Here is a 142169-nt window from a genome sequence, read left to right as displayed (position 1 = left end):
CATTTAGGTCGATGATTCATTTCCAGATAATTTTTATTTATGGTGTGGCGCATGGATCCAAGTTATTTGTAGGACTCTTGAGGCCTGGCGTGGAGGTAGCTGCCTTCAGAGAGCGTTTGTTTTTGTGTCAATCAGACGGGGGTCACCTCAACTCATGTTCAAGATTCGAGGTGCCTTGGACCCCACCCCACCCCCCCACCCCGAGCTGTGACCTCCTCCAGGGATGGCTCGCTTCTGTCAGCTCTCACCTGAGCTCTGTGGCCTTGGGGTCATGTGATTGGGTCAAATTAGACACTTGGGGGAACCCGGCCTGTGAGTTCCATCTCCTTCTCTGTGCTGCCGGGAAAAGGAAAGTTGAAAATGTCAGAATTGGCAAATGGCTTCTGTGCTTGTTCATCTCCTCAGGTTCCTGATTCACTTTTATTTTCTCCAGGTGCTTCCTTATGGTCTTGTCAGTCCCTGGTTGCTTTTGAGATTAAGGTACTCTACCCATTTTTTTAACTCTTCTTCAGAGGAGGGTTGGACCAAGTAACAGCAGGAAGCTTTTTCCTTTCTGCTCCGCTGCCTAGTGTCTGGCCTTGGACCTGCCACCTCCTATAATGGCCACTGGAAATTAGATTACAAGTTCTGTCCCACAGTCACACTAGCCTTTGGTCAAGTGCTCAGTTCCCACATGAGGCTAGTGGCTACTGCACTGGACAAAGCAGAGAGAGAACTTTTTTTTAAAAAAGATTTTATTTATTTATTTTTAAAGAGAGGGAAAAAGAGAGGGAGAGAAACATCCATGTGCGGTTTGCCTCTCCTGCACCCCCAACTGGGGTCCCGGCCTGCAACCCAGGCCTGTGCCCTGACTAGGAATTGAACCAGCGACCCTTTGGTTCACAGGCTGGTGCTCAACCCACTGAGCCACACCAGCCAGGGTAGGACATTTTTGTTGTCTCCCCAAGTCCTGCTGGACAGCCCTGGCCGGACTGAGCCCCTCCCCGGGCCTTGCCGTGGTGCCCGGTCTGCAGCGGAGCCACTGGCGCAGGTGTCCTTGCTGCTGAAAGTGTGCCCTTCTCTGAGGCTGGCCTGCAGCTGCAGCGGGGGTGATGGAGCCCTGTGTCCGGTCAGCTTGTCATGCAGCCTCCCCAGAGCCTGCCGCAGGGCGGGGGTGGGGGGCTCAGGTGGGGGGGGGGTTGCGGCTGGGGCACCGAGGGGAAGCCGACAGCCAGCTCCCGGGTGTCGCCAGTGTAACTGAGCTGCACTGAGAACGCTGACTGACTAGGAGTTGGTGTGGACCCCTGCCCTCTGGGTCATGGTCCCGTCGGCAGGCGCTGCAGCACCGTGTTTCAGTGCTTTGCAAAGCTGCAGGGTCCGGTGGGGGCTGCAGGTTGGCTGCACCCCCTCTCTGGGGGGGTTGGGGGGAGTAGCCTGTGGAAGGGGAAGGGAGGGGAGAGCATTCCAGGTGGAAGACACGCGCAGCAGATTGGAGGTGGGACATGCGGAGAGGGGGTTCACTGCACCTCAGCTTAGATCCTCGTAGCAAGAGAGGTGGGGGGCAGAGGCCGCAGGTGTGAGCCAAGATCCTGAGGAGAAGACCTGAAAGGATACTCTGTCCATTCCCTCAGTGACTTCTGTTACTCGGTGAGGGTGGTGGTGTTGTTAGGGGTGCGCTGGAGCCTCTTTGCAGCTCACCAAGCTCCAGTCTTTGGGGAGTGTGTTTGCAGTCAGGACAAGACTTTCCCTCTAGGCCAGGTGCCATGCTGTGTGTGGGCCTGGCCGAGAAGGCGCAGGTCCTTCCACTTTCTCAGTCACCGATGGCAGCTTCCTCCTTTTCTGTTAGGGTCACAAGCTGCAATGTGTGTCTTCACGTAGGTTTTTAAATCAGCATCTCGTTTTCAGTTGCCAGTAGTAAGAATGATGGAAAGATGATTTTGTACTAAGGATTTTGAAAGATCCACAGATGGGAATTGTGTGACAGTTTCTATTACATGGGTATTCTACTTTAGTTATAATTCAAGTCAAAATGTAATTTCAGTTTTATGGTAAAACTTGGTGTAAGTTTTCAGACATGCAAAACAATGTTGTCATGAACTCCCTGTGTGTGTGTTCATCACCACCTTCAACAACTGTTACTTTTTAATTTAATCTCTATTGTATTTTTCCATTACCATTCAGTCCCCTTATACTGCCCCCAAACAATTACTAGTTAATTAATATTAACTGTATTTAGAGGTACCAGTCGATATTTAAAATACGTGGAGGTACTTGCCTTGGAGACATACATGCTACCATTGGGCAGATTTGGGGCCCCTGCTGAAACCTGACGCGATGATTTATGCTGTGTCTTTAAGAGGGAGAAGGAATCAGTAGCTCTGTGGCTTTTCTAAGGCCCTGCACTGAGTTGGTGACGCAGTGATGTGTCCAAGGGTCCTGATGACCTGAGTATTGAGCAAGGCCGTGAGGTCTCTCCATAAACTGGAACCTGGATCCAGAAGGCAGACTTGCGTCCTTCCTTCCTTCCACCTGCCTGTCTGCTTTATACTCGAGTCGGAACTCATGGCAGCTGTGCTGTGCTTCGCTGTCCAGGCGTAAGGCTCCTGGGAGCAGTGCAGTACAGACCTGCTGTTTCAACGTGGTCCTTAGCAGGTAGGGGAAGCCATAGCTTTATTAGAGCAAAGTTCATCAGAGAAGTCTGCTTAATGTGTTAGTCTTTTTCGCAGAACGATTTTATGAGATCGTGAAGAGGGATGAAGTAAGATGTGGGTAAGCTACTCGTCTAGGTCAGGAGTGCTGGCCGTGGGTGTGGAGGGTGGGCGCCGAGCCCCACCGACGTCCCCGCTGGAGGGCTGGCAGACTTGCTCCATGAGGGCCTGACGGTAAACGTTTCAGGGCTCTGGGCTGCCTGTGGCCTCTGTCACAGGGCTCAGTCCTGCCTGGGCCGTGTGAAAGCAGCCAGGGGTGGTGTGGACAGGAACAAGTTGGCTGGGTTCCAATACAGTTTTATTTCTGGTCCCACGTGCAATTCAGTGTAGTTATTCTCTTAACAGTTTCTTTAATCATATGCAAGATGAAGACTAATTTTAGCTCATGGGCGGAACAAAAACAAATGACGGGGCCAGAGGGGCCAGGCCACAGCAGGCCGCTCTGGGCCAGAGGGAAGGGTGCGCACCTGGGCACCTGTGGCGCCGCGTCACGCGGAGTGCGCCTGCCCCTCAGGGCCGCCGGGCACTCCCCACCCATCCCCTCAGCCCCCTTGGGTTCCTCTCCTCCCAGCCCTTTCCACCATGTGATATTGTTTGTATTTTACGTGTTTTCATTTTCTTTCTCTGAGGGCAGAAGTGCTGTATCCCTAGCGCTGAAAACATCGGCATTGCCTGAGTATCGGTTTATCATTTCTTATCTTTGTGCCCGTTTTGTCGTCCTTGAACTTGATACTAGGGGAGTCGCACTCTGCGGTTTTATAGGACTCCTGTTTTGCACTCAGCTGATTTGAGACTCCCCTGATGGATGCACTTGTCATGTTCATTCACGTTCCCTGTTGCGTCATCTGGCCTACAGCTGATGGGCGGGTGGGTGGTCTCCAGCCTTGTGCTGTTGCAGACATGGCGGTGCGCTCACGTCCCCTCGCTGCCCACGTGAGCAGATGTCCAGCCTGCCTGCCCAGGAGAGCGTTGCTGGGTGCCCGCTGGCTGGCCTTCAGGGTGACTCCTGGCTGCCAAGTTGCTTTCCAAGTGCTTGTACCAATTTACATCCCCTCTCGTAGAAGGAGGCTGCCTCCTGGCTCCACGTCCTGGCCAGTTGTCTATTTGGTCTGGCTTTTTTTTTTTTTTTAAGTTTTGCCATTCTGTCAAGTGTGTAATAATATCTATTGTGGCTTTTAAATTGAATTTCCCTTATTACCAATGCTTTTGAGCTTCTTTTAGTCTATTGGCCATCTCTCTTCTCTTTTAGGAAGGACTGGTGAAGTCATTGGCCTGATTTTCTTTTTCTTTTGATTTTCTTATTAGATTTGTAGCTGTTATTTCTACATGTGGATTATAATAGTCCTTTTTCATTTCTTCCAGATGGTGATTTGTCCTCTTATTTTGGTGTCTTGGAACTAACGTTCTTAATTTTAATACTATCTTTATCAATACTTTCTTTGATGATGAGATTTTTTTTTTTTTTTGTCTCATTTAAGGAAGCTTTCTTTACTTGAGGGCTAAATTTTGATGTGAGGTGTTTTTATTTAGTTCATAAGGCACTTATTGTTCCATTCAATAAATGTTTAATATTTAGATATATTTTCTAATTTCTACTAACATTTCTTTGAAGTGTTTGATAAATTCCAAATGAGTGAATTTGTTTGATGTACCTTGTTGTGACTTATTTCTAAAATTGGATGGTAGTCACGAAATATGTTGTGCATGAAACCAGCTCTTTGGAATGTCGTCTTTAGTAGACTTGTGTCATGGCTCATTGTGGCTGAGATCTTGGTCTGACTTAGAAACTTCTGGGCTCCGAGCTCCTTAAACGCCACCTCTGTGTGATTTATACCCTGGTTATGCAGAATAGATTTGAGTAATAGAGTAGCCTAAGTTTTTAGTTAATAGTTTTTAATATTTTATGTTATTTTCTTATAAAGATTTTATGTTTTTATTTTTAAAGAGAGGGGAGTGGAGAGAGAAAGAGAAGGTAAGAAACATCGATCAGTTGCCTGTGGCACATGCGTCCCGAACCGGAAACCAAACCCTCAACCCAGGCCTGTGCCCTCACCTGGAGTTGAACTGGCAGCCCCTTGCTTTGCAGGACGACGCCTGCCCCGCTGGACCACAGCGTTCAGGGCGAGTTTCCAACATTGAGTTTCTGCCTCTGGAAAGATGTGTGCTGCTCCCTGGCTCAGGGTGAGGTGCTGATGCAGGACCGACCAGCTTGCGCCCAGGCTGAAGCCTGAGGAAGAGCGAGGCATCCACGCCAGGGTGCGGGCTCAGTGGGTGTGTGAGGGCTTGTGCTGGGACCGCAGCTGCCCCCTTCCGGTGGCATTCACTAGTTAAGCTGTTTGGTTTTACTCTCTCAGGGACTGATTAAAGACCAAGGAAGGAAAGACAGTTTTAGTTTGTGGTTATTCCGAGGCCATTTAGCCTAGTGCTTATTTTATAAGCCTCTCCTTTTAATTTTTGTTTTGTTTGTTTACCAAAAGTTGCATTAAGTGGAAAATTATAAAAACTAAACAGTGAGCCAGAAATTAAATTCTGCCCCTCCCCTGAAGCCTCAGGTGTTAGGGATTGAAGGCGTCTGTGGAGGGGGGCAGGTCTTCTTCACAGAAAGAACATCTCATCTAGATAGCAGAAGACCCCGGTGTGAGTGTTGGCTCTGTCTCCGGTCACGCGACGTTGGACAGATGGTTTTGTTTCTGTACTTCCCAGTGTCCTTACCTGTAAAGTCCATGCTCGGGTCTCAGCCTCGGAGGTGACGTACACGGTTACCATGCAACGTGCAAACGAACTGACGCACCGGTGTTGGCCCTCTGACCGACTCCATCGGGGTTCACTGCTGAAGGCCTGAGCCCTGGTGCTCCGTGTGCTTCCCAGTCTGTCCCCAAGCTGGTCTGTTCCGTTAACGCCTTTGTTCAGCGAGTATTAAGTGCCTGTCTCCTGGTGGGTGCAGGCCTGGTCACAGTTCAGGGGCACGCGGTGTGGTGCCCTCAGTGCTCATGTGGCAGCAGGTGCTCCAAGGACCCAGAGGGCACCGCCCCAGAGCCATTCAAGTTCAGGAGTCACCAGAGAGTGAACTCTTCCAGCTTCGTGGGCCACATGTGACCGTCACTTTTTTTTCAGCCCTTTAACAAGGTAGAAATCATTCTTCACCAGGAACTATACAAAAACTGGTGCGGACTTCTGCAGAGTCTAGCTGCGGGGAAGGAGCTGTAGGAGGTCAGTGGATGGTGGGGGGCAGGAAGCGCCTTCCAGACCGGGACCCAGCTGTGCAAAAGCGCAGAGGTGTGAGAGGCTGGTGTGTGTGGGCCTGGCGGTTTCCACCCGATTTGGAGAACAGGACGCGGTGGTAGGAGGAGGAGGTGAAGGTGATAGTATAGGGCAGATCAGGGCAGTCTTTCCTGGGTTCTGACACAGCGGGGTCTGTGAGGCGGGAGAACGGCTGAGAGGGAGTGCCAGGGCTCAGTGAGGGAGGTGTTGCCGTAACGCATCTGGGAGGGGAGGGGACGCAAAACCGTGTCATTAGGGATGAGGCTGCCCAGCGTCGCCTTGCTAGTCAGGTGACGGGCAGAGTTCAGATGGTCTAGTTTAGCAGCCTGCGTTCTTTCAATTCTGTAATTATGTTGTACAAGTCAATGAAGGAAGCCACACTTAGGGGTGCAGCTGAGGAGCTGGAGCATGGGTGATGGGACGGAAGCCCGTTGTGAGTTCTTGTCCAGGATCGGAGCCGGGAAACGCAGCGGCAGGGCCAGGGCAGGGCTGGCGTGGCTTCAGGTCTCTCCTCTAGTGACAGGCTCACAAAGCACATACGAGGGACTGAATGATTGCTTTGAGGGGCAAGTGTTCCCTCCCAGGTCCATGAAACCCAGAAACTGTAAGAGACTGGGTGTGCATGTGAGCATTTCCCTGAGGAGAGACTCTGGGCTGTCAGATTATCAGAAGGTGCCCAAGTCCAAAGGGGCCAACTCCTTGTGAGAGGGCAAGCACCTGGGGCTCTGCTCGGGGGCGGGGGGGGGGTGGAGCGGAAGGTGAGGCCCCTCATTGGTGTCACAGGGATCATGCTGGGGGCGTAACTGGTACGTCCCGGCTGCCGAGTCTCCCAGGCACGTGCAGCTTGTCCTCTTAAGTCCAGCCGTGTAAGCCGGCTCTTAACATGTCCTCTCGCCTCCCCAGTCCCCCAAAAGTTAGAACACGGCATGCTTGGTATGCAGAAGCCAGCCAGGTGTTTGGGACTCCAACTGCCATGAAATGTTTTCAGCACACTATTATACACGAGACAGAGCTACAGTTTATATTATTAGGCATATCTTAACAGTCCCGTGGCTGTGAGAGAGGGACAGGTGTCAATGTCAAGCGTAGGATATGCCGACACCAAAAATGAGTGCAGTTCCCCCTGTCAGGCTGGAAACATGGGAACCCAGGGTGTTCTGTGAGGCCTCAAGGGAACGCTCGCAGGAGCAGTGGGGCCGCTGGTGACTGCATGGCCACGCGGTGTCCTGAATCTGGCGGGATTTGTCATGCTGGACATCAGCATGATTATATGCCATTTAGGAACTAGAGACCACAGGTGATAGCAACCCCCGCGGAGAGAGAGTGAGTCTGGGGAGAGGCGGCTGCTGGGCAGGGCTGGTTGTTAGAGGGCATGCGCATTGGAGATGGGTTTATCTCTGAGAAAGCTGCCTTTCCTGTTGAGATAAATTGTGGTCTCCATAAGCATGAAGTATCGCGAGGCCAGCATGTAAGAAATGATGGGATTCAGTGATGGTGTAGAAGTTAGAAGTGAAACACCAGCTTCAGGATTTCAGGCTCAGGGTAGTTGTGACCCGGTGCAGGTGACGTGTTTGCAGCCTCCCTGGGCTTAGGTCACGGTCACATTTAGGTGGCAGTTTGCTTTCTGTTTGGAAGAAATAGTGTTAGTTGTATGCAGGTTGTCTACATTTGAATTAATTCATTTTATGTTTTAATTTTTTGCTTAAAAATGTTTAATCCTCACCTGAGAATATGCTTTTTTTATTGATTTTAGAAAGAGAGGAAGGCGGGGAAAGCGGGGAAGAAACGTTGATGGGAGAGAGAAACATTGATTGGTTGTGTCCCCACCAGGGAACCCGCAACCTAGGTGTGTGCCTTGGGAATCGAACTGACAACCTTTTGGTGCACAGGGTGATGCTCCAACCAAATGAGCCATCTGGCTAGGACTGTTTTTTACTTTTAAATAATAGTTGACATACAGTATTATGTTAATTTCAGGTATACACCATAGTGATTCATTGAACTAATTTTTGACAGCTTGTGGTTAATTATTTGGTTGGTAAAGAGTTGATGTCTTTGACTTTCATCTGTCCCGTGAGTCTGCCCTTTTGACCATTTCATTGGAAAGCATTCTAACTTTTCCTTTGGGCTTTGCCCCCTTTCTTTTTATTGCTTTAGATAATCTAGAATTTTAGAGGTTGATCTAAATTCAGGGGTCTGGTCCAGCACACCCACTTCTGAGGTGAGGAAACACCCCAGGCAGGCGAATGGCTGTGTGGCAGGGCACGGGCGAGCTCTCAGGGAAGTTCTCGCCACTGTGACTCAGCACGGGGCGAGGCGGGCGTGACAACAGCTTACAAGAGCGCGCTGTCTCTTGGCAGAGAGGGACAGAAACCACTGATTGTCTTGACAAAGTGGCGTGAGAGATGGGTCATTGGGCCAAATGCCTGGTTATTCCCAAGTGGCTCTGGTTTCCACTCACTCATATATGTCCACGTTGTCTCGGATGTTTGAGGAACGACAAGACATATATTTATATATTCTAAGTTTTAAAACACGAATAACATTAGTTCTTGTCACCTATCTATCGCACTTACGAGGTTTTCATGAGCCGCTCCTGAGCATCCGCATGTGGCAGACTGTGCTGGGTGATGGGGAGTCATTGAAAGAGGCACCGTCCCTGCCTGCAGGGCGCTCGGAGGGGTGCCAGTGGGTTCAGAAGTCACGCGCACAGGAGCCATCGCAGCGGAAGCATGAGAAATGCAGGTGCCAGGGCCTCCCCAGAGGGGCTGGACGGCCTGTTGCTCCTGGGCTGTGGTGCCGGTGAATAGGTGTCGCAGATCATGGAGGCCTGCAGCTCCGGAGTCCCCATGACGACCCAGAAGGGCGGTGGTTCCCCAGGACTCACACGGCTCAGCAAAGCCTTTGCATTCACGGTTGTGGTTTAGGAGAGTAAACAGATACAGATGGAAATGGGCCAAGGAGTGGGCGGGGGGTGGGGGACCAGGCTTGAGCCTGCAGGCATCCTCTTCCTGTGGAGTCACACTCGTTTCTCTCCGCCACACGTGTGGTGGCACACACTGAGCACTGCCGACCGGGAGGCTCCCCTGGGCCTTGGGGTCCAGGGTGTTTACTGCGGGTCGGTCACTCAGGCATTGCCAGCATGGCTGAACTCAGCTTCCGTCCCCTTCAGAGATCAAGCTGCTTTAGTGTGGCCCAAGGCTCCTCCCACAGTCACAGCGTGATGAAGGCCCTCTGGGGAGACCCGTGGCCCCAGCTAAACAAGCCAACCGTCAACCTTTCGGTTTGTGGGACATGTCCAACCCACCGAGCCAGGGCATGGGCCAGACCTCGCTATGGGAGAGTTGAATCCTCTACTGCATGAAGCCTAAAAACGAAATCATTATTTGTCACTACTAGGGAATTTAAGAAAGTATTGCTTATAGGTAGCAGATACATGTTGCAAGCACATGCAGTATAATTTAACACAAAACTAGAAAATCAGAATTTCTACACAGATGTCTCCAGGAGTGTGTCATACTTGACACCTCTCCTAATGTTTTTATCAGGAATGTGAATAAAGAAAAGGTGTCGTGGTGGGAGACACTTCATTTTTAGAATCAGAATTTTACAATATTTTGACAAGTTGTAATGAAGTGCTAAAGTCAATAAGGGAAAATTGATCAGGAAGAAGTGTGTGATGGCAGACCGAAGGTAGAGAGGAAGGCAGCTGAGAGCGTGGGAGCATCCTTGCAGGTTCTTCCTGACACGTGGCTGTGGCGTGTCCTTATGTTACAGGTTGATCCCTTCCAGCTGATGCTTATTTGTGAGCTTCATGTTTCAACAGCATTGCCCACTTCATGTCTCTGCATCACATTTGGCCATTGCAATATTCCAGGCTCCTGTATCACTGTTTTATTTGTCATGGTGCTGTGCTGTGTGGTCAGTGAGCTTTAGTGTTACTGTTGTAGCGGCTTTGGGGTGCCACACATGGTGCCTGGTAAGGCAGTCACTTAACTGATAAATGCTTGCTGTGTGTGTCATGACTGCTCTTCTGACTGCCGTTCCCCCACCCCCTGTCCCTCACCCTCTCCTTGGGCCTCCCTATTCTGAGACACAACAGTATGGAAATTAGGCCAGTTAATAGCCCTACAAGGGCCCTAAGTGTTCAAGTGAGAGGGAGCCTCACGTCTGTCACCTGAAAGCTAGAAATGATTAAACTCAGTGAGGAAGCCATGTCAAAAGCCAAGAAAGGCTGGAAGCGAGGCCTCTTGTACCAGTGAGCCAAGTTGTGGGTGCAAAGGGAAAGTTCTTGAAGGAAATGAGAAGTGCTGCTCCAGTGAACACACCAATGATACGGAAGGGAAACAGCCGTCTTGCTGATAGGAAAGAAGTGTCAGTGGTCTAGACAGAAGATCACACCAGCCGCCTCGTTCCCATCAGCAGAGCCTAACCCAGAGCAAGGCTCTTGGTCTTCTTCCGTCCTCTGAGGCTGAGAGAAGCGAGGGAGCTGCAGAAGAGAAACCCGAGGCCCGCAGAGTGGGCTCATGAGAGTGAAGGAAGGGCGGCATCTCCATCACGTAAACGCATAGCGGGAGGCAGCGGGGGCTGGGGTAGAAGCTGCACAGGCTCCCCGGGAGAGCAGCTAAGATGCTTCATGCAGGCGGCTGCCGTGAACAACAGGTCTTCAGTGTAGGCGTCACCGCCTTCTGTTTGAAGAAGGTGCCATCCGTGAGTTTGATGGCTGGAGGGGAAAGTCAGTGCCGGCTACACAGGACAGGCAGACTCTCTCTCGTTAGGGGCTAATGCAGCTGGTGACTTTCAGTTGAAGCCAGTGCTCATTTACCACCTGAAAATCCTAGGGCCCTTAAGAGTGATGCCACCTCTGCTCTGCCTATGCTCCGTACATGGACAGCCACGCCTGGGGACAGCACATTTGTGTATAGCACGGCTTGCTTAATGGTTTAAGGCCACTGTGGAGACCTGCTGCACAGGAAGGAAAAGATTCCCTTCCAGATAGGACTGCGCATTGACGGTGCACCCGGTCACCCACGCGCTCTGGGGGAGAAGGACAGTGAGGGGAGTGGCGTCGCATGCCCGCTGAGGCAGCATCCGCTCTGCGGCACATGGAGCAGGGAGCCATGGCAACGTCGAGGTCTCATGATTTGAGACACACGTTTCATAAGGCTAATGCTGCCGAAGGCCGCGATTCCTCGATGGATCTGGGCAGTTTATTGAAAGCCTTCTGGGAAGGCTTCCCCATCAGGGGTGCCATTGGGAACATTCACGGTGAGTGGGAAGAGGTCAGAACATCAATGCGAACAGTTGTGGAGGAAGCTGATTCCAGCCCTCGTGGATGGCTGAGTGGTTCAAGGCTGCAGCGGAGGCCACAAGGAGACCCGGGTTAGAAGTGGAGGCCTGCAGCGGGACTGAACTGCTTCTGCCGCATGATCACCTGATGGAGGAGAAGCGGACTTTTGCAGGTGAGCAGAGAGCTTTTTCTGGAGGTGGAATCCACGCTAGTGAGATGCCGTGAGGACTGTTGAGGTGACAGCCAGGGATTCAGGATATCGTGTGCAGTGAGCTGGCGGAGCGGCGGCGGGTTCGAGAGGACTCACTCCAGTTTTGAAGGAAGCTCTACTGCAGCTAAAATGCTCTCAAACAGTAAATGGCTCGTGAAAGGAAAAGTCAGTCAATGTGGGAAACGCCATTGTGTTCCTTATATTAAGAAATTGTCACAGCAGCCAACCCTGATCCATCAGCAGCGTCCACATGGAGGCAGGACTCCCGCCCCCAGCAGAAAAGTTAGGACTTGTCGAAGGCTCGGGTGATGGTTAGCATTTTGTAGCACTAAAGTATTTTCAAATTAAGGTATATACATTTAAAAGGCATTATGCTCTTGCTCACTCAGTAGGCTGTGGTACAGTGTAAACATAACTTCCACGTGCACTGAAAAGCCAAACAAACACCATGCATGTGACTTGCTTCACTGCAGTATTTGTTTTTTGCGGGGGTCTGGCGCTGAGCCGCAGTATCCACGGTCTACCTGTACAGGAATTAGTGTCTGAGGCCGCTGCGGGGAGGGCTGGTGGAGGTGAAGGTCACGGAAGCAGCTCTACAGTGAGTGGCTCCCTGTGGCGCCCCGGGATCCACAGTGATCTGGTCAGTTCGAGCCTCTGCTGCTGACATCTGGTTGGAGCGGGTGCTTTCTGGGGCCTCCCTCAGGAGTCACTGGGATTCTCCGTGGAAGCTGTTCTAAGTCCTGCTGCCAAAGTTGGCGATTCTTGGTTCCTCCCTACGCGTCTGCCCGCAACTGTGCCTCTGTCCACAGCTGCCTCCAGAGCATCATGGGCTCTTCGTTTTACCAGGTGCGTCCTTTTAGTTCCCACCAACCCTGAGTCCTTGAAGGCAGGACTTTAAGAAACGGAGTCCCTGGCCCTTTTCTGTGAGGACAGTGTGGACAGCGGTGGTTGGGATCCAGAATTGACCACAGGCCACTGGTCTAAACAAGAGGCACAGTTTCCACGCTGTTCACACAGAGACGGTGGTTAAAGCGAGGAGAAGGGTGGGCCTTGGGCTCAGAGTGACCTGGTTTGAGAGAAGAAGGGAAGTGCCCCTGAGGCAGGGAGGAGACCAGAGATGGCGTCCTGGAGCCAGGACTGGGTGGGGACCAGCGCTGGTCAGCTGACAGTGCAGGTGGAGCCAGAGTCCTGGCCGTAGGCTGAGGCACCTGGAGATGACTGTAATCTCAGGGAGAAGCTTCGGTGGGTGGCAGGGGCAGAAGCCAGTGGGCCCACAGGTAAAGGGGAGAGAAGAATTTAGGATATGGAGCATGTTGTTGTATGTGTGCTGCTTCACAGGGTGGTGTGTGCGCTGATCTCACATTTGCCTCATCTCAACATCAGCTTCTCTTGAGCTCCCACCTGCCACGTTTAGGGTATTAGTTAAGAGGGTCTGCTGATGGGTGGTGGGCTGAGTTCCATCCCCCTTTCCCCATGCTGTCCCCTCCCCAGAGCCGCCACGGAGCTCCGGTGTCCTCTGCAGGCTCTCTAGTCGGTCTCCCAGAGGATGGCGTGGAGTGGGCTTGTTGCTCCTCTTCCCCAGTCCTGGGGCCCTTCCCTTCCCAGACTCCTCCCACCACACAGGTGACGGGCACATCAATGCCTTGGAGTCCCTGTGATCAGTTCTCTCTCAGTCCCTGTGGGAGATGCCCCTTCTCATTCTTGAGGTTGCTTCCTGAGGCAGAGCTGCCTCCAGCGCCCCGGCTTGGTTGGAAACTCTGTCCAGCAGAGGTTTCAGGGCCACGGCAGAACAGATTTATCCAGGACACTGTGTTTTGTTTGGAGGGATGGGAGGTGGCTAATCTCTCTGGTGGAGAAGAGCACAGAACTTCCGTTTCCCGTGCCTTTTACTGAGGAGGGGATTCGGGAGCTCCAAGGTCAAGACTCATGACTCATTGATAAGCTTTCAGATGCTTGGGTTACAGTTGACAGTTACTGATTACAGATATCAATATAGAGAACACAGTGACCAGTCTGTGTGAGGGTGTGCTAAACATCCTGATGCCACGCTGACAGCAGGTGCAAGGCTTCATGCATTTTTAGCTACAGAGTGTTTACAGTTAACTGAGGGATAAGAAAAGCAGAGTGAGCTCTGAAGCATAATATGCATGCTTTAAACCAATTCCCATGGGAACCCTTTGAGTAGCCTTCGGTCCTGTCTGCCTGACAGCCTTTCAGTTTCTCACTGAGACTTAGAGGCCTTCTCGCGGGGGTCCTGGCTCACGGCTTGGGCTGCAATTCCCAAAACCACAAGGAGCGGTCCCCACAGCTTCCTGGGTCCTTCTTTTGGTGTCTCTCTCAGGGACACAGTCACCCTGTGATAGGCCACGCAAGCTAGTGCTTTGGAATGTGGCTGGAGTGTTGCCTAGTCTTGGCTGTTAACTGTGTCTATTAAATATTATCAGTAGAATAGTGTTCCTTTAATGTTTGAAGACTTGCGCAGTATGGAATTTTCTGGGGCTGTTATTTTCAGTGCAGAATCGACAGGCCTTGACTCTCAGGTCTGACCCTCGTCCCTGTGCAGTGTTGACCAGGTTACGTGAGCTCTGCATCTGTTTCTTCATCTCTTAAGAAGGTTATTCTAGCTCTTCTATAACGTGACCTAACATAGGGCCATATAAATAATTAACATCTTTCTAGGGAAGAAGCACTTGATGTTCAGCAAATACAGTTCCTGACAATGTAGTTATTTCTATTGCGGGAATGTAAAGGCTCACTTTAATCAACCCCTGGTTTACTTTGATTGGATTGTCTAAGAACTGGAAAGCAGTTTATAGTCATCATTTACTCTGCATACATAACAGGAGGGTTATTATTATTGTTAATACTGGTTTTTCAAAATTAAGTAACTTTACCTTTTCCTGTCTCTTAGCCTATTTATGTAGTTGGCTGTTCCGTGCCAGTGGGCTGGCACACCCTGTACTGGGGGTGGGGGCTGGGGACAAGACACAGTCCCCCTGCCAGGGAGCAGCTCCATAGTCTAGTGTTAGTGTTTTGGCTAGAAAATTATTTTGAAACATAAGGAAGATTTTGTTGGCCCAGGCGATTTTCGTAATCATGTTTATGTTCTTCATATATTTTTGGTTTTTCAGAAAGTTACTTCTGACCTATGCTCTTCCAGAATACAGGCTGCAGCCTGCCTACATGCAGAAAGTATTGGTAGACTCAGCTTTCAGGAGGGGAACCTGCATGAAGTGGTTGTATTTTTCGGACATTGGAGACGTTCACAACTAAATTGTTGGGGTGTTATGGGTTAAGAGGTAGTGGATTGGGGCCTTATTTAGCAGATAGCATCCAACTGACCATTTCTTTGTCAGGGGCTCAGCTTACCTGCTTATTCCCGCCACATGTCTTATCCCTTGTCTGTACGTCACATTGCATGCTGCTCAGCTTTAGGAAGCGTGTTTCTGTCATGCTGGCTGTGGGACGCGCAGGTCATGTTCCGTGTGTCAACAGTACTCGGTTGACTGGGGAAGCCAGAGCAGCATCGTGGTTTGAAGAGTGCTGGTAAGCCAGTGTTGGAATCCCTGATCTCACCCTTGTTTGCTGTGTGACCTCGGAAAGTTTCTTGATTTCTATAAGATACAGTTTTCTTATATGTAAAGCGGGAATCCTAATTGTAACAGGTCAGGAGATGGTGCATGCGAGGCACATAGGAGAACGCCGTGACCTAGAGACGCCCTACCAGTGAGAGGCACCGGCGTCCCCATGCTTGGGGTCGGTGTTGGGTCCCTGGGAGGGATGGGCGGTAGAAGGCTGGCCCAGCTGGGCTGTGCATAGAAATGAGGCCACTGCAGGCAGGTGAGGAAGGGACATATTGCACAGGTGGTGGTGCACAGGTTCAGTGTGTGACGGTGGGATTCCTGGTTTGCTTGTTGGAAGGGAAGGGTTTGAACGGCTCAAGCACCTACTTAGACCCGTCATCTCAACAGGCACCCACTCCTGCCCCAAAGGTCGAGCATGCACCTTACAGAGAGCTTCAGGGAGCAGACCGGAGGTTCATTGTATAATGAGCTGAGTTTAATCTTTCTTTATCCATTTGGGACTAAAGATTTTTAAGCATTTTAATTCAACATTTTGGGAGATATCCAGTTCTCTGTCTTATTTGGATTAGTTCAAATGTTTGTGCTCATATTTGATTAATTTCAGAGTTAAAGTATGTAGATTCATATTCTTACTAATGATAGGGCCGAAGGCAGCATTCATGGCCTGCTGCTAGGGTGGCAGGCACGTGCTCGGCCTACTGCTGAGAAAGCGGAATGTTATTACTTGCCTGAATTCTCCTTAAGATACAAAATAAAGGCACTAGAAGCCACTGTGTCCGTTCATTCACTGGTTAAGTCATCTGTGTGTCAAGTGCATGTTTGTGGACTGTGGGCGGTGGTGGTTTGGTAGCGTTCAGGAGCGCAGCCAGGCCGGGGGTGGGGCTGGGATGTTCAGCCTTTCCACTTAGCAGGAAGAAGAAGGCCAGTTACAAGAGACTTGTAAAAAAAGTTTTTAAGGATGTTATTTATTTATTTTTAGAGAGAGGGGAGGGGAGGGAAAAAGAGTGGGAGAGAAACATCCATGTGTGGTTGCCTCTCCTGTGCCCTCCAACTTGTAACAGAACCCCTGGGCTGCTCCAATTGAAACAGAACCCACGGGCTATTTAGTTAGGGGCCCTATTGCCTGCCACCAGAATTATAACTCAACACCAGAATTTAGTGAAAAGAAAAAATTGTTTATTTAACAGTTATATATATTTAGATTATTTGCAGATTTCTGCTGTTGAGTCTCGTGTTCTTTAAAACACCCACAAACACAGAGTTCTGCCTCCCCTACCAAACCAGGCCAGTCCCAGAAAAGCTAGAAATACTGCTTCCCTACTTCTAGACACAGTTCAGCTTTACCAGTAGCTGCCAATCATTCAATTCTGATTGGGGAGATCTTTCTGTGTTGTGGTGCCCTCCAGCACTCAATGCAGAACCGCGTGGATTCTCAGCCTCCTTGCAAACTGCCTTCTTCCTGCAAAACCGCATGGATCTCCTCTCCTTCTCAAAACCGCATGGCAAGAGCCCCGCTTAAAGCAGCCTGGAGAGCCCCCACTAGAAAGTCCGCAGCTGCTTATATATCCCTGACTGCGTCCTCTGATGCAGTGGCTGTGACAACCAGTTCTGACCGTTCACAGAGCCCTATGCAGGCTCTGTTCACTCTTTTCAGTACCATCCCACAGTCTAAGACCCCTCCCATCCTCCTGGGCCTTGGAAATTTCAAAGCAGATCTTTGTGCAACAAAGTTTCCAGCCACTGGCCCCAGGCATGCAAAGTCATCCTGAAAGCTGCTTCCTTTTCTCCATCTCAAGAGCCACAAACTCTGGGGTTTGTTTTTAGACTCCCCTGTTTCTGTAACAAACTGGAGACCTGGCCCACCGCCCAGGCCTGTGCCCTGACTGGGGATCGAACCAGTGACCCTTTGGTTCTCAGGCTGGCGCTCAATCCACTGAGCCACACCAGCCAGGGCGAGACTTGTAAGAGTTCAGGCATTTTCAGGTTTATACTTCCAACAGAATGTTATTACATTCCCAGAATTTTTCCTCTTAAAATTGCAAGTTTGTATCTTTTTACCACCTTCACCATTCCACCCCTCCAGCAACCACAAATCTGGTGTTTTCTGACTTTTAAAAAATTCTGGATTTCACGTTAAAAATTTTTAGATTTCACATGATTTCACGTAGTATTTTTCTGTCTCTGTCTGCCTTACTTTATTTAGCATAATGCCCTCAAAGGCCATCCATGTTGTCGCAAATGACAAGATTCCCTTCTTAACGGCTGAATAATATCTAGGTGTTTTTTAGACAACTGCGATCCTCTGTGGGTGTGTATGCCCATTAGTATCTGTGGGACCTCCATACATCACCTGGACTTAAGCAGAACTGCTTCTAGTATCTGCGAGGGGCCTGGTGTCCACCTAGGTTCTGCATGTCTGTGTGTCTGTGTGCTGATCTTGGTGTGTGCCCCAGTGCGCCCTCTGTGCACCCCGGGGAGCATGCTTCCGTGAAAGTGCTGCCCCCTGATGGTCACAGCCTCTGAACCTGCATTTTCACTCCTGTCCCAAAACTTCCTGGCTGGCAGTCTGGCGACTTCTGAGCCTCCTCCCTTCCTTCTCAGAGAATGATCCACACTCCTGCCTTTTCCCACTCACACCTGCTCAACTCCACAGCTCACTGCAGTCCCAATTCCATGCCTTCCAATCTTCTAGCTCTCTCTGGGGTTAAAGCCAATGGGCACTTCTCAGTCTCATCTCTATTAGGTACCTCTGACCACAGCCTTCTTGAAATTCATAGTGCCACACGCTCGTCCTTTTCTGTCCACTCCTCCTGGCTCTCCCTTCCTGACGTAGCTCATCTTCCTTTCTCTGCCTGATCTTTAAATATGTATTTATTTTATTGATTCCAGAGAGAGAGAGAGAGAGAAACAGAGAAACATCCATTAGTTACTTCATACACACGCCCTGGTTGGGGGTGGAACTGCAACCTTTCAGTCCACAGGAAGATGCTCCAACCAAACCAGCCACACTAGCCAGGGCTCTCTGTCTAATCTTTAAATTCTGTATTCCCAGGGCTCCATCCTTGGTCACTTCCTGCTCTCCCCGCTGGCCCTGGTGATCCCCTCTGCATGTCCTCATAACTTTAGCTATGATATTATATCAGTGGCCCCCAAATCTTTCACAGAAAGACATAAAAACACATACTCTGTACAGCCACACCTGTAGACAATGGCAGCACACTCACAAATAGATGCATAACATGCACACACACGCATACAATTATACACAACCAGCCAGACATATACATAGATGTCCAGAGAACAGCTCACAGAAATTTTTTAAAATTGCCTCCTCTGCTGTGCTCCAGGTTTGATTTCCTCATCTCCAACCACATGCCTTTCCTTGGACAGGCTACAGATGCCTCCTGGATCCCCAGACCCGGGGGTGGAGAGTAGCTATGAGAACTTCAGGAACATCTAGGGCAGTGAAAGCCAGAGGGGACCTCTGAGATCAAACCAATGGCATCAAAGGCAGGGACCCAAAACCACGGAAACAGTTGCTTTAGAGCAAGTAGCAACAGAGGCTTCTGAAAAATCTTAATTTAAAAATACAGCAAGGAGCCCTGACTGGTATGGCTCAGTGGATTGGGCATCATCACGCAAACTGAAAGGTAACGGGTTTGATTCTGGGTCAGGGCACAGGCCTGAGCTGCAGGCCAGGTCCTCAGTTGGGGGTGTGCCAGAGGCAACCAATTGTTGTTTCTCCCCCTGCCTCCATCCCTTTTCCTCAATAAATAAAGTCTTTAAATAAAATATTTTAAAAATAAAAATACAACAGGAATACATATTTCTAACAGTGGCAGGTGAGCTTATTGTAGAAAGACATAAAACACACACTCTATACACCCTATGGCTATGAATCAATTTTCTTCCTTTTTCTTTAGTTCTTACCTTTTGTCCTTTATTCACTCATCAAACTACCAATATTACATTCTCACACAGCGTTGACCTCCTCCCCCACCAGAAAAAAAAAAAAAAAAAAACACAATGAGAAGCATCTCAAAACTTAAAAGGATTTTTTTCTTACTCATACACTAAGTCTTTCGCATTTATTTATTCAACTTTATTGTTTTAAAATACAAGAACATAGAGAAATTTATATCTCTCTATCTATGGGGAAAAATGCGGTATCCAAATTGGCACCAGAAAGGCTAGCATGTCTTCTTCTGCATAGCTGTAGTATTGAGAAGTTTCCATTTCCTTTTCCCTCTCATTGAAATTCTGCATTCTCCCCACAGGGCATCTGGCAGCCTTCTCACCCTCTGGTTGAGCTTTCCTCTTCATGGGCTCTCGCTCTGCCCTCCGTGCATCTGTAATGGGCTTTGACATGACGGGCCCAGAAATATTGGATTTCTTCCAAGAAATTGGTCGGGGATTGAAATCGTAGAGTAGATAAGGGTTTTGAGTCTTGGGCTGGTACTGGGGCTTTGCCACAAAGGAGCAAATGGGCCCCTGCTGGGAAGAAGTGCAACCTGATGTTTTGTAGGGCACAGGGCTAGAAGCAGCAGACTGACGAATCTTGGTCTGAGGAGGGTTAGGCAAACCTGGTCTCAATGGGTTGTTTGAAATTGACTGAGTTGGGGATGGGTTGTTTGAAATTGCCTCAGCTGGTCTGGCTGAACCTGTTACAGACCAAAGTGTTGGCCTGGAGGAGTTTCCTAGAGTAGGTTGAGCCAAGTTAGAACTGGGTTGGGCAAGGCTGGTGAAACCTGGTTGGGATGGGTTTTCCACAATTGGCTGAGCTGGTCTGGCAGGAGGTGTCAAAGATGCAGGTTTTTTCTCAGATGAACTGACTGTATTAGTTTGTGCCGAATTAGAACGAGGCCAGGCAGGGTTGGTCAAACTTGGTCGGAATGGGTAGTTCGCAATTAACTGAGCAAGTGTGCAGGGACCTGTCAAAGATGCAGGATTTTTCCCAGATGAACTGACTGTATTAGTTTGCGCCGAATTAGAACGAGGCCGGGCAGGGCTGGTCATATCTGGTCCGGATGGACAGTTTGAAATTGACTCAGCTGGTCTGGCTGAACCTGTTACAGACCAAAGTGTTGGCCTGGAGGAGTTTCCTAGAGTAGGTTGAGCCGAGTTAGAACTGGGTTGGGGAAGGCTGGTGTAACCTGGTCGGGATGAGTATTTCAAAACTGGCCGAGCTTGTCTGGCAGGAGGTGTCAAAGATGCAGGTTTTTTCTCAGATGAACTGACTGTATTAGTTTGCGCCGAATTAGAACGAGGCCGGGCAGGGCTGGTCATATCTGGTCCGGATGGGCTGTTTGAAATTGACTCAGCTGGTCTGGCTGAACCTGTTACAGACCAAAGTGTTGGCCTGGAGGAGTTTCCTAGAGTAGGTTGAGCCGAGTTAGAACTGGGTTGGGGAAGGCTGGTGTAACCTGGTCGGGATGAGTATTTCAAAACTGGCCGAGCTGGTCTGGCAGGAGGTGTCAAAGATGCAGGTTTTTTCTCAGATGAACTGACTGTATTAGTTTGCGCCGAATTAGAACGAGGCCGGGCAGGGCTGGTCATACCTGGTCGGGATGGGTATTTCACAATTGGCCAGGCTGGTCTGGCAGGAGGTGTCAAATATTCAGGAGTTGGCCGAGTTGAACTGACTGTAGTAGGTTGTGCCGATTTTGAACGATGCCAGGAAGAGCTGATGAAACCTGGTCGGGATGGTTTTTTTGAAATATACCGAGCTGGTCTGGTAGGAGCTGTCAGAGGTGCAGCAGTGGGTCGGAATATTGAATAGACTCCAGCAGGCTGAACTGTGTTACAATGAGGCTGGGTAGGCTTAGCCACAGTAGGCCGATGTGTTGCCACAGGCTGTGGCCTGCCAGGAACTGGTTGAGCCTGAGGCTTATCCAAGTTAAGGAAAAGCCAAGGTACCAACACGACCTTGCCAGGAGGTGGCGAGGCATACTGACATGGTAATGGACACTCTTTTTCAGCACTTCCATGTTTTTTCTGACATTTGACCTGAGTTTTTTCATGTGAGGTATCCAGCCATCGTTTGTGAGCTGGGGGTGGCTGGGGGCCTTTGGGGTTGCTTGTGTTTCCCAGGACCTGGGAGGCAGACGATTCAATTTTCCTATTACTCTTCTTTTGCAGTGCCTCGAAAACCTGGGCAGACTCCGACATATGCATGCCCAGGCAGCTGCGAGGCCTTTGGAAAGTCTCTTGGGTCCACTCAGGTTGAGTTTTCTTCCACTTCATCTGGGGGACGGTTGGCTTCTCTTCTGCCGTGACATTATTCCCTGGCTGGTTACGCTCCTCAGCTTTCCTGGAGTTGTTGTCTTTGTTTCTTTTTGTCTTCTCCTGCCCATGGCTCTTAGTTTTGCCATTCCTGCTGGATGCAGCTTTCTGGGGCTGGCTCTTAACGCACTTGATGCTGTTCTCGGGGACCCTGTCACTGGCTACAACTTTGTGAATACCCACTTCTTCCAAGCACACACAGTCTGGGCTCTTGGGCTTGATTTTAACTTTGGGTGCACCGCTGATGGGCTCAGAGGCTTTATATTTGTTCTTCTTGAATTCATCATAAGGAGCCTTAATGACTGTTGACTTTTTATGCACCTCATTCAACTTGATGGCTCTGGTATCTTTGTTTTTGAGCACCTTGGGACCTTTGGATCGATCAAGGTCATCCAAGGACTTTTCAGCTTGTGAAGGGTGAATGTTCTCCATCAGTGTAGCGATGTCTGCAGAACCATCATTAAAGTCAGTCTCATTTTCAAATGTCCCTTGGTTCTTAAGACTCAGGCTATTCTCTCCGAGACCAGCATTTTCACAACCTGGCTGCTTTTCTGGGCCAAGGGGATCAATGCAGGCCTGGAAATGTTGAATATCAGGGTTTTCTAAGGGGAGCTGTGGAGAATCTTGGTTTCCTATTGAGATCTGGTAGGCATCCAGAGGCTTTGAAAGGTTGACTTTAGTATCGTCCAAATTCTTATTCTCTTTCTCTTTCTGGCTTGGCACTGGAAGTGCTGCCAGGAGATTACTAGAAACCTGAACTGGAGCTAACATTGAAATGGCCCCGAGCTCAGGTGGTAGAGTACTCTTCAGTAAGTGGGTGCGTCTGCTCTTGCAGAACTTGGGCATTCCTGGAGTTTGTGGTCGGCAAAGTGTTGAGCTCGGAGGTTACAATCCCAGGGATGTCTCCATCCCCAGGGAACATTCCATCACTACAAAGGAATTAAGGAGGAGAAGTCAGTCGCTGGTAAGCAAGATGCTCCCGTGTCCCCAATCGCGCACCTTCCTACAATGGGAAAGGGATTTCTACTGGCTATTCTTAGGATCATGGACAGTGCCCTACACTAGGTGCTAGAAGGCAACAGTTCTACTTCCTCATGGTGGTCATTTGATGCCATTGTTCCATGGTTTTCTTTGTATTTCACAGGGATGTTATGAGTCAAAGAAAAAGTAAAAGTGATTTAGAAACTGCGTTAGAAACTTAGCAGTCTTATAGAATATTTTTAATTCTCTCCACTGTTCCGACAGAATAAGAACACCTCACACAACCAACTAGGAGAGGAAATGGAGCCGTTCCTGATGAAATAATATAAACAAGGACAGATTCTTAGCCTGCCTGCGGTGGGCATGATCTTGGAAGACAAGGTCTTAAATTCTGGCATAAACTAAGAAAGTGAGGGAAAGTGAAACTGGCACTGTCACAATAAGAGTTCTGAAATATCTTTACAAATAGAGTAAAGCAAGAAATCAGGCAAGGGAGTGTATTAGAAAGCAGTAGTACAGGGTAGTGAAAGGATGGTATCCCTTGGTATGCTCTTGTGGCTTTCTTAAATAGAGCACACATGGCCTTTACAGTGACCCACCTTCCCAACTCTATTCCATGTTCCCATAATGACTCTGAAAATGCAGAGCACTGGCTGAGGGTAGTAGCTCCTAAATCCACAGGACTTAAATACCACCTGTTGTATTAAATATAGTCGAAGGCGCAGAAGTAATTCCAGCAAGGAGAATGAGTCGGTTGGAGGGCTGCCGCACGCTCTGGCAGGTCAGCAATGAGCGGCGCAAAGACCTCTCCTTTTATTGAGTTTTACAAGTATACTAAAAATAGAAATCCGTAGGGAGAGTAAGGAATGGGCTCACAGGCACATTCCAATATTGATTACAATATACAATTACTTACTTGGGGTTACAACAAAAGGAGGTTAATATATAAACTATAAAGACGGTTCCCTGACAGACAAAACTATATATCATCTATAGATTCAAAAACAGAAAAACAGGAATTCAATCATCTATTCTTCTAGGACTACGGGAACGGATACACTGTGCCTTAAACATTAACAGAAAGCACGCAAGGTTAAGCACTACCTGTGCTCGGCTTTGTTTGGTTTCCTTGTCAACATCAGGGAAGATGGAGTACTCGGCAAGATTCCTTTTAAGTCACAGGATGTCTTGAAACCCTGAGGCCTGATCAGTCAAAGGCTGTCGGCGCCAGCGAGTCCAGCTCGCTAGCTCGGGTCATAGAACCCCTGGACCGAGAGGCATGAGAACATGCCTCAGTTTAGGAACCTTGATTTCCAGCATCACCGCCTCTCTGTGGACTCACCACTTCCCCACTGCAGATTGGCCCTATTTTTGAATGCTGACCTTATTCCTCTTCCTTCTTGCTCTTTGCACTCACCTTGGAAATGCGTCTCTGCGATGGTGTGAGCAGAAACAGAGGAGGAGATTCCAGAGGTGGAGGCTAGTGGCATCACATTTGTGGGCTGAACATCCTTTAGTACCACGACCACCTCCGGTTGAGGGACAGAGGCCCTTCTCTCTCGTGAAGAAAGAACAGAGCCATAGGATTGGAGGTAGGGGCTGATTCCCCAGAGAGAAGAGGCCCTAGTGTGCCTAGACTACAGTAATATCCCTGTCTTCCTTCTCGATAGGGAAGTGACAGGCTATGTGCCTGATTTGGAATCTGAGATGGTGCCACCTGAACAGGGCGTGCAGAAAGTAATGGCTATAGAGCTGCCGTGTTTATTGGCATCGGGAGTGGTGTCATACTGGGATGCCATAGACATGGAGGAAACAGCTGTATCTTGGTCAGTAACAGTCACAGTGAAGTCTCTGAGTGAGGATGACTTCTTTTTAGAGCCTCCTGTGATAGCCCACTGGAAATACCAGGATTGGAAGCGGCTGAGGTGGAGATCTGGCTCTGGCCAGTACCTCCAGGCAACATAGTTGTGCTAGCATGTTGGTAGAGGTAGGCGATACCCATGAGTGCTTGGAAAGAGGTGTCAGGGGCTGACGGCAGTAGCTTTTCTGAACTGACAGCTAGAGCAGAGGCTCTGGTCCAGTTGCGGACCCCTCCTGTTAGGGAGGCTGCATTGCTCACTACTGAAACAGAGAGCTGCAGTGGATTTGAAGTTCCAAGGAAAGGTGGATTTTGGCAATTGTGGGGAACAAGACAGTGATGAAGAAATCAGTGAGACTGATGAACTCTCACTATGTTTGAAGAATACTATTACCTTCAGATTGTCACTATCAGAAAGCCTCTAATACCAATACTCATTGAGATGTCAAAAATCAAACAGTTCATGATGTGTGTAAGTGCTGGAGCATTTTGCTGCTCTTCTGTCTTATCTGCCCTTGCTCCCAACTTGGCAAAAATATGCAGAAGATCCAAGTGGTTTGGTTCACGTATTGTTCTCCAGGGTAGAAGCATCCTCTCCTTGCCCTGTCTTCTTCTTGAGCTTGCCCTCGTGTGGATTTGCATGCTCTTTCCTAGAACTGAAGCATTTAGAACCAGGAGTCTTTGGAAAACCTCTGTTCTCACATTCTCATTTCATGAGTAAGGTAACTGAGGCTCAGAGAGGTCAGATAGAGTTGTTCAAGTTCTCCCCTTATAGCAGTATTATTCCAGGTTACATAACCTCAGCATTCTGACTGCCCTGCAGGACTGTGCCCGGAGCATTACACAGCCATAAACTGGGAGCAATACAACTCCAATGTAGGTGGGGTTTTGTCCATGAGAAACCCGTACAGCTATTACCATTGTAATCTTCAGTGCCTCACTTGCCCGAAGAATTCACACACTATTCCCTAGAATTCTCAGTCTAGTTTGGTAGGTTTAAAGTGTCAATCTTATTCTCTTGAAGCCTACTTTCTAGTCCTACCTCAAAATGACTGTCTGAGAGTGAGTTTCTCAAAGTGTTTTTTGGAAAAAAAGAAACATCATTTAAACTCTCTGGGGTTTAGGCTTACTCCGCTATAAAGTGGCTGTAATATTAACTGCAGTAATTCATACGTGAATAAGTGGTCATTGAAATATGACCGGGAAGTTCTGGAAAGAGAAAAATCATGAAAAACATACCACAGCACTAAAAAGAAATATATAGACATAAAAATTGGGGCTTGAGGCAAACATCAAAGCATAATAAATTTACTAATAAATGAACTTCTGTTGGATACATGCAATATTATAACAGAGAATATTGCCTATTCTATTTTAGTGAATGGAATTAGCCAAAAAAAAAGAGAGAGAACCTCAGTCCACAAGAGATATAATTTTGAATGAATTTCTACGCAGTGCATTTGGACAGAGAAGACAAAATTGTATAACAAGCTGCAAAAAGCAATCAGTGTAGAAGTATCAGTAGCCCCAATCTATGCAGACAAATATTTGAGTGAAAACTGGTGGAAAGCAGAGAGCAAAGTAAGTGTAAAGAAATTCCATTGTTGTGCTTGTTCCTGTTCGTCTGAATATTACACAGCAAGTAACAGTGAGTCCAGTAGAAATAGATATTCCAATTAATATAACCACATAACAAATACAAATGAACACTTAGAAAGTATCATGAAGGTCTTTGTGTTTATCTGCAAACCTTGGTTAGAATCGTCTTCAACATCGAGGAATGTGCCGAACCCAAAGCCTCGAAAACCGTCATTGCTAGAACCCAATTAAATTAAATTTAATGTGGGAATCGCCGAGAGCATCCACAAAATTGTTCCTTGATGAATGTGGAATTGGAGCTGTGGGGCTTGACTTTTTTTATTTTTTTTGTCTTCTTAGGTAGCTGACACTTAAAAAGTGATGATGACTGTTTATCAGTGTGCTCCCTGTGTTAGGCAGAAACTAACTGTAAAGATGAAAATCAGCTCTGACTTGGAGCATACTTACCTCACAGAGGAATTACTCTTTCTGATTCAAATTAGGATATATCATATTTTTAAATCCTACTTTTATTTTTAATAGATAAATCACGGAAAATGTTATTTTCCCCAGCCCCCTACAGAGTTACTTTATTAATTTCTTGTTTATAGGAAACATCATTTCTACAATATAGTTTTTAAATGTTTACATTCAAAACTGTCAGTTGTCATCTGTGTTCAGAGGGGCAATAGAGAAAACACAGAAACTGAATATGGCTTTTGATCAATCTACTTTGCCTCGTGATACCCTGTTTTGCCTTTGTTACCTTCCTACTCTAGTAATGTGAGCATTCACTCAAAAAATCAGAGCGTTTTCTTTTGGCTTTTTTGTTTTTGTTTTTTGTCCTATTCTGAGCAGATTTTACCCTACTGTCTTTCTGCTTTAATTTAAAATGTTGGGTTACCTTTAGCATTTCATTCCAAACTCCCCTTTTTGCTCTTGCAGGCTCCTCCATGCTGTCTTCCTTCTTCATTCTTCTTCTTTTTTTTTTTTTTTTAACTAATTAATTTGTTTCCTTGTTTGTTTATTTATTTTTAGAGAGAGGGGAAAGGAGAAAGAGAGGAAGAGAAACATCACTGTGTGGTTGCTTCTCACTCGCGCCCCCAACTGGGGGCCTGATGTGCAACCTAGTCATGTGCCCTGACTGGAAATCGAACCAGCGACACTTGGCTCGCAGGCCGACACTCTAACCACTGAGCCACAGCAGCCAGGGCTTCCTTCTTCATTCTTATGGTTTCCTCTCCATCGTTCTTATATTTTTCCCTCCCTCTGGGTTTCCCCTGCTGGCCTGTGCTGATCAAAACAATCCTAAACTTCCTTAAATGTAGATACTTGCCCCTCTATAGCCCGGTACTCTCCATCCTCTTGTCCTATGTTCCCTATTGATCTAGTTTGGATAGAAAACTCCCCAAACAGATGAATGTTATTTTTTGAAGAGCGCTAAATTCAAAATACTAAAGTTGAAGTATTATTGGTGGGAGACCATCACACATGAGATATCTTGTATATGTATTGTTAGCTTTGTACATCACTTAGGTTTCTCTCTGCTTCTGTTGAATTACCCTCAAGAAGTCTTGATTTTATTTTTCATATGGGTGTCCTTTAGGACTCGACATGGGAGTGAGAGAATAACCAATGTAACACCTATTGTAACAAATGACGAAAAAACAGATTTTGTGAGAGATTCAATGACTTGTCCAAAATTGAGGTAGTAAATGTCAAAGTGAAAAGCAAAATTAGGTCTCCAGATTTCTAGATCAGTACCTTTCCCTCTTGTTTTATGCTATTTGACTCTACTGCTAAATTTGAGGGCAAAACAGATTTAATTAAAGCCTGTAAAAAGTTTCTTTCCTTACCTGAGATGGTGAGAGGAAAAGAGGAAATATCAACTGTAGATGCAAAGGGTGAGGACACAATATGAGAAGGCTGAGTGGCCGGAGCCAAAGAGCACTTGTGCCCAGTATGAAGGTCACTGGTCACAGTGGTCACTGGTCACTGGTAGGTTGCTATGATCCAAATTCATTCTACTGGGTGGTAGGTTGGTGGGAGAATGATGTCACAAAGCAGGCAGTTGAAAGAGACCGGAGAGTCAATACTGAGCTCAGATTCCCAACAAGACAGGATTCCATAGAGGGATTGGTGGGACAGCTAAGCCAACACCTGAATAGCTGAGTTCTGGGGCAGACGTGGTAGTCCACAAGGCAGATGTGAGAGTCTCACTTTCCCCAGGCTCTTACATTAGGGAAAAAAATCATTTCAGTGTTTCTATAAATGCTCCTTAATGTAATTAAATAGTAGCTAATTCTCTATATTACATTGTATAATGTATACATTTATCATTATATAGAGAGTTAATACTCTCTGGGAGAAAGGAAAGGGACATCCAGGTTGCACAGTTACAGTTGTCCTGAAGTTTTATCAGACCGTGTGATTAATGAACTTATTGCAGCTTTGGGGGAGCAGAGAAAGGGATTAAGGAGCTCTTGGCATGACTAGGTTAAAAAGTAAAATGACGTCTTTTGAGTACATGTTGTGGTGAATGATGTTGCCCAAGGCTCTCTCCACTTTAGTTCCTTCTCCTTGAATCCTACCTTCTTTGAGCTTGGCTCGGCTGGACCAGTTTGTACTGGCATCTCTCTTCTGCTTTCCTTTTCTTTTTCCTCTTTATTCTCCACATTGTGTCTGAGACAAGCTTTGATCTTGTATTCTACTCTCATGGGTGTTACTTCCTGTCAAATTTGAGCAGCTGGGTCTTCCCTTCAGTGTCTGAGCCTTCCCCAAATGGACTCTGCCCATTAGAAGCAAATACCAAAGAGCGAGGGGTCAGCTCATTGCAGATCTTTCCACTCCCAGCATTTGTCTGCAGTTCTCTTGACCAGAATTTGCCACCTGTACTTCCTTGACCCATGAAGGAATACTGGAGAGGTATTCACGATAGTCTCCTTTTACCTTCTCACATAAAGATTTTCAGTGTGGCAGTTACTGCAGTCTCCTCCCCCTTGCAACAGCTGCTGTAGAATTTTGGGCCTCTAGGATTCTCTGTCTGCCATGTTTTGGTGCAAGACCAGGCAGAAATGAAGAGGAGGATAGCTGGAGAAAGCCAAGGACGTTCATGGAGAAGAGGGAAGAGGCAAGGTGAAAGTGACCAGGAAAAAGGAGATTCATGTGGCTTTTTATGTTTCCGTGAGAAACAGGTTGACCCATTTTGGCCTCATTTGGTATTAACAGAATATATGTTTAGGTAGTGCAGAAACTGCCAGGAGTTCTGCACAATTGAGAGAATAATCTTCCATGTATTTTCTACTTTGTTTTATGTCATATTACCTCATTCGTATCATTCACTGGTATGTTTGTAGAATATAGACTGCATCCATGCCCTGTTTCAATGCTCTGCTTTGGTCCCATTGTTTGTTTGTTTTTTCCTAGTCAAAAATTCTAAGATTCTGTCATTGTAAGACATATCACTTGTTTTTGTCCTATGACTACATTTAGAAGCATCACGAACCAACCTGACCTGATGGATTTTGTGGAGAAAGTAAAAAAAAAAAAAGGTCGGTGAACGAGGCATTGTGGTGAGTTACACTGTGCACCAAGCAGAAGGGAGAGATGTGTGCAGTCAGCCCGACTTGGCCTGGGTTGCCTCTGCTTTTCTTCCCCTGCTTAGTGCTGCTCACACTCACCATTCTTGTGACTGTAGTGAGGGCTGAGTTGCTAATGACCTAACAGGGTGGGGCCAAAGTAGGTATACTGTTTTTCATATGGAAGATGGTACGAAAAATTAATAAATAATAATACAAGAATAAACTGTTTCACCTGCTCACAACTGTACACCTACTTTGTCCCCACCTCTATATGGAGTAAGCTGCTACAGTTGAGAGTTGAGTAATTGACACAGAGACGGCCTGGCTCACAAAGACTAACATTTTACTGTCTGGCCCTTTATAGAAAATAACTTCTGGCCCTTGATGTTGGTAGAGTCTTACAGGCTATTGTTGGATTGTTGGCTTTGAATTTGAGAAAAATGAGGCTCTCTGGGAGGATTTGAGCTGGAGGAGGACAGGATCTGACCAAAGTTTTAGTGGCTGTGTTGACAAGTTTTAGAGAGGCAAAGGTGGGAGCAGGTAAGCCAATTAGGACTGTGGTTCCCAGTACACTGGGGTGCCCGCGGAACACCACAGCAAACTCACCCAGGGTGTAGCAGTGTATTTTAAATTTCTGAAGCATTTACAGTGACACTTGACCTCTGTTAGATACAGTGTGTGCTTCTACCTAGTGACTAGTCCACAGTTTCGGCATTAGGTCATGCTATATTCTTTTCAAAGTTGTCTTGTCTTTGTGAAGTTGAGTTTTTAGCAGTACATAATTTGTTACAGTGGCAAGAGGACACTGTTAGAGATTTTGATTCCCCTGGGACTTGTTATTACATAAATGGGTAAAAGGAGGCCGGTGTTGGCTCTTAACAGTGGATTCTGCGTAGGTTTGCTGGGAAAAACACATTGCTAACAATTATTTTTAATAATGGCATCAGGTTCTTTTGCCAGGTTATTGTCAAGAAAGTTTAATCCTTGTAAGAATATAAGCTCCTTGAGGGAAAAGTCTTGCTTTTCTCATTCTTACTGTTTCCCCAACACCAAACAGCGGCAGTATCTGTCCGTGACAGGCACTAGATAAATAGTATTGACTAAAATATATGAATGAATGAATGAATGAATGGCTTATTGTATCCTAAACTTTTATTTCCCTCTTGCTTTAGCAACAACCTTCCATTCGTGGTTAACCTCTAATGACTTTACATCTGAAGTAACAGAGATCCATAATAATTAGTTGCCTAACTTCTTTTCCCTCTACTCCATCCTCCTTACAGGTTAGTCTATGTAAAACAAAGCTCAGATATCTCACTTTCCTGCACAGTAACCTGAAGACCTAATGGTTTACCGATTAATTGGAAAGGAAGATGACATAATACTATACATAGAGAACCCAAAGATTCCAGTAAGGAACTACTAGAACTGATAAATGAATTCAGCAAAGTAGCAGGATACAAAATTAATATCCAGAAATCAGTTGCATTTTTTATATGCCACTAATGAGTTAACAAAAAGGAATATTAATAAAACAATACTATTCACATTTGCTTCAAAAAGAATAAAATACCTAGGAATAACCTAACCAAGGATGTAAAAGACCTGTACTTGGAAAATTATAAGACATTGAAGAAAGAAATTGAAGAAGATACAAATAAGTGGAAGCACATACCATGTTCATGGCTAGGAAGAATTAAGATCATTAAAATGTCCATACTCCCCAAAGCAATCTAGAGCTTCAATGCAATTCCCATCAACATTCTAATGACATATTTCACAGAAGTAGAACAAACATTTCAAAATTTCATAAGGAACCACAGAGGGCCCTGCATAGCAACAGTGATCCTGAAAATGAGGAACGAAGTTGGAGGAATCACACTACCTAATATCAAACTATACTACAAGGCCATACTAATCAAAACAGCATGGTAGTGGCATAAAAAACCTACACATAGATCAATGAGACAGAATAGAGAGCCCAGAAATAAACCCACACATTTACAGTGGATATTGGTTTTAAACTCCAAACCCACGATTTTGGAATGGTAAAAAGGCTGGCATCTGAGCACAATGTGTTCCCTCGTTGCTGCCGACCACTATGTCTCATCACAAAATGAGGTGGTCTGAGGTTCATTATAAATTTTTGTCAGTGTTTTTAAATCAGTTATAAAACAGGCTCTGACACAGAAGATTGACAGGTTTATGTATATATGTATGTATGTATTTATGTACTTTAAGATTAATAAATCCCTTTAAAGCCACTGACAATATAGCAGGTAGATTAATGATTTCCTATTAAAATAACTTTGAATGCATAAAGTTGGAGAAAAACCTAGCAGAAATTCAAAATATTATTTCTTTTCTTAAGATAATTTTAAGCCAATTCAGTATTTACTAAGGTTACTTAAAATTAGTAATAAATTATTATACTGAAATTGTAATTACTACAGGGTAATCCAGTACTGATTCAGTATAATAATTTATCAGACAATGCTATATACAAGATTATATGCTAATATATAACAATGTATTTATGGATTTGCAGCTCTCCAACTTTGCGCATGTATTGGAGTTACCAATTTGAAGTGTATAATTATACAAATTACAAGAGTAAAACTGCAGATTATAGTATAATTTCTCTTTCATCATGAGGTTGCATACTAATAGGCCACTTAATCTCTTCTAGACCCAAACTTAGTAGGGAAATTGTTTTGAATTATATATCTAGCAACTGGGTACAGTTAACTGTGCCATTCACTTCTTCCCATCCAGTAGCACTTGTATCTAGAAAGCTGGTTTAACATGATAATCACTGATAATGGAACAGAAGAAATAAAAGACTCACATGAGAATTAAGCTCTCAGTGTGGACCTAAAACCTGAATTTGGTGAATTATATAATTCCTATAGAAACCAACCTCAATACTTGAAAAATAAACTTTTTTAGTTTTCAGTTACAGTTGATATTCAAAATTATATTAGTGTTTAGACATTTATATAACTTAGGACATTATCCGTCATTTAGTCTAGTACCCACCTGGCACCATGTAGTTATTACAATTTATTGACTATCTTTCCTATGCTGTACTTTAAATGCCTGTGACTATTTTGTAACTGCCAATTTGTATTTAATACCTTCACGTTTTTCACACAGCTCCCCAAACCCCTCCCGTCTGACAACCATGAATTTGTTCTCTGTGTCTATGAGTTTCTTTCTGTTTTGTTTGTTTGTTTATTCTGTTTTTTTTAGGCTCACACATAAGTGAAATCATATGGTATTTGTCTTCCTAAAGTCTGAGATTGGAAGCCCGCACGGAAGGAATGGGAGAAAGAGCAGCCAGGCAGAATTTGAACACTTAGGTTAGACGTGGGTCTTGGTGGATCCACACCTCTCCTGTCCCTGCTGTTCCGACACTTCCCACATCATCAACATATATCTCTCTGACCCTGATGTTATACACAGCCTGCAGTGCGTTTAGTTAATTTGACTTAGCTAACCTTTGTTACTTGATCATTGCCTCTGGTGCACTAGACACAATCTAGCAAGTATGGAATCAAGGAGACTAGTTGAGAAGGTATTCCTGTGATCACATGATGGGTGGTTTTGATGGGTATTTGAGTGACAGCCTTAGGGAGCGAAAAAGGTGGAGGGATACAGCACAGATTTTGGAGTTTGAACTGACAGGATTTGCTGAAGAATTTCACACAGGGACCAAAAGAAAGAAAGGAATAAAAAAATGACTTCTAGGTTTTTGTCTTCAGCAACCAGGTAGGCAATAAGATTGAGGGGATGAAAATTAGATGAAGATCAGAAAGGGGATTCTGTCTTGCCAGTGTCAAGTTTGCCATTGTTATTAGAAATCCAAGCAAAGGTTGAATAGGCATTGGGTATACATGTCTACAGCTCAGATAGGCAGAGGCAGACCTGAAATAGAAGTGTTTGAATCTAATACATTGTGGTGATTGAGGCAGGCTCCCACGGTATGAAAGAATAAAAGTAAAGGGGAAACCGGGGGTCACAGGGAGACAGGGTGGCTGCCCAGAGAATGAAAAGACAAGGCAAAACAGAGTCTGGAGCTGGCTCAGCAGAAAATCAGTTCTTGAGAAGAGATTGGAAATACATAGAGGTCTAAAGTCAAGGGAAGGTTGGAGAGAGTAGTGAAGAAGAAAAAAGGTTAGACAAAGCGGTGAGTCATAATTCAGTAAATGGAAAGATGGAATACATGTTTCCATGGTCTGACATCATTTCTGCTGTGGCTTCTTTCTTTCTGATGGGTCTGGAGTCATTTCTGGAGCATGGAAAATCCATGGCTCAAAGGTGAAATAAGGAAGCTGAACTAAATTAATGTAGGCATAAATAAGGCTAGATATTGGCAAGAGTCAATGGAAAGATGTGGGCCGATTAGATAGTTCAGATAAATATTTAACTACCTACTTCACAAAATTCTGGAGATTTAGTTAAATTCAGGAATATGGCTGATTTTGCTGACCAATCAAAAAAGGTACTTTTTTTGGAGAAAAAGTGTCTACTAAACCTGGAAATACACACACACACATATGTATATCAGCAAGTACAGTAAAATTAACTTTTTGTGCAGATTGAACTCATTGGCATGTGGTGTCTGCCGTATTTTTCCCAGGATATCCTTTTTATATAACTAAAAAAAGAATAAAGCAGATTATACTGAAAAGTATATTTGTGAGAGTAAAAGGAATAAAAATATTTTATAAAATATATAAAGGAAATCCTTTCAATCTAAGATTTTGCATCATTTCTGGCATGATTTTTTTTATATAATAAAGAAGTCATCTATAGGTATCTTATTGGTTTCTACATTTCTCTTAACAGAAAAAGTCATAAGAACATTTTTTTGTACGTCTTCAGTGTTCTTGCATTATTTTAGTTCTACCCCTTGTCAATTGCATAGAACTTGTTGCATCATCAGAAAATATTCCAAGTGAGAAAATTACTGCCTTTCAAGTTCGTGGAGGACCATAGTTTTGAGGATATATTGGTACTTTTATATGGATCAGTTTAGAGGATAAAATCTTATCTGTTTTTTTGTTTTAATTTTCAGAAAATAAAAATATTGCATTAATGTTCAGTTATTACACAGATAAATAATGGCATTAATTTTAATGTGTCGTTATACTCAAGAAAAGTACAAAAATAAATGTATTCTGGTGTAATGTAAACTCAATTGTCCAGAAAATAAATTATCTATTTTTAAAATAGATAAGCTATTGGTTTCTTACTTCCAGATTTTTGGTGATTATCACTGCCATTATAGGTAAAGAAGAAAGGAGTGAGATATGAAACTCTTACGCAGTTTTCCTTTTACTCACAGTTACAGTTAAACTTGTAAGGGCCAAAAGAAAGCTTATTAAAAACTTCCCATTGAGATTCAAGTTATCTTAGACTTCTCTTAGCATATATCGGGACCAGGTATCTAACAATCCTAGCTTAAATGTGTTGTAAAGTCAAATGTTAACTGTTGTAGCTTCTGGAAAGAAACACAGCTAAGAAGTAAGCAGTGTACCGGAAGGTGGATACCAGGTAGTCACATGTAATCCTGGTTCAGGCTATGACTGGGTGCTCTCTGGATGGTTAAAGAAGGACCTACACAGAAAGGAAGGAGCAAAGGGAAGAAGGGATGCCTGTTTCCATCTGTTTAAATATTTTGGCTAGATTATCTCCAAATCACTGGGGATTTTATTGTTTCTTCAGTAAGGAGATTTGAGCTGTTATTGTAAACACCATTAGGCACATCCCAGTAGCTGTTACAACCACTACTTCTTTACAACAGAACTGAATTTTGAAGTGAATAGCCCCAGGCAGTGTAATAATAGATCAAAGTCAATTACAACATTGCTCTAACTTTTTGACAAACTGTCAACTTCCCAGGCTCTCTTTCTGCTACCACCAGTCATATGAACCATCTGTAAAATGGGATGTTGAATGATCTCCAGGGATAGGGGTTTCCTTTAAGAAGTTTTACATTCTGGAAAAGAGACAAGTAGGATGGGAGGTGCCTTTTTTTAGTTCCTTGGTGCTTTGATTGTGTAAATGCCTGCATATTCAATAACCATCCTGCACCCACAAGATAACAAACATTAGGCAAGTGGAGCTAAGTCTAACGAAACAGGAAAAAAAGAAAAAAAGCCTAGACAACTAAACCGATGCTTGTAGCATTCTATCTTTAGACTTTTATTATAAGTACTGTATTGTTTAAGCATTGGAAGTTTAATATTATGTCAAATTTGTTATTTTCATTTGTTGAATGAACATAATTTCACTTGTTTACTTTTGCTTTTGTAACTTTTGTTTTTACTGTCAAATCTAAAAATATCATTACCAAGACTGATGTCTCTGTTTTCTGCATTTCTCATCTTTTCTTTGAAAACTTCAACGTGAATTTCGTTTTGCTTACACATTTTTCAGTTCACTTATTCATGCTGAGCTGTGTTTAATCCAGACTTAAACTTATCTAATCAAATTGTAAACTTCTCATTTAATTCTTGTTATAGTTTTTAGTTTTCTACTAAATTTCCCATCCCATTATTATAATTGTGCTAATAACTTCAAAAGACCTTTATGTCCTATGGTTCACATACCGTATAATTCATCTACTTAAAATATGTAATTCAGTGGCTTTTAGTATATTCAGAATTGTGCAACTATCGCCACACCTAGTTTTAGAACAATGTTGTCACTAAAAGAAAAGTATCATTAATGGGTGTATATATATTTCTTAACAATACTATTTGTTTTGTTTTATTTCAAGCTAACCATTATCCATGGAAATGTGTATGGACAACCCAAGGCTCTAGATGACATTATCTTCCTCCATAAACATTTGGGTTGAAATGATCTAGTAGTACATTTCCATCATTCTGCGGCTGAAGAAACTCAAGTGTTGTACAAAGATGTAGAGGCCACCCCCAGATTTTAATATAGCTATTCAGAGAAAGAGAATAAAGGGCTGATTTCTTTTCATTCTACTTGCATGGGACCAGATAAAATGTATAGTGTATAAAGAGAGAATAAATATCAGATATAGGATATTAGAAAACATGACTGAGGTGAGGATGTGAAAAATCATTGTTTTGAGGCTATAGAAAGCAGTATATCTATGCATTGTTTCCTCTCTTTCTTTACAATAGTATTATGAACCTTAAAGTAAAGTTTCTTTTTTTACTATATTAAAATTCATTAGCTACAGAATTCCTTTTTTTATAATCACAGAAATTACATACCTGTTTCCACAGGCACAATTGTATTAGGCATGGTTAATCCAAATTTGAGTTGTGATTTAAACTTTGATATTGGTATAAATAAAAAAGGAATAATGATTTACTTTCCCTTACAAATCTAGTTACAGAATATAATATCTTTAATAGAATGACTATACATTTTGATAAAGTAGTAATAATCTTCCAGGCATGAAATAAATGCAGGTGAAATTTTTTACTTAATCAAGAGTTTAATGCACTATCTTCATCTCCATAGAGCAAATACATTCACATACCTTCCTTCATATTAAGATAACATTTGCTTTTCCATTGTATAAAAATTGGTGTGATTAATAGAGAAAATTAAAGTGGCAAGCAATAAATGGTACTGGCAAAATTGGACAGATACATGCAGAAAAATGAAACTAGATCACCTTCTTACACCATTCACAAGAATAAACTCAAAATGAATTAAAGACATATGTTAGACTCAAAACCATAAACATCCCAGAAGAAAACATAGGCAGTAAAATCTCAGACTTGTTTGTCGCCATATTTTTTTCTGACATAGGTCCTTAGGCAAGGGAAACAAAAGAAAAAAATAAACAATTGGGACTACATCAAACTAAAAGGTTTTTGCACAACAGAGGAAACTACCAACAAAATGTGAAGGCAACCCACTGAATGGGAGAACATATTAGCTAATATAGCTGATAAGAGGTTTATATCCATAATTTATAAGGAACTTATAAAGCTGAAAACCAAAAAACCATATAACTCAATTAAAAAATGGGCAAAGGACATGAACAGACACTTCTCCAAAAAGGATATGCAGCTGGCCAATAGACATATGAAATGATGCTCAACATCACTAATCATCAGAGAAGTGCAACTTAAAACCACAATGAGCTATCATCATCTCACACCTGTCAGAATGGCCATCATCAATAAACCAACAAACAGCAAATGCTGGTGAGGATGTGGAGAAAGGGGAACCCTTCTGCACTGTTGGTGGGAACGCAGATTTGTGCATCCACTGTGGAAAGCAATGTGGAGTTATTTCAAAAAACTGAAAATGTAACTGCCTTATCATCCAGTGAGTCCACTTCTGGAAATTTATCCAAAGGAACCCAAAACACTAATTGGAAAGAAGATAAGCGCTCCTAGGTTAATTGCAGCGTTATTTACAATACCCAAGAACCGGAAGCAGCCCAAGTGTCCATCACTACATGAGTGGATAAAACAACTAGGGGACATTTACACAAGGTACTACTACCCAGCCACAAAAAAGAGGAGAAGTTTACCCTTTGTGACAGTATGGATCCACCTGAAGAACATTATGCTAAGTGAAATAAACTAGCCAGAGAAAGACAAATACCATGTGATTTCACTTATATATGGAATCTAATGAACGACCTGAACTAACAAGCAAAATAGAGACAGATTCATAGAAAGCAAGCTGATAGCTGGGGGAGGGAGTGTGTTGGAGGAATCAAGGAAAAAAGAAAAAGATCTCATGGACACAGACAACAGTGTGGTGATTGCGGAGGGAGAGAGTGGGTGGAGGTGGGAGAGGATATATGGGCAATCAATGGTAATGGAAAAATACAATAAAAATAAACTATTAAAAAAAGAAATGGACAAACAGTGTTAAATTCATCAAGCATATTATTAAATTAGAGGTAAATAACTATGCTTTAGAAAAGCTGCTATCACAGAGTTTAGAATAATAGAATTATATTTCAAATTGTCTTAAGTTGAGGCCTGATATACTATGTGAATAATTAAGAATCTACAAATGGTAATATTTTCAAAAAGTATATGAGGTTGTAGACTAAAGTATACTAAATATATATCACAGTTTGATATATTTATTACTACCGTGAAAAATTTTTAAATTCAAAAGTTTATGAACATCATGCTTTAACTTAATTCTTTTAACTTCTGTGTTCTTCAGTTAGTGAAGTTTATTTTCTGTGCATATGTATGTCAACAACAAAATTTCTGTGATTTCTGTTTAATTGAGGCTATAATAATTAAGTTAATTAGTGTGTGAGATAGAATTCTAAGGTGATCTCTATTATTGTTTCTTCAAGTTAAGCCCCTGATTATGTTATATTACATGACAAAGGGATCTTGCAGATGTAATTAAGGCTTTTAATCAGTTGACTTTGAGTTAATCAAAAAGGAAATTATCCAGGCAAGCCTAACCTGATCACCTGGGCTCTTCAAAAGCAAATGGTTTAGTTTGGCTGTTTGTTTATAGAAGTCAAACTGATTCAAAGAATGAAGGAGATGCAAGGAAGGTTCTTCAAGGCTGTGATGGAGGGGGTTACAGGGCAAAGACCTGAGAGCAGTAACAGAGGCAAGGGGAATTCTTAGCTGACAACGAGTATGTGCATGAAAATAGAGACATCAGTCCCATGAACACAAAATAATGAATCCTGCCAACAACCTGAAGAATGACCCCGAAAGCAGATTTTTCCCAAAGTTGAAAGATGAAACTCAAACCAGCTGACCCTGGATGTTAATTCTCTGATGATGCCCTGAGCAGAGACCAGTCATATGTGGTCTGGAATTCCGATCTACTGAAACTGGGAGATAGTAAATTGGTGCTTTAAGCTACTAAATTTGTGGTGATTTGTTACGCAGCATTAGAAAAACTAATCCAATCAGTAAATTTTGTTCAATGGCTTGATAAAAATCCGTTGCAGGTTCAAAGTAACAAGTTTGGGAGCACTGCTGTGTAGGCTAGTTCCGAGTACTGGATCGCAGATAATTAGGGTAAGCGAAAAGCTTAGTGTAGATGAAACAGGGCCCAAAGGAGGCTTACCCTGAGTCCTGATTTTGTCTGTATCCCCACATCAATAGAGATAAATTATTTGGAATTGGAGAATCATAGAATTTTCCTGGGAAAATTCCTGGAAGAAAAATGAGCTTTATTACTAGTAAATGATGAGAAGGTGGTATAGGGGAGAAGTGGCTGCTTTTCTCATGGGCAGTAGTTCCTGAGTGAAGAAAGAAAAACTAGGCCAGGTAAGAATTTAAAACATCATAAGTGACAAGTCTGAATCTGGATGAGAAGTGAGAGGCCCAAAGTGAGAGAAATTTGAGAAAGTTGATAGGGAAAAGGAAAACCTTCCAGGAAGAGTTATAGAAAGAACAGTACCTAAGCTATCTAGAAGCCAGGGAAAGATAATTTGAGTTATGCTTTAACAGACACCTGCAGCATATCGATCAAAATAAATGCTTACGGGCATTTTTTTCAGACACTATAGCAAATTCAGGAGTAATATTTTGGGACTCTCTCTGGTTACACCCTGTAGGAGCTGTCTGTAACTCAGATGTGTACTAGCACAATCTCGAGTAGTTCTGTTATTTTGGCAACTGGAAAAATACAATGTATTTATATTTATAATATAACACGAGCAAAATATAGATAATACTTGCGAATATGGTAAAAATCTCAGTCTTTTTAGACATCCTTATTACTTTTTAACTCTATTTTTATTATTTTATTACTTTACGACTGATTCTGTTATTCATTCATTTTCATTCTCACTCTGATTTTTAATTATTGTAGTCAGAAGAATCTACGTATATATCTTACTAGTTTTGTCTTCTGCGTAATAGTCACTATGATCCTTATATTCTTGCTCTACATTTCCTTTGGATTGGTTTTACGGTTCATTTTATAATTTGAATGGTTTGAATAATGTCTAATATTTTTAACTCCATTTCTCTTTAATAATAAAAGGATGTATAAGTCCATGAATTTTCCACAGAAAATGTATACAACAAAGATCAAAATATAACTTTATTATTATTTAGATAATTTCCACTTCCTCTTAGGTAAAACTACTGTCAGGGTCCTAATGTGGGAAGACCTCAGCAGTGTTAGGGACAGAACTAAAGCCGTATGCTTGTGTTCACATTCCCTAAATCCAGCCAGGGATTTTCACCCGCAGACCTCCTTGAAGTACCTTTACCTGAAAAACTGCACCAATTTCTGTTTCAGATTTGGTGTACTTCTTGAAGGAATGTGAAAAATAAGCTCCAGAAAACAAATCCAATTTCTCATTGAGCAGACAAAGGGAGAAAGATGAGGTCATAGGTACATTTAAGAGAAAATGTGTTCTCTTTTGTTAAGGCACAACCAAATAACAAAAATTCATCTCCCTAGTCATCACAGCTGCTTTAAACAAAATGCCAAAAGCATAAATAAAGTCCTTTTGAGAAGGAGTAATCTGAAAAGGAAAATCCTAATTAATACCTTTTGGCATGAAATATGATTGATTGTTGCCAACTATCCCATGTGAATTTCTCCAATGATTACTCTTAATTACCAGGTTTTAAAAGAAGCTCATCTTGATGTGCCAGACACTATCTTTTACCCCATCAAAAACACAAGTCAAAAATACACTTGTACTTTATTGTGTATTTTGTCCTTTTACTTTCTCAGTAACAAAAGCAAAGGATGATACCTCTTTAGGATACACACTTGGTTCAGTACCTCAATGTGTGAGTTCTAAAGATTTTAGTTGTCTCTTTGACTCTTTATTCACCCTAATTCTGATGAAAAAAACAGTACTTAAATGTGTGACTAATCTCTCAGAACCTGAAAATAAAATTAGGTTTTTCAAGAAAACTCAAGGAGGTTCCATATCTTCTTCAAAGTCATTGTCTCTTGCATTAGTTTTCTAGGCTGCCATAATAAACTGCCTCAAACTGATTTAAAAAAGAAACAAAAAACAGACAGAAATTTATTCTCTCATAGTTCTGGTGGCTAGGCAATGAAATTAAAGTCTCAGAACTGTTTTCCTGAGAGCTCCGAGGGAGAGCCTGTTCCGCGCCTCTCGCCCAGCTCCTGGTGGTTGGCCTCAATCTTTGGAGTTCCTTGGCTTCTAAATGCATGTGTCCAATCTCTGCCTCTGCCATCACATGTCATTATTATTGTGCGCCTGTGTCCAAATTTTTCTCATCATAAGGACTCCAATGATTGGTTTTAGGGACCACCCTAATCCAATATGACCTAATTTTAACTTGATTTCTATCCATGAAGACTCTGTTTTTAAATTAGGTCTCATTCATAGATATCAGGGCTTGAACATATATTTTGGGGGAACACAACTCAACCCAAAATACCTCTTCTTCAACAACTCTCAGCAATTGTATTAGTCAGGCTTCCAGAGAAACAGAACTAACAGGATGTACATGTATATGAAATAAATGTGTGGCTGGAAAAAAGCAGGTTGGGGCTAGCTGTAGGACCTTGTCAGGTTATAGTTTAGGAATTTCTACTTGGTTCTGTAAGCATCAGATATTTATTAACAAGGAGGCTATTTTTATTGCTATCCAATTTTTGAAATTTAGCTGTTTTTACATGTAGAAGACATATTGAGAGCATGAGTGGTGGTGTCAGGGAAAATTATTAGAAAGTTATTGCCATGGTCAGTTAAGAGAAGATGACTCGGCAGGTGTGAGAATGCAGAAAATGAGACATGGGAGAAATCTCTTGTGAGACATTACATTTCATGCAAAGTATTGAATGTCTCTTTAAACCTCAGGTAGTAAATGAAACACCCCAAAAGCTGTTGGTAAAGAAGGTAGATTTATCATTCAATAAATGTTAAGCTTCTTCTCTCTATAAAGCATTTTGTAACAACACGATCTGATATTGTGATAATGTCATAAAAGCACAGACAAAAGATTTTATTTAGGCTTAGTTGTTGGTGGGAGCCAGAGTGGTTCTTGAAAGGTCAAATTAAAATTATTTTTAAAAGATGTCTTCTAGTTGCTATGTAAAATTTTGATAATATACATGAGTTAGTCAACTCAGACAAATACTGTAGTATCACTTAAAAATTCTTTGAAAGAGGCAAATCATAGTTAACTCCAGACAATGTAGCCTTCTAACTTCTGAAATCTGGGACTTGTTGCTAGTTAGCATTGATAACTGCTAAATATACTTCTTATTTCAACAATTCAGTGAGAATTGAGTATTTTTTTGTTGTTGTTGTTGTTGTTTTGGTAATGATCTCTTAATTTTCTCTTTTCTCTAGATCTTCTTTAGCATGAATTTTCCATGTTAACCTTGAGTTATATTTCCAAATTTTGATTTATATTAAATTGTATGACTTTGTTCTCTGAAAGAGTCTTAACCTCAATATTAGTATGCAATTACATTTCTCTTCGCTGTCTTTTCCAATTAGCCCCTTTATTTAAATTGTAAAGCTAGAACTTCATTCCTATGTTTTAATTAATTAGCTTTAATGTCCACTGCAAAATTCTACCAACTTCCCTTGCATTGTATCGGAAAGAAGTTTTTTATTATATATCACTGCTGAATGTTCTACAAGTTAGTCATTGCCAGTGATACACTACACATTTGATATTTGAAGAGTTTATAAAATATAATAAATCAGTGTAACAAGAAGCTTTCAGTTCACAAATCACATTCAATAGAGGTATTAAAGTTTCCCTAATGTTTGTATAAGACCAGCTGAGGTGTGCTTGAGACTGGCTGAGGGATTTCTTTGTGATACACAACCTGATGTGCCTCTAATTATGCATTTTTAAGTTATGCATGTGACTAATTTTACATTCAGTGTTTAAACATCATTACTACTGATTCATAAAGTTCTTCAGCAGCACTGAGGTCTTCCTTATGATTTAAACATCGGGCAATCTGGTGTTCTCTCCCTTGGCACCCCTCCCCCCACCCCCTCTACCAAGGCTTCCTATCAGCGCATTGTATGTGGTAGTTTGTTACACTAGCCAGAAAACCAATATAGATGTTGGTATTACCTGGAAGTAGGGTGCTGCTATAACAAATACAAAAAAAAAAAAAAAAAGCGGAATTAGCTTGAAAACTAGGTAATGAGTAGAAGCTGGAAGAAGCTTGAGGAGCATTCTAGGGAAAGCCTAGCTTTCCTTATATAGGCTGTAATAGAAATAGGAGCATTTAAGGTGCCCAGTGAGGGCTCAGAGGAAGTGAGAAACCAAGTAGAGGACACCTATATTGTCTTGGAGAATACTTAAATCCTCACAAAAAGACTACTCGCATAAACATAGATATTTAAGCCACTGCTGATGAGAGTTCAGGAGGAAACAAAGAAAATTTTACTGAAAACTTAAGAACAGGGTATTCTTGTATACATGGCAGGAAACTTAGTCTTAGAGTTGTGTGGAAAGTAACCACTATGAGTGATGAACTTAGCTATGTAGCTGAAAGATATGGCTTGGTTTCTTCTTGTTACTAATAGTAAAACATAAGAGGAAAGATGAAAATTGTGGAATGAACTGTAAAGCAAAAAAAGAACCAGGACTTGATGATTAGAGAAATTCTCAGATGACCCAGAGTTCAGAAGATGCCAGTACTAGGGATTCATTGTCAGGAGAACATTCTCTACAAAGAAAGCCAAAGTTGTGGCTGGACAACCTTTTGTTAGGGCTGCAGGGCTCAAAAGATGAGAACATTTAACCTCACAGAAGGCTTTTTGAGTAGATCAGGCACATAAATCATGATTTCCCTCAGTCATCTCAGGAGAAAGCAAGTAGTGATTGAATTATCCAGAAAGATCAGTGGAAGAGCCTTTTGTCTAATAGAATAAATTCTCACGCCTTATGAAGGAGGCCATTATGATTCTTGAGTAATACCAGCAGATATGCAACCTGCTTGGACCAAAAGGAACAAGAATGGAAAGAGGGGATGTGGCTACAAGATCAAGGGTTAGAGTATTACAACAAGCCAAGGAATGTTGACAGCCTCTACAAGCTGGAAAAGGCCAAAAAGAAAGAAGAAATCAACACTAGCAACACCTTGACTTTAGCCCAATGAGACTGCTTTTGTGCTTTTGACCTTCAGATAATGTGGAAGATAATGCGTGTGTTTCAGCTACTCACTTTGTTATATGTAGCTGTAATGAGAAGCAAGCACTGTTTGAAAACTGATCTGGAATAGGAAATGAGGCGGGCAGGATCCAATTTGATTTTAAGGTATACCATGTTGTACAGTGCCCAATAATCACATGAGTAATTGTGGTTAAGAGTAAAATAAAAATATTTTTAAAATTCACATGTATTATTTTTCAAATATCCACTTGTTGAAGCATTGTGTCATTGTACAATGTGTAGTTTTATTGTAGCATTGTCCTTGAAGCTGATGTAAAAAGTGACGACACCTGGGTGGCTTTTTAAAAAGCACAAATTTATTGTTCACAGTTCTGAAAGTCAAAAGTCTGAAATGAGCATCACTGGGCCCAATGAAGGTGTCAGCAGGACTACGCCCTCTGTAGGGTGGGGGAGATTTTGTTCCTCACCTCTCGCAGCTTCTGCTGGCTCCAGGCTTGATCTGCTGGCGGCAGCAGCACTCAGTCTTTGCCCCATAGTCACATCACCTTCTTCTCTACTGTCTGCGCCAAATCTCCTTCTGCCTCCCCTTTATGAGGACACAGGGATTGCATTTATGGCTCAGCTCACCCTCTTGATCCAGGATGACCTGCACAACTAAAGATTCTTAGTTTAATCACTCATGCAAAGACCCTTTTCCTGAATACGAGAATAATATTAACAAGTTTCAGGGATTAGTACCCAAGCCCTTCGGGTAGCCATTATCCAATGTACTACGGGCACTAATGCATTTTAAATTGTTGGCATTTACCTATTAGTTTGGCCAAAAAGTCTGCTTAGTTTTTTCCCATAAAATAAAAGACACGTTTTTCATCTTCACCATTAACTTCATTCTTTTGAATATTTTGATGAAGTCGACTGTCTTCTGTGTGTTATAACGTTGACTACTTTCAATCAATATCTCAATTTAATTGGCTATCAACTTTAATGTGTCTCCTGACCTTGGAGTATTGTCTAGCAAGAAATTTCCAGCATGAAACTTTGCAACCACTTTTGAACGTGTTACATCAGTCATAGCACCTTCTTCATACTCTGCACAAATCTCTTCTTGGTGTTGCATTTGCATTTTTACCTTTCTTGACATAATAAAGCATACTATGTTGGAAATGTTGCTGATTTTCTCCCATCTTCAATATTAAAATGGCTACACAAAATCTACCAAATTTCATAAGTTTGTTTTTTTTAATGCACACTGATAGGACAGCTGTCAAAACAAATTCTTAACAAAATTGTTTTGAATGAAGTTACAGACAACTAAGCACTACTAGAGCAATCTTACAGAAAAAAAACAAACACGCACACGTTTTGGCTAACATAATACCTAATAAATAGGATGATGAAGTCTTTTTCTTCTGAATTTTAAGCCTAGACACCAAGGACTCTGTGAATCTAGACATTTGGAAACCTCTGAGTTCGAACACTCTCCCTGTAATCCAGACTTAAAATGATGGGTACTTCAAACTAGAGTGGACAAGTTGTGAATGCGACGTGAGAGCAAGGCAGATGGAATTTGCAGTTCTGTTTGTGCAGTAGATAGGAAAAGAAAAGAGCCAAGTGATTCCAAAAATTTCTAGACTGAGCAACTGGAAAAGTGGTTTACCATGAACTCAGATGAAGAACACTGTGCATGGACCAGGTCCTTTTTTATTATTTTCAGGGTTGGGGTTTGGTCGGGGGGTAGGAGGGGGGGGGCGGCGAGTAGGAAATATAAGGGATTCTGTTTTGTACTTATTTAGAAAAGAAGATACCAAGAGAAGGAAGAAGGATGAAAAAGATAGCCATACCTGTCCAGAGCCTGCCTACAAACTCTCCAATTGCCCCCAGACTTATTCCACATCTCCTGGTGGTCAAATGTCTCTAGATACCTGAGTCCTCAGGTTATTGAGTTTGGCCTTCTTATTCAAAACATGGTGTGAACAAATATAGACATGAGGTGCTGTGTGAGACAGTGGAGACCCAGAAAGCCTTGTAGAACCCGAAGTCCTATGAGGGTAGGGCAAAAGGTGTTCTACTTTGGGGAACCGAAAATAACAGGGCCCTCAAATTTAAATTAATTATGTCAAAGGATGGAGCAGAACTTAAGAAGGATAGGGGCTGTGACAGAGTGTTTGAATTTTGCTAAACCCTGTCCCGGAAACAGATCAACTCAAACCAAACATCCATGGGTAGCTTTCACCACAAACCTAGAAACCCCAAAGTAAGAGCAGGGAGAAGACAACTACCACTAGGCACACCCTGCCTGGTCTCAGCATCTGCACCAGAAGAGGTGACAGACAGGAGGAAGCCTCTGATGAACATGAAGGCAGGAGGCCTTCAAAATACCAGCAGTAATCACTGGAAAGAATGAGGGGCTGTTTGAGAAGAGGACCCGAGACTTACCCTACCCTGAGTTAAGCTTAAGCAAAGCGGCTGGAGATGGAGTGTGGAGGACTGCAGAAATGTAGACCACCTATTCCATGGCACTGAGCAGCAGAACACCTTTCCATGATGTGGACCACACAGAGGAGACAGTGCAGGGAGGAACTGCTGACACAGAGGGAAAATGTCTTGTGGGGAACTAAAAAGTTCCTCAGCTGAAGTCTTACTAACTGGCATCCTAAAGTTCTGCTTGGCATGGCCTCACCATCCCATAATAGTTGTTTACTCCTTACTAGGGCAACGACCCTCTTTCTGTTCCTGGGATTGTTGTCCTGCAGTTTAACTCATATCTACCAGATAACGCCCAAGCTGCAGCTGCGTTCCCACCGAATGAAAAATTCCTCTTCTCCTGAGCTATAAGAATACTGTTTTGACTAAGAATAAATGAGACTTGATCAGAGCACTGTCTTGTCTCCTCTCCTTGTGTCTCTTGTCCCTTCTTCATCCTCACTCCCCCTCTAGGGTCCTCATTGCTCGACCTGCGGGACGGGTCAATGTCTATATAAAGTTGGGTGGGAAGCTGAGCCAGGAATCTTCAGAGAGTAAACCCCATGTTTCTGAAGACTACATTAAAATAATCACAAAAAAGTTCTGCAAAGTTAGAACTTCCTTTTTTAAGGGTATTAAAACTGATTTCACCTTAAAATGAGTAACAGAAAAGGATTGAGATCAAATCCCGTATAAACATAGTATAAGAAACAGGAATCCACTGCCCTGACTGATGTGGCTCAGTTGGTTGGACTTCGTCCAGCAAAGCAAAAGGTCCCAGGTTTGATTTCTGGTCAGGGCACATGACTGGGTTGAGGGCTCAGTCACCGGTTGGGGCACGGACGAACAGAAATTATTAATCTTTCTCTCCCACATCAATGTTTCTGTCCTCTATTTCTTCTTCCCTTTTTCTCTCTCTAAAAATAAATATTTTTTTTTTTTTAAAAAGTAGAAGGAGCATGAAGAGCAGAACACCATTTCCCCTGCAAATGAAACAAGTCAGAAAGACAGGTCCACAAAACAGATCACCTGCTATGTCAAAATGAGCCAGAAGACATTCGATAAAACAATGCAGAAGATGAAAGAACATGGGGTGTGGTGGAAACGAAAAGAATATCTGTTTGGAATGGTGTAGAAGTTCTGGAAATAGTAAATGCTGGTCAAAGCTACCTACCCATGGGCGATCAGTTTGTGTTGACCTATTCTCAGACAGGTTTAGAGAAGATTCAAAATCTGTCCTGTTCTCTCCATCTCTCTGAAGTAGTGCTCAACCTTTTGGCATAATTATTTTAAGTTTGGATGGTAGAGATGGCTGCACAATGGCATGAATGTACTTAATGAGACTGCATTGTATAATTAAAAGGAGTTAAAATGGTTAATTGTGTGTTATGCATATTTTATCATAATGCAAAAAGAGGAAAAGACAAGATAAATGTGAATTAGTTCAGATGATAAACCTCTGGACAGAATTAACAATAAAAGGAAAACTTCAGAAATGAAGGCTAAGTTAAATATAACACAGGAGTGAATAAACAAAAAGGATAATGCCTTAATGGAAACAAGTGAGAAAAGAATAAATTTTTTAGAAATCAAAAAGAAGATAACAGGAAATCTAGAGAACCATCAAATATCAAAGGTAGGCAAAAAAACAAAACAAAACAAAACAAAAAAAACAAAAAACCAGGACAGTTATGAAATGTGTAATACAAATGCATATAAAGGTGTGATACATCATAAAAGTGACATTTCAAATTAGAGGGAAAGATCCACCCATAAATTGTGATACATGTCTGCTGGAGTGTAAGTAATTTCTCTGGAAGCATCCACAGCATGGCTAAAGTGTCTCTAAGGGAGGAGGGAAATTAGTGTCTGGGGACCTTTGGGCAGAGGGTGAATTTTCATTAAATACCCTTTTGTACCTTTCTAAATTTCTGTCTTGTGAATCTACTAGCTCTGAAATCTGACTGCTTGACTTCAAATCCCAGCTCATGCAATTGCTAGCTCTTAACCTTGACACTCTCCTAGACTATCTCCATATTTGTTAAGTGGGGTGATTAATGTATCCTGGCGCTGACTGGAACAGAATGAACTCTCAATAACTGCAAATTGCTAGTGGAAACAACTGAGATGCCCATTGATTGATGAAAGGATGAACAAAGTGGTAGATCCATTCAATACACTCAACAGTCATAAAAAGGAATGAAGGACTGACACACGCTACAACATGGATGAACTTTGACAATATGCTTAGACACCTTGGCAGGGGAGAAGCCAGACACAAAGGTTCCATATTGTATTACTCCACATATGAAATCTCTGGAAAAGTGACTTTCATCCAGACAGAAAGCACAGTAGTGGTTGCCAGGGGCTGGAGGGACGAGGGAACAAGGAATAACGAACTGTTAATGATGAAGGGGGTTTCTTTTGGGGCTGATAAAAATGTTTTGGGATAGATGATGGTGATGGTTGCACTAAATGTCACTGAATTTACAGGTTAAAACGATGAACTTGTTAGTATGCAAATTATATCTCAATAACAATAATTGTTAAAATGCACATTACCAACCAATTTTCAAATGATGATGATTCCCATATCTGCCCTTCCCCTATTCCACTCCCTTTCTGCTCCCCACTCTATTCCACCGCCACTCCCTGCAGCAGCCCCACGAGGCCTCCCAAGAATCCATTGGAACTGATGCATTCGTAGTAGGGCTGTTCCAGCGGCAGTCCAGTGCGCACGCGCGTCTGTTGCTCTGGCCCCCTTGGCAATGGACGCTGATTTTTCTGGTGGGCTTCAGTTGATGGCGGTGATTAGACGAGGTGGCATGTGCAGTCTGAGTCATGGAGGAGGCCCTTGATGGCCCCTCTACTTACTGCTTAGGCTTGACCTGAAGTTTGATGTCATCCACCGGTAACATTGGGAAGCTGTGCCCTGAAAGCCAGGTTTCCACCACGGACCCTGGAAAACACTGAGGCCTTGGGAGATTGCTCCACCACATGCAATGTGACCTTAACCCATTGCTGAACCTCACGAGTAAAGTGGCACAGTGATGCTGGCCTCGAGTGTTGTTGGGAAGGTTGATTGAAGTCGTGTATTAGTGGGCCTGGTGCCCGGGTGTTGAGTAAACGGCCATTTCCGTCCCACATCCTGTTCTGGGTGGAACTAGTACTGCCACAGTTCACTGGCCGGGCCCCAGTGACCAGCTGCCCCCAGGATAACACTAAGCTCTTGCTGGTCATCTGGTAGATACCCCTGTTTTTGTAGTCACCTCCCCCAACTACAATCATACACAGATAAGACAACCCAAACCATCTGGAACTGTGTCCAGAATCTGTTTTCTAATATATGTACTTACGTGGTGCTCATGGGACATAAGACCAACCTCCACGGGAGACATTTTACATTTCTCCTGGCCAACCTAGAGTCACCTTATGCCATCTGCACCTGTATTCAGTTATATATTCTTTTAACCCTAACCTCAGACTCTGCTTCCTCCTGCTTCTTTTGATAAATGCATAACATCTCCTCCATTTTGGCCCTATGGCCATGAGTCAGTTTTCTTCCTTTTCCTTTAGTTCTTACCTTTTGTCCTTTATTCACCCATCAAACTACCAATATTACATTCTCACACAGCCATTGACCTCATCCCCCACCAGAAAAAAAAACAAAAACAAAAACAAAAAAAACAATGAGAAGCATCACAAAACTTAAAAGGATTTTTTTCTTACTCATACACTAAGTCTTTCGCATTTATTTATTCAACTTTATTGTTTTAAAATACAAGCACATAGAGAAATTTATATCTCTCTATCTATGGGGAAAAATGCGGTATCCAAATTGGCACCAGAAAGGCTAGCATGTCTTCTTCTGCATAGCTGTAGTATTGAGAAGTTTCCATTTCCTTTTCCCTCTCATTGAAATTCTGCACTCTCCCCACAGGGCATCTGGCAGCCTTCTCACCCTCTGGTTGAGCTTTCCTCTTCATGGGCTCTCGCTCTGCCCTCTGTGCATCTGTAATGGGCTTTGACATGACGGGCCCAGAAATATTGGATTTCTTCCAAGAAATTGGTCGGGGATTGAAATCGTAGAGTAGATAAGGGTTTTGAGTCTTGGGCTGGTACTGGGGCTTTGCCACAAAGGAGCAAATGGGCCCCTGCTGGGAAGAAGTGCAACCTGATGTTTTGTAGGGCACAGGGCTAGAAGCAGCAGACTGACGAATCTTGGTCTGAGGAGGGTTAGGCAAACCTGGTCTCAATGGGTTGTTTGAAATTGACTGAGTTGGGGATGGGTTGTTTGAAATTGCCTCAGCTGGTCTGGCTGAACCTGTTACAGACCAAAGTGTTGGCCTGGAGGAGTTTCCTAGAGTAGGTTGAGCCAAGTTAGAACTGGGTTGGGCAAGGCTGGTGAAACCTGGTTGGGATGGGTTTTCCACAATTGGCTGAGCTGGTCTGGCAGGAGGTGTCAAAGATGCAGGTTTTTTCTCAGATGAACTGACTGTATTAGTTTGTGCCGAATTAGAACGAGGCCAGGCAGGGTTGGTCAAACTTGGTCGGAATGGGTAGTTCGCAATTAACTGAGCAAGTGTGCAGGGACCTGTCAAAGATGCAGGATTTTTCCCAGATGAACTGACTGTATTAGTTTGCGCCAAATTAGAACGACGCCAGGCAGGGCTGGTGAAACCTGGTCGGGATGGGCTGTTTGAAATTGGCTCAGCTGGTCTGGCTGAACCTGTTAAAGACCAAAGTGTTGGCCTGGAGGAGTTTCCTAGAGTAGGTTGAGCCGAGTTAGAACTGGGTTGGGCAAGGCTGGTGTAACCTGGTCGGGATGAGTATTTCAAAACTGGCCGAGCTTGTCTGGCAGGAGGTGTCAAAGATGCAGGTTTTTTCTCAGATGAACTGACTGTATTAGTTTGCGCCGAATTAGAACGAGGCCGGGCAGGGCTGGTCATATCTGGTCCGGATGGGCTGTTTGAAATTGACTCAGCTGGTCTGGCTGAACCTGTTACAGACCAAAGTGTTGGCCTGGAGGAGTTTCCTAGAGTAGGTTGAGCCGAGTTAGAACTGGGTTGGGCAAGGCTGGTGAAACCTGATCGGGATGAGTATTTCAAAACTGGCCGAGCTTGTCTGGCAGGAGGTGTCAAAGATGCAGGTTTTTTCTCAGATGAACTGACTGTATTAGTTTGCGCCGAATTAGAACGAGGCCGGGCAGGGCTGGTCATACCTGGTCGGGATGGGTATTTCACAATTGGCCAGGCTGGTCTGGCAGGAGGTGTCAAATATTCAGGAGTTGGCCGAGTTGAACTGACTGTAGTAGGTTGTGCCGATTTTGAACGATGCCAGGAAGAGCTGATGAAACCTGGTCGGGATGGTTTTTTTGAAATATACCGAGCTGGTCTGGTAGGAGCTGTCAGAGGTGCAGCAGTGGGTCGGAATATTGAATAGACTCCAGCAGGCTGAACTGTGTTACAATGAGGCTGGGTAGGCTTAGCCACAGTAGGCCGATGTGTTGCCACAGGCTGTGGCCTGCCAGGAACTGGTTGAGCCTGAGGCTTATCCAAGTTAAGGAAAAGCCAAGGTACCAACACGACCTTGCCAGGAGGTGGCGAGGCATACTGACATGGTAATGGACACTCTTTTTCAGCACTTCCATGTTTTTTCTGACATTTGACCTGAGTTTTTTCATGTGAGGTATCCAGCCATCGTTTGTGAGCTGGGGGTGGCTGGGGGCCTTTGGGGTTGCTTGTGTTTCCCAGGACCTGGGAGGCAGACGATTCAATTTTCCTATTACTCTTCTTTTGCAGTGCCTCGAAAACCTGGGCAGACTCCGACATATGCATGCCCAGGCAGCTGCGAGGCCTTTGGAAAGTCTCTTGGGTCCACTCAGGTTGAGTTTTCTTCCACTTCATCTGGGGGACGGTTGGCTTCTCTTCTGCCGTGACATTATTCCCTGGCTGGTTACGCTCCTCAGCTTTCCTGGAGTTGTTGTCTTTGTTTCTTTTTGTCTTCTCCTGCCCATGGCTCTTAGTTTTGCCATTCCTGCTGGATGCAGCTTTCTGGGGCTGGCTCTTAACGCACTTGATGCTGTTCTCGGGGACCCTGTCACTGGCTACAACTTTGTGAATACCCACTTCTTCCAAGCACACACAGTCTGGGCTCTTGGGCTTGATTTTAACTTTGGGTGCACCGCTGATGGGCTCAGAGGCTTTATATTTGTTCTTCTTGAATTCATCATAAGGAGCCTTAATGACTGTTGACTTTTTATGCACCTCATTCAACTTGATGGCTCTGGTATCTTTGTTTTTGAGCACCTTGGGACCTTTGGATCGATCAAGGTCATCCAAGGACTTTTCAGCTTGTGAAGGGTGAATGTTCTCCATCAGTGTAGCGATGTCTGCAGAACCATCATTAAAGTCAGTCTCATTTTCAAATGTCCCTTGGTTCTTAAGACTCAGGCTATTCTCTCCGAGACCAGCATTTTCACAACCTGGCTGCTTTTCTGGGCCAAGGGGATCAATGCAGGCCTGGAAATGTTGAATATCAGGGTTTTCTAAGGGGAGCTGTGGAGAATCTTGGTTTCCTATTGAGATCTGGTAGGCATCCAGAGGCTTTGAAAGGTTGACTTTAGTATCGTCCAAATTCTTATTCTCTTTCTCTTTCTGGCTTGGCACTGGAAGTGCTGCCAGGAGATTACTAGAAACCTGAACTGGAGCTAACATTGAAATGGCCCCGAGCTCAGGTGGTAGAGTACTCTTCAGTAAGTGGGTGCGTCTGCTCTTGCAGAACTTGGGCATTCCTGGAGTTTGTGGTCGGCAAAGTGTTGAGCTCGGAGGTTACAATCCCAGGGATGTCTCCATCCCCAGGGAACATTCCATCACTACAAAGGAATTAAGGAGGAGAAGTCAGTCGCTGGTAAGCAAGATGCTCCCGTGTCCCCAATCGCGCACCTTCCTACAATGGGAAAGGGATTTCTACTGGCTATTCTTAGGATCATGGACAGTGCCCTACACTAGGTGCTAGAAGGCAACAGTTCTACTTCCTCATGGTGGTCATTTGATGCCATTGTTCCATGGTTTTCTTTGTATTTCACAGGGATGTTATGAGTCAAAGAAAAAGTAAAAGTGATTTAGAAACTGCGTTAGAAACTTAGCAGTCTTATAGAATATTTTTAATTCTCTCCACTGTTCCGACAGAATAAGAACACCTCACACAACCAACTAGGAGAGGAAATGGAGCCGTTCCTGATGAAATAATATAAACAAGGACAGATTCTTAGCCTGCCTGCGGTGGGCATGATCTTGGAAGACAAGGTCTTAAATTCTGGCATAAACTAAGAAAGTGAGGGAAAGTGAAACTGGCACTGTCACAATAAGAGTTCTGAAATATCTTTACAAATAGAGTAAAGCAAGAAATCAGGCAAGGGAGTGTATTAGAAAGCAGTAGTACAGGGTAGTGAAAGGATGGTATCCCTTGGTATGCTCTTGTGGCTTTCTTAAATAGAGCACACATGGCCTTTACAGTGACCCACCTTCCCAACTCTATTCCATGTTCCCATAATGACTCTGAAAATGCAGAGCACTGGCTGAGGGTAGTAGCTCCTAAATCCACAGGACTTAAATACCACCTGTTGTATTAAATATAGTCGAAGGCGCAGAAGTAATTCCAGCAAGGAGAATGAGTCGGTTGGAGGGCTGCCGCACGCTCTGGCAGGTCAGCAATGAGCGGCGCAAAGACCTCTCCTTTTATTGAGTTTTACAAGTATACTAAAAATAGAAATCCGTAGGGAGAGTAAGGAATGGGCTCACAGGCACATTCCAATATTGATTACAATATACAATTACTTACTTGGGGTTACAACAAAAGGAGGTTAATATATAAACTATAAAGACGGTTCCCTGACAGACAAAACTATATATCATCTATAGATTCAAAAACAGAAAAACAGGAATTCAATCATCTATTCTTCTAGGACTACGGGAACGGATACACTGTGCCTTAAACATTAACAGAAAGCACGCAAGGTTAAGCACTACCTGTGCTCGGCTTTGTTTGGTTTCCTTGTCAACATCAGGGAAGATGGAGTACTCGGCAAGATTCCTTTTAAGTCACAGGATGTCTTGAAACCCTGAGGCCTGATCAGTCAAAGGCTGTCGGCGCCAGCGAGTCCAGCTCGCTAGCTCGGGTCATAGAACCCCTGGACCGAGAGGCATGAGAACATGCCTCAGTTTAGGAACCTTGATTTCCAGCATCACCGCCTCTCTGTGGACTCACCACTTCCCCACTGCAGATTGGCCCTATTTTTGAATGCTGACCTTATTCCTCTTCCTTCTTGCTCTTTGCACTCACCTTGGAAATGCGTCTCTGCGATGGTGTGAGCAGAAACAGAGGAGGAGATTCCAGAGGTGGAGGCTAGTGGCATCACATTTGTGGGCTGAACATCCTTTAGTACCACGACCACCTCCGGTTGAGGGACAGAGGCCCTTCTCTCTCGTGAAGAAAGAACAGAGCCATAGGATTGGAGGTAGGGGCTGATTCCCCAGAGAGAAGAGGCCCTAGTGTGCCTAGACTACAGTAATATCCCTGTCTTCCTTCTCGATAGGGAAGTGACAGGCTATGTGCCTGATTTGGAATCTGAGATGGTGCCACCTGAACAGGGCGTGCAGAAAGTAATGGCTATAGAGCTGCCGTGTTTATTGGCATCGGGAGTGGTGTCATACTGGGATGCCATAGACATGGAGGAAACAGCTGTATCTTGGTCAGTAACAGTCACAGTGAAGTCTCTGAGTGAGGATGACTTCTTTTTAGAGCCTCCTGTGATAGCCCACTGGAAATACCAGGATTGGAAGCGGCTGAGGTGGAGATCTGGCTCTGGCCAGTACCTCCAGGCAACATAGTTGTGCTAGCATGTTGGTAGAGGTAGGCGATACCCATGAGTGCTTGGAAAGAGGTGTCAGGGGCTGACGGCAGTAGCTTTTCTGAACTGACAGCTAGAGCAGAGGCTCTGGTCCAGTTGCGGACCCCTCCTGTTAGGGAGGCTGCATTGCTCACTACTGAAACAGAGAGCTGCAGTGGATTTGAAGTTCCAAGGAAAGGTGGATTTTGGCAATTGTGGGGAACAAGACAGTGATGAAGAAATCAGTGAGACTGATGAACTCTCACTATGTTTGAAGAATACTATTACCTTCAGATTGTCACTATCAGAAAGCCTCTAATACCAATACTCATTGAGATGTCAAAAATCAAACAGTTCATGATGTGTGTAAGTGCTGGAGCATTTTGCTGCTCTTCTGTCTTATCTGCCCTTGCTCCCAACTTGGCAAAAATATGCAGAAGATCCAAGTGGTTTGGTTCACGTATTGTTCTCCAGGGTAGAAGCATCCTCTCCTTGCCCTGTCTTCTTCTTGAGCTTGCCCTCGTGTGGATTTGCATGCTCTTTCCTAGAACTGAAGCATTTAGAACCAGGAGTCTTTGGAAAACCTCTGTTCTCACATTCTCATTTCATGAGTAAGGTAACTGAGGCTCAGAGAGGTCAGATAGAGTTGTTCAAGTTCTCCCCTTATAGCAGTATTATTCCAGGTTACATAACCTCAGCATTCTGACTGCCCTGCAGGACTGTGCCCGGAGCATTACACAGCCATAAACTGGGAGCAATACAACTCCAATGTAGGTGGGGTTTTGTCCATGAGAAACCCGTACAGCTATTACCATTGTAATCTTCAGTGCCTCACTTGCCCGAAGAATTCACACACTATTCCCTAGAATTCTCAGTCTAGTTTGGTAGGTTTAAAGTGTCAATCTTATTCTCTTGAAGCCTACTTTCTAGTCCTACCTCAAAATGACTGTCTGAGAGTGAGTTTCTCAAAGTGTTTTTTGGAAAAAAAGAAACATCATTTAAACTCTCTGGGGTTTAGGCTTACTCCGCTATAAAGTGGCTGTAATATTAACTGCAGTAATTCATACGTGAATAAGTGGTCATTGAAATATGACCGGGAAGTTCTGGAAAGAGAAAAATCATGAAAAACATACCACAGCACTAAAAAGAAATATATAGACATAAAAATTGGGGCTTGAGGCAAACATCAAAGCATAATAAATTTACTAATAAATGAACTTCTGTTGGATACATGCAATATTATAACAGAGAATATTGCCTATTCTATTTTAGTGAATGGAATTAGCCAAAAAAAAAGAGAGAGAACCTCAGTCCACAAGAGATATAATTTTGAATGAATTTCTACGCAGTGCATTTGGACAGAGAAGACAAAATGGTATAACAAGCTGCAAAAAGCAATCAGTGTAGAAGTATCAGTAGCCCCAATCTATGCAGACAAATATTTGAGTGAAAACTGGTGGAAAGCAGAGAGCAAAGTAAGTGTAAAGAAATTCCATTGTTGTGCTTGTTCCTGTTCGTCTGAATATTACACAGCAAGTAACAGTGAGTCCAGTAGAAATAGATATTCCAATTAATATAACCACATAACAAATACAAATGAACACTTAGAAAGTATCATGAAGGTCTTTGTGTTTATCTGCAAACCTTGGTTAGAATCGTCTTCAACATCGAGGAATGTGCCGAACCCAAAGCCTCGAAAACCGTCATTGCTAGAACCCAATTAAATTAAATTTAATGTGGGAATCGCCGAGAGCATCCACAAAATTGTTCCTTGATGAATGTGGAATTGGAGCTGTGGGGCTTGACTTTTTTTATTTTTTTTGTCTTCTTAGGTAGCTGACACTTAAAAAGTGATGATGACTGTTTATCAGTGTGCTCCCTGTGTTAGGCAGAAACTAACTGTAAAGATGAAAATCAGCTCTGACTTGGAGCATACTTACCTCACAGAGGAATTACTCTTTCTGATTCAAATTAGGATATATCATATTTTTAAATCCTACTTTTATTTTTAATAGATAAATCACGGAAAATGTTATTTTCCCCAGCCCCCTACAGAGTTACTTTATTAATTTCTTGTTTATAGGAAACATCATTTCTACAATATAGTTTTTAAATGTTTACATTCAAAACTGTCAGTTGTCATCTGTGTTCAGAGGGGCAATAGAGAAAACACAGAAACTGAATATGGCTTTTGATCAATCTACTTTGCCTCGTGATACCCTGTTTTGCCTTTGTTACCTTCCTACTCTAGTAATGTGAGCATTCACTCAAAAAATCAGAGCGTTTTCTTTTGGCTTTTTTGTTTTTGTTTTTTGTCCTATTCTGAGCAGATTTTACCCTACTGTCTTTCTGCTTTAATTTAAAATGTTGGGTTACCTTTAGCATTTCATTCCAAACTCCCCTTTTTGCTCTTGCAGGCTCCTCCATGCTGTCTTCCTTCTTCATTCTTCTTCTTTTTTTTTTTTTTTTAACTAATTAATTTGTTTCCTTGTTTGTTTATTTATTTTTAGAGAGAGGGGAAAGGAGAAAGAGAGGAAGAGAAACATCACTGTGTGGTTGCTTCTCACTCGCGCCCCCAACTGGGGGCCTGATGTGCAACCTAGTCATGTGCCCTGACTGGAAATCGAACCAGCGACACTTGGCTCGCAGGCCGACACTCTAACCACTGAGCCACAGCAGCCAGGGCTTCCTTCTTCATTCTTATGGTTTCCTCTCCATCGTTCTTATATTTTTCCCTCCCTCTGGGTTTCCCCTGCTGGCCTGTGCTGATCAAAACAATCCTAAACTTCCTTAAATGTAGATACTTGCCCCTCTATAGCCCGGTACTCTCCATCCTCTTGTCCTATGTTCCCTATTGATCTAGTTTGGATAGAAAACTCCCCAAACAGATGAATGTTATTTTTTGAAGAGCGCTAAATTCAAAATACTAAAGTTGAAGTATTATTGGTGGGAGACCATCACACATGAGATATCTTGTATATGTATTGTTAGCTTTGTACATCACTTAGGTTTCTCTCTGCTTCTGTTGAATTACCCTCAAGAAGTCTTGATTTTATTTTTCATATGGGTGTCCTTTAGGACTCGACATGGGAGTGAGAGAATAACCAATGTAACACCTATTGTAACAAATGACGAAAAAACAGATTTTGTGAGAGATTCAATGACTTGTCCAAAATTGAGGTAGTAAATGTCAAAGTGAAAAGCAAAATTAGGTCTCCAGATTTCTAGATCAGTACCTTTCCCTCTTGTTTTATGCTATTTGACTCTACTGCTAAATTTGAGGGCAAAACAGATTTAATTAAAGCCTGTAAAAAGTTTCTTTCCTTACCTGAGATGGTGAGAGGAAAAGAGGAAATATCAACTGTAGATGCAAAGGGTGAGGACACAATATGAGAAGGCTGAGTGGCCGGAGCCAAAGAGCACTTGTGCCCAGTATGAAGGTCACTGGTCACAGTGGTCACTGGTCACTGGTAGGTTGCTATGATCCAAATTCATTCTACTGGGTGGTAGGTTGGTGGGAGAATGATGTCACAAAGCAGGCAGTTGAAAGAGACCGGAGAGTCAATACTGAGCTCAGATTCCCAACAAGACAGGATTCCATAGAGGGATTGGTGGGACAGCTAAGCCAACACCTGAATAGCTGAGTTCTGGGGCAGACGTGGTAGTCCACAAGGCAGATGTGAGAGTCTCACTTTCCCCAGGCTCTTACATTAGGGAAAAAAATCATTTCAGTGTTTCTATAAATGCTCCTTAATGTAATTAAATAGTAGCTAATTCTCTATATTACATTGTATAATGTATACATTTATCATTATATAGAGAGTTAATACTCTCTGGGAGAAAGGAAAGGGACATCCAGGTTGCACAGTTACAGTTGTCCTGAAGTTTTATCAGACCGTGTGATTAATGAACTTATTGCAGCTTTGGGGGAGCAGAGAAAGGGATTAAGGAGCTCTTGGCATGACTAGGTTAAAAAGTAAAATGACGTCTTTTGAGTACATGTTGTGGTGAATGATGTTGCCCAAGGCTCTCTCCACTTTAGTTCCTTCTCCTTGAATCCTACCTTCTTTGAGCTTGGCTCGGCTGGACCAGTTTGTACTGGCATCTCTCTTCTGCTTTCCTTTTCTTTTTCCTCTTTATTCTCCACATTGTGTCTGAGACAAGCTTTGATCTTGTATTCTACTCTCATGGGTGTTACTTCCTGTCAAATTTGAGCAGCTGGGTCTTCCCTTCAGTGTCTGAGCCTTCCCCAAATGGACTCTGCCCATTAGAAGCAAATACCAAAGAGCGAGGGGTCAGCTCATTGCAGATCTTTCCACTCCCAGCATTTGTCTGCAGTTCTCTTGACCAGAATTTGCCACCTGTACTTCCTTGACCCATGAAGGAATACTGGAGAGGTATTCACGATAGTCTCCTTTTACCTTCTCACATAAAGATTTTCAGTGTGGCAGTTACTGCAGTCTCCTCCCCCTTGCAACAGCTGCTGTAGAATTTTGGGCCTCTAGGATTCTCTGTCTGCCATGTTTTGGTGCAAGACCAGGCAGAAATGAAGAGGAGGATAGCTGGAGAAAGCCAAGGACGTTCATGGAGAAGAGGGAAGAGGCAAGGTGAAAGTGACCAGGAAAAAGGAGATTCATGTGGCTTTTTATGTTTCCGTGAGAAACAGGTTGACCCATTTTGGCCTCATTTGGTATTAACAGAATATATGTTTAGGTAGTGCAGAAACTGCCAGGAGTTCTGCACAATTGAGAGAATAATCTTCCATGTATTTTCTACTTTGTTTTATGTCATATTACCTCATTCGTATCATTCACTGGTATGTTTGTAGAATATAGACTGCATCCATGCCCTGTTTCAATGCTCTGCTTTGGTCCCATTGTTTGTTTGTTTTTTCCTAGTCAAAAATTCTAAGATTCTGTCATTGTAAGACATATCACTTGTTTTTGTCCTATGACTACATTTAGAAGCATCACGAACCAACCTGACCTGATGGATTTTGTGGAGAAAGTAAAAAAAAAAAAGGTCGGTGAACGAGGCATTGTGTTGAGTTACACTGTGCACCAAGCAGAAGGGAGAGATGTGTGCAGTCAGCCCAACTTGGCCTGGGTTGCCTCTGCTTTTCTTCCCCTGCTTAGTGCTGCTCACACTCACCATTCTTGTGACTGTAGTGAGGGCTGAGTTGCTAATGACCTAACAGGGTGGGGCCAAAGTAGGTATACTGTTTTTCATATGGAAGATGGTACGAAAAATTAATAAATAATAATACAAGAATAAACTGTTTCACCTGCTCACAACTGTACACCTACTTTGTCCCCACCTGTATATCGAGTAAGCTGCTACAGTTGAGAGTTGAGTAATTGACACAGAGTCGGCCTGGCCCTGGGAGGGAACTGTTCCCGTGAGTCTGCCTCTAGGGCGTAGCGCACCCAATGAACCCGCCTTGGCTCTCTGACCCCATGGCACCTGCAACCCGGCGCACGCTGTGTGGTGTGGCCGCTGCGTCTGAGGCCCTGTGTTAGGGCTGTAGTAGAAAACCAGTGTGGTCCCCGTCACTGCCTAGTCACATCGCCTAAGCCTGTTGTTTTCATGGCTCTGAGTATGTCCCGAAACACAACGGTGCTCTCATTCGCCCCTCTTGTCTCCCAGCCCCTCTCAGCCCCTGAAAGGTGGACTGTGCAGACCCCGCCCCTGAGACCCAGGCCCAGCCAGGGCCACAGAGGAGCTTAGGAGGGCGCACGCTTCTGATATCATGACATTTCATTTGGGTGTTAAAACTGATTCACCCACATAGGCTTCCTCAAACCTCTTCACAACATCTCCAGTACATCAGTGCACCAATGAAAACCACCCTTTGACTCTTTTGTCCCACCTGTGTGTCATGGAGGGAGAGGGTCCTGACCGCAGACCGGTTCCCACCGGGACGGGCCTCCTGTCTCCCGTGCCCATGCGCCAGCCGTGTGGCCTCTGGTGGCCAGTTGACCCTGCTTGCTGTTGCTTCTCGTGGGGCCTAGGGACCTCCACCCCCAGGCTGTGACGGCCCTGGTGGTCTCAGCTCCTCGCGTTTGAGTTTTCGCTCGTTTCTTCCTCTTTGCAGTGTCGGTAGTGGGTGCAGCTCTGGGACGTTGTGTGGCTGGCGGCCTGCGGTGGGGCCGGCGGTGTGGGGGGGCCCTCCTGAATCCCCTTGCTAGCTGTCCCACACCCAGCTACCGCCTCTGGTTCTGTTTGAGGTTCCCGAGGACAGTTTGAGGGACAGAGTGATGTCAGAACCTGACGTCTTCTTCCCATCTCACCGGTGGGGAACCTGAGGCCCCCCGCAGAGGGAGTGCCTGCGCAGGGCACACGGTGTCACGAGGTCCCGGGCAGTCTGGCTCCAAAACCTCACCTGAACCGTCAGCCTGTGTCCAGTGTGAGGCCAGGGGAGGACCCCGAGCAGTGGGACCCTTCGCGCCCCTCCCCCCACAGCCTGGAGGCTCCTCTGCAGTCCCTGCTGCAAAGCGGCCGAGCCCCCTCTGCCCAGGGGCTGTGTCCGTAGGCAGGCCAGTGTGGGAGAGCACCCCGGGGCCCTCCAGGCCCCTACCTCGGGCTTCCCTGCTTTCAACCAACCCTGCTGTGGGACAGCTGAGCTCCCCCACCCTGGCCCCCACCTCTTGAGATGGTCCTGGTCAGTTCCCTCCTCTGCCTTCCTGCTAAGCCATGCGCTCTCAGAAACAGGGTCGTTTCCTTCCTTTCTGATCTCCGGCTCAGGCCCTGGTGCACAGTGGGTGCATCGCTGACCTGACACCCACAGGTTCCCTGAGAAGTGGGGGAGGGTCCGGGCCGGGCCTGGCCGGGCCTGGGGTGTGGGGGTGTGGAAGCGTTTCCAGACCGTGTGCCACCAGAGGACAGGGGCACAGAGCAGCCCCAGCCAGGGCCCAGGCCCCAGGGAGAAGGGGCCAGGGTGGCTCCCCGGGCGCCCCACCTCCAGGCCTGGGCACAGAGGCAGGCCAGGGGCAGCGGCTGGGCATCTCCCCGCTCCTGCTGCCCACGCCAGCCTGGGCTCCAGGGTCCTCCTTTCCTCTTCCTTCCCTCTTCCCTCCTTCTCTCCCCTTCCACAGTCCTGGTCCATCTGGACTTTGTGGACTCTGGGCCAGGCCCCTTTGGTCTCTGTGCCTCAGTTTCCTCATCTGTACAAGGGGAAAAATTGAGGACACCCTGCTTTCGTGCACTCCCCCGAAGCCGGGGCCTGGGGGCCCTCGGTGTGGGGCCAGGCTTCTCTCAGGGGGACGCTTCCCCGCTCTCAGGGCGGTGAGCAGGCTGTGGCCAGAGCAGAAAGCAGGGGTCTGCTCCCCAGGTGTCCCGCTCCAGCCCCAGTGAGCGGTGTCTCAGGGCCATTGCATCTGTGGGGCTGCGTGGGGCTGGCTGGAGCGGCTGGACCAGAACGGCCGCTCCTTCTCTGGCCCGGAGGCTGTGGCAGCTGCTTGTGCTAGAATGCCCACGGGACATCACCTGGGGCCATGCACTCACGATAGGCGCGCAGGGGGCAGGACAGCGTGGCCGAGTGGGTGGATGGATGAAGGAATCCAAGAAACTCATGCTGAATCAGCACCCCCTCCCCCAGCCCCTCGAGGGCTGAAAGCTGCTCTTTGTTGCTTAGGTGTACCTTTCAGGCAAGAAATTGAGTCTTTCACATAGGAAACATAGGAAACCACTAAAAAGGTGAATGAAAAATAGATTTATTTGTAAAAATAAACCTGTCCTCGGAAATAGAATCGAGGGCGCGGCGGGACTGCAGGCTGGTGCTCCGGAGCTCCGGCCTCCTCCCGCGGAGCTCTGTGCCCGTTCCAGTCCCAGGACTTTCTCCCTCCAGACTTCGGATTATGCTACCGATGGACGTGCCGCCCCGACGCCCTTACTAAACGGGGTTCCACGGTCTGTCTTCCCACCGCCGCGCGGCAGAGGTCAGGAGACCACCGGTTAAGTCTGTGATGGCAGTATCGCAGGTCTGTCTCGGAGTCTGTGCGGATGACCTCAGCACCGGAGTCTGTGCGGATGACCTCAGCACCAGCGTGGCGGGGCGCCCACGGTGGCCTCCGGGGTGCACCCCGCGGGGGCCCTGCTCACCCTCAGCGCGTCTTCTCCTGGACTCTCCGCTACCTTCCCCGGTCCTTCGGCTGCAAGCTCTGGTTTCTCTGAGATCTCAGGTTCCTCTCCTCCCGTGTGCTGTGTGGAAGCTTCCCAGAATGGGGTGGTTTTCAGGGCAAAAAAGAGAAAAACTGAGCCGGCTTCCCCCACGTGGTGGAGCACGGGGGTCATTTCCCCCAGGTCCCCGCCAGCCAGAGACGGGTGTTTCCTCCGCAATTCAGGAGCTTACCCAGCGGCCATGGCTACAGCGTCAGGGTAGGAGCAGGGTCGAGAGAGGAGCAGGAAGGGGAGAGGAGAGGGAAGGGTCCCCCGAAGCCACCCCTCTGGCTCCGACAGCCCCTCTCCCATCCAGCTCTCTCTGAGCCTGTCCTGTCCTGGCAGTGGAGCCGTGCTGAGACTCACCGCCTTCAGGACAGAGCCGAGATGCACGCAGGAAACCCACCTGCTCGCTGCCGTGCCAGTCACCTGTCCAGTTCTGACTTCCGTTCCCAGTCAGCACGCTGCTGCTTCCTTCCCGACTCTGGGGACACCGGCTTCCGTGTTCTGTCCCGAGCTCGTGGTGCTCATCCGTGCAGGGACGGCTGGCCGTGGACCCGCTCCACGTTGGTGGCTCCAGAATGAGGTGCTCTCACTTGTCAAGAAGAAGAAAAGGGGTGGGGGGAAGAAAGTGAGTCTGGACAGTGAGCCGACAGTCTCTGGAAACGAGTGGACAGTGTTGTCTTTACTCACGGGCCTTGGAAGGGCTGCGTTGGTTGGCATGACGTACCGTTCTTTCATTCCTCTCCCCGGTCACTCCTCCTGGAGGAGGTGGATGGAGTCGGCTGCACGTACCCAGGGACAGGAAGGTGGGCGGCCATCCCGGGTGCACAGACGCACGGGGGGTGGTGCTGTCCTGCATCTCCCAGCCCTCCCGCCCTGCAGTCCAGGTCTGCCCAGAGGCGGGGACCAGAGGGAGTGGCCCTCCCAGGCCTTCCTCCCATTGCCTGTCTGTCAGTCCTGCGTGCTGCTTGTCTGTTGGCCTTGCCAGCTGAGTGTGGAGGGGCAGCAGGCCTCCAGGGCACTCGGTGCAGCTGCAGAGCTGAGAAGCCCCGGGTCCCCGAGTCACCGTGTGGAGAGGATGAGCTGTGGGGGCTCCCTGGCCCGCATCATGGGACACGAGGAGCAGGGAGATTTCACTGGGTTCAGACACTGAAAGCCCATGGTCACAGCCTGACGTTGTCACTCTCACCGACGGAGCCTTTGATGGGAAGTTAGACTCCCTCTGGCTTGACAGCTGAGTAAGCGTTGGACTTTGGACAAGTCACGTTCTGTTTCTCAGGTTCCTTTAAGCCCTGCCTAATGCGGAGCGTTGATTTCACTCACCGGCGTTCTTTATCCCTTCTCACTGCCGAGTGGAGAGAGGAACCGGAGCATCTCTGGAAGGGGGGCGTGTATGGAGACAAGGCGTTATTACCACAGTTTTGAGCACCATTCCGCCAAGTACACAGAGAAAAGTTATGAACCGTCCCTTACCTCAGACAGAGCGGAAGTGCTGTCTGTGTGGCTGTGACGTGCTGGCGGTGCCACTTCCATCGGATGACCGCGAGCCCCGGAGCAGCGTCGCTCATGGGCTCGGTGCTTGGAGCTGCCAGGACCTGGCCTTGGCGCCGAGCAGGTCTTCTACGTGCTTGGTGAGGTTTCTTCCTGGGTCTGTAGTTGTCTTTTGATGCAGTTGTCAATGAGGTTGTTCTCTTGGTTTCCCTTTCTGGTAGTTCGTTGTGGGTGCCTAAAGATGCGACCGATTTCCGGCTGTTTGGTTTGTATCCGGCTCCTTGACTTGATGCGTCTGTCAGTTCTGGGAGTGTTGGGAGAGATCTCGAGGCTCTCTATGTACAGAATCTGCAGATAGCGACCGCTTCACCTCCTCCTGTCCAATGCGGATGCCTTTAATCTCTTCTCCTCGCCTGGTCGCTGCGGCTAGGACGGCCGGTGCTGTGTCAGGTAAGAGCGGTGAGAGCGCATATTTCCGTCTTGTTCCTGATCTGCAGGGAGACGCTTTGACTTGTTGCCACCGAGTATGTTACTGGTTGTGAGCTTGTCACATCGGGCCTTTATGCTGAGGTATGTTCCCTTTCGTAGCACTTTGCTGAGAGATGTTGTCATCATTGGGCGCTGCATTTTCTTAGATGCTTTTTCTTCACCTGTTGATATGATCATGTGATTTAACACTCGATTTTGTTTCTATGGCGTATCACGTTTATTGATTTGCAGATACTGTACCAACCTTGTATCCCTGGGATAATGATATAAGAAAGCCCACTACCTGATTATGGTGCATAATCGTTTTTATTTATTTATTTATTTATTTATTTATTTATTTATTTATTTATTTATTTATTTATTGGTTGATAATCTCTTCAAGGTATTGTTGTACGTGGTTTGCTAAAATTTTGCTGAGGATTGTAGCATCTATGTTCATCAGAGATATTGCCTGTAGTCTTCTTTCTTTCTAGTGTCTTTATGTGGTTTGGGAATGAGGATAATGCCTGCCTTGTCAAAGGAGTTTGGGAATCTTCTTTTCTCTTGACTTTTTGGACAAGTTTGAGAAAGATGAGTGTTAGTTTTTGTTTGAATGTTTGGTAAAATTCACTTGTGAGCCACCCGGTTTGGGACTTTGGTTTCTTGGGAGTTTTTGATGGCTGCTTCAATTTCATTCGTTGTGATCAATTTCTTCAGCATTTCTGCTTCTTTCTGATCGAGTTTGGAAGGTGGCGTGTGTCTAGGAACATATTCGTTGGGTCCAGACTGTCCAGTGTTTCGGCATGTGGCTGTTGGTGATGTGTTCTTGTCATCCTTAGTACTTCCGTGAGGTCCGTTGTTACTTCTCCTCTTGTTTCTGATTTTAATTATTGGGTTCCTGTCTCTTTATTTATTTTCTAGTTGACTTTTAGATGAGAAGGAAGCGCGGGGGTGGGGGGAGTGAGCAACATCAATTGATTGTTCCACCTACTTACTCATTCACAGGTTGCCAGTCTTACGTGCCGTGACCTGAGACAGAACCCGCGATCTTGGAGTATTGGGACGCCGCTCTCACCGATGGGCTCTCTGGCCTGGGCTCATTTCTTTTCTGGATGAGTCTGGAGAAAGATTTGTCGATTTTGTTTGTTTTTTCAAAGGGACCACCTTTAGGTTTCATGTGCTTTGTATTGTACATTTTTTTTTTATACCGTTTATTTATTTCTGGCCTGATCTTGATGATTTCCTTTCCTCTACTCCTTTGGGCTTGTTTCTTGTTCCTTTTTTTAGATCCTTTAGGTATAGAGTTAGAATTTTTTTTGAGCTTTTAATTGTTCCTTGAGGTAGGCCTGCTGTGCACATGTCTATTCAAGACCCTCCTTGAGCTCTTTGAGCAAACGCCCTGTCAGTGGGGTCGCTGGAGGACGTAGTGGTTCTTGTTTTTGTTTGTTCGATGGTTTGTTTTCCCGAGGAACTTGCGCACTATTTTTGTCAGCGGCTGTAGCAGCGGTTCTACAAGGGCCCTATACGTGGCTTTCTAGTCAAAGTGAAACTAAAAAGTCCAAACAGACCACATCCCAGGACTTGAGGTGTCCCGGATCCGCAGGCTGAGATGAGCCGTGTGATCTGAACGGCTCCGCAGAGGGCCTGTGGGTTCTCAGAATCCGGGGAGCTGCTTCCTACCGTGGGCAATTCACGGGTCCCCGGGAGGCAGCGATGGAACTCTGAGAGCGTGGTGTGGTCACGCGGTGGCCATTGCGCCCCTGTATGGTGAAAAGGTTATTCCCCTTGCGCGTGGCTGATCCTAGCAGAGGCCTCCCTCCGTTTCCTTCTGTGAGAGCTGCAGTTCTGTTCAGACGTGCGACCGGGTGCACGTTCACCAGCCACTTGGGCAGCACCGTCCTGGCCCTCTGCCCCCAGGGCTGGGTGAGCCAGGCTGGCATGGACGCTGGGGAGGATGGGAGTTGGGGGCGGATGAAGGTTTCTCAGGTGGATTGAAAATGCTACCAGAACCATGAAGGCTTTAAAAAAGAAGATGCGTGCGTGTGTCTTTTCCCATGCGAGAACTAAGCAGCCAAAGCTGACCCTGTCCCTCTTCCTCAGGGCCCTAGTCTGAGTCCCTACACCGCTGATTCTGGTTTCTAGTTCTGCCTGGTATAGAGCAGGCACCCAGTGAAAATGCTTTAGGGGAAATTGAATCAGTGTTAATAAAGTTATAAAATAAACTAACAGAGAAAATTCTGCGGTGGTGCAACCGCTCATGTCAGCCGGAAGGCAGACGGCGCCAGCTGCCGTTTGCAGCAGGGCTCTTGTGCTGGCACTCACTCCCCGGTGCCAGGCCAGGTGCCAGACGCAGGCCAGTCCCAGACCTGCTCTTCTGTTTGTCCGTTCGCGCACTGTGGTCCGTTAGGGAGCGGATCTGGTTTGTCGTGTTAGTTGGGAGATGGCCAATGCTCAGAGGCTTCAGTGGGGGCAAGGGGGGCTGCATCCCGTCACTCAGCTGTCTCTTCTGTAGTCCTGTGTTCCAGGCATCCCTGCACACAGCAGAATGGGACCACCTCTCAGTTCCTGGCAGACCACTCCTCTCAGTTCATAGGCGGGCGTGTGAGGGCGACGAGTTCTGGTTTTCTTCTGAGTAGTCACGGCTTAACGTTCAAATGAAAGTGCTGGACTCGTAGGATAATTGATACCATATCTGTAGCTTTTTTATGCTGCTCGTCCTGTAAGTAAACGTGTGGTATAAACTCGCTCACGTGAGTCTTCCTTGTCTCAGACGCCTCCGTAAGCTGGCTGGCAGCACGTGCCCGTGGGGAAGGAAGGGCTGGCTTGGTAGACAGCTCTTCTCGTAGAAAGAGGAACCACAAGATTAGATCCCACCCCGAATGATACGCAGCCATGCACTTGAGATGGAGCAGGTGTTGACAAAGAGGAAGTTTAATGGAAGGTACAGGTGAATGACACATTCTGCCTCTGGAGGAGGAAGATTTTCTTAACACCCCAAATGGTCACTGTAAAAGAACAGGACAGCAGATTTGACTTTACAGAGATTAAGAAATTCTGTTTATCAAAAGATATATTATACTTTTAAAAGGGCAAAAACAAGTAAGGTCTTAATAGTCAAATGAAAGTGCCCGGACTCAGAATAATCGGTGTCCATTTCCATTCCTAGGAGGTTTGAACATAGATTTTTATGCTTCCTGCATGAAGTCGCAGCCAGGAGAAGCTGCTTGTGACGTGTAACCGACAAAAGGTGGTGCTGGTCAGTGTGAGGTTTGCGAACAACTCTAGACACGGGCAAGAGCTGGGAAGGCATTTTCATAACAGAGAAAAGCAGTTTGGCCAGTGTCCCTAGAAAGACCCCATTGGCTTCATCAGTGATTAAATTGGGGACGTGCAAATGAACGGGTAGGAGGTGCCGGTTTGGACCACGGCGGGATTCGGGCTTACACGCCCCAGGTGACAGAAGGTGAGTGCTGTGACAGTGTCGGGAGCCAGAGAGGCTGTGCCGCAACAGCGTCTTGTCCACGTTCCTGGGGAGGACGCAAACACTGGTAATCCATGTGGGAGAGCCGATTAGCTTCCCTTTGAAAACCAAGTGATTCAGTTCCCTGCGGTCCTGCGGTGGCACTGTGCATTCTGTCCTTGAGAGACGTGCATTTCTGTGTGATGCTGGAGGTGCAAAATGTTCGTAGACGAAGCAGTGACGGTGCAGTGAGCTGTGGGATGTCACACAGTGGAGTGTCACACGGGTTGGAATGTGTGAGCTGTTGGGACATGCAACAGTGTGGGTGCACCCTAGCCAGGTAACACCGGGTGACAAGCTTAAGTCCCAGGACCATGGACCACTGGGTTGAATACTTTAAAATGCTTCGTTTTTTTGTTATGTGAACTTTACCTCCCTCTTTTAAAAAAAAAGTAAGTTCCAGAAGATGACATACAGCGTGAAATACTTTTATTAGGTAAAAACCAGAGGAAACCTGAAAGCGTGGTAGGGAAACGTCAGGTAGGACAACATGGCACATGCTACTGAAGGAAGGGGCGGAGGGGACAGGCAGTCCAGCACCGCTGCAGGGGCGGCCAGCCCCCACGCCATGAGGCCTCCACTTTGTTCCCAGCTGGTCCAGACGGGAGCAGGGCTTGCCCGCCTGTCCCGGGGTTATGGGTGATCCCAGTTAAGCAGGTGGTATGTGGTAGGGCCTGGGTCAGCCAAAAACAGGTTCAGTGCAAGACCATAATGCATCAAAAGGTGTTTTGCAGTTTTGAGAGATTTTCATCAAATAGATTTAAACTTTAAAAGTTTTATACTTTGATAATTCTAGTTAAGTGAATGTTGATAACTTTCAGTTATTTGGAATCGCCTCCCTGGAGTGAGTTAATCGGGTACAGATAGACTAGGCGCTTTGGGGGAGGTGGCTGGGCCTGTCAGGCGGTGCGTTGGGGCCTGGGGGTTCAGGCCCCAGAGCAGCATCCCGTGGCGTTTGAGAGGGTGTCTGGGGCTCTCAAAGAGCCGTTGAACAAGACAGTCCTTCTCGTTGTTATCAAGATGGGGGTCACATTGTCCCGCGCAGCGTGACTGTTCACTGCTGCTCAACAGCTCCTCGCGCTGCAAAGGAGCGTGTTTCCTCAGATCTTCATGGGCGGAGAATCTTCTGTGTAGAGGAAAGGTGTCCTTTTTCAAAGACAACAAAAGAAAACGAAAAATGATAGTTTAGGAAGTTTTAGATTGTATTTTGATACAGTGTTCTATGTTATCTTGAAATGACATTCCAAATGTGAGCACCTTAATTGGAAAAGCCAGCCTGCCATTCTAACCCTGAATTCAGCAAGAGACTGAAAAGATTTACAGCCAGGAGACAGTAAATAGTGGAACACTGACAAGCTCGGAAGTGACATCTTGAAACACACAGGACGGACTCGTAAATGTGCTGATTCTCGCCCACGTGCCAGATGCATCTGTCTGGACACTGGCAGTACAAAGATGAGTAAGTTTCTGGTCACCTGCAGCCAGACAGCTGCTGCTGATTAACCAGGCCTGTTAACCCAGCATCGTTACTCATCAGGGAAGTGCCAGGTGAGATCACTGTGTGTCGCTGCATAAGTCAGTGTCTCCGTGACGGAAGTGAAGGGTCAGCAGTGTTGCGCCGCGCAGAGGCCAGGAGGTAGAGGACGAGGACACCCTCCGCGCTGCTGGTAGGGTGTGAATTGGCATCACTTCTGGGACCGTCTGGTGACACTGGCAAGAGCTAAGGCGCGTGCTTGTCACCGCCCAGTGCTGCTCCTGGTGGACGCCCAACAGAACGCGTGCGCGGGCACCGGGGGGCCTGCACCGGTCTTCATCGTGGGGACACCGATGGAAAGGCGGGCGGGGGAGCATTCTGCTGACATTTGTTTGCTTCCGCCATCCTGGAAGCCTGGCTTCCCGAGCCGATGAATGACGTTTTTATGCTTAGAGGGGGAGCCTTACTCCAGTAGCCAGGAGGAGGAAACAGCTCACATGGCCGTCCGCAGCGTGGGTCTGAGTCCGGCTGGCGGGTCAGGCAGCCGCTGCTCGCCGGTGACTGAAGGGCACGCGCTGCAGTTCTGCGCAGGCGACCTCAGCGGTACGTCCGCAGGGTGTTGGGGGCGCTGCCGGGCAGGGCACGGCAGGGCTGGAGGGGCATCTGGGCTTTGCGTCGTGCGTTCTCCTCACAGAGTGGCTGTGCTGAGAGCGCAAACGTTTATAAATGAGTCGGTTATATTTTACCTTATTCTCAAAATAATATTTCAGAGTAACTGGCAGTGCCGTACTCCCCATCCTGTTGTAATTGTAGACGATGAACTGAGAAACTTACTGATTTCTAATTGTTCTGTTCTGTGCATTATTTTTTAGATATGAATTGAGAATACGTTAGTAGCCAAAAGGATTTCTAAACCAGTTTACTGAAGACAAGCCAACTTTGAATTTCTTCAATCAACAGGTATAGGAGGGCAATTTAATATACCTTTTTTGTTTGTTTCTTTGAATCCTATTTATTACATAGCTTCCCTTGAGAATTCGATGAAACCTAATGTTTGGGAGAATATAATTGGTCACTGTGTGGCTCTGAGAACCTTTTAACTGAACTTAAGAACTTAAGAACTTCTGATATTCGGCGAATGAACGAAGGTACGCTTGGGTAGCCCTTACAAGACACTGTAAGTAGGGACAGCACATCCTCAGGGACATGACCCTGCGTATGCTTTAATTCACGTGTAACTAACCTGCCTGAATGTCAGCAGACTTGTCCCACGTAGAAGGCATCGTCAGTGCCCCCTGCGCCCATACAATCTCAATAGCAATTTGCATAAGAAAGCCAAAACGGACCTTTTTACACTGGGAGGAGCTTGCTTCTTTCCCCTTAAGACATTAGTTAGGCAATAAATATATGTGACATAAATGGACTCACACAGTTTTATGACCAAATAAATGTTACTTGTTAGTATCAGTGAACAGTGGTCCTCAAGATTGTCGAATGAACATCACAGACGTTTGTACATATGCTTTTGCCACTAAATGTGCTCGGTGATTTCTGATTGAATAAAAATATTTATTAGATGTCTACTCTGGGCCGAGTGCAGAAGTGAGTGGGTCTGCAGCGTCCAGTTCCTCAATCTGGGGGAGGGTTCGGTCCGCTGCCCCGGGTACCCCAGAACGTGGGTGGTATTTTCTGTGTGATTTTTATCGGTGCCCCTGAGAAGCTGCTCTTGTCCTCTCTCTCTCGGCGGATGATCTGCCTTTTCTCTTCATGGCTTTACGCCCCTGTCTCTGTCTGCAGTGCTTCACAGTTTTATCACCAACGGGGTGCGGGTTCCCACATGCTGACTCCTGCATTGTCTGTGTTGTGCGGCTTGTACCTGTGGCTTCGTGTCTCGTTCCTCAGTTCTGGAAGTGGCCTGGGGGACACCACCGCAGACCCTGCCTTCACTCTGCGTGTGTTCGCCCTTCTGGGACCCCAGGGCCAATCCGCAGTAGCGCGCCTCAGTCTGTCTCCATCAGCATCTCTGTCCCGTGTCCTCTCCTGTCTCTGGGACCAGTGATGCAGACGAATCTGTCAGGCCACCAGCTCTACCCAGCAGTGACCAATTTGATGTGTAATACATTTGTTGAGTTTTTATTGATTACTTTTTTATTTTCTAAAGTTTCATCCCCCCATACACACTTTTAAAAATCTTCTAGGCCGTCTTTTATGGCCTTTATACTTACTGATTTCCTGTCCTTTATTTCTTTATCATTTCATTGCACGTTAATGTCTATTGTGAACCTGAATTACAGCGTCTGAATCCTTGGACTTCCTGCCAGCTGGTGGCGGCTGGCTCTGACTCTTGTTCAGGTGCTTGTTCCCTTGTGTGTTTGTCAGGAGCTGCTACTCCTGGACGTCACCTGTGGGGATCTTGAGGGTCTAGACTGGGGAATAGTGAATGTTCCTGAGTGTTGTCTCTGTTACTCTTTCTGTTTCAGAAGAATCAGTATTTTCATCGTTCTGACTCTTCTATCAGGTAGAAATGAAAGAATTATGTTTGATTCTGTCTACCACCATTCCCAGAGAAGGAGAAAGAACTTACAATAACCGTCTCAGTGTTATTATTTATTTGCAAGGTCATGTGCCAGGGGGTGGGGTGGCATCAGGAGGAAACCACCTGTCAGTGGATGTGCTGGTGTCAGTGGCTGACTGGTCGGCTGTTGTCCTCTGAATGCTTAAAGGTGTCCCAGATGTGAGATGTTGTAAATGAGTCACTCCATGTTTTTGACCCATTTGAGAACATTCTTAAAGATATTAATCAGCACACTCTGAAAATAAGCAAGAATCTTGTTATAATCCTATTCGCTGTAAAGCCAGAGTCTATAAAAATAAGTTTTGATGCTAAAACTCGTGGCTCATTATAAAGCAAGAAAACTATACTCTGATATCGAACTTTTCCTTTGCCGTGTTGCACTTTATTCCTCTTTACCTCTCTGAGCTTGCACTTGGGAAAGTGTATTTGATTGACAACCTTTTGCAGACAGTGGCGGCCATTGGCTTGAAGGGCTGTGTCAGTGTTGGGTCATGAAGTTGTTCCAGTTACTGAACTTGTACAGAAACCATTCAGCACCGTTGAAGTTGTCAGCTCTTAGGATGCCTGGGTGTGGCATTTTGTCCTACAGATGCTTTAAGGTTTAAATGTGTATGTTTATTCATTGGCGCTTAACATTAAAAGTTTAACTTAACTCTGTGGTATGGACACGACACTACTCTGTAGGTGTATGTGAGGTGCCAGGCATGCTTATTTCTTGTTGGCCTGTCTTGTGATCCTTGGGTCTAGTTGATAAATTTGTTAGCAGGCAAAGTATTCAGAAGAGAGCAAACAGCACAATCCCATGTGGTGAGTGCAGCACTGAGCTGGCGGGGCATAGGTAGTGGAGGGCTTGGGTGGGTCCTTCCTGCTCTAGATGTGAGCGGTTTCCTCATTGCAGAGAGAGGGAAAGGCTCATAGGTGCCATACTGCCCCCAGCGGGAAGTCCACATGCATCCTGTTCGTTTAAGTAGGAAAGCGGCCTCAGCACCAACCCAGGTTAGTCTGGAAAAACAGAACCACATTCAGAGCTTTCTCTTAAAAGAGTCATGCAGGTTTGCTGGGCCTGGACAGAGTTCACCAACAGCAGAGCCACAGTCTCGAGGGAGTGCCCAGCGCAGTGACAGTGGTGGCAGGGCCCAGGGGAGGCCTGCAGAGACTGCTGAGACAGGGGTCCCAGGGGGATGAGACCGGGGTCCCAGGGGGATGAGCTGCATCCCAGTGAGCATCCGCCTTCCTTCTGGGAGAGCCTGAGCCCGCGCTGGGGCCCAGCTGTGGGCAGACGTGTGCTGGGTGCCCAGGTCCGTGCACATGTCTCGTCTCTGTGCATCAGGTGGGGCTGCCCACCCACCTAGCAGGGCCGTGATGGGTATAGATAACACGTGTGGAATGCAGCATGGTGCCTGGCCCTGGTCGGCGCTCTGTTGGTCGTAGGCCGCTGCTCTGCTGCAGTCCTCGTCCTTGCCAGGCTTTTTCTGACACGTTGGGGATGGTGGCCACGTCTGGCTCACAGCCATGTGCCGAGAGTGCATGTTATCACCCAGAGGTCTGCCTGAGTGGTGCCCAGTGTGTTTGCTCTAAGAAAACACACACACACAGTCACGTAAGTACTCACTGAGTTGTGTTTATGTCCCAGAAGGAGGCAGTGCCTTCTGGGAGTTAAAAGGAGGAGAAAGATAGTCAAGCAAAGTTTTATGGAGGAAACAGACACTGAGTCGACAGGATCCTGAGTCCTGAGCAGCCATCGGGATGGTAGTGTGCAGGGAGCTCGGCCTCAGGGCCCGTCAGCAGGGGAGGCGCTGGGCGCAGGTGGCCGGCGGGGTGGGCCTGCCGCGAGAGCCTGTCCCATCCTGGCTCAGCTCACTTAACAGAACACATTGGGCACCTCAGGTCACAAATGGACTTGCGGCCGTGGTCACACAGCTCCCAGGGGCGAGAGGAGTAGGTTGTTGCTGTAGGAAAAACCACTCTCAGGCCCTGACCATTGTGGCTCAGTGGGTCAGGTGTTTGTCCATGAAGTGAAGTTGCTGGTTTGATTCCCGGTCAGGGCACGGGCCTGGGTTGTGGGTTCGGTTGCCACTCAAGCATGTGCAAGAGGCGGTTGATCAGTGTTTCTCTCCTTCTCTTTCTCCTTCCCTTCCCCTTTCTAAAAAATAAATAAATAAAATCTTTATTAAAATAAAAGAAGGAAAAACAATTCTCAGGACTTCTAGTTGCACTTTTACAAAGGGGATTTCCCATTAGAATTGTTAAATTATAATTTTTTTATTTTTGCAACTAATAGGAATTTGGTTTTGGTGAATGAAATAAAGCAAGTGATTACACTTTCCCACCTGTGAACAGTGTTTAAAAATTACATCATCTCTAATAAGACAGTGTTATGATGGTGCGTTTTCCTCAGCACGTCATTGCTGCTGTGCTGTGGTTTGTCGCAGTCGTTCAGTGATTCAGTCAAAACGACTGGTATTTCTCTAACACATACGTAAACGTACCTCCGTTCATCTCTGTGGCTTTATTTTTGCTCAGTAAGAAACCTGCCAGTGATGCAAGAACTTCATTCTTAAATTTGATTTACTTCCTGCCAGACAAGAGCAAGAGCCGATTGAAGTGTAAACAAAACGAGTTTAGAATTAAAGCTTTTTACTTAAGATAGTGGAAAGAGTAATTCAATTCCATTGTCTCAGTCTTAAATGCTTGCTGTAGGTAAGGAATAGGAATTACGCTGCGTGTCTTCTGTGGAAGAGAGCACTCACACAGAGCAGCACCGGAAGCCCAGTTTTATCTCCGTTCATTCATTCATTCATTCATTCGCTCCCTCGCTTAGTCGGTGGAGAACCTGAAGCAGGTTCTCCGAGGAAGTGGCGTTTAGGTTGGGAACAGCGGGCGCTACTTCCTGCCAGAGGAGGACGCATGGGGCGCGCAGACGTGCTGTTGGGGCGCGAACTCCTGGTCTGTTAGAGGCCCCTTCCATCGAGAGGCTGGATTGGCTCTGTAAGAGACAGCGGCAGCGGTTGACCGGAGAAAGTCTGAAGCGACACGTGAGTGAACTTCCCAGGGAGCCTGGCTGGACTTCCTGACAGTCTTGGCTGACTCTCTGGGGTCTGTCATCATGAATTTAAGCAGATATCATACCATAGTTTGTCCCGTTGCTCAGCAGGAACCATGGAGAGCAGGTGTGTGGTTCGTCCCCATGTGTTGGTGTGGCCGGGCAGTGAAGACACCAGGGGCAGAATGGGACACGGGGCGGAGGGGTCTGCAAGGGAGGCTCGTGAGGAGGAGCTGGCCAGCAGAAGGTGGACAAACAAACTCACCGGGCAGCAGAAATCGTTCCAACTGGGGGGCGAGGAGGTCACAGTTGGGGGTTTTCTGTGGCAGAGGGCAACACACCTCTTTCTGTCAAGGGCCCGAGAGTTCATATTGTAGGGTTGAAGACCAAGAGGCAGAATCAGGGTCGTAGCCAGAGCCAGAGCCAGAGCGCCAAACTGGATGCCCACAGCTCTGCTTGGTGAAATTCACAGTCTGAGCGCAGCGTTGGACAGGGCAGGCCTGCTACCAGGAAGCATGCAGCTCCACTTTTGGGGAGAACACGTCTCTTACTGAGGCTCACACGGGCCTCCCTAGCATCAGCAGCAGTGGCAGCTGCTCACCTACTTCATCCGCGAAGATGTCCTCACGTGGCAGGTCCTCTTGTGCCATATGGTCCATCGGTTGTTAGCTGAGCGTAATCCGTGCTGGAGAGCAGCTGTGCAGTTCTGTTAGCGTCTTCTCTGTATGTTAGACTTCCAGCACGTTTCTTACTTTGCAGGTCAATCACAGTAGGTGGGTGGGTGGGAAGCACCTCAGTTGTAGAGTTAAATGGCTTTTAAAATATGTCAATTTTCCTGGTCTTGCAGTAGCGTCCAAAAATGCTATTGGAACTAAAGTTTGAGTTAGGAAAATATGTCACCTGGGACTTGGTGTGGGAATGGAGCCCCCCCCCCCCCCCCCCGGTTTCCCTCCTGGCAGCACAGAAAGGGTGGGCAGCTGGTGGCTGCCGCCACTGCAGTTCAGACGCTGTCCATTGTCCCTTAACGGCAGCGGCCCCCAACCTGTCTGGCACCAGGGACCACTTTCCTGCAAGACTGGGGGTTGGGGCACACAGGAGGAGGGGCGGACGCAGGTGAGCTTCGCTTGAGGAATCAGGCCACAGACCTGGTTTGCTGGGGCTGGGGACCCCTGCCTTGTGGTGCTTGCTTCAGCGCTCACAGGTTATACAGGCACCTCTGGGGCGAGGTGGGGGGGGCATGTGTTCCTTTCCCTGTTTTTTGATATTACTCATCTCTGCATCCAGCACCAAGCGTGATTATTGACACAGTGTGTATAAAGTTCATAAATCAAACATTCCATGAATGAATAAGCCTAGAATGTATTCCTTTAAAACAGCGTTGGTTCCCCGTTTCTTTCTGTTGTAGGTGAAGAGCAACTGTATGTCAGAGATTGCTGACTAGGTGGACCAGGACATCACTTTGAAACTGGGTTGTCTGGAGATATGGTAAGGTGGCCGCTGTGCAGGGGGGTCATGATTCACGAGTGGCATTCATTGTGTTTGCAAATTACCCAGGCATTTCCCTTGTCCTCATAAAGATTACCAGTAAGATATTGAAGACAACGTGATCGAGCATTGGAGAAGGTTCTGAATTAGGCTGGTCATTTCATGACGTGTCTGGTACAGTTACCCTGTGGCATGTCCTCTGCAGGAGAAGGCGCGATGCACGCCGGCACAGTGGCCTCCATGTCCCTGTGGCTGCTCAGCATGCACGTGCTGTCCCTGGACAGAGGAGGAGGTTCAAAGGCAGCCAGAGTAGCTGGTCCCTTACAACTGAGCCTGTAGCTCATCTTTCCAGAGAGCCAGGTCTGCTTCACCTTAAAGGGAAAGGGTTGTTCGGTAGAAACAGGTCTGGGTTACCCGACTGTACCTTGCTGGGATATGGGAACGTGCTGTGAATCAAATTCATTGTTTATTCAGAGTCTATCAGGTGTTTGTGGCTGAGCCACGGGGTAGTTCAGTACACCCTGCCCGCCCCGCAGTTTTTATCACTGGACAATGCAGACGTTCTTTATACTTATATAAAAATTCGCATCTTTCCTGATTTTAGGCAGGTCATACTGGGAGATGCAGGGCAATGCCCTAGAGAAGAAGTCTAAATATGAAGTGTTGGAGTAAGTATTACATGTCGGAAAAGAATCCTTCCAAAAGCAAATATTCACAACCAAATCCTTCTTCAAATTGTAGTTTTTATTAATCTTCACTTAAAAGCAAATATTATAAAATAACATACCAGGAACTAATGGAGACGTGCCTGGAGTTTGTCGGGTGAGGGCTGTACTGGGCATCTGCAGTGGCTGGCTGTCCGCTCAGTTTGGGGGGAGTGTGGGTGGGGGAGGGGCTGCTGGTCGGGCACCAAGCTGGTCCAGGAGGAGAGGCCAGCTGCTGCGAAAGAGCTGGAGAACTGCCACTTTGTTTTGGATAGAACACCTTGCTCATGAGGGGACAGCGCTCTCTAGAAATGTGCGTGCGTGCGTGTGTGTGTGTGTGTGTGTGTGTTTAAAGCCAGCTAAAGAGTTAACCAGTCTTCCCATGTGACTTCAGCCTCGGTAGAACCAGGGTGCCTTTCCTGCAGGTGGGGAAGTAGGAGGCAGTGAGTCCTCCAGCCCTGCCTCTGGACCTTCCTGTCCTGAGGGCTCCCACTACCAGGCACAGACCAGGGGGCACACAGATTGGACTTGCATTTACTTCATTTGTAAGTGCGAGGTGATGGGCAGGACAGAAGGCACCAGCCACAGGTTAGATTAGATGTTTTAAGAAATTGTTATCGAGCTTAAAAACTGCATTGCTGCTGATGACGCATTAAACCAAAGTAAGCCAGTAACAGAGTGTCGGGCGGTTCCAGTGTGATGCTGTCAGTGGTGACCCAGCACTTTCTCTGTCTGCCTCTAATGCCGTCGAAGGACAGGGGTGTCGGCAGCTGTGGGTGAGCTGACAGTGGCTGAGCCGACAGCTCTGTTCTCATACTGAAAAGTCACAGGTGGCCAGTGTTCCTCCTCACCAGGGTGCCGGGCCCTTTGATCTTGTCCTTCCTTGTCCTTCCTTGTCCCTGCTGTGCCGCCTTGTGGCCTGGGTGGCTGCTGGACCTCACTCATCACACTGGCATCCCAGCCCGACACCGATGCGTGCCTAGTGCTTTCCCTTGGAAGGAAAGACATTGGCCAAAACGTAGTCATGGGCCACACCTGGCCGCCAGAGGGAGGCACCACTGTACCTGCCTAACGGACAACTCTTACCCGGGACGAAGGAGAGAATGCCATTCGGAAGGAAGGGTCAGTCTCTGCTGCAGTTAGAGAATTTTAATATTCATCAGTTTTTAAGAAGCTTCAAGTCTCATTTTAGAATTTAAGTGCCTAAGTGGTATTTTTAAATTAAAGATATTCAATTGTGAACGTTTTGGGGTGAGGATAAGGTAGGAATATGATATGAATATGCACATATCGATATATTTAGTCAATTTTGGTTGCTTTTTGCCTGGGCTTTAAAGCTTTGAGGAATTAAAGCCAGCAGGTGTGGTCACTCTTCTCAGAGTTGGTGCCAGAGGGAAAACAGATGTATCCTTGACTTAAGAACTCACTGGGGCCCTGGCCGCGTGGCTCAGTGGGTTGTGCATCATCCTGCAAAGCGAAAGGTTGCCAGTTCAATTGCCAGTCAGGGCACACGCCTGGGTTGCGGGTTTGGTCCCTGGTTGGGATGCATACAAGAGGTAACTGATCGATGTTCCTCTCACACCTGTATGTTTCTCTCCCTCTCCTCCCTCCCTTCCCCTATCTAAAAATAAGTAAGTAAAATCTTAAAAAAAAAAAAAGAACTCACTCACAAGAAGCTGAATTACTTTTTAATATGTAAATAAAGCTTGCTCCTACCTATGGGCACAGGTGCAGGGCAAGGCCACCAGCTGGGACCTGAGCTCGCCCTGGAGCTCACGGTGGCACCTGTGGGGTGGCACCCAGGCCCTCCTGCTTACCCTGACTATCCTGAATGGCAGGCATGGTGTGAAAGGGAGACCGCGAGGAAGTCACTGCGGCAGGTGGGGCTGTGAGGAGGCAGAGCTTGGAGGACGGACATGAGGGAGAGAGGAAGGCCTCACTCATCAGTGGTCTGAATGCTTCAAAGGGTGTTCAGGGAAAAGTCAACATTAATGGAGAAAATTCTGGTTTACAGTCAACCATACATGTAATTTAGGTCCCTGAAACCCTGCGTCTCAACAAGTAAATTAACTGGACTTGGAAGCATTGGGCACCTCCGACTCTCCTGCCGCCAGTCGTTTCTGCCGGCGGCTCCCTGGAGACGGCACGTGCCATGGTTCCTGCCGTGGTCTGACCTGGGGCCGCGTGTGAGCCAGCGAGGCACACGGCTCACCTGCGTCACCGCTTCGATTCCGAGTGACTGCCGTCCTGGGGCCTGGGTGCTGGAGCCCCAGGGCAGATCTGGCAGTGCTGACATCTGTCACCTGTGCCTGGGCTTTAAAAGGTCCCCTTGACCTCGAGGGCGTCCACAACCCGAAGCTTGGGTTCAGGGCCTGGCGTCCAGAGTGCTCTGTTTGTGCAAGCTTGTTTTTTGTCAGATGAGCTTGCGTGTATTTAGGGTCTACCCTTGGACAGTTACCTGCACACTAAAGAACCTCCTCATGGGAAAGGCCGGCAGCTGCCTCTCTTTCATAAGTCCTGTCTATTGTCTTAGTCCCCTGACCTTGCAGGCATGGCGTTTGAGCTCAGATGAGGCTGCGCCACCTACATACAGTTCAAGCCAAGCCACTTCTGGGTCGAGTACATGGGGTGATCCGGTGCTGACAGCGGCCAGACAGGCGGCCTCCCATCAAGTGGGACAGCCTGCCGCTGCTCCCCCCCACCCCCCACCCCCGGCTTCCCAGGGAGCATTCAGTTTGGGTGTGTGTAACAGCACTCTCCCTGCACAGAACAGAGCGCCCCAGCGCTCCGCCATGAGCCCAGCTAGCCCACCGTCTGGATTAAGTCAACGGAAATGTGTTAAGGGTGGTGGTGAATTTTTCCAATAGTTTTGTGTGCTTTAGCCTCGTTTTTATTTTCTTACTGGCCAGGTGTTCCATTTAAAAGGGCTCTGACGTATGAACAAATGTGACAAATTTCTTATCACTCAAAAGTCGTTGAAAAGAAGTAAACTGCATGCTTCGTAAGCATTAATTGGCCTTAGCTTTTTCAAATGGAATTGTCTTCACCTGGGAAGTTCAAGTAACACCCAGTAACAGGCATTACTTCCACAAAGAAATACACTCTCTCCTGTTTTTCTTGAAACATAGAACCTCTTGGTCCACTTTTAATTTTCCTGTTTGTGGCAGAAACGAGGATGATAAATTCTTCCCACCTGACTAAGAAAAATGGGAACGTGAGCGGCTTGACGGCAGCGCTGATGGTGTCGCAGGGGGAAGAGGACACCTCTGGGCTGGAGAGCCCTGCATGTCTGAGGTGGACCTCGGCGCCCGCAGCCATCCCCTCCCAGCACATGGCACCCACGTCCCTGTGGCCACCTTGCCCTCTCCCTCTCGCTGGTTTCGGTCCTGACTCGTCAGATCACAGGACAGGATTAACGTGTTTGTCTATAGGGGACGTGGTTTCTGTGGCTTCCCAAGGGACGCCAGCTAACTTAGAGCTGTAGACGGAGTTCTTCCTGTGTTCTTACCTTGATGATTTATATCCAGTTTATTGTTTCCTTACCTAACTGAGCAGACGCCTGTGTTTCACCCTCTCCCTGGTCCGACATTCCAACCGTGTCCCCGCTTCGGTTCGTCGCCAGCGCAGGACTGCCATCTAGTGGCCGGGAGCCTGGGCCTGAGCGCCGGAAGGGAGCAGAAGAGGGCTGCTGACCCCTTCCCGCCTGTTTTCTTGGCCAGGGCGCTCTGAGGCTCTTGATGGTAATGACTCATTTTGTAGCCTGGTCTGAAGAAAGTCACCGCGGTTTCCAACATTTTTGACGTTAAGCGAATCCCTTCATGTCCTCTTTTGTCTCCCTTGTGAAGCTGCGATGATGGACCTTGACGAGGTGCACATGTCTCTTACTCAAAAAGTTAATTTTGAAAAAGTGTCAACTCTTACGGTTAATTCAAGGTTTGTTTTTTAAACTTCAGAGTACGTCCCAAGTGTTTTCCAGGTCGGGCTGGTCTGCAAACGCAGCATCGCCAACTGGACAGAGGTCTGTGGGGCAACCCCTCAGGCAGTGTTCGAAGAAGGACAACTTATGTACACGCTGCAGCGTGCAGAGGGGCAGCGTCTTAAGTGGGTTTTCAGTAAGTGTTACAATAACAGCAGTTTTTCTACATAGGCCAAGTTGTATTGCTGTTTTCTGCGTGTATCTAGAAAATTATTAGTCCCACCCCATCTGCGACTTTGCTGGTAAATTTGAACTTCGTTCTATGTCCTTCCCGAGCCCCATGTGCAAGGATAACTAACCCACCTTTATGGTCTCACAGCAGTGGCATCGTGTTGCTGAATTCGGTGTCGTTACTGTTACCCTTCTTTTCCTATTTCAGAAAAGATGTTGGTCTGAAGCGGTTTTTTCCTCGGAGTTTACTGGATTCTGTCAAGGTAATTGGAGGTCCCTTTGTCATAGTCAGATGACCACGCTATTCAGAACCCTCCCTGGGTGCGGTTTTCTCCCTTACGTGTAAAGGTTACAGTGTCAAAAGCTGACAGTCGTTCTAGTTATATTAATGGCAAGTAGAGTTTTATAGGAACAGCTTCCCGATCCTGACTTAAAAGTGTCAAGGAGCCGTCCCAGAGTGAGGCTGAGGAGCGGTGAGTAAGTCCCTGAGAGACCCTGGCAGTCATAGGGTAGCGGCCAGCGCCCCTGGGGGACAGGCAATGACATGGAGGGGAGGTGGACAGTGAGCGAGCGGTGTGGCGCCAGTGCGGGCGTCTTAGTTTCCGCTCTTGGGCCAGGGCTGTGGAAGGCGTCCCGTCCGGCGGGGCTGGGGGCTCCCGGTACAGTCTTCGCAGCTCTCCTGTAAGCCTAGAATTAGGCAGCAGGTCTCAGGCAGCCCCATTCCGATTGGTTTGAAACAGCAACGGAAATCTAGTTTCAGAGCTAGAAATGTTGAGAACTCAATAGTTAGTGGTTTTGAGAAGCATCTCTACAATTCCCAAGAAACAGACTGAAGTGTTTTCTCGAGGACCGTCAGGAACACTTAGTTCCCTTCATAGAGGAAATAGTTGTCATTCTCATGTTGATGATTAGCAGGTGACATTTAGCCAGGCACAGAAATGCCTGGCTTAGTGGTCCCTCAGCTCGCCCTTCCTGGCATCTGCTGCCTGCCAGCGCCGGAGTGGGGTGCTAAGGGGGAGAGAGACCTGGCATCTGCATGGGCAACTCCCATCTGGCACAGGCCCTGAGGGCGGGGTGAGGGAGAAGCCCCCGTGCTCAAGCAGGGAGCAGCCTGAGTGCCCACTGATGGGTGAATGGGCGGAGAAGACGTGCGCCCACCACGGACTGTCACTCGGCTGTAAAGGAGCCAGTCCTGCCGTTCGGGATGATCCGGGCGGCCCTAGAGGCACTGTGCACAGTGACATGAGTCAGACAGAGGGGGCAGGGTGTCACCTACACGTGGGATCTAAAAGCAAACGCAGAAGCAGCAGACCCGGGTTCCTGGGTAGATTGGTGGTTCCCAACGGGCGGGGGTTGGGCAGAATGGGTGAAGGGAGTCAAAAGAGATGAACTTCCAGGTGCCAAATAAATGTCACAGGGGTGTTGATACTCTACTGCGTACTTGAGAGCTGCAAAGAGAGCAGGTCTTGAAAGTTCTCATCACGAGAATAAAATGATAACTGCGACGTGAGGGGTGTTAACTAGACACTGGGGTGAGCATTTTGCTATATATACAAGTACGGAATCATTATGTTGTATACCTAAAACTAACATAATGTACATCAGTTATATCTCATTTATAAAAAGTAGGCTTTGCATGTACTGTTATTAACATATCTGTATTTAGTGTCTGGTGAATGGGTAGGTACCACATTCCTTAGACTGTTATTCTTTTATTGGAAGTTTCCTTTAGCGCTACATCATCATCTTTTCATCGGGAAAGCCTGAGGGGCCCATTTTACTGGCAGCATCTGATAAATATTCGGTTGACAATTATGAAATAATTTTTATGTTCAAAATGGCTGAGTAGCCATAGTTTCTGATGAGCTGACCTAATTCTGAGTAGTTTCTCTGTGTGTCGGTTGGTGCGTAGGCAGCTGCCTTGGTTTCCCTGCCTCGTTGGCATCATACCCGTGCCCAGCGTGCGCACACTGTCCGCGTGCGGCTCCCACCCCCATGGTGCCCTTCTGAAGCCTCGTGTGTGCAGGTGGTTTGCTCATACTTCTTCCTGTAACTCCGTGACATGGACTGGCACGTCCGTCAGTGAGCCCCATACACCTTGGGCTGCGTAGAGATGGGTGGACAGACACACCACTGTGTGGGTGACCCGGTGAGATGTTGCTGTGAAGAGCTCTGCAGAACCTCCCTGTTGCTGAATCTTTGCATAGTCTGTCATCGTCCCTAAGGAATAATGTCTGGCATTTTCACCGCTGGGTCAAGAGTTGTGGTTTTCTAAGGCTTCTGACTCAGGTCCAGGTTGCCCTTCAGAAAGGCTGCATTGACTGCCCCTCCCAGCAGAGGGCGTGTGAATGCCCTGACCCTCACCTGTGTGCCAGGTAACTGTCCTGGGCAGGGACCCGTTTTAATGCCTCACTCCTTACCTTTTCCACTGAGCCAGGTATCACCTTACAGACTTCTGTTTAAGATATAAAGCTCAAAACCACTGAACTGTACACTTAAAATGACTAAGATGATATGTTCTATGTTAGGTGTATTTTATTACAAGTTATTTAAAAGAAGATGTGAAGGCCTGCTGAATGTGCCACTGTGTAATAGTGTAAACAAGAGGCCGTCAGCGGGCAGGGAGTGCTCTTTGCCGAAGTTAGTACTGCTGTGGCCTTGACTCCTCCTGACTCTGAAAAGCCTCGTGACTTCATTGTGGAGGCCAAGACATTGAGGAAACTGATCCAGCAGACATTCCGACAGTTTGCCCACCTTAACAGAGAAGAGAGCATCCTGAAGTTCTTTGAGATCCTCTCCCCGGTGTACAGATTTGATAAGGAGTGCTTCAAGTGCGCGCTCAGGGTAAGTGTGGGCATGGGGTGCATGGGGGACGCGTGGGTTCTTGTCCGTGTGCATCTGAGTGTCTGATAGAGATAGAATTTGTCACATTTGTAACTTGAGCATGTGGGGAAAATGCACAAAATGTGTCCATGTGCGAATAAAATCATATTTTAAAAATAGCATGTCTCTGTTCAAGATTACATTTTTCTGTTCCAGCTGAGCGATGTGTTGATGAACTGTGCATGATGGGCTGGTTTACCCTGTTCAGTTCACCTTCCTAAAGAAGCCACTAGCTTCAGACCCGTGGGAATGAGTGCTGTCTCTCTGTCTGGGCTTAGTGGATGCAGGATTAATGAAGTTATCCATATTTCATAGTATTTGGCTAGATAGATTAATGGCTAGCTAAGCCAGCCCCCTGGGCTCTTTATATAAAATGGTTCTTTTTCCTTCTGTTCTTCTGTCTTCACCTGTGTCACCTTCAAAAGTCAAGCTGGGTGATTTCAGTGGAGCTGGCGATCGGCCCCGAGGAAGGCATCAGCTGCCTTACAGACAAGGGCTGCAGTGGAAGGCTGCTCTGGGGACCCTGCCTACACCCAGGTGGGCTGGCTTGGGACGGGATCAAGCTCAGGGAATGGGGGTTCGCAGGGTCTGTGGCACTTGAACACTTGGAGATTGAGCAGTGGAGCAGCCGTGAGCTGGGAACAAGCCAGGGAGGTGGCTGGAACCCCAGGCAGCAGTCTCTGAGGCTGAGAGCGTGATCTAGGTGGGGCCTGTGGTGGTGGTGGCAGCTGTGTGTAGGGTGGTAGTGGAGGACCGACCAGGGGGTGGAGGACCGGCCGGGGGGTGGAGGACTGGCTGGGCAGCACCTCAGGGCTCCTGCCTGAAAGCAAGGCCTGAAGGTGTTTTGCCGGGAGGGAGCTGGGGGCAAGTCCACTGGCTCAGTCCCCACGTTGAGACCTGTGCCGTGACCTGTGCTGAGTGGGCCACTTGGCAGGAGGGGCTGATGCCATGTGATAGTCTCAGAGCAAGAGGCCTTAAGCAAGGTAATTGTTTTGAATAAATGTGTAAGAATTCATTGCTTGCAAAGTGAGCACCGTCATGAAAGACAGATGGGCGTTCCCTTCTTCCTGAGAAGAAGAGTTTATTCTGCTTGGGAAACGGAACACAGTCTCTCTCAGCCTGTCTGTGCGGGAGGCTCTTTTGTCACCTACGGCCTGCCGAGCTCTGTTCCACTTGTTCAGGCACAGGGTGTGCTGGGAGGGGCCCAGGACCCTCCCCGTGGGAAGGGGAGCAGGACAGTCCCTCCCACCAAGAATTTCACACCATCTCTCTCCCTCTCTCACACACACACAGGCACGCGCACACACTGCTGGCAAGGAGCCAGGTCAGGGACTGCCTTCTCCTTCCTTCCTTCCTTGGTCTGTCCTGTGTTTCCTGACTGGCACTGAGGGGGACTCTTGGCCAGCTCCTGGGATGGAGTGCCCCTCCCTAGCCTTGAAGGGAGCAGCCGTGCTCCTCAGGAGGCCCCCGGGTGCTGCTCAGACAGTCCGCATGCCTGACACTCAGTCTCAGGGAAGGCGCCTTCAGGGGGCCAGGGTGGGGTGGAACTGGGAGTATCTCACAGCGTGAGTGAGGCCAGTCTGTTGTCTGTGGTCCAGTCTGTGCCTTTTCTTTCAAAGCCCACACATCTGGCCAACTTCACTCAAGTGCAGACCACCCAGTATTCAAATAGCGAAGACAAGGACCGAAAAGGAATGTTACAGCTGAAAATAGTGGGCGCGCCCGAGGTGCTGATGGCTCAGGGTCTCGGGAGGCGGGGGTGGGGCTGGGCGGGGTGTTTCAGGGGGAGGCTGGTTTCCGTGGGGCCTCAGAAGCACGACTTTCTCTCTCGTGGGAAGTGTTACATCACAAATAATAACGTCGGACGCCCCCGAGAACAGGACAGGAAACACTTTAAAAACCAGTCGAGAGCATTATTGTGAAGATGGTTGAAGATGAGTGTGAATTACCAAGGAAATCAACTTCTTAAAAGTGTACGAGAATAAAAATCACGTATATCCTGTAAACTGTGTAGTTTCCCAGACCTCGCCTGGCCCCAGCGCCTGTGTTCTCAGCCGGCACGCGTGCAGTGCACTAGCGACAGGTGTGGTGCGGGTAGGGAGCCCCGGCCAGCGCTGCGGGAGGCACCCGGCCTCCGGGCGGCAAACACACCGGGGCTTGGCAGGCGCGTGGGTGAGGCGCTCGTGCCCCCGTGGCCCTCTGCGGCTCGCCTGCCCTGCCCCCTGCCTGTCCTCATTCCTGTCCGCCTGGGGTCCTGGCTTCTGAGGCTCTGGGAAGTGCATCCGATTCTTTCTTGCTGCTGAGTGACACCATATTGAAACCTGGTCATAAATGATTGTCCCGGGAATCCTCAAGGACAAGGCGTTTGGAAGTGCAGCGGAAGTGCGTGTTCTTTGCTGGAAAGAGGAATTTCAAAGCTCTTAGGCAGAACGTGCTACATTGTGCTGAAAATAATGAAACGTTCCTGATTTTCTTTCGTGTTAGAGAAATTATGATGGATGGTGGATAAAAATTTACCCCATGGTAGTCTAGTTTCTAAAAGAACCCGTAATTTGACTGTCTAAATTCTTCCTTTAATTAGACTGTGCCAGAGGACCAGGCATTCTGAAGGAAACTGTTTTCCTCCTCCTTTTGTTCTAGAAAGTGAGCATCAGTTTAAGTGATTTTTCCATTTCTGTCTGGGTTTGCCTTCTGTCACGTGCTCTGGGAACAGCGTCCTTAAATATCAGACTTCCTTTTTTACTCAGAGCTTATGACAAACCTCGTTTCACTGCCACTCACCTGTTTCTGCGGGTATCTAGTGGTCTGATGTCATGCGCAGCTGTCTCTTCGATTATGGGGAAGAACAGTGACGGCCCTTTCTTGTTCTGTTCCCCTCTCAGCCTCTGACAGTGAGGGCACTGTCCCTGACCATTGCCGAGAACATGGCCGACCTGATGGAAGGCTATTGCCGGCTGGTGAACGGGGCCTTAAAGTCCTTCATCATCAGACTCCAGAAAGGTGAGTGTCTGCGTGTGTGCACCTCCCCCCGAGCTGCCGACAGCCTGCACCCAACAGCCTGCAGTTCGCATGCTGGTGGCTGTAATGAGGGACTCGCGAGGGTCCCTGCCAGGAGTCTGTGCTCTGTGTCCCGACCGGCTCACCGCCCAGAGCTGGCTTCCAGCTGAGCTGAGAGAAAGCACGTGTGTTTTGAGCAGCATGCTTGGACTGTCATTTAGGTGCCATTAGTCCTTTTAAACAAACTTTTGGGATTATGTTCTTGGGTGGTTTTTTAAAAAATCTCTAACTGATATAAATAAAGGCTTTTCTTATTTTTTCTATTTCTTTTTAAATCCTCGCCCAAGAATGTGTTTATTGATTTGAGAGAGAGAGGAATGGGAGGGAGGTGCGAAGAGAGAAACATGGATGTGAGAGAGAAACATCGATAAGTTGCTCCCTGTATGCGCCCCGACTGGGGATCGAACCCACAACCTGGGCATGTGCCCTGACCAGGAATCAAACCTGCAGCCTCCTGGTGTACGGGGTGACGTTCCAACCCCCGGAGCCTCCTGGGCAGGGCCCTATTTTATCCTGCACACTTTGGAAGTTTAGGGCAGCCCAGAACAAAATTAGTTCCGGGTCATGAGGCAAAACCAAGGGTTAGAATGAACAGCCTCACCCTCAAAGCAGGGCTGTGCCACGTCAGAAACAACGTGCAGGTTTGCGAGGCAGCAGGAGGGGGTGCTGCAGAGGACCTGGGCTTCTGAAATAATCCCACGAAAACACCCCTGGCAGGGTCATCGTGCAGTGAGTGGTGGCAGGAAACCTGGGCTTGGCCGTGGTCGACTGTGGGTTCCCACCTGAGCCCTCTGGGAGGCCCTTCCACCCTGTGCCCTGGGTCCCTGGTTGGTAGAACCCGGAGGACCTGCCCATCCTCTAGGGTTGGGCGCGTGGGTGCTGTGAGTGTGCCAGGGCCTGGAAAGGAGCCTGGCCCACATGGTGTGCACAGGTGACTGTGAGCCTCATCCCCATTGTGGCCCTGGTGCCCTGTGGTCTGGACGCACTCTGTGAACCTTGACTTTGAGGCTCCGCATGTGGCAGGATGACGCCAACTTTAGAGCTTGGTAGGTGGGTCCACAGTAGTCCCCACAGAACAGCCAGGGGGAAACAGGATTCCTCCTGGCATTGACCTGTGTGGCAAGGGGGACTCCGGCAGAAGGAGCCTGGAAGGGCTGAGTGGCGTGTGTCCACGTGAGCAGACTGGGTGAACCGTGCGGAGGCGGTGGGAGAGCACAGGGAAGTGGACAACGGAGCACGGAGCTCCTGGTGCCTGCAGCAGAGCGCCCAGCCTGCCCAGCAGACCAGGGCACTGTGCCGACAGCCAGTTGTGGGGGGACTGAGTGAGTGCTCGTGAAGCCGAGGAGTCATGGGAACCTTTTAATTTTTAAAAAATATTTTATTTACCTACTTTTAGAGAGATGGAAAGGGAGGGAGAGAGAGGGAGAGGAACATCCGTTGGTTGCCTCTCATACATGCCCTGGCCGGGGACCAAACATGCAACCCAGGCATGTGCCCTGACCAGGAATTGAACTCTTGGCCTTTTGCTCTATGGGACGACACCCACCCCACTGAGGCACACCGGCCAGCGCTGGGACCTTCGTTTGAAAGTTAGCGTCATGATGTGCTCTGTGAGCCACAGCCCAGAGGCCAGCCAGGGAGTGTCTAGGTTATAGGACGGGGCTGGCCACTGTGATCAGACCAGTGGGTCTTAGTCATTTGTTTTTTTCCTAAAATAGGGTGTGTGTTTGCTGTACAATAGCTTTCTTCACAGGAAGTACAGTAAGGCAGCTGCTTTTAGAAATGTCTGAAGGCTTCTCAGTCAAAGTGTTTGCAGATACAAGATCTTGATTCCTCGTTTTGTACTGTAAGCGGGTAGATACCTTGCAAATATTTAAATGTTTGGGGAGCATGTCTTCACATAAAGATAGCATTTTGTGAAAAATGTTTAATGTGACATATTGTCTGTCTTTTTAGTAAATAATTTGTAAAAATTTCATTCTAATTTACCAAATGTTCTTGATCAATTTGTTGGTGCACATTAACGCAGGTAACATTCAGACAGTAAGCATCCACAGGATCAGGGAGCAGTGAGGGATGAGCCCGTGAACTGGAGGGTGGAGAACTGATGGGACCAAGTTCAAGGGCAAATGTAGAGAGGAGCTGTGGACAGACGGCACGTGAGACTGCACCAGGGCTGTTACCCAGGAGCTGCCTGGGAGGGGGTCAGAGAAATGGGTGGAAGACAGGCACCTGCCCACACAACCCCCCGCCCCACAGACACCCCTGAAATGGGAGACAGAGCATTGTTCTCTGCTGACGGGAACGGAGCAGTGCTTTGGGGGTAAACTGAGGAGCTTAAGTTGTACTTACACGCCATGGAGAGACGGTGCAACTGTAAGCAGGGGAAAGGCTTGATTAATTGGTTTTGGGGGAAGTTATTCCGATAGTGATGTAGCTCAGGGATGGAGTAGAGGACAAGGTCAGTTTGGAGTCTGTCCCCATTACTCGAGACAGAAGAGGTGAAGCCAGGGGTCCATGCTCCCAGCCACCCGGTTGGGGAGGAGGGTCTTCCCAACCAAAGACAGGGCCCTGAGCCTCCCTGCCGTGGTAGGAGGCAACCGCCAGGGGAGGGCTGCTCTGCCTGGGCTCCTTCCAGTCGCCACTCTGTGGGCCACTGGGCCTTGGGCCCCGTGGGGCCTCAGACCTTCCATGAGGGATGTTGTCTTTGACCGAAAGACAGCCTCATCTTTGAGAGCCTCATGGGAAGACACCTTTCATCATTTTGTCACCTCACTTTGTTTTGACCGGGCAGCACCTTTTACATGGTGTTCACCTGCACTCAGTGTATGTTTGTTACAGATACTGAAAATAAGACCCCCAAAGCCTAAGACAGACGGTGTAATACCTTCCTCTAAAGGGCTGTTCCTGTGGAATCTTCCAACGGGAACAGAGGGGTCCTTACTGTTGTCTTTCCTTTTTTCCCCAGAAGGCGAATGGGCTTTGCCGTCAACACCGAAGTAAGGGCTGCTTTGTGCCTGTCTTGTTACTCGAGCTGGAAGCTGCGATGTCACTGCTGTGTGCGGCCCGTTTGTCTGAGCTGTCAGCCTGCCACCCCCACAGGGAGCAAGAGCTGCGCTCCAAGAGGAGATCATGTCCCAGGGTTAGGTGCACTCAAAAACGTAAGATGCGTTTCCCTTCGTCACGTGCAGGACGAGACTCGGGAGTCGTCGTGGTGACGGCCCTGGCGAGGCCTGTGAAACTCACTCTGCGGTCGTCGCCGCTTTTGTGAGAACCTGAAGACAGGTTCTGCTGTGTCACAGCGAGGAGGGTAGGAGTTACAGCAGCAGCGTAGGCTCACTTGTTTCTGTCACTCACTTCATAGTGTCTGGGTTGATCTATAAAGTTAAAAACATTAGTGATGCCTAAAGAACTTACTCCGTAACGTCTCTTTCTCAGTGTGCTACGGCCGGGGCCCAGGCGACAGCCGAGTCTAGGGCTCAGGTCAGTGGACGGTTCCAGCCATGCACTGAGGGCTCAGAGAGAGGCACCTGCAGGGACTCTTCACTGGGAGGCCCTGGGAGGAAGAGGGGAACCCAGGCCTCGTCTTCACTCTGACCCACCCCCCCAGTCTCCATGCCAGCCCCTCACCAGTCCCTTCAGCCTGTCCCTGCGCTCAGCAGACCCACCCACTGCACCCCTTCCCACAGCCCCTGCTGATCTTAGCTGCTCCGATCTTCCATCTGGGCTACCCCAGTGGACTCCTGTGCTGGAGTCCCTGCGGCCACACCAGGTTTTGTGATTCTCTTAAGAAAGGGCTCCTCATGTGGTCACTCCCATGGCTGCACTGCACAACCAGCTCGGGGAGACGCAGGGGGTGGGAGAGGGGTGGGGGGGGCAGCCAGAAGATGTCAGGCAGGGTCCCGAGAGCCCTCTCCTGGCTGAGGCAGCGAACACTTCGTTCCTCCGGCACTGAGTTGTGAGGACGTGTGAGGAGCGGCTGTCTGCCCAGGAAGCTTGTTTTGATGGGGTCCTGGTCACATGCACACTCTTCTTGGCTCGTTCCAGAATGACAGCTGCTAGGAGGGTCAGTGCCAGTGTCCTGACGCCCGCTGGTAGGGCCTGCGTGGTCCTTCCCCAGCCAAGCTCCTGTGGCCTCGGGTCACCACTGCCCGCTCTGTTCTTCTGCTGCGCTGGCTTCAGACCCTGGAGCCCAGTGAACTCTCATTCCCTCCAGCCCCTGTCCTCAACCTGGGGACTTGCCCTACGGCATGTCCTCTGGACATCTCCCCTGACCAACCCCTGCCCCATCCCCGGAGCGTCCCTCTGTGTTTTCCCGTAACGTACTCTACTTGACTACTTATTCCACTCCCAGATTCCCTCTTTGCTCATCCATACCCCCATGGCCTTGTTGAAGGCCAGGGCCATGTGATGTCCTAGGCCTATGTGGGACCTGCACACAGTAGGTACACAGTAGGTGTGCGGGGTGTGGAGGGGTGGGGGAACCAGCTGTCTCACAGCATCAGGCTGTGTCAGAGGTGTTCAGTGATGTCCCTCTGGGGCCAGGAACAGATGTCTGGAGTAGCTTCAGCTGTGGGAAGTCCTTGAGGGGTGACTTTGAGGGTTAAGACATGCAGTAGCCATAAATATAGATGTAAAAAGTGAGTGAAGAAGGCTATAGGTTGGAATCAGCCACAGATACTAGAAAACCTGGATAAATAAAGCAAATTTTAGGTCGTAGCGCAGCAACCACTGGTATGGCTATTAACCAGGAGCCTGATGAAATCCAGGCAGGTGCGGGACAGGTGACGCACAACAGCAGACAGGTGTGGTGGCGTGGGGACCCTGGGTCTGGGACAGAATGTAAAAGAAAACAGCGAGGCCTTTGAACAGGCCCCTGAGGCTTCGCAGTGCATAAAGCTCCCATTCAGAGGGAGCCGCAGTGCCAGAGAAACATGTGGTTGGTCAGAAACAACTTCAGTTACACTGCTATTCAAAGGCGTTTGAGGTAGAGATTCAGTAAAGGAACTCAGTTCTGTGCCCTCACAATAATTCATTATAAAGGTTCTGCAGTGGAATGTGCACTATTTCTACTTCTCAAAAATGATACAGTTTTACATTTCAGTATTGCCTAGTTTAAATTCTAGGTACTAGGAAGAATTTTTACTGAGTACTTCTATAGTGAATGCTCACATGTCTGGAAGAAGTTTTATGTTTTATTACAAGAGCAAAGTAACTGCTATTTAAAGACTATGGGGTCCTCTATTCTATTTGTTTCCCCAAAATTTCAAACTGCACGATACTTTCATTTTATAAATGTTGCTAAAACCTTTGGCCAAAGTTTTATTATCTGTGGATGACGATGTAAAACACTGACGTTGCTGTGCCGTCTCATGCAACAAGCAGCCAGGCACGTCTTGCTCACCTGCCTAGCCCGCAGGGACACCGTCTGTCAGCATCTCCTGTGCTCCAGGTGGAGCAGGGCCAGCCCACGAGGCATCTCCAGCTGTGTCTGGGGAGCCCGTTGCTGTCCCAGGCGCCTCTTTGTCCTCTGTGACCCTGGGCGACGCCTGGCAGTGCGTTGCCGAGTGAGAGGGTCTGCCGCAGCCGTGACCGCCGCAGGACCGCTGCTGCTGTGTGTGGAGGCACTTCCACAGGATGCTTTCTTGGAGCTGTTCAGCGACCCTTTCGTTGTCTCTTAATTTCTGCTCTTTAGAACAGGAAAGCAGTCTGGTGATGTTAAGGGTTCGGGCAGTAGACTCCAGTTTTATAAAAACTGCGCCCTGTGCATGTGGGTCTCCCCTGGAAACATTGGCGGTTCGGTCCCGAGCACAGCGCTCACGGCAGTGCCCTCTCTGTTGCAGGCCGGCCAAGGGCAAGAAGCAGGGCGTGCGGACACACGCGGTCTCCATGTCAGGTAAGGGCACCGGGGCTCCCCATGGTGGGGGCGGGTCCTTGTGGCGGGCGTCTGCTGTCGCGCTTCCATGGCGCTTTCTGAACAGCTTAGAAAAGTGAGACACTCTGGCCATCCAGCTGCGTCATTTTACCACCGCTACCTAGGTGTGAGTATGTATGGGCCATAGGCTGCAGAGGTGAGGCACGCACGTATGATTCCAGATGACTCCCGTGGGTATGCAGAATGCCAGGTTGTCGCTCAGTCTTACTGTCATGGTAATGACTTCTACTGGGAAAGGTCTTACTTTTGGAATTGCCATTGTAGTTTATCTTTGCAATTTGGAAGAATTTAACAGAATATACTATGTATATTCCTTGTTTTTTGGAAGTTTGTGATATGTGAAACATATTTTGAATGGTTTTTGTCTTTCACAATTAACATAAAATGGTGCTAGAATATTGCTTTTTAAAAATATAGTTAAGATACCGGTGTAAGCATTATCTTAACTATTTGTTGGCATGATGAATGTGGTGTGCTTTTCTTGGTATGTTTTCAAAATATGTGTCTTTTTCATTGAAAAATGTGGAAACAGGAAAGGAGGGGGAAAAGGAAAAAGCATCTTCTATGGGCCCAAGTTTCATGTCTTAAAATACATGTAATTATATCTACATACTTACAGATATACTCTTGTAGCTGTATACACACACACATAACCGGTTCTCAGATATATGTTCCCTTTCTAAAGTATCTAATAGCTTCCTAATAGCTCTGGTATCTGACAATGTGACTTAGAAGAAACCTGATTCCTGTTAGATTAGTTTGCCTTGAGTTAATTTTTCCTGAAATGTAGTTTTGTGCCTTCGCCTGGTCGATGGGTTCTTTTTGTTCTCCAGCGTACCAATGGAATTGCTCATTATCACTGCATTGTGCACAAACACCCCACACACACTCTGAGAAATGTCTGTGCTTGGAGTGATGCACTTGGCGAAGATGCTCTCGGATGCGCTGTGTGGGACAGATGTGGGTTGGGTCCTGCGGCTTCAGGCATGTCTCAGCACTTCCTGACGGGGGGAGCCAGGGCTGGGGGACAGCGAAACAAGCCAGTGGGGCTGCAGGGCCGCCCCCACGGCCCTGATGTTTTTTCCTAAACCTCTGTGCCTGGTGCTGAGACTGAGAGGCAGGCATCTGGGTGGCGGGCATGGGAGCAAGGCAGGGACACGCAGAACCAGCGGTGACACCGAGAGTCACTGGTCTCCCAGACCTCCCCTGTGGGCTGATCCCTGCAAATTGTTCTGACGCTTTCCGGGAGGTGGTAGGCCCGGGGTGTGGAGACACCCGCTGGACCCAGCTGTCGACGGGTCCCTGCTGGGAAATAACACGTTGTCCTTGCGTTCCGGAGGCAAGCCAGCAGGCCCATGCGTGTCTCTCTGCAGGGAAAGGCTGTTGTCAGTTGTCCCCAGTCAGACGGCACAGCCGAGGCTGACCACGTGCAGAGACGAGGTTCCCCGGTGGAGACGAGGGAGGCGAGCAGACGTACAACAGCACATGACAGAGCAGCGTGCTTCCTTGGGCACACTATTCTGAGGACAGAGTAGGGTTTTTTTTTTAGCCTAATTATTAAGTGTTTTTCCAAAGAAACTCGTGCTTATGATAGAGCTCAGGCAGAACGTAGAACTGAGAGGCCGCGCCTGTAATGCAGGGTGTGTTGGTGTGGTCCCAGGCAGAGAGTGGCTGGGTTGGGACCGTGCTGGAATGAACTTCAGCAATTGTTGAAAATGTATTAATAAAACAGAAGAAGCCTAAGTATCACCTTGCTGAATATAAAAACAAATATTGCTAACATCAAAAAGCCCTGTTATTTATTTTCTTTACAGAGAAAAATTTTACAGGAAGGCTTCAAACTTTGAAAACACAAATGCTAGAATTCGAACTCAAGGCTTCCTCCCCTAGTTTTTGGCCTGTTGTGGCTGCATAATAATTACAGAACTTATTACAGTCAGCCTGCAGGAGTTAAGGCAAAAACATATTTGATATTTTTACAAGCAAGAATATGTGCATATTGTTATGCTTTTGAATGTTTAATGTTTTAAACTTTCTCCTGGGAAATTTCAAACATACTCGGAAGCAGAGAGGGTAGAATCGTATACCAATCCCCCACGTCCTTGCCCCCCAGGCTCAACGGCTGTGCACCGGCCAGCTGCACTCTCCTCTGCCTCTCCCACGTGCGTGGTCCTGGCGGCGGCGGTTTTCAAGCATCTTAAGGCATGTTTCATCCCTAAGGATCTCTGAAACACAAGGAGTCTTTTGAGAATATTACATTGCAAGAAAACTGACAGTGACTTTTTAATACCAGCTCTGTGGCCCGTGTTCAGATTCCTGTGATCATGCATTGCCACGCCTGGTTTTGTCCCGTTGGGAGTCGGACCAGCAGTACTGCTGGAACTAGGCTGGTCGCTCTCCTGTCCTCCTGGATCTGCCCATGAGGCCTTTTTTTTTCTTTCCCTGATTGCAAGCTACCTGTTGAAGAAATTGTGTCACGCTGTGTACCCATGCTAGGCCTGGCTGACGGCATTCCTGTCATGTGCGGGACACGTTCCCTCAGGCCCCGCATTGCTGTGTCTCCTCTGAGCTTGGGTCAGGATCGCGGGACATGTGAGGAGTCAGGCTCAGTGATTCTCTTTCACGAGAAGTGTGAGGAGTCGGACTCAGTGGCGTTTCCAAGGCTACATCATAGTGCTGATGCGCTTGGCCCCTGGCTGACTCTCGGTGATGTTCAGGCCAATCGGTAGATTTGGTCAGCCTGTGACATGTCCGTTATAAAGCTCCTGTGAGCACGTCACCTAACGGGTGAGCAGCTGGTGATTTCCCTGCCTAGGTTTCCTTCGTCAGCTTTGTGGGCGATTCAGCTGGGACACTTCTGAGGAACGCATTCCCTCACCTGCTGCTCCTGACCCTGAGGAACGGGTCCTCCAGGGAGACTGCCTTCTCCCCTCCCTTTACTGACCAGTTCCTGAAACAGATGGTGATGTTCTGCGGGGCTTTCTCTTCTTGAGCCTCCTTAGGAATTCATGGGTTTTTAACATTGTTGAGGGCCCGAGGTTCCCATGGCCACCCCAGGTTGGATGATGTGCTAGAAGTACTGTTTTCTCAGATCTCGGGGGCTCAGGTCAAGTTCAACATCATCAGCACCAAACAGTAACGTCTGAGGAAAGGAATAGCACCGAGAGGCCTGGTCACAGGGACTGTGCCTTCCTTGTGTGACTGAGGACCAGAGCACAAGTGGTGGTCTGCCTGAACTGACCTCCTTGTGCTCTGATGGTGCCTTAAGTGGCCTCACTTCTCATTTCTGCTCCTAACGCGCTGACGGTGGCCCTGAGTTGTGGCCACCCTGACCCTGACCTGTGCTCTCCCTGGGCCCACACCCTCCGTCCTGATCGTTCTTGAGGGGTCCTGTGGGTCTGCAGTCACATTTCACACCACCCGTGTCCCGTTTGCTACGTGCCTGCCTTCCCTGTGACATTTCTGCTGTTGCCAAACTGTTCCTTCTGCTTTGCACTGTGCTCTGAGCTCCTGAGGGTTGGGATGTGTCTTGTGGGACCAGCAGGTGCCTCCTACAGAGACTGTTGACCCAGATGAGCTTTGGCTATGCGAACAAGGGCGGCCACGCAGACGTGGTGCTGGTGGCCAGCGGGCGTTGCAGCCTGGGTGTCCAGACGTCCTCCTCCTGCTGCGCTCCCCGTAGGGGAGTTTGTTCACGTGCGCTCTGTGGGCTGCGAGCCTGTCAGTGCTCACAGTCTGGAGGAAAGTGTTCCTAACGCTCTTGCACAAATCAGTGTCTGCTGTGCTCTCTTCTGCCATTTTTTCTTTATGGGCGAATGCTAGATGTCTGCAAGGGTCTGGAATTATTTATTGGTCGTTGTTTTTTGTCTTGTTTCATATTGTTTGTCTGGTTATTTGTAAAGACATCTGCACCTTCACTGGCTGACTCTGCAGAGCAGTAAGACTTCCCCTTGTGCCCTGCTGAAAGTTCCTGTATCTAATGCTAATCTTTGCTGGAAGAGGAAATTGCATTTTAAAATATTGTTTTTTAAAACCCAAATCAATCATCATAAGAAATTTTGTGTCAGTGGTCAAATAAAATATTGCAATTTTGTGTTTTTATAGCTATGCCTTAAACTGTAACATGGCTTCTTTTGTATTGAAATAATGTTTCTGTTTTTCTCTTTCCCTTCCTCTGAAAGGAGCCGGTCACGGCCGGCATAAGGTTAAGAAAGCTAAGCGCCTCCTCCCTTTGCTCTTCTGTGCCCACGGACCCGCCACAGGTACTGCGCTCGCATCCGCGCAGGCTCTGGTTAAGCGCACTGCCCAGGCCACGCAGTTAACCATGTGCTTGTAGCGGGCCCTGAGCTGAGTGCACCTGGATGGGCGTCTGTCCACGTGCTGCCTGTGGCCCGGGGCAAGGGGTCGTATGAAGGTCTTTGGGCTGCTCTGTTGATAGGAGGCTCTCTGTCTGCCTGTTGGCTGGTGTGTAGATGCATGTCAGGGTGAGAAGGAGCTTCCCGGTCCCACTCACGGGTGTCATGCTGTAGCGCAGGGCTGGCAGGTGCCCCATGTCTGCGTAGCGGGCTTCCTGAAGGCCAGATGAAGGGCAGTGGCCCATGAGCTGGGGTCCACTTTCTGAGCTCGGGGCAGCTGTTCAGGGCACTGCAGAGTAGGGCGGCCAGGCCCCTTGGAGAGGTTTCTAGGGAAACGGATTCATAGTAACATCCCTGGAGTCTCTCCAAGCCCAGTGTCCGTAGAAATGGAAACTTGTGAGCAGTTTCTAGTGCCCGCCTCCTCACTGGAGGAGCCCGTCGGCTGGCCCCTGCTCACCGTTCAGTACACACACGAATCCCTGTGTGTTTTCGTTGTTCTCTGAAAGGGTCCGAATGCCCCCCGAGGGGGCAGAAGCCATTTTAACGCTTAATTGTGAGAGGCAATGCAATTGACTTCGCTTAGCTGGAAACGGACAGACTCTCAGTGCTGCTGTGTAACTTTGTACAACGTATCCACAGCATAGAACTCGTGGAACTTGCGCTGTGCCTTAAATCAAGGAGAGGCGGTACTGTCACAGCCTTTCTTTTATCTTTGGAAGTAGACCTTGAGGGGTAATTTTTTGTTTTCCTTATGCTTTGATATACTTGTCATTTTAATAGTGTTTTCCCTCTCTCCCCCTTTCTTTGCATGCCACCTGGATCTGCAGATGAAATTAATGGGGACGGTAATATTTATTTTCACATTCCTGTACTAACATGAGATAATCATTTATTGATGTAAATGTAGTTCAGTATTGGATGAACGGCAGAACGTGGTTTTGACGCAACAGAACAAATGTGGAAAATGATGTGAACCCATGATCCCATGAAAGCCGTTTGGGGCTTTGACCTGGAAAAGGTAACTCAGCTTCTTCATCACGTCTCAGTGGTGAATTTGAGGTGCACACAGTCATAGTGAACTTTCTAGATTTCATGATTCAAACCAGAGTTGTAGGAAAGTGGCCAGAGATGTCCTGCTGAATGTCCGCTGTTGGTGAGAGCCATGCGGCCGCTGGTCCCAGCGCTGTGCCCTGGGAGGTCTGATAAGGTGTGCGGCAGTGGCGGGGGAGGGGCCTGGTTATCAGGTCACACAGACTGAGGTGCTCAGAAGTATCAGCTGTGGTGAGGCCGGCGCTTCAGCACTTGAGGACGGGCTTCATGAACTAGAAACTTACAGGTCACAGTGTGTGTCTCGTGTCCCCACTGTGTGCGCTGTCTGCGGGCGACTTGACACCTCCTACTACAGGAGTCAGCATTCATGAACTAGCAGCAGGGAGGGCCTGTTGCTCCTCACGAGGGAGGGACGGTTGTTCATTGGTGGCCGGACGGCCACCTGGGCCTGACGAGCACAGCACTCGCCATGGATGGTCTTCGCTCTGCAACTTTGGAAAAGTGCGCGTCTTCACGGACTTACAGCCAGACAGCTGAGCTTGCCTCTGGGTCAACTGGCTCCTGCGAGAAACAGGGCAGCCGCTTCCACTCACGGTGAGTTTCCTGTGCGCAGTGGCCCAGACGTCACTGTGCAGTGTCCTCGCTGCTGTGTGGGTTTGGCCACACTGGTCCATGGCTGCCAGGGGGTGCGCGGGCAGATCTCAGGCACCCGCCTTCCTCTTTGCCCATCCTGTCTTCAGCTGACCCGAGGTGACCTTGAGCACATGCGTGTCCCCTGGGCCCTCACCTGTGGAAGCCTCCTGGGTCGCTGTGACGGCGACAGTGACTGTGACAGTGACAGTCACTGTGAGGTGAGGACATTGCCCTGCACTGTCCCCACGTCTGGTTTCCTGACCCTGTCAGACCCCTGCCTGACAAATGCGCTGAGCCTTCAGCCGTCACTTGCATAGTCTGGTCAGGGGCCCACGGGCCCACTGCTGCCCAGTGCTCTTCTTAGACGGCCCCTTGAGCAAAGGAGGATTCTTGTTTTTGTGATGGTTGGAAGGGAAAACAAAAGTAGAGTAGCATTTCAGGCATGGAAACTAGATGAACTTCCAGTGTCAGTGCCCCAAGTCACGTTTTGTAGGAGCCCTGCGCCCCGCTCGTTCCCACAGTGGTGGTGGCCCTCCCGGGCCGTGCGTGAGCCACGGGCACTGAGCAGCACGGGCTGGCGCATTGGCTGCCAGCCTTTCCCAGGAAGCTTGCCGCCCGGGGCTGGCTGTGCAGCTAGCGGACAGGAGCGAGCAGGGCCTGTCTGGGTTCCCAGGCCGCATGAGGCTGTGAAATCGGTCCGTGCCCCTGGACAGCCAAAGTGACTCCGTCACTGCACGTGTTCCCATGTGGGACCGAGGACTCGATCACGCTTCCTTAGGGCAGCAGGGAGGCATGTCAGGGGAACAGGGTGTCTGAGTCAACACCACTGCCACCAGGGGGAAGGGCCACCATTCCTGCCAGGCAAGCAGAGGGGCATGGTGACAGGATCCTCTTGTCTGCAGCTTCTCGGGGTGGGGGGTTTGGAGGTTCAGTAGGGGGCCTGCGCTGGAGCAGGGGGTCCTCAAGGCTTCGAGTTGCTCCTTCTCGCATGGGCAGGATGGGTGTGCACAGTCCCCCCGCTGCTGCAGCCCCATCCCCACTCCAGATGGGCCTTTCCCGTGGCTCCAGGGGCCTCAGGCTCCGTCTGTGCCATGGCGTGGCCAGTGCTGACTTCCGTGTCCCTCTCCCCGCTTCAAGGTGAAAGCTTGGTGCTCTCTCTACAGACTTCTCAGCTGTTTGCTTCCGTCCTTCGCATCTGTCTTCATGTCATTTTTCTTTTATCACATATTGTGACACCAAGCCTTCCAAATGCTGATGTCGTCCAAGGTTTTAGAAGTCCCCAAGTTTTAAATGCTTCTTTTGAAATGGTTAACTCATGGGCCAGGCATCCTGAAATTGTCTCCTGATGCGCCTTCCTGTGAGTAGCCTGGTGCAGAGCTGGGAGCGTAAGGAGGGGAGGGGGGGTTCCGGGATGCCCCTAGAGGACAGTCTCATCTTGGCAGTCACAGGGCCCCTCAGTGGGGCGGTGGCCATGTGCTAGAGTGCCACTCTGCTACCAGTCTGCTGCTGACTGGCTTGGGGACCCCGAGACACACGTCCTCTGGGCACCTCAGTTTCCTGCCTGTGACAGGGGGACTGAAGGACAGCTTCGTCATTGTGTGTCACCGTGGCTGGTGCCTGTGAGCTCCTGAGAGCGTCACAGCCATCCCCAGTGGAGAGTGCACCCGCCCCTCGCTGTGCCACACCTCTGACCCGCCTTCATCTTTCCATCTGCTGCACCATCGCAGTGGCAGCCAGACAGCTTCTGGCAGGGCTCCTGTCTCAGGGGTCCTGAGCCTGTGAAAACGCCTCTCCTGTCGGTGCCACACGAGCCTGAACCCCGAAAGCCAGGAAGGAAGCTAGGAGTGGAACCAAGTCAGCATCAGGAATGCCATGCGGAGACACTGGTGGAGAAGGTGACGGTGGAGCCCCAGTCGGCGTGTTCCTGCAGCAGCGTGAATGCCACAAGGGACCCAAGCACTTCCTGGAGAGCCTGGCTCACCCTCAAGGTTTACAGACCACACGGCAGGCAGCCAAGGAGACGGTGCTGGGTGGTTCCTGGTTCCTGGGAGTTAACCCCGCGGTGCGCACGTAGCTCAGTTGTCCCGAGTCAGGTCTGTGTGGGGGCCTGATAGCTAGTAACTGTCACTTCTTCAGGATTGGTGCCTCCAACTGAGGGGTTTGTAAAAAGAGGCAGCCCCGGAAGCCCACATGGCAGAAGCGGCGGTGGCAGAGGCGGCGGTCGGAGCTGTTGTTGGAAGTGCGGCGGTGGAACGGTGGCAGCGGCGGTCAGAGCGGCGGGTGAGCGGCAGGCGGAGGCGCCTGCCCCGCCCCGGGCGCCCTCGGAGCCCACCCTAAGGGAGACTCGGCCGCCTGAGCCCGCAAGCAGACGGGGGTGCTGGGCTCCTGAGGGGCGACTAGGGAGAGGCAGGCACACAGCGGGGGAGCAAAGGAGGAAATGATTTTTTTTTTCTTGCTTCCAATGTTAGGAATTTGCACCTTTTCCTTAATCAGCAGACACATAGAGGACCACCGATGCCTGTAAAATGAGGGAAAGAAGAGGGCTACGGGAGAGAGCGCAGGACCAGTGGGGTCAGGAGGACGGGGGGAAGGGCGGAGGAAGGGGAAGAGGGGGGAGGAGTGGAGCTAACTCAGGCACAGTCTCTAGTCCGCTCTCCTGAATTCACCACCCCCCGCCCCCAGCCTAGTCCTCCGTCGGCCTAGTGGGGCGAGGGTAAAGAGCTCCTGGTTGGCTTCCTGCCCCGGGGCCCCCGCTCCCCCGCTCCCCGAGCAAACAGGAGGAGCGCGGCGCTGCATCTGAAACGTGGCCTTACAGCCGCGCTGGAGAACAGCCGCGCGCTGCCGGGAGGCTGGAATTGCCCTCCTCCGGCCAGCCCCTCAGCCTCCGAGTCCAAGCTAGAGCTCTTCTCCGTCCTCGGTTTGGCCAACTATTTGCGAGAATGGGTTCCCGATTTCGGTCTTACGGCCAAATGCCTCTCTCGGGCCACCTGTGGAAGTCTTCACGAGCCCCTGGACAGACCGCAAGCCCTTGTCCTTCCATTTCAGCGCTTAAGAGAGGCACTGGGCCCGGCCCCTGCTACTGCCCTACCTAACCCCCTTAATCTTTTCCTTCTCTATACCGACAGTCCGGATGGCTATGCCCTTGGTCTCTTAGCACAGGATACGGACCTGAGACCAGGGCGGTTGCCTATTTCTCCAAACAAGTAGATTCTCCTTTTCTGGGATGGCCTGCGTGCCTAAGAGCTCTCGCTGCAGCGGCTATTCCTTAAATCTTGTTCCCTATGCTACTGTTGAGGTCTTCTCTTCTCACTCTGTCTCCTCTCTCTGAAGTCCCCAGGCTGTAAGTAATTCATTTCCATCATGCCTTCAGTTCCTGCATGCCTTCCTTTTACAAAGCCCTCAAGTATCCCTTCACAAGTCTCCCCTTTCACTCCATGCGGCATCATTCCTTCCTCTCCTGCTGCCTATGAACACTTGACTCTCGGCACAGCTACTTGGATATAGTAGATCATTTTCTTCATCCCTCCCCAAATAGGGCTTTCCCTGTCTCCTCCAGTGCCTAACTGGTTCATCAATGGCAGTTCTCTTAAGCATCCCTGCCCAAGAGCAGGATACACCACCTTCACGCTTGAGACTACCCTTGAGTCAGGACCCCTGCCCCCAGGTACAACCTTTCAGCAAGCAGAATTAAGAGCATTAACCTCAGGCCCTAGTCCGGGCCAAAGGAATAGAGGTCAACATCTACATGGATTCCAAATATGCTTATCACGTCATTCATTCCCATACCCCCCATCTGGCAAGAACGAAATACCTCACTTCTAAATACCAATTATTAACAAGAATCTAATTCTCAAACTTTTACAGGCTGCCCCGCTACCAAAAAAAAAAAAAAAAAAAAAAAAAAAAAAGTAGCCATCCTTTATTGTAAGGGTCATCAACAAGATAAGGGACCTATAACACAGGGAAATAATTTGGCTGATCACTTGGGTCACTCCATCACTGCTTCCCACTCCCCAGCCCTGGAAAAAACCTTTCCTTTCTTTGGTGCCTCGATCGGCGTTCTCTGTGCTCTCGGTCTCCCCCAGACTAACAGTGGCCAATGTCTAGGCCGTTCTCCCATCCCTACATGTGGCATGTCAGCGGCAAATTGTATACCACAACTTGGTTTCATTCCCCCCTTCAAGAAGCAAAGAAGCAAGGTAAAATCTGAGAGAGATATTTTAAACACACTCAGTATTCTAATTTAAAATATAAAATTATGATTATATAAATTATTTAAAAAGCTAAGAATCTTGCTCACATTTTTGAGAGCTTATTTTCTTAACCTTGTTATCATTATCTCCATTTTACAGACCAGGAAACCAGATGAGTCACATAGGTAAAGCTGGGACTTGTCTTAGACTCTGCGCCCACCGAATCTCAGAGGAGTGGGGTAAAATTCCCAAGGCTGAATAACAAGTGAGTACAGATTGAGAACTACATTTCTTCCTTCCTTTCTTTCGTTTTTTATTTTTTTGATAATGATTTTTTTCTTATTTTTCTATTACAGTTGTCTCTTTTATTCCCCCCCCCGTGCTCCCCCCTATCCCACCCCCACAGTCAGTGCCCACCCTGTTGTCCATGTCCATGGGTCATTCATACTAGTTCCTTGACTTGTGCAGGGGCCATGCTAATCTTCTCTGTATTGTTCCCATTTTCGTGTACGTGCTGCCAAAGCCAGCATGAGATTTCTTATCTAGCAGCTTTCCCCACTACATCTCTCCAATTTCATATGGGAATTCTGACTCACTTTAGTAAGTATCTGCATAAACCCTCCCCAGGAAATAGAAACATGCTCTCGTCATCTTAAAAACAGTAAGCAAACTCACATTGGGAGAGGGCTTACCGTGCTGCAGGCACTCTGATGAGTGGTCTGTGTTCTTTATATTATGTCATCATCACAATATATGATCTGGGGGAAGCTATGTCAGTAGTTCCACTTTTTAGGTAAGGACTCTGAGAGGTGAAATGACTTGCCCGAGGTCATGCAGCAAGGTGTGGCCCAACCTCAGATGGGACCCAGGTCTGTGTGAAGCTCTCAAGCCTTTGCACTGAACCCCTATGCTGAATAGAAATGACTGCTGCTTTTCCTTGACTTTGCTTTACCAGTGTCCCAGGCTGCCTTCATTCATGATAATTAAAATGTGACTGATGTAATGCAGCCTGTTGTACCTGGGAGTTATTTTTAGTAAGTTCCTGCACAAATCCCTCTTCTCCTCTGTTAGGAAGGAGTCTGCTTCCTCGATGCACTTTCTGGTTGGCATGTTGTTTTATGGTCTCCTTGATGTGCTGTGAGGTCAATCAGGAGGCTCTTGGGACCTGTTGAGATGGACGTGGGTCCCTTAATCAGCAGTTTGAAAAACACCTTCTTTGCCTTTCCTAGGCTGCCATTCATTAGGTGATCCGAGGGACAACCAGATTCCTTTCTGACCAAGCAGATGTCTTTGGTTTATCCTCTGTGTTCAATTCAAAAGTAGTTGAAAACTATCTTTTCTTTCTGTACCATGTTTCCAAAGATGTTTTAATTGATGGATAGAGGTTGAGAACTAAATAATGTCTAGAGAATGGAGAGAATGACTCCTAAGCTCATGTTCACATTCTCGACATTGGTAACTGGGTTCGACGAAGTTAACTTGCTCTCTACCTTAGCAAAAGAAAATGAGTGCACGGGTTCCTTTTGCAAGGATACTTGGATTTTCCATTTGGGACCAATTGAAGTGACTTTTGCATCACAGTGACCTTTGCTGTCATCCATGTCAGACATTACTAAGAGATCATGGCACTGTGGCCTGCTCAGAGCAGTTGTAATCCTAAAATCCTTCCCAGTCGAGGGCACCAGGCAGCCTCTGCCACTGATCAAAATTGGGTTAGAGATGAAATCAATTTGTTGAGTGTGGCAGGGTGCAGTCTTTTTTTGTCCTGTTTTAGTTTAGGCATCTGTGTTTTCCTACTGCAGAGCCTGGATATGGGCCAAACTGGATTGAGTTAAGATACTCATCAAGGCATATGATAGGAAGACAAATTCCTAAACAGTGAGAGATGAAGGCTTAGGGGGTGATTTGTGGAAGGTCACACAGCCAGTAAGTGAGGCAAGAGATTTAGTAGATTTGGGAGTCTGATAGTCCCAGCTTCATGTCCTGGCTAGGCCATTTCCTCCTTTAGTGATGCTGTACAGGTCATTTCAAATCCCTGAGCCTAAAATGTCTCATCTGTAAATTTGGAATAGAATGCTACCTACCTCACTGAACTATGGTAAGGATTAAGAAGAGATACTGCCTATGTAATGCCTAGGAGAGGGCCTGGCAGGTAGAAAAATTGCCTAATAAATGTTAGCCATTATTTGTACTGGTTTAAAAAAAAATCTTATGCACAAAACACTTAATATACATTGTTATGAAACTTTGTGAGGAGCTATCACTACTCCCATTTTAAAGATCGTCAGATGGAGACTCAGAAATAAGACGTCTTTCCCAGCATCACACAGAAAGTGAATGGAAGAGGTAAAATTCAAATGGCAGACATGGGAGGCACAAATCCCTGCTTCCTTAAAGTATTATTCAGATACCTCTATCTCAATGAGATGTAACACGACCGTCCTTTAGAAAGTTCAGCCTCTTCCCGCGCATCTGTTTTCCTGCACCCTGCTTCGTGCTTCTCTCCACAGCACTCTTTGTTTTCCCTCTCAATTTCTTGCTATATAATCTATTTATTTACTATGCATATATTTTACTGCCTGTTCCACTCTTACTTGACTATAAGCCTCATAAGAGCAGGGAATTTTATTTTGTTAACTGCTGTATTCACTGGATTGAACACCATGCCTTACACATAGTAAATGCTCAGTAGATACTTGCTGAATAAACGCATGAAATCTACCTTGCTCCAAGGATTGTTTTGTACTGTACCATGTCCTCAGTGTTTTACAATTAGAGCTATCATTGGCTTGTTGTGGACCAAGTGCGAGAACCAAATGGTTGGAGACAACCAAATTAGAATGTAAAGAGCCTTTCTTAGCTGGCCAGCAACTATCCACTCTCACTCCATGCAGGAATTCAAGTGAGTAGCCCCGAGCCTCAGTACAAAGCTGCTTATATAGTATAAACCCATATCCTGGGTTGCTAGCTGGGGTAGTGGCACAACATAACCGTTACCGTGGGCAAGGCAAATAACAAAACTGTACAATAGAACATGCATTGTGAAGCAGGGTGGGGTAGTTGCTACCTGCGCTTGGCTGATACATGACTTGTTTGGGGGCAGCTGTCCCTATGGGGTTTGCAACCAGAAAACTAACATTCTGTACTTGTTTGGGGGCAGCTGTCACCATGGGGGTTTTGCAAAACTTTTCCACTCTAGTTTAAGCTCCAGCACATTCCCCACTGGTATTATTTGGGGATTCAAATCCTTGAGTCCTGGGTATTTAAAGGGTGATATTGCGACCTTAGGACCAAAACTTTTCCAGGCCCTTAATGGAATGAAGCCCCTGTACAATTCCCCTTCTTAGACTTAAGACCCATTATTTTATAGAGGACAATGAGCAAAGGTCTCATGCTTTTCTAGCTGCTTCAAGCTGAACATGTAGTCGTCCTACCTTCCTTTGGGTCTAGGAATTTCGATAAGAGTGGGGGTGGAGGGGAGGGTGGCCTTCCCACATGGGGAAGGATTTTGCAGAGTCCAGGTCAGTTAGCTGTCTCGGGTAGGGGCATGCTCAGTTTCTAAGGGCTGGCACTTTTGGACAAGCTGGCATCTGTCATATTCTGGAGGCAACAGATTTGGTGACAGGGTTAAAAGGCATAATTCAACCCACAACCACTATATGACAAAAGGCCGGGATTAATTTTTCAACATCCTACATTAGGAAAAGAAATGGCTTCTTTGGAGGAAGGTGTGCAGGGCATGTCACACCCATGCAAAGCCCTTTTGCCCATTATACTTAGCTTAAGCTGAGGGGAATATTTTAGGATTCCCCCCCCCCCCCCGCCCTCAGACCTTTGGGCCCTTTTTGTCTAAGCCATTAGGATAGAAAAGGGGGAAATCAGTTTTAAAGTGAAGCCCATAGACTACCCTATATTTGACCAACCCAACTACTTAGTTCAGCCATACTATTGAGTCTTAGGATGCGGCACTGCAGATGGGCTTCTTAAGTGAGGCCTATATGTACAGACAATCACTCAGGTAATGAGATCATAGGCTTATGCCCTATGAAAACAGAAAGAACACACACGTTAATTTACACAACACAATTTACATACCAGTCTCTAAATCTAAGAGACTGTCTTATTGGGAAGACATTTAGTTGCAAGGTACTTGACATTCTTTTTGCCTGTAAATTAAGTATTTTTGGTAATGTCACAGACTTGGTTTAACTTTTAAATGAAAATAAACTTTATAGACAGTTAGCTGCACTGGTTTATAGTTTACCACTGAATATTGTGATTCTCCTTGAGTCATGATTTTTCTCCCCAAGATTACCCTCCTTGTTATTAAAGGGACTGCATTAAGTCCAGTTTTAATTTAGCCTGTTTATTTACATAAACACAACAAGAGTAGTGATTGATCACTACTTTTTAAGTCTGCTTTGCTGGAACTTATATAAGGAACCTTTATGCTGACTGTTAGTCTGCCCATTAGGGAACGGAAGCTGAGCCACGCCCCTGCCATTCAGCCTTGCCTGTAAACATTTGCTTTTTCCAAGTCCTTTGGATTTTCTATTGTGCCTTAAGGTTCCTTTTAGCTATTTTTCAGGAAAGCAACTTTTGTTCCTTCCCTGGAAAGATTGCTACGAACCGCACCACCAACCAAGGTGCCAGGCTTTTTCCTTATGGGTTTTTCTTAGCTTTAAAAGTCAAGTCCAGTTCCTTAAGGCTTTCTGGTAACAACCAGAGCCTAAGCATGCCTTCTTCAGGCATGTCATTCCAGTCAGTCTTGGTTAACAATACTTTTCTACAATACCTTTATTCACAACTGGTCTTCTTAGTTTTATTCAAAGAAACCTAATGTCATTGCTTATTTTTTTTAATTGCCAAATTCTGGAGGGATTAGGTAGGGAGAAAAATATAAAGGCATGAAGGAAAATCCTTTTCTTTTAAAACTGTATTTCTATGCATTATACCTTCTGTTACTAAAATTACACAATTTCTTTTTTAAATTTTTATAAACTTTTAACAAACCTTTTCATTTACATGCCTTACACTTTCCCTGGTTCTTTTTCTTTTATGAGAAGTTTTAAATTTCCCTGGGAAACCTCAATTTTTCCTTTCAGAGCATAAACAGAGCAATAATTCAAAACACAGATAGCTAGGCCCTCTCTCTCTAGTATGTGCACTGGCCTCCTAGAGAGACATGCCCTTGGCAGAGACATGTTCACTTGCCCAGGCTGGAGCACTCAGCAGCCCTGAATGACCCTTCCTGGGTCCTGGGTGGCAAAAGGAATTTTTGCCAACTAGTTTACAGACAACCTTTCCTAGATCTTACTGGTCAAAAACAGATACAGAGAATTCCACAGCAGAACAGACGAAGGTACGCTTTTACAAAATTAGAACACAAGCAGCTGAGGTTTCCTTTTCCCATGTTTAAAACTTCTATGACTTTTCTTTTTATTGTTACAACTTTTCTTATACTTTTTGTAACATTTACAAACTTTTTAAATACCCTTTACTTCTTTAGATTTAACCATAACATGCTTCCAATTCTTGTTCTATTTTTTACACGGTGAAGGACTATACTTAAACTTAGTATTTGGCAGCTAGAAGTGCCTAGATTTGCAGAGATATTCTGCAGCTTTTTGAACTTTTTTTTTTTCCTTTTTTAACCTACACCTTTGAGTTTTCCTGAGGAGTTTTTCAGTTGTTCTTTTTGGCCCATTTATTTACCTTTTGCAATTTCTTACAAATATTTGGCCAGATTCTGTTACAACGGTGACTTTTTGAAGAGTCCCCGTCCTACAGCATTCTCTGGATTTAGTCCAGAATATTTTCTTATTTGGTCCCTGAGCTTCCGTAGGAATGCTGATGGAGCTGTATCTCAAATGCCTTGGAGACATTCTGTGCTTGGGGAATGGACTCCTTGATTCCCCTGATGATGAGGCTTTTAAGGTCTCTTATCTGAGCCCTATTCTCCAGCCTGTTATTTCATTCAGGGTCTATACTGTGAAACTTTTGTTAGGCTGGGACAATTCCCTGACTGGAAGGATGTTTGCTTTTTAATATTTTTATAGCAACCCACCTGATTATTTCTTTTCCTTTCCCATTGAAGAGGATGTCTAGAATGGACATTAGTTTTATTCATGTGTAACAAACTTTTCGTTAAGATATAGGAATGTGCCCCCTGCTGAAGCAGCAAGGATATTGAGTGCCCTTTCGTTACAGCTTTAGAGGTATTGTTGATTGGGAGTCAAGCTGCTGCCATTGCCACTTGCACCATAGTTTGAAGAAAAATGTCCAGAGGTTTATAAGTGTCCCTTTTTTTCCCCCTCTGTCCGTGTTGGAGAGAGACATTCTGCTGTTTCTGTAACCTGTAGGAAGGGGATTCGATGGCTGCTTGGCTAGCAAATTTAACATTGCCCCTCCTTGCAGTTCCAGCAGGGAGTATTCAGATGCAAGTTGAATTGCTAAAAGTTACTTGGGGTGGAAAGAAATGCGGCAAGCAATTTCTCTGGGGAAATTTTTAAGGGGCCTGATCCCTCTGATCCCCTGTGCCTCTGCCTGGTTGGCCGCCGGCTGGCCAGGGCTACAAGGTGGTGGGAGACAGCACAGAGGCCTAATTTTTCTTTCATGTTCTGTTACCCCACTCCCTGTGCTTGCAGGTGCTTGGGAGATAGTGATATTTTGAGCCGGGAATTAGAAGCCTCCCGTGATTATAGAATATGTTAAAGCAAACCACGTTTGTTTGGCTTTGACCAGCCACCTACAAGATAATACCAAAACACTTTTCCCTTAGAAGTGTGGAGCTGGGGCCACTTTCTCACGGCACTGTTCCCTTCTGCCTTGCTACTCCCTTTAAATAAACTTCCCCTTTCTGCTGGCTGTATTTTGGCTCCCTGAGTGACACCATTTTTATGCTTATATTTATATTTAAAGTAGCCCCAGGGGGGCTACCCGACCCCAAAAGCAGGCCACTTTGACCTACAGAATGTTTCCAGGCTGTCAGAGTACATGGAGGGGTTTTGTCCCCGGAACTTGGGGAAATTCCGGAGCACAGTTAAGAACTGTGGGTGCAGGCTTGGACTGGTGTCCCCTTATGTTGGCTAAGGTGATTGCTACAAACATGCACTTAATCTGGATTACAATCAGGGGCGGGGATACAAGGCACAGGAGCAATTCCCCCCTCACGGCACAGACAGACACGGGCTAGGAGCTCCCAAAGGAAACCAGACAAATGCCCACTCGGCCTCTTCTCTTGCGAAGGTAGAGTTCACTCAGACTCCATAGACAAAAGTCCGTGGAGTCACACAAAAGGAGGAAATAACATTTACTCACACATTCACTCAGAGGTTGAACAGTTTCACCCAAACCCCACTTAGGCCTCTGAGACCGGGCTGTCAGGGCTTCTAGCAGCTCCCGGGTGTCCGCTGAAGGCGCAGGGAATTGCTATGAACTGGAGCTTGCAGCCGCTGTCCTGCCACATGTCAGCTAGACACATGGGACCGCACGAAGCCCGGGGGCTCACCAAAGGCGGCACTGCTTTACAGAGGCATTGCAGTGGGTGTAGAAGATAGATTCTAACAAAAAAGCCAGTGGGGTTTTGGGAGGAGGGGTTTTGATTTACTCTCAGAGGAGGGGGGAGGACACGGGACTTTAAAGTAGGCCATTCCAATTCACAGAGAGTGCGGAGTTGGTCTGGGCTCACTGGCATCCTGTAGAATGAAGGCTGCCTCCTAAAATCCTGGAAGTTTTTAAGAAAACATTGCAAAGGCATACATGTAGCACATGAAGCAGGTTGAACAGACAAGACGACACTTAAGACAGACAAACCTGTGGTCACCGGCCACCGTCGTGGTCCAGGACCGGGTCTTGGAGATAATGCTGCGTCTGGCCCTCCCTTGAGATCCCCCTGGCGCGCCCCTGTTCCAACCCAAGGACTCCTTTCCCTCAGAATCCAACTCCTTACTGGTAAGAATCCGAACGGCTCTGTGTAGTCAGTCAGGATAGGGAGGGCGCCCATCTGCCAGTGTCCCACTCGGGGCTGAGGAACATCTCTCAGAGATCTCCCCCTGAGATGGATCTGGCGGCAGGCCCGTCTCATGACCTGTGCCCGGGTATCTTGCTGGGGCCTCCAAATGTTGTGGACCAAGTGCAAGAACCAAACGGTCAGAGACAACCAAATTAGAATTTAAGGAGCCTTTATTAGCTGGCCAGTGACTACCCACTCTCACTCCACGCAGGGATTCAAGTGAGTAGCCCCGAGCCTCAGTATAAACCCATATTCTGGGTTGCTAGCCGGGGTAGTGGCACAACATAACTGTTACCGTGGGCAACGCAAATAACAAAACTATAGAACATGCGTTGTGAAGCAGGGGTTGGGTAGTTGCTACCTACACTTGGCTGATACATGACTTGTTTGGGGCAACTGTCCCTAGACTTTTCTTCAAATCTAGGCAATTTCATTTCTAAATATTCAACTTAACATTTACATTCTTTCCTCTAGTTGTGGACTGCTTAGGTTAAAAATTCTTTCCCAAACTTTATTAAAATCTTTGGGTAGAAATTAAACTATGTTCTTTTTCCCTGTTTTAAAATTAATATTTCCACAGTCAAAAGGAATGGCAATAAATTAGCAGGGGCCAGCCTTTATGTACACAATCATCCCAGCAAAGTGCAGCAAGGACACCTTTTGTTTCACATACTGGTCTCTCTTCAGTTAAGACTGAGCTCTTTGTAGTTAGCATCCCCTCCAGGCCTTAATGTACTGCATATTCAATAATTATTGAACTCAAAATGTAACTGCCTTTATAAATTAAGAATATCTGTTCTGTCTCTGGCCAGATGACTCAGTAGGTTGGACCACTGTCCCATACACCAAATAGTTGTAGGTTTGTTTCCCAGTCAGGGCACATGCTTAGGTTGTGGGTTTGAGCCCCAGTCGGGGTGTGTACAGGAGGCCACTTATCACTCTCTCTCCAATCAATAAACAGCCTTTGGTGAGGATAAAAACAAAGAAAAAAAAATGTCTGTTCTGGCTTCATTTCAGGCAGTGCTTGATGCCCAAAAACATATACTTAAGACAGGATGGATACTGGGATCACAAACAATGAATATGCCAATGTTATTGTTGCCTGAGCCAAATTTTACAAGAAAGAAATGAAAACAAAGAGTAGCCAGAATTTGGATTCTTCACCATCATCAAAAGAATTTCCCAGAGACTTCTGGCCAAGATGGTGGCCTAGACAGACTCACTCCGTCTCCCTCCACAACTAAAAAGGAATACAACTACTGAAAAACCAGAAATAACCAGAAGTTCCAGAAAGTAAATGGAAGTACAATGTATGAAGTTATAAAGAAGTGGTGCTCATCCGGATGGGTAGGAGGGGTGAACCCGCAGCGGAGAGGTCAAGCTGTGCTGGCGGTAGCAGCAGTGGCGACGTCGGCAGGATGGCAGTAAGCACAGACACCCGTATTTAAGGGGAGGCGAGAAGCTCTTGGGGAGCACCCTTGGGTGCAGACCAGACCCATCAGCTTATGATTCCAACGCTGGGGAAGGCAGACCCCCATTGCTTTGGACTGTGAGGCCCGGAAGGGGTGGGGACAGAGCAGGAGGCTCCTGGTCTCTCAGCAGACAGTGAACAGCAGGAATCCCTCTTGGACACCCAACCCCACAGAAAACACCACAGCGTGGTAAGATGGGTCACCCAGTTGTGACAAGTGCATGGGGCTCCGCCCCCTATAGCATAAGAGGTGTGACAGCCCCACCCTGGAAGCAAAGGTAAACACAAAACTGTCAGGATGGCACAGATCATGATAGAGATCCCGGTGATGCAGCTGACCAGACAGCAAATATCTAATCTGACAAAGCAGCAGACAGGAAATCTTTCTGAGGCATAGTTCAGAGCTTTGATCATAAGAAAGCTTACAGACCTAACAGCAGATCTTAAACAAGACAGGGAAGGAATGAAGGCTAGTCCTGCTGAAATGAACAAAAACATATACAAAACTAGTGGTGAGGGAAAGAAAACCAGGGACCAAGTCAACAAATTGGAACATAGGGAAGGAACAAACAGTCAACCAGTGCAGAAAGAGGAAACAAAAAGTGAGGAAAATGAGGAGAGGCTCAGAAACCTATGGGACAGCTATAAGCGGGCCAACATCCAAATCAGGGTTGCAAGAAGGCGAAGAACTAGAAATTGAAAAATTATGTGAAAAATAATGAAGCAGAACTTCCCTAACTTGGGGAAGGAAATAGACTTACAAGAACAGGAAGCACAGAGAATTCCAAAACAACTGGACCCAGGGAGAACCATTACAAGACACATTATAATCAAAATGTCAAAAATTAAGGATAAAGAGAGAATCTTAAAAGTAGCAAGAGAGAAGAGAATTACGTACAAAGGGGTACCAATAAGACTATCAGGTGATTTCTCAAAGGAGACTCTGCAGGCAAGAAATATTCAAAGTAATGAAAAGCAAAAACCTACAACCACGATTACTCTGTCCAGCGAAGCTGTCATTCAGAATAGAAGGGCAGAGAAAGTGCTTCTAGGACAAAGTAAAACTGAAGAAGTTCATCAGATCCAAACCACTGTTATATGAGATGTTAAAGGGACTTGTCTAGGAGAAAGAAGATCAAATCTATGAACATTAAAATGAAAACTGTATCACAACAACCAACAACAGAAGCTAGGGACCGAAACAAAGGCAAACTATGTAGGCAACGAGAGTGGGATAACAATTATTAGTATGGGGAACATTATTGGGGGAGGTCAGCAGGGAGAAGGAAGGGGAGAAAAGGAGGGAGATGGTATAGGAATTAAGAAGCATAGTAGGAGGGAGTGGAATAGACAGGAAGATGTTAAGAACTATATGCATAACCAACGGGCATGGACTAAGGGGTGGGGGCAATTGCAGGGGGCGGTCACAACTGCAGGGGGCGGTCACTGGGTGGAGGAGAACAAAGGGAAAAGAAATTGGGACAACTGTAACAGCATAATCAATAAAGCATATTAAAAAATTTTTTAAATCAAAAACAAAAAAAGTGGGGCACACACACACAAAAAATCCCAGTATTGTACCTCTCCTGGGATTCTTACTTCTTCCCACCCCTCCAGGTATCTAAAATAGAAAAAAAAGAAATGAACCACTTCTAAAAGATTTCTCCCTTTTTTTTCTTCTTTTAAAAGCCACCTCAGTTGTTGGCTGAGGTTTCTTAGGAACTCAAAAAACACCAGTAAACTTTAGGCCAAGTAGATTAATAATTAGAAAACATTGTTAAATGAAGTAACAAACCTTATCAAATGTTTAACCACTTACAGCCCAAGGTTTAATGACTTGGGCCAACACTCGTTCTCTGGAAGAACAGGCTGTGAGCTCCTGAAAAGCAGCTCTGGATTTTTCCAATACATAACAAAATGCTCACTCAAAGGGCCACTCACAGAATTCAGTTAAATAAGAAAACATTTTCTTTCCAATTTAATGACTGCTAAGGTGACATATGAGTCTAGATGTTCAACCAATGCCATTCTTACCTATGTTGTAGTGAAACTAACAGGGTCTAAGGGGAGAGAACTAAATCAAATAACAGCACTAAAACCTCCACGCCTATAGTAAGAATCACACCATATTTAGTCAGTAAAAATGACTAGCATTTAAAATATATTTTAATAAAACTTTGTCACCATCTTTAAATAAAAATGATTTGCACTTTTTAATCTGCAACAGCTCTGACATTAGGACTTAATTACTTTTTGGTCCACAGGGCTTAGATGCCACCGCAATACTAACTCCCCAGTGCTCTTGAGGCAGGTGTGAGGCATGTCCTCCTCTTTTGGAAGTCCTTGTGGCAACATCAGGGGCTTGATTCTGTGGCATAAGAAAATGATTTTAGAATTATACTAGGCAATAGCTTTTAAAAATTGCTGAAGTAACAAACAACAAACCTTATCAAATGTTTAACCACTTTTAGTTTCGCATTCACTGAAGGGATGTTCTTGTGAACTTGAGGAGTATGTGCCTACAAACGAAGGGAAACAGTGTTAGAGATCAATTTAAAAAACAGATGGTCCCATGTTTCAGTAAAATGTCAAGGTTAAGGCTTATTCTGCCGAAATCAAACTTTTAAACACATTCCACTAAATAATACATTTAAACAAAAAATAAATGATTAAATACAGACCTTAAACTTTAAAAAGTATAAAATTTAGCCCTGGCTGGTATGGCTCAGTGGATTGAGCGCTGGCCTGCAAATGCAAAGGGTTGCGGGTTCAATTCCCAGTCAGGGCACATGCCTGGGTTACAGGCCAGGTCCCTAGTTGGAGGCCCATGAGAGGCAACCACACATTGATGTTTCTCTCCCTCTCTTTCTCCCTCCCTTCCCTTCTTTCTAAAAATAATTAAGTAAAATCTTTAAAAAAAAAAAAAAAAAGATATGACTGTAGAATTGTCTTAACTTAAAAAATTATTTTTAAAAAAATGTAAAATTCAAACAGCGCTAAAGATGATTAACAGCTGCATACTTTTTCTAATCCAAGCATCTTTATTACATCTTTTTCCCAATATGGACGTCTTTTTATACTTTTTATTCTGGTAACAATATGCAGTTTATGAGGGTGCTGTGGGTCCCCACCATATTTTTCATGATCTTCAGGTGAAGGCTGAAATACCTAGAAAGGAAGAATCATAAATGGTAAGTTTTCAACTTATACAATTTAGATGTACCTCCCCCTACAAAAGAAAACCCCAAACAACTACATAATGATCTCATTTCTAATCTGCCTATAATCCTCAACCTCAAATTGAACATTTCTAATAGTCTGATTACTTAGACAGAATCTAAGAATTTCATACTCTTAAGAAAATATCGCACAGGCAAGGATTTTTGTTTTTTTGAAGGAGCAACCAGATGACACTAAAGAGCTTGGATGGGCATTGTGGGAATTCCTTCCTTTCTTGCTCGCTGGCCATGCTGGCAGCTGTTTTAGTTGGTGGCTGTCCCGCACTAATGCAGGCAGGTGGTGGTCACACAAAAAAAAAGACAAAAAAGTCACTAGAGTAGATCACCACTAGGCTCCACCTTATGAAAAGTGGAAAATATGTGCTGGTGTACAAGCAGACTCTGAAGATGATCATACCAGTCAAAGCACAACTGGTCATCCTTGCCAACAACTGTCTTGCCTTAAGGAAATCAGAAATACAGTACTATGCCATGTTGGTCAAGACTGGTGTCCATCACGACAGTGGCAATAATACTGAACTGGGCACAGTGTGGAAAATACTGCAGAGTGTGGACACTGGCTATCATTGATCCAGGTGATTCTGGTATCATGAGAAGCATGCTAGAACAGACTGGTGAAAAGTACATCATGCAAAATTTTTCTTAAATAAAACTGGTCAGTGCTTGGTTTAAAACAAACAAAAAATTTACAAAAATAAAGAGCTTGGTTGCCAGGAGAATGTATTAGCACTGTATGAACTGAGCACTGGGCTGCATCCCCTAACCATGTTCAAATGGAGGAAAAAACACTTCAAGTCTAAAATGACAATAAAACATGAATATGATTTTTAAAAATGTACAAAGTACGATGAGAGTACAGACAGATGATGCCTATGACAAATCAGAAACAGCTCTACAGAGCTGACAGCTAAACTGATTCTCTAAGAATTGGAAGTTTCTAGGAAGCTATCCCACAGAAAACCTTCCATACGTACATAAAACTTCCACTAAGTATATCAAAAACTTAAATATCCACGTTCCTCAATAGACTAAATAAACTATGATGCATACATTCTAAATAAAACTAATAAAAAATTTAAAAAATATGATGTAACTAAACAAATTATAATGTGTCCTACTGGACACAATGCTGCCATTAAAACAAGTAAGGTTCACTATCGTAGCAGGTACTAACATTAGGATGACCAGAATACATTCTTGAACAAAAACAAAAAAAACAAAACAAAAAACAAGAACAAAAAAATAACAAACCTTACCACATCACTTCATGTAGTAGAGTCTTGCATTTGTTTCATCTGTACCATATATAATATAATCTATAAGTTCGATTCTAAGACTTGTATATATATGCTTACATATGTCTAAAGGTCACAAAGGAATAGATCAAGAGTCACGCCTCTGGAGCATCCGGCCAAAGAAGGACAAAAAAGATGGTAGTTTAATAAAAAGGATATCATTCACCAATTAAAACTAATACTGAGGAAACTTATTCACTAAGAGGGTCACATTATATTACTAAATGAAGAAAGCAGCTAGAGAAGCATTATACAGGGTGGGCAAAAGTAGGTTAATACTAATAACAAATAATGAAACAATGAACTTGGTTTTACATACTCACAACTATGAACCTACTTTTTCCCACTCCTGTATATGAAAAAATTCACATGTTCATACAACAGAAAAGAATGTGAAACGTGTTTATAGTAGTGTAGGATTACAGGTGTTTTTAGTTCTTTTTGCTTGCTTGTGTTTTTCTAATAATTCTGAAGAGATGTGGGGTGTGAAGAATAGTGGCAGGCAGAGGATGGGCAGGTACATCAAAGGAAAGGAGAGAAGATGGAAAAAAGTGTGAAGAATATCAAATATTTGGGAAAACCACGTGGTTCCATGTGGCTAACGTAGAAAAAAAAATCATTAAAAGCAATGCAGGGGATGAAGTTAAACTATGTTCAGCTATGCTGAGCCTCTAAAAATTTCTGGAAGGAATACAAAACTATTGAAGGTTTGAAGCTACATGACCATAATTCCAAAAAAGATTCATAAAGAAAACTTACAAGAGAGTAAAATGGGCTGGTGGTGGGAGACTGGTACAAGGAAACCCAGTTAAGAGGCACGTAAGGCCATAGTTTAAGAGCCTGAACTACAGTAGTTGTAACAGGAAAGGGACTGATTTGGAGACTTGGGCAGTGAAATAGATGGGTTTGTGGAGGATGATGGAGGAGGAGGGGTTGAGATTGACTCAAGAGGTCTCCAGTGTGAGAAGTCAGGTAGAAGATGGTAGCATTAACTGACATAACTAATACAAGATGAGCACCCTCTTGTTTAATTGACTAGAGGGCAAGTAAGCCAATGAGTTTAATATAGGACATGTTTAAACTTGAAATGCCTCTCAGTTATTCAAGCACCAAAGTCTAGAAACCATCTGAGGATACAGGAGTAAGTTCAGAAGATAGGCAAGGGCTAGAGATAAACATCTCGGAGCCATTTCTATGCAGTTTAAAAGTTCACGCATTTACTGCAGCTGGTGATGAAAATCAGTGCCTTACACATACATTTTAAACAAATACTAACATTTGTATTTATCCTCTTCCTCCAGAAGCTTACAGACTAAGAAACATGGAAAGACAACATAATACAGGATTCCCTCACTTATCGCGGGTATTACATTACAGAAGCTCCTGCAAAGTAGGAACCTTACATTTATTCTACACTCTTAAACCTACATAACTTTAACAACATACGTATACAGTACTGCAAAATCCCGTGATACAGCGAAAAATCTGCGATAAATAATTAAATATAATATTTTTAAAAATCCTGCGATACAGTGAGGCCGCGATAAGTGAACCGCGATATAGTGAGGAACTACTACTGTACAGTTGGGGAAAGGACAGCAGCAGGAAGACCATTACTTGAAATGTGCTTGATAAAAGAACACCAAGTACGTTAAACTATCAAAATAACCACTGATAATACTATTTTATCTCTTAAAAACATCAATGGAGAATGGTGGGTGCGGGGGGCTGGGGAACAGAGATGGGGAGTTACTGTTTAATGGACACCGAGTTTCAGTTTTGCAAGATGAAGAGGTCTGGAAATGGAGAGTGGGGATGATAGCACATCCACTTCATACCACTTAAAACTGGTTAAGATAGTAAATTTTATGTTATCTGTATTTTACTACAATACAAAAAATGGGGGGAAAAACACACACAAAAAAACTCAGGCTTTACAAAACGAAATATAGCCTTAACCACACATTCTAGCAATTGTATTCATTTACCTCAAATAAGGAGAAAACTTATGTCAAATAGCTCTATTTACTACTGCCAAAAATTGGAAGCAACCAAGAGGTCCTTCAGAAGGTGAATGGATAAACACACTGTGGCACATCCTGACAAAGGCATATTATCTATCAGTCAATAAAAGGAAATGAAATGCACAGCCATGAAACTCAGGTTATAAATGTAAGTTTTGCCTTGGCCAGTGTGACTCGGTTGGAGCATCATCTTCTAACTGAAAGGTTGCAGGCTGGATTCCTGGTCAGGGCACATACCTAGGTTGTGGTTCAATCCCTGGTCTGGGTTCGTATGGGAGGCAACCAATTGATGCTTCTCTCTCACATCACTGTTCCTCTCCCTTCCTCTCTCTCTAAAAGCAATGAAAAAATGCCTTTGGGTGAGGATTAAGAAAAAAAAAAAAAAATGTAGCCCTGACTAGTTTGGCTCAGTGGACTGGGCATCATCCTGCAAATTGAAAGGTTGCCGGTTCAATTCCCATCAGGGCACATGCCTGGGTTGTGGGCCAGGTTCCTGGCTGGGGGTGTGCGAGAGTAACCAATCAATGTTTCTCTCCTTTTCTTTCTCCCTCCCTTCCTCTCTCTCTAAAAATAAATAAATAAAATCTTTTTTAAAAAATGTAGCTTTCATTACTTCCAAAACCTTTTTTGATTCCTAAGTCCTCAGACCTTTAATGGAAAACAAGTTAATGTTTGTAAACTCATGTTTTTCCTGAGTTCTAGCCAGAGATTTTCTAGTTCACTCATGGTTTATCATTCTTTGGATTAAAATACAGTTAACTAAAAAAAATAAATAAACTATCAAGTCATGGTTAAGACATCAACGCACCTTAACTTCTTACTGCTAAGTGAACAAAGCCAGTCTGAAAGGGTTACACACTGTATTATCCCAATTATATGATATTCTAGAAAACGCAAATCTACAGACAGTAAAAATGATCAGTGGTTGGCAAGGGTTGGGGATGAGGAGGGATGAATAGGTGTAGGAGAGAATTTTTAGGGCAGTGAAACTGTTCTGTATGATGCTGTAATGGTGGATGCAAGACACTACGTATTTGTCAAAACACACAGAGTGTACAACCCAAAGAGTGAACCCTGAGGTAAGATTAAACCCACCACTTAGATGGCAAGTGGCACATGTTTATTATTAATAATCATTTACATAAATCCTCTGATGTTCTAAATTCTGCACTACTACCTCCATCCACAAATGATTTAACATAAAAGTTTTCAATATTACAAAAATAAGAACCTTTTTTAAATAACATGTTTTAAAAAGTAGTAACATTAAAAAAAACCTTGTTCTTACTTTATCTGGAATTCTGGACTTGGTAAATTTATGACGAATCCAATCTCTACAAATGAGAGACTCCACACCTTTTGTCACAGTCTAAAATATGATATAAAACATTAGTTTTTTAGAACTCGGTCTAGTGCAAAAATCCATACCCACCAATTTTGAAGTGACAGAAGTCTGTTTTTACCTCAGCTTTAATTCTTTAAACATTTATTTCAGCCCCCAAAATGAATCTTACCACTAACATATAAAATAAAAGCACATAATTATAGACTTTTTTTTTTTTCTTGCTTCCCTACACCCTGTCCCTCCCTTTCCCCACATTCAGTCCCCACTCAGTTGCCCATGTCCATGGGTCATTTATACATGTTCTTTGACTTGACACTTCCCCTTCTTACCCCCTTCTCTCCCTCCCCCCTCCCCCCTTGTTACTGTTAGTCTACTTCTTGTTTACATAGCTCTGGTTCAGTTTTGCTCATTTGTTTGTGTTGTTCATTAGTTTCCTGTAATAGGTGACAGCATAAGGTATTTTTCTTTCGTAATTATAGACTTCTATGCCAAGCATTGTCAATATCTTTCTGTAGAGGACCTGATAGTAAATATTTCTAGGTTGGAGCTATATGGTTTCTATTATCAAGTCTCAATTCTGCCTACAAACAAATGGGCATGAACAACAAGAGAAGCAGCAGGAGAGGATGGGGAAGGAAAAGGAAAAACACAGGTTTTGATGGGCTACCAACACTGGGCTTCCGTGCCTACCAGCTGAGAGAAATGAACACCTTCTCAGAGGGTCAGTTTCCTCAGCCATAAAAAGGAAATAACCTGAGGTTAAGGTGATGTATGTAAAGCACCTGACATTACTATTATCTACAGCAGAAGGTCTGTATCTGGACTGTGGCCCTCATTAATAGGTTAAGCTGCACCACCAGTTTCTAAAAGAAAGACTTGAAGGAAAGATGCGACAGTATGAACATTAATGGTCTCTGGGGGATTGTTTGTCTTCTTTCTGCTTTTCTATATTTTTCTGATTTTTCTAAGATTAAATGTACTCTTTTCATAATTGAAGGGGAAAAATCCCTAAAACTTTAAAAAGATTAAGTCAGACCAAGGGGAATCAATGTTGGCCATTTTTTAGCAGCATGTTCTCCAGGAAAAGATCTTTAGTGATTCCAACTGCTTAGGGATAAAACAGCAGATAAACCATAAACAAAATTAATTCCCAACATTAAAAATAAATTAATATATAAAAATAGTTAAGTTTAAATTGCTCGTATGTTGTGTTAATTAGAAAACAGAAAGAAAAATTTTAAAGAGATAGAAAAAAAAGGTAACTCTTGAAAAGAAACACTTACATGTAGTTTGCCTGGGGGCCTCTGAACTATTGAGTGCAAAATCCCGGCCATGAGTGTGGCGACTGTCCTCTGCAGAGGCTGTGAGAAGGAGAAAACAGGTCTGTGGGTCAAATATGTCTTGGATATGAACAGATCTCCCTGTTTAAAAAACTCAGCGAGAATTAAGTTATAGTAAATGTTTTATTCAGAGTGTGAGAAATGCTCACTAAAAACTGGGACACAGGACTTGAGCAGCAAAGCGAAGCGTTTATTCATGAGTCTGCAGAGTCGGGCGCACCCTCAGCCAGGAGAATGTGCGTGCAAAATTGATTTTATAGTAATGCGATTAGCTTCCCCTCCCCTTTCCTTCTTCCGTTTCTCCATTACTGGTTACTCTGGAGTTACAATCTAATGTGATTATCTAAATGCCCCTATAGTGACTTGTAAATATGTTACTACTGTCAACTCCCTTCTCCCATTTTCCATTTGTCTGGTGATGACTATCTTTCCCCCTTCAGGATTTCCCTTAAGACCCTCTAATTACATTTGCCCTTTGCTACTAATGATTTTCTACAGGTTTGGGAGTCACTATGTCCTTGTTTCTTAAAAGAGTTCCAGTTCCACAAACCCATAACTAGTAATTATATATTAAGCACATCCCATTTTCACCAAATGAGTTAAGAGCCTCTGTTGATTAAACAAAAATGGAACAATGAAGGTTACTATCATATAAAAAATTGTCAACAGTGTAGGAAAATAAAGGATGCTTTGTTATAGAATCAAAAAAAAAAAAAAAAAAAAAAAAAAAGCCCAAAAGTTGAAGGGACTGAAGAAATCCCTACTCCTATCATGAGAATTGACAACCCTCTTAATTTATGTATGAGGAAAACAAATCCCAGAAAGTTCAATCACTCACCCAAGGGCACCCAGCTATTCAGGGAGTGTACGATCTGGAACTCAGTTCCATTAATACCTAGTCCAGTGCATTTTCACTAAATCATAACACTTTTCTGTAAAAAAGGAAAGCAATATTCTCTTTTTTGCTTATTTGTATTTTTAAACTATTCTTAACAAACAGGCGTTGCTTCTATGGCCTACAAAAATCATGTTTATTTAGACACATAACAATTATAGCCAACTATACTGACATATTCTGAGAGCAGAAAGATAAGGTGCACGACTTCGGACATCAAACATTATAATACAGCATAACAGTTTCTAGTTTAAATCATTCACTATTTACTTGGCTGGCTGTTTATATATTTGTACTGAGGCTTCCTTAGAAGAGATGCTTAGTCCTCTGGCCCTTCAATCAAATAGGTAATGCTAAATTATTTTCTCTATCGTACCCATACCTCCCAAGTTAAACATTATATACATTACTAACCCAATTCATTTAGCTTCACACTTTGTTAAATCTTTCTCTTATCACTTAGAATTCAACAAAAGCCTTCTACTTGGCCTTCCTGCTTCCATTCCAACTTCCCTAAGATCTTTTTTCCATAGCAGCAATCATCTCATTAAATCCTAAATCATATCATGTCAACTCCTCAGCTCAAAACCTTCCAAAGAGCCAGGTTTGTCACTTTTGGAGAAGGTTACACATAAGAAGGGAAGGCTAGAATGATCCCTATGGTCCAATGACATGGGATTAGAGCTGGACTTCAGCTTCAGCTCAGTATAGATACTTATGGATAAAGACACAATTATAGACATGGATGCAAGATGGCTAGCTGTTACCTCAGAAGACCTAATAGGAATGGCATCCCAGTAAAAATGACCATGCCCAGTGACCACATCTTAGTTTCTAATAGAATTCTCTAATAAAAGGAACCAGGGTCCCTTGGAGAAATAGCTGAGTAAAGGGCTGAAGCAGAGTATACATAAAGGTAAGTCTGGAACACCTTGTAGTGCTAGAAAGGTACACTCGAAAAATCAAAATAATAAGGGAATGTCAAAGGGATGTAGAAGCCGACTGAAAGAGCTTCCAATGTCTAAAGCTGGAATAATATGAGCAACAAAATAAGTAAGCAAGTACTGCCTTATAACCCAAACCATAAAATAACCTTGAGTACATACTGATATAACTAAGTGAATAAATGAAATTAATGAGAACAAATCTCCCTTACTGGAGAATTCTAAATAGTTTATGTAGACATTCCCCCCTAAAAGAGGTTGAGCAAAACCACCCATCCCTGAAGTGTGGCTGTGCTCAATGACCTGCTCCCAGCGGACAATTTAGCAAGGGGAGAAAATATCACTACACTAGAGAAACCTGACAAACACTACACCAGCCAGGTGATAAAGATTAACATCAACTGTGATAAAGGTCAAGTTATTAGCCCTGTGCCCTTGCTATGATAGAATGAGAATGGCACTTCACCTCTGTGGTCTTCTTCCCAAAACCCTATAACACCACTCTTCAGAGAAAAACATCAAACTCCAATTGATGGACATTATACAAAATATTGCCTCAAAATTGTCAAGGTTATGATAAATATAAGTCTGAGAGGTTGTAGTAGGAACCTAAGGAGGTATGATGACTAAATGTAGTAATGTAGTATCTTGTAGGAGACAGGCAGGCATGGTTCAAGATTTTGATGACTGCTGTGTGGAGCCTGGCCCGGAAACGGGAACCTGTGTCTTAACTGGCTGGTTTTTGTCTTTCATGCTTGCTATGAATCCCACCCTCCAGGGTGTTTTAAAGGTAGAATAGAAATGCAAAGTGGCTTTTAAGGAAAAGGGAACCTGCTCTGTTTTTCTCTGAAATGCCCCCAAATTCTTGTCAGTACAATGTGAAAAACAGAATGATTATGTAAGAGGAAATGTTTTTGAACTTGTGTAAAATACCTGGGCATTTCAACCCTTTATTGATCTGCATTTTCCTTTGTTATTACTCCCAACCATTTGGTGAAGGGCCACATGTTTTTCTTATGAATTTATGCATGTAGAACGTAGATAAAAAGCCTGGCTAATAAAGAAACGGGCGATTTTCCTCAGAAGGTCAGTGTCTGAGTAGTTTCTTCATCCATACCGAGGGACCCAGAGTCTCTCTCTCAGTATCTTGGATGGTATTTTGGAACAGCAAAAGGGCATCAGGTAAAAACTAAGAAAATCTCAACGAAGTATGAACTTTTGTTAATAATGTATCAAGTAATATTGGTAATATCGGCCTGCGAGCTAAGTGTCGCTGGTTCGATCTTCCAGTCAGGGTACATCAGAGAAGGAAAACTCTGACTCCAAAAAAAAAAAACCTCCGCTGCCTTGCGGCATACCTCTTCAGGGGAAAGGCTAAGGGAGTAAACCCCGACAGAAAATCCGGAGCCGGAGTCCCTAAGGCGGTTTGACGTTGTAGTCAACACCGGCAACTCCTGCGGCGCACCTGAAGCCAAGCTGTATTGACTCCGTCTTTCCCTCTGCTGCATGGGCAACAGCGGACCCTCCATATTACCCTGCCCAGGCTCTGTAGCTTCAGCATCATCGCAAGATGTCGATTCAACACAGGAGGAGACAGATACGATGTCACTCCCGAGTTGGACTGCACAGCCATTCTCGGCGGTGCAGATAGACTCTTAAGAAGCTACACCATCGTCTCTCGAGACGGACGGCTGCCGACGAATATTGGTTCATCAATTATACTAATGTAAGATGTTATTAAATGGGGAGACTGGGTGTGGGGTATACCTGTGCTATCTTCACAAGTTCCTAAAATCTAAAACTACTCTAAACTTGTTTATGTATTAAAAAATGAAAAACCTCCAATGCCTGTCCATTTCAATCAGACTGATAGCTAGTCCTTGTCCCACACTTTTTGGACTTCATGGCTAATTATTCTCTTGCTCAGTTGCTAAACTCATTGGTCCCCTTGCTGGTTCTGGAACTTGCCAGCTAGGCATGCTCCCTTGCACTGGCTGTTCCTGTTCCTGATATTCACACAGTTAATTCCCTTACTTCCTTCAGTTTCGGGCTCAAATCTCATCTTTTCAATGAGGTCTACTCTGATTCCGTCAGTTAACATTTTGACCTACACCATAATCATCATGACTCCCAACCCCTATTCCTCTATTTGATATTCTTTCCATAGCATTTAACTTCTTATATAATTTAATTTTGTTATTTATTGTCCATCTTGATCCAATAGTATGTTAGTCCCACAAGAGCAATTTTGTTTTGTTTTTGGTCTGTTCTGTCTATTCAGATGTATCCCAAGCATCTACCTAAAGCAGCACCTGCCATGTCGTAGATGCTCAATTAATATTTGCTCAGTGAATGAAATTTAAGTTACAAGACTTTAGAAGGTGTGACAGTCAAAAGTTATAAGTTTTACTAAAGGTCATTCTTAATAATTAGGTATGTAAGTCTTGGACCTTGAAACAATTATACTATCTCCTACTGTACAATAACTTTTTTTTATCGAAAGCATTTTTATTTTTGTATTTATTGAATTTATTGGGGTGACACTGGTTAACAAAATTATACACCCCATCATCTGTACACTGTATTGTGTTCATCATCTCTAGTAATAACTTTTCTCTTGCACTAATGCAAAAATAGGAAAATACACGCATCATGAGAAGTATAATCTTATTTCCATTTTTAAAAATGTCTGTTAATGTGTGTGTGTACACGGAAAAACTGTGGAAGGCTATCAGAAAAACGTTAACATTCCCCCCACCTCCGCACCCCAGGGGTGGGGGTGGGGATGAGGAGGCGGCTCCCAGGGGAATCTTTCCTTTTCCTCCTGTAATGTCTGATAAGATTTTTTATTGCTGTTCTTTTACAATACCATGCATGTAATTCATATTTAATAAAACAATTTCCTTTCCTAAAGAGGCATCTATGTAATAATGAGGGGAGCGGGCATTAGTAAAAATGAAAAACAAAATTTCCCTTCCAATAAACCGAAATCTCTGAAGACAAGAAATGTCTCTTCTTTGAACCCCTAATGCCAGATAAACACTAGGCAGCCTAAGTGCCTTTTGGCAAAAATACGCAGCACAAACAGCTTTGGGTAGGTGACGACCAAGACATGGCTGCAAAAACCAGAGCTTTTAGTAAAATGACAAATATTTTAACTGCTAATTTCGATAAGTCGGCCTTCTTAAATGCAGCGACTTAAAAATAAGGCAATTAAAAAAATCTTCATTAACAAAATAAATTACGCTGATGCCCAATGGAAAGCCAGCATCATGAATAAAACAGAAGCATAGAAAAGGCTAAACCAAACCTGAGTTTCCTTTCCCAGGCTGTCCAGGCTAGGCGGCTCAGCCCTTGAGCTTTGAGAATCCGGGCTCACGGCTCGCTCAGCAAGTGTCCCGGAATCCCTCCAACTGGGGAAGAGAATCCGGTCGGCCAGTGGCTTTTTGGGAACCAAAGGGACACTACCGGAAGCAGGCCGATCTAGGTTACTGTGACCCGCAGACTCAAATAGGGAAAATCAACGCGCATGTACATATGGTTCCCAGATACGTACTCCAGGCAAAAATGCAATAGTTTTGGCCATGGATTCCCAACTTACTAGCGGTTGCTAAATGTTAAGTCCGAACTTACCCGTCGACAGGAAGCTGAACAGAAAGACCATCAAGCGTTACACTCAAATTCTGCCGTCAAAGCGCGCGCAAAACGCTGCCCTTTTGTTCCGGCTGTATCCCTCCCACTCAAGGACCAGGAGAAGAAAGAGCCGGCACGTTGTGTCACGTGATCGCTCCCGGAAGTGCGGCAGACCAGTCCAAATCTGGCTGGGTTTGAGGTGAAGAGGAGTTTCCAGAATTATGGCAAAATCTGGGCCGGGACTGGATTCCGAGAGTGTAGCTGCAGTCACTGTGTTAAAGCGGGCGGTGGAGCTAGATTCCGAGTCCCGATACCAGCAGGCTCTGGTGTGTTACCAGGAGGGGATTGACCTGCTCCTGCAGGTTCTGAAAGGTGAGCAATGAACCCTGGAGGGGGATTACAGAAAAAGGAGCGGGATCCCGCTGCGGGATCGCGCAGTGTAAGAGTTGGTGATCTTTGTGCACCGTGAGAAAGCAAATGCAGAAGGTGACACATTTTACGGGTATAATGAACTGATTTCTTTTATATTTTTAATAGATTGATGTTATCAGGAAACGGGGGGGTACTACTACAGATTTTTAAGAGATATAACCAAATTAATATATAAACCTTGGTAGGGCTTGTGTTTGAAGGAACTATAGAAGACGTTAACAAAACCTTTTATTTTTCTTTCACCCACGACATTTTATTTTCATTGCTTTTAGAGAGAGAGGAAGGGAAAGAGAGGATTGGTTTACTTCTGGGGGCCTAGACTGTGGATGTAGTGCCTGGTCAGGGCACCAAACCCGCATCCTAGGCTTGTGCCAGACGGGAATCAAAAGCGAAACCTTTCGGTCACAGGTCAGCCCTCCAGCCAACTGAGCCACACTGGCCAGGGCTAGAAGACATTTTTAGATCAATTTGAAATATAGATTTGGTAACATTAAAATTATTAGCTTTGTTAGGCAGTAGGGTTTCTTGGAAAACGTTTTTAATTTTAATTTTTAAAAAATTTTAATTTTTAGAGATGCAGACCAAAGTATTTCGGGAAGAAGCATGGACGCAAATGTAGGGGGAAAAAAAAAAACAAAAAACAACGCTAACAAAAACCCTGGCTGCTGTGGCTCCGTGGATTGAGCCTTATCCTGCGAGCCAAGTGTCGCTGGTTCGATTCCCAGTCAGGGCACATGACTAGGTTGCGCGTCAGGTCCCCAGTTGGGGGCGCAAGTGAGAAGCAACCACACAGTGATATTTCTCTCCCTCTCTTTCTCCTGTCCCCTCTCTCTAAAAATAAATAAGTAAATAAACAAATTTTAAAAATGTTAACAATTTTTAAATCTAGGTGCTGGGTAATAAGGATGTTCATTACACTCTTAACCTGTTCTGTTTAAACAGTTTAATTAAAAGTAAAAAATAAAATCACATAGTAGAAGAAAAGAGTTTTCCCATAAGAAATAGGTTTACTGATACTCGATGTGAGAAATGCTAGATTGTGGGTGGGACCGGGAGACTTTTACGTAATTATTCAGTGTCGTGAAGTACCCACATAACCCCCAGTAATTGTTTTAAATTAAGACCAGCCTCTGCTTCCCTCACCCAGTCTGGCCTAACATCTCTCCTCCTGTCCTCTGCCTTCTAGCCTGTGTATGTAAAGTAAGTGTTAAAGGGGTTTTGAGACAGCAGAGGGCGCTCTTCAACATTCGGTGCTTCTCTCTACTATAGAACTGCCTTGCGCAGGGCACATTTAATGATGATGAGGATGATAACAATGAGTATTTATCATTTATGAGTGCTGAATGCTAGGCACTGGGCAGAAGAACATATTAAAAGCATGATCTCGTTTCATCCTTAAGTTTCCCTATGAAGTAGGAAGTGATGTTATTCTCATAACGTAAATAAAGTTTGCTTTCCAATTTTGCTATAGTTGGTAGACTCAAAATCCCAAGTCAAAGCTTTAAAGACTCTGGTATACTGACTACCAAAAAGAGAGATGGTGTACACTGTTGGTCAGGTGGAACACTGCTCAAATACTGGCGCTTCAGGAATCTGAAGCAGGAGAATCACAGGAGTGCTGCTCCAGTGTGCTCCACTGATCCTGTAGAGGTTAGAGACAGTGACATGATCTTACAGGTTAAGGTACAGATGGAAAATAACTCGAATACAGGGAATAAGTGCCAGGAGAAAGCTATAGACAGGGGCAATGAAGATTTAAACAGTTAAAGATCATTTGGGGGTGGGATGATGGATGTGGCTTTTGACAGATGGCTTTTGAAGAAATAACTAGAATTTCAGAAATCAGAAATTCAGCTAATAGTGTTCAAATTCTATCTGTGCTGCTTAACCAAATCAGTGGTTCACTTTAGTTCAGCATATGTCTATAGGGGAAGAGTAAGAAGTAAAGATTAACAGTAGATTTAGATTTTAACTTATTTCATTGACAAGGAGAAGCCATTTAAAGTTTTTAATAAAGCAGTGATGTAATTAAAGTTGCATCTCAGGGTTTGTCTCTCTTAGAAATAGGTCTTCTCTCAAATATTTGCATGGCCTACTCCCTCTTCTCTTCAGTCTTTACACAAATATCACCTTTTTTTCTGTGAGGCCTTCCCTGACCTCCAGGGTAACATTACAACTCAACTTCAGGACTCCCTCATCCTTCTTCCTTTCTTTATTTTCTTTAATAACATCACCATTAAACATACATGTTTTACCTCCTGAATGATAGGGGAGAATTGTGTCTGTTTTATTAACCTCTACACCCCCAGTGCTTAGAACAATGCCTGCCTAGCATGTAGTAAATTCTCAATAATTATTTCTTGAGTAATCTGAATATGGCAAGATCATAGGAGACACATTAAACTGAAAAGACTGAAGTCAAGCAGACCAATTAAGGTACTCCTGCAGGAACCAAAATGAGAGGTTATAAGGGGCCTGAATGAATCAGGTAGGTGACATCAATATTAGGAAAAGGAGGAGACAGTATGGATATTGAATTACTGACATTAGCATATGACCAAAATATCTGTATGACTCACTTTATTGCGATAATTGCTTTATTGCAGTCGCCTGGAACTGAAGCTGCAATATCTGTGGGGTATGCCTGGATGTGTATATTAATAAGCCTACATATACTTTCTAGTTGTGTTGACTGAAAGGGTCTAGATGTAGTGATAGGACTTTCCTATTATCAGTGAGACCAATTAGCACCCAGAAGTTGATTTCTTGATACCATTCTAATAAAAGGAACTAGGGATCCTTGGGAAAATGGTTGCTTCCAGGGCTGGGGCAGAGAAAATGCAAGATGAATTTAAAACATTTTGTACAGGAAAGTAAGGAAGTGCTCGAAAAATTATAGGGCATGTCGAAAGAACACAGAAACCAACATTAAAGAGCTCTAAACCAAAGCTGATAAAATTTGAGAAAGGAAATAATGACCGTATTGTATTACAACCCATAGAATAAAATAAATACTCATGAATCCATATTGATATAAATTAATAATTGAATAAATAAATAGATGGGGAGAAGGGACAGTTCTTCCTTACAGTAAAATTCCAACTAATAAACAGGAATGATGGCAATAGAAAATCACCATTTGGCAAACACTGTAGTGATACTTGTTGCTGGCAAGGACCATTGGTGGATGCTAAAATTAATGGGTAAAAGAGTGATGAGAAACAGAATGTCTTTCCACAAGATACTTATTAATTACAAAGGAGAAAATAGTGATTTTACAGTGGAGAGATTTGTGAACTTCACCTTAACCAAGTGGTCAGAATTAACATCACTGGTAATAAGACACATCAACATCATGTACAACTGGGAAGGGCACAACGCTTCTGTGATTTTTTTTTGTAAAAAAAAGCATAATTTTAATCTAATCATGAGAGAACATCAAAATGAGAGAAGTCTACAAAATAACCACTACTCTTCCTAAAGGACAGGGTCATGAAAGGCAGAGAGAGACTAAGGAACTATGACAGACTGGAGGAACAAAAGAGGAGACATAACAACTAAATGCTATGTGGGATCCTTGACTAGAAAACACACTTTTTTTAGTGAAAAAGAAATTGGGGAAATAGGTGCATAGATGACTTAATAGAGTTGTATCGATTTTAATTTCCTAACTCTGGTCATTGTGCTATGGTTATGTGATATGTTACTACTAGGGGAATATGGGTGAAAGGAGTCTGTGCTATTTTTGCAACTTTCCATAAATATACAATTAACTCAAAATAAAATGTCTTAAAAACTAAGCATTTAAAAAAAGAAGGAACCAGAAGTGATTTGGTAACTGATTGGGACTGGGGCAGGGGGTGCTTTGAGGTAAGATTTTATTGATAATTATATTCAAAACTACCTTACATTTTGGGGTGGCTAGGAAAATGACTGAGCATAAGATATAATGGAGAAGTCTACCAGAGAATCTGGTTTTGTGGAAGAAAGAGATATTGTTATCTTTCTTTTGATTATGTGAGGACTTCAAACCTGTGGGTGATTAGGGCAAAATAGTGCTCACATTCAGGTATGACATGTACTAAGTCACCTTTGTTGCTGTACCAGATTTGGTGTATCCTGCAGTGAGACACAGTGTCAGAGTCCCCACTCCTTAAGGGACTGCTTCAGATATTTAGTGCACCAATGATCAAGTCAAAATTATGTGTTTTTGGGCCAAGGCAAACCAGGCAAAGGGATAGGTAATGTGTGGAAGACCTGGGAAGCTGGAAATAATGCCTATATTAAGTAGAAAAATAGTTTTTGAAATTTGGGAATATATTTTTTAATTTGTAGGCACCAAAGATGATACAAAGAAATGTAATCTCAGAAAAAAAATTTCTGGCTACATGGATAGAGCAGAAAACATAAAGAAACACTTGGATCAAGAAAAAGAAGGTAAAGCGGCCGTTTTAGAGAATGTGTTCATACATTATTGACAAAGCCCATTTCACTCACTGTTCCTGGCTCTGCCTTTGGAGCTGTGTGAGGTCTAGATCATTTATCCCTGGAGCTGATAGGTTTACTCTGCATTTCTGCTCTCCTGTACAGAAGCTATTCTTACCCTTTGTGGGGGGAGGGGGTTGAGTGGGAAGTGAGGTGGTAGTCAGATACCCTCTTGAGAATCTGAAGAAAGCTATAAATACTGCAGATCTTTGCCTGCTGTTTTAAGGAATTCACAGATCCCCATGAAGCTTATGTGTACACCCAGTTTAAGTTAACACTACACAGGAATACTGAATGTGAATCCTGTATTTAATTTCTTTTTTAATAAAATGACCAATACACTATAATATCTGAAGAAATTCTTTGGAGTTTTATTGTGACTCAAAACATTTCAGAAGTATTCCTAATTATTAGAGATGCAGTAATATTGCTCCCTGTTTATTACTAGTTTTCTCCTTATGAGCATTGAGTTTACAGACATAAATATAAGTTTCCGCAGTTGCCTGAACTGCACATTCCGCTGCTTTCTGCAGCCAAAGAACTTTTGCCCTAAAAAGCCAGTACCTCCAGCTCCCCAGTTGCTCTTTCTTGCTCTCCTGACTACAGCCCTCTCCCCACCTCTTCCTAGTATTCTGTACCAGCCACACCCTGGTTTCCCTACTGAGCTCCTCTGTTGAGTGGGAATAAAATTGTTTCCTTTACCTCAAACTAAAATCTACAATGAAATTTCTCTCTAAATAAGACATTGATGAAATACAGAAACATCAGCATTGTGGTTTGAATATACTGGGTTAAATTAACCTATGTGGCTCTTGGCTTCAGAACAGATGCATAGTTGCTAACAGTGTATCTGTGAAAATATTAGAAACAAAATACAAATTACTGGTTTTTAAACAGTTTGAAAGTGAAATCAGCATATAGATTAGAAACTACCAATTAGTTTTTTTAGCCTTTCCAATAATTATTTTGAATGAACAAACTCATTGGAACTATCCTACTAATCCTCTGGCACCCTAGTCTTTGGCTTGGGTTATTGAAAAGTACTATCAATTTTTGCTTAAAACACTCCCTGTAAGTTCTAAGAAAGACTTCTAAACTCCATATTATACTGCATTTATGTATTTAATACTCACTTTAGCTATTGAATTGCAGAACATAAAAGACTTAAATATGAAGAGAAGGACCAGAGAGCCACTCAATTGTAACTTGTAGTTCTACTCATGGTGACAAGAATATCAGATATTTTTATACATATAGTCCTCTCTTGAATAAAATGCCTGGTTTCTAGGAATCAGCTCAAGAACCTGTTCCAAGGAATCTCTGGACTTCCCACTTGCCTGGGCTTGGTAAAGGCAGAAATCACTCACGGAATGGTTTGCCTTGCTTATCTCTGTATGTGTAGCATCTTGCCCTGTGCCTGGTATACAGCAGCCATTCACAAATGTTTACTGAGTGGATAAGTTAAAAAATTAATTTGTACCTGATCCTGATTAATTGCTATATATAAATATAATATGTATAAAAAGTCGCACTGGATTTTTTTTAAATTAAAGCTTGTGTTTTGTAGATGGAAAATATCACAAGCAAATTAAAATAGAGGAGAATGCCATAGGTTTCAGTTATGAGACACTTTTTCAAGAATATCTTAATGAGTCAGTTACAGAAGTTTGGATAGAAGATCCTTATATTAGACATATTCATCAGGTAAGTGAAACAAACTAACATGTGATAAAATGTTATTTAAAATGTACGAGTTAGTAGTAACCCATTCTAATATCTTTCAGCTATATAACTTCCTTCGATTTTGTGAGATGCTTATTAAGAGACCATGTAAAGTAAAAACAGTTCATCTTCTCACCTCCCTGGATGAAGTAGGTATCTGAAGGCATTTACTCTTTCTCAACTTAATTTTATTCAGTTACAAGATAAATTTCAAGCAAGGAAAACTGGATGTAATGCTTCAGCTAGAGCTATTTCCTTGGGGTGAACTTATTATCTACCAATAGGCACAAAACACCTTGAGAAAATGCTGTTGATTTTAGTGTCTTGTACTTTGAATTTGGCCACTTTGCTAAACTCATTCAAAAATTTTGTTAATTTAGTCTCTTGGATGTTCTAGGAGGCAGTCACGCTGTCTGCACTATTGACAATTTCATCTCATTTTTTTTTTCTACCAGTTATTACCTGTATCTCTTTTTCTTGATTGATTGCATTGGCATTCTGGGCGATCATAGCATGATAGCAGACATCTCTCTGGATTTTGACTTACATAGGAATGCTTCTAGATAATTCAAATTTCTAGGATTAATTCAAGAACAAGCAAGCCCCATTAGAATAACTAAACAGCATTACTAAAATGCATTTTAGGAGGTAGGACAGTGGTGTTATGTCTACATTAGAAAAAAAAAACAATCTTTCGATTAAAAACAATTGCTCATAAAGCACTTCATATTCTTTGGTTGCTTCTTTGAGATTAATAGACATTGAAACTAGTATTGAATCTTTCCATTTTAATTCACCTATGATACACATTGCATAGCTCAGGGATAATTTAAAATACCAATAACTGAGGCAGAAAATTGTATTTATTCCTATTAACAGGGCAGTGGGAAACAGCAGCAAATTAGTGGCCTGAAAGAAATAAAAGAGTCACTCTGGAATCATGGAGTGCTGTTGGAATTAGAATACTCATCTTCAATACATGATCGAGAAATTAGGTTAGTGTATCATACTATTTTCACTTTTAAGCAGTTGAAAAATACTTATTTTTATTTCTTTTAAGTTTTATATAATTGCATATAAATACTCAATTTAAATACTAAAGTTTTTAAATAAAGCTAAATTATAGTATCTTTTCACTTTTGAAGGATAAAAATTTGGCTTATTTTGTCCTGTTTCATATTTCCTGATGGAATAAAATTTACATGTTTTATGTCATGTGAAAAGAGGTAGTTCCTTTCTGTCAACTATACATATTGTTTTATAGTATTGGGAGAATTTATTTCCTTTTTTAGTGATACTGGTATTTATTTAATGTGGCTTAACTTCTACAGTTTATAATATATTCTAGTAGGCCTGACAGTATGCTGTGTCTATGAGGAAATAATATATACACTTTTTTTAGTGATATGTTTCCTCTGTTTAGCATAGTGGCTTTCATGTTTATAGCAGTGGCACCCTCAGTTTTAGTGAAAACTTAAGAGCAACCTAAATGCAAAATAGATGAAAATGCAGCTGCTGTGGCTGAAGCAGAGGTCAGGATCCAGAGCGATTTCTGTTTATTTCTCCCATTGCTAAGTAGGACAGCCCCTGAAACGCCATCACAGACTGCCTGAGTATACTTTGAAACCACATGTTAGCAGACTAGGAAGGTTGTATCAGCAAGCTGAGGTCCAAGAGTAAGTTTTAACGTAATCGTAAAACTCTTCATCAGTGAATCAATAAACTCATGGTTTCTTTGGACATTTTGCTTCATTGTAGCCACAACCCATGAGTTTCTCCCAAGTTTGGTTCAATTCAGGTTACTGGAGGAAATGGTTTTCTGTTAGGGGGGATTTGCTGAAACTTCATACTCTATAGCTTTGATAATCGTCTGACATAAGTGTCTGGAATATAATACTGTATACTAATTTCAGTAGGTTCAACAATGGATGGATGATTAAGATTGGAAGGGGACTGGATTATTTTAAGAAACCACAGGTAGGATATAGCCATGAGTGGGTAGCACTCTTTTTGTATCATTTTAACAACATGGCTTTGGTCCTTTTGTTAAAAAAAAGCAACTCTTTTCTTCTCTTCTCAGAGTCGTTTCTCCCTTGGATATTGTGATTTTGATTTAAGACCATGTCATGAAACAACAGTGGACATTTTCCATAACAAGCACAGAAAAAAAATATGATAGGTAGTTGCTTAATTTACATTGTATGTTTCTATTTTAAGTGAATATATATATATATATATATTTTTTACTTTGGACAGATCATTCCTATAATGTGTGAATTTAACAATAAACTTATACATTTCTACTAATTTATGGATCCATTGTTCAGTTGTGTGACCAATTCTAAATATTTTTGTTAATACATTACTTAGATTTACAGTGTTTTAAGTCATACGGAAAATTTAAAGTTTACCAGCTTTTCTCTCACTTGGCTGTTGGAGCGTGAATCAACAAATAATGAGCACCTATTATAAAGATGAATTGGATGTTAATATTGCCCCTGGGGATGTATAGTCTAGGTGGAAAATTTTTGGATAAGAGTACTCTTAAGGCAGTGGTCCCCAACCTTTTTGGCACCACAGACCGGTCTTGTCTGGGTGGGGGTTTGTGGATGGGACAGGAAGCTGAGCTCAGGTGAGCTTTGCTCCCCCCACTGTGGAATGAGTAGACCGGGTGGCTGGAGGCAGAGCTTAGGTGAGTTTCAAACCCCCTCCCCTGCTGTGTACAGGTAGGGGGGTGTAGAGACAGGAGGCAGAGCTTAGGTGAGGTTTGCTGGCTCACCCACTGTGGATGGGCAGGGGGATGGAGAATAGGAAGCAGAGCTCAGGGGAGTTTTGCTTCTTGCTGCCTGGTTCCTAACAGGCCACTGACCGGTACTGGTACCAGGGCCCGGGGGTGGGGACCCTTGTCTTAAAGAGACAGATGGGTTTGTGTGTCTAATATCCAGAAATAAAAGTATAATGTTAATTTTGTTACAAATCAATGTCTTTGGCAGACATTCATAAATATTCAGTTATCCACTATTACCTAACTCCATAAAGGCAGATCAACCTATTTAGTTATCCAGATGCATTTTGCAGCTCATTCAACCTTGGCTGGCACATTTGTAAAGCTTTATAGTTTAGAATGAACTATTCTGGGTGAGCACATCCATCCAGATGCCAGTTGACTGCATGGGGACAAACACTAGATTTCCAGGAGTTGGACTGGGAGAGTGGGTACAGGTAGAAGCAATGGACAGTCCAGAAGCCTAAAGAATAAGCTAAGCCAGAATCTGCAGAAATAAATAGAAGTACTGCTGTTGGAGAGTGCACATATAAACACCACATCAGGGAAAGATTGAAGATTAAATAATGTGGAGGAATAAAGCCATGTGGAAGGAAGCCAGGGGACTAAGGTTGAGCTGAGTAGTCCTGGGTGGCTTTAGACACCAGGTTTATGTTTTGCCTTTGTGGGAAAACAAGAAGGGCTTCCAGAAAAGTTCCTGATGTTTTTCTTTGATGTTTAAAGGTTCTGGTGCTGATAATGCTGAACCTGAAAATACTCAAACTAGTTTTGTTGACCTTTATTATGTGTGTCATAGGTGAAGGCAGAAAGATAGAAATCGAGAGCTGAAATATTCTAAAGAAGAGGTTTACTGAAAACAAGGTGGCAAGGAGGGAGCTTAATGTATCAAGGAAGCACATGCTAATGAAGAATATGGCTCCTTGAACTGCTTCTGGAGTAAGGCTTATATAGGGCTTGAGTATTCTTCCAGGCGCAGAGCAGTTTTTAGCTTTCCAGTTTCCCAACGTGGGCTGGTAGCGACCAGTGCATATGCAGAACAAAGCTCTTTGGGGAGCGCCTGAACTTTAAACTCATGTAGGAGAGGCTCAAAAAAATAATTGAAGAGCATTTTCATCTGTCTGAGAGGGGCTCAGTCTGTCTTCTGCGGAAATTCGGGATCTCAGGAGAGCACGTGGAAAAATATTGGACCTGATCCAAAGTCCCTTTCTGCAGTGGATCCTGCCTTTTTTTGCCAGGTACCATTGTCATGTGGAAGTAGAGTGGCCTTTCATTCAGGTGAGAATATGGGTTAGATCTCCATACTTACGTGTTAAAATAACAACTCTGATTTCTAGAGCGAATGGATCTGTCACTAGAGAATCAGCAATCCATAACCCTGTGATAACTTTTATTCAACTCTCATAGAAACCCTAAGAGATAATGATATTGCCATCCATTGTTCTAAATATTTGAAGTTCTATTCCTAGGTCCAATTAGACTACCAGAAGGATACCAAATGCAAGTTTATCTATTAAACATCAAGAAATATGCAAGAACTATATTTAAAAACAGTAAGCTTTATGAAGGGATGTAAAAGAAAACCAAGATAACTGGAAAGACAAATTATATTCCCGAATGGGAAGGCTTAGTAAGATGTCAGTTCCCCTTAATTTATAAATTAAATGTCAAAAGAGACTACACTAGGACACTTGTTTGACAAGCTATAAAGACAATGCTACCAAAATGATTTTAAAATATCTGGGCATAAGAATGGACAAATCAGTGGGATAGAATAAGGAGTCTGGAGACACATCTGGGAAAATGAATGTGTGTATAGGTACTTAATATATAATGTGTCTTTCATTAGTGGGGAAAGAATATACTATTCAATAAATGGAAAAAATAGCATTAGATCTCTACTAGATCTAAATGGTTCTAACTGGATTAAAGTGTTAATTAAATGAAAAATCAATTTAAAAAACCCCACTAAATGTACTAAGCACAACACAAAACCCAGGGATTATCAATGAGAAGGGCAAAAAGGTTTAATAATTTTGTAAATATTTAAAACGAGTAAAGGAACCATAAAAAATTAAAAACTTGAGTTCAAATTTATGGCATGTAGAAAAGGGTTATTAGTCCTAAGATATAAAAAAGCTAGCCACATTTTTAGCAAGTGAACTTGACCTCACCTCCTTTAGCCTCACCAAGGATTTGGTCCTTTGAGCAGTCTCTCCTCTCCACTGTGTTGTTCCCTCAATACACACATCCCATGCAGATAACCACCCAGTCTGCTCTTCGTGAACAAACTTCTTGAAGGAGTTCTCTTATACAGTTTATTCCCCATTTCTTCACCACCCACTCACACTTTAACTCAGTGTTCCAGTCTGACAAATGGGGCAACGGGCTTTACTGGTTAATCATTCAAACATTAAAGCTGGGGGCAGTACTTTAGTCCTGATCAAGGTGGTTTTATCTGTTAGTAATTTCATCTGTGGCTTTAATATTCTATTCTTCCTTCTATAGCCCTGCTGCCTGTGGGTTATAGGAGACATGAAACCTCCACTCTGTCATGTTCTTTTGTCCAATCTTGCACATCATGACCGTTGAAATATGTCTCCAGTCACTGTCTATTCTATGAGGATCTCCGTACAAGGTACTCATCTTCTCTAATCCCCTAATGGTAGAAGTCTGGTTTCTGTGGCAACAGGGGATAAATTGGGTTAAATCAGATGTGCTGCCCACACAAACCAGGACATACTTAGAACCCTCGTAATAGGGAGCCTGTAATAGGCTGTTGAAAGCACTATGGGCAGGTGTACCATGCCCACTTGGTGCAGTTCTCATATAGGTTCTCCTATCTCCTTAACCCTGACCCTGGCAACTTATGTTTGACAATTACCATTGTTGGTGGCAGCAGACTTACTGGTTCCCAGTTGGCATTTCCCCTCAGCACTGGTTTGATTACTCTGACCCAGAGGCTCAATTCACCAATAGAGGTTTGCAGAGTTTGACCTGGTAGTATGTCAATGCCCAATATGTTATGTGGTACTGGAAAGCAAAAAACTTCCTGTTCCTGTGGGGGAATTTGCAGTGTCAAAGGGACCTTCCTGGCCATAAACGTTTACGTTTACCCTCCATAACCAATGATGGCATTGAGGGGGCCAGAAAACTTCGGTGTATCAAAGTACATTTGGCTCCAGTATCAACCAGAGCCATCACCTTTTGTTCCTGGGGGACCAGTGAGCTCAAATGGGGTCCTCGATTGCCCCAAATCGCCCCTGGAGGTGATCTTGGCCTGTGTCCTATGCCCAGGGCATGGAAGGCACCCATGCCAAATAGGACTGTATCTCAGGTTGCTGCTGGAGTAGGCAGGGTACTAGAGGTGGTAGAGGCAAGGTCTGAACTGTTCAGGTTTTAAGGCTTTCCACAGGCTGGTCTGTCTTTTTAGGTGAGGTCCCAGCAGCAATGACATCAAACCACATTTGCTTCCAGGTTACTTTTACTGGACCCTTTAGAGTAGATTGGGATAATCATTTGGCTTCTCAAATTTTCTGTCTTTCATCTTTCCCACAGACTTGTCAGTTTTCCCCAGATCATTAATGGACTGCCCAACATTAAAAATGTCTCCCTATGAC

General features: G+C 45.4%; 3 protein-coding genes, 2 long non-coding RNA genes and 2 pseudogenes across 9 annotated transcripts; 5 read left to right on the top strand and 2 right to left on the bottom strand.

The window, feature by feature from the left end:
* The first annotated feature begins 71835 nt into the window (after positions 1 to 71835).
* Positions 71836 to 90098, top strand: LOC150006424 (focal adhesion kinase 1-like). The gene is made up of 9 exons (XM_090280755.1): positions 71836 to 72016; positions 77892 to 77971; positions 78576 to 78639; positions 83031 to 83085; positions 85526 to 85666; positions 86131 to 86399; positions 87760 to 87877; positions 88588 to 88705; positions 89944 to 90098. Exons 3-9 carry the CDS (start codon positions 78593 to 78595, stop codon positions 90096 to 90098), a joined length of 903 nt encoding a protein of 300 aa, XP_090136881.1. The 5' UTR covers positions 71836 to 72016; positions 77892 to 77971; positions 78576 to 78592.
* Positions 90099 to 91734: 1636 nt separating this feature from the next.
* On the top strand, positions 91735 to 98942 carry LOC150006423 (uncharacterized). The gene is made up of 3 exons (XR_016511943.1): positions 91735 to 92072; positions 94606 to 94658; positions 98879 to 98942. It is a non-coding gene; the product is annotated as an uncharacterized LOC150006423 (long non-coding RNA).
* A 1477-nt stretch (positions 98943 to 100419) lies between these two features.
* On the top strand, positions 100420 to 107618 carry LOC150006421 (uncharacterized). The gene is made up of 3 exons (XR_016511942.1): positions 100420 to 102743; positions 105088 to 105193; positions 107209 to 107618. It is a non-coding gene; the product is annotated as an uncharacterized LOC150006421 (long non-coding RNA).
* Positions 105388 to 105458, bottom strand: LOC150006422 (U6 spliceosomal RNA; annotated as a pseudogene).
* Positions 107619 to 116561: 8943 nt separating the features above from the next.
* On the bottom strand, positions 116562 to 129257 carry LOC150006419 (large ribosomal subunit protein uL30m-like). 4 transcript variants are annotated; one of them, XM_090281707.1, is made up of 7 exons: positions 129129 to 129257; positions 124495 to 124588; positions 123600 to 123677; positions 122260 to 122340; positions 117435 to 117581; positions 116859 to 116932; positions 116562 to 116781 (listed from the first exon to the last, which is right to left on the bottom strand). In XM_090281707.1, exons 3-7 carry the CDS (start codon positions 123648 to 123650, stop codon positions 116649 to 116651), a joined length of 486 nt encoding a protein of 161 aa, XP_090137833.1. In that variant the 5' UTR covers positions 123651 to 123677; positions 124495 to 124588; positions 129129 to 129257; the 3' UTR covers positions 116562 to 116648. The 4 variants fall into 4 exon arrangements, with proteins under 4 accessions (XP_090137833.1, XP_090137832.1, XP_090137831.1 ...); XM_090281706.1 differs by lacking the exon at positions 129129 to 129257 and adding an exon at positions 128806 to 128870; XM_090281705.1 differs by lacking the exon at positions 124495 to 124588.
* Positions 117821 to 118324, top strand: LOC150006420 (large ribosomal subunit protein eL30 pseudogene; annotated as a pseudogene).
* LOC150006418 (MIT domain-containing protein 1) lies at positions 129250 to 141177 on the top strand. Of its 2 annotated transcripts, none has more exons than XM_090281704.1 (8): positions 129250 to 129500; positions 133896 to 133997; positions 135613 to 135749; positions 135830 to 135916; positions 136647 to 136762; positions 137684 to 137744; positions 137848 to 137946; positions 141058 to 141177. In XM_090281704.1, exons 1-7 carry the CDS (start codon positions 129350 to 129352, stop codon positions 137941 to 137943), a joined length of 750 nt encoding a protein of 249 aa, XP_090137830.1. In that variant the 5' UTR covers positions 129250 to 129349; the 3' UTR covers positions 137944 to 137946; positions 141058 to 141177. The 2 variants fall into 2 exon arrangements, with proteins under 2 accessions (XP_090137830.1, XP_090137829.1); XM_090281703.1 differs by having other exon boundaries at positions 137681 to 137744.
* Positions 141178 to 142169: the final 992 nt, after the last annotated feature.

The sequence above is a fragment of the Furipterus horrens genome, unplaced genomic scaffold (genome assembly GCF_987537825.1).
Source record: "Furipterus horrens unplaced genomic scaffold, mFurHor1.1.pri manual_scaffold_6, whole genome shotgun sequence".
In the NCBI taxonomy this organism is placed as follows: Eukaryota; Metazoa; Chordata; class Mammalia; order Chiroptera; family Furipteridae; genus Furipterus; species Furipterus horrens.
The sequence above is the reverse complement of the archived record's forward strand: the minus strand, read 5'-3'. Positions and strand labels throughout refer to the sequence as shown.

Coding starts and splice junctions, on each gene's coding strand:
- LOC150006424 (XM_090280755.1), top strand. CDS start 78,593: ATGCAGGGCAATGCCCTAGAGAAGAAGTCTAAATATGAAGTGTTGGA. Junction 85,667..86,130: donor GCTTCAAGTGCGCGCTCAGG/GTAAGTGTGGGC, acceptor CACCTTCAAAAG/TCAAGCTGGGTGATTTCAGT. Junction 87,878..88,587: donor GGGGCTTGGCAGGCGCGTGG/GTGAGGCGCTCG, acceptor TTCCCCTCTCAG/CCTCTGACAGTGAGGGCACT.
- LOC150006419 (XM_090281707.1), bottom strand. CDS start 123,650: ATGGCCGGGATTTTGCACTCAATAGTTCAGAGGCCCCCAGGCAAACTA. Junction 122,341..123,599: donor GGCCCCCAGGCAAACTACAT/GTAAGTGTTTCT, acceptor ATCATATTTTAG/ACTGTGACAAAAGGTGTGGA. Junction 117,582..122,259: donor AGTCCAGAATTCCAGATAAA/GTAAGAACAAGG, acceptor CTTCCTTTCTAG/GTATTTCAGCCTTCACCTGA.
- LOC150006418 (XM_090281703.1), top strand. CDS start 129,350: ATGGCAAAATCTGGGCCGGGACTGGATTCCGAGAGTGTAGCTGCAGTC. Junction 129,501..133,895: donor GCTCCTGCAGGTTCTGAAAG/GTGAGCAATGAA, acceptor TTTAATTTGTAG/GCACCAAAGATGATACAAAG. Junction 137,745..137,847: donor ATTATTTTAAGAAACCACAG/GTAGGATATAGC, acceptor TTCTCTTCTCAG/AGTCGTTTCTCCCTTGGATA.